This window comes from Talpa occidentalis, unplaced genomic scaffold, assembly GCF_014898055.3.
Source record: "Talpa occidentalis isolate TD23 unplaced genomic scaffold, MPIMG_talOcc4v2.1 talOcc4.13, whole genome shotgun sequence".
Lineage (NCBI taxonomy): Eukaryota > Metazoa > Chordata > Mammalia > Eulipotyphla > Talpidae > Talpa > Talpa occidentalis.
In genome coordinates, this window is record NW_023601322.1 from 2,318,161 (window position 1) to 2,420,425 (window position 102,265).

The 102,265-nt window shown below is 56.2% G+C and overlaps 1 protein-coding gene and 1 long non-coding RNA gene across 2 annotated transcripts; both read left to right on the forward strand.

The window, feature by feature from the left end:
* Positions 1 to 22,671: 22,671 nt before the first annotated feature.
* LOC119242972 (uncharacterized) lies at positions 22,672 to 31,304 on the forward strand. The gene is made up of 3 exons (XR_008551324.1): positions 22,672 to 22,887; positions 23,283 to 23,686; positions 24,264 to 31,304. It is a non-coding gene; the product is annotated as an uncharacterized LOC119242972 (long non-coding RNA).
* A 1,624-nt stretch (positions 31,305 to 32,928) lies between these two features.
* Positions 32,929 to 66,599, forward strand: FBXO15 (F-box protein 15). Its single transcript, XM_037508405.2, has 11 exons — positions 32,929 to 32,956; positions 36,579 to 36,636; positions 38,454 to 38,555; positions 43,213 to 43,317; positions 45,379 to 45,621; positions 46,167 to 46,376; positions 48,449 to 48,575; positions 49,159 to 49,241; positions 50,077 to 50,219; positions 62,971 to 63,095; positions 66,215 to 66,599. The coding sequence occupies exons 1-11, from the start codon at positions 32,944 to 32,946 to the stop codon at positions 66,482 to 66,484; spliced, it is 1,479 nt and encodes a 492-aa protein (XP_037364302.2). The 5' UTR covers positions 32,929 to 32,943; the 3' UTR covers positions 66,485 to 66,599.
* Positions 66,600 to 102,265: the final 35,666 nt, after the last annotated feature.

Consider the following 102,265-nt stretch of genomic DNA (forward strand, 5'->3'; position numbering starts at 1 on the left):
TTAGATTATTGCGGGGTGTTGACTAGTGATCAATGACGTGTATCACCCTTGCCTTTTTGGTCACTGAAATTTCGAGTGTGCGTGAATGTGGGACGTAGGGAAGGGGGCTGCATCGTGGTTTTCAAGAAGTTCAGCAAGAGGTGGTGGTAGTGGTGGTGTGGACGGGGGGTGTGCGGTAGAGCCCAGGAAGTGCTGAGGAGGACATTTTTTATTGAAATAACATTGGCTCACAGCACTGTGCGCGGCGCAAAATAGAGGGTCCCACCTTTCCAGGCGTGCGCCACCACCCTGTGTTCAGAGTTGAATAAACAGATGTCTGGAGCAACATTGTGCCTCCCCAGTCAGCGCCAAGTGCTCTGATTGGTGCAGCCGCCGACACACGAGTCCGTGGCCCTGAGACATCGGCCTTTGCGGCCTTTGATAGCGCAGTAGCTAACCAAATATGGCTTTTGAGACCTTCATTCTGTTTTGTGATGCCCTTGCCTCAAGGAGTCCCATGGAAAGGTCCTCATTTTCCCCTGCTGATGGGAGATCGTTGGTTAACTGCTCAAGGTGTGTGTTGCAGCATCCTTAGGGAGGCTGACTAGGAAATAAGGGGTTTAAGTGACAGGATTAAGGCAAGAAAGGAGTGCTTGCTCATAGGGCTTTCTCCCTGCCCCTGCAGCAGTAAGTCCCCCCAAATTGAGAAGGTAATTTGGGTCCAGAGAACTGAGGAGGCACGTCCGTTAATCATACTTAGAGTTTATTAAAAGTGGCTTTTATGCAGGGGCCCGAGCCCGGGGGCAGGACTGTGGGTCGGGGCAGAATCCACATCTCCTCCATGACAGGGGTCTTTTACCCTGCTTATTAGTATGACCTTTCTTATGTGAGACTAGTGAAGCCAGATGTCCAGGAGGACATGTGACGTGTGTCTTTGACCTACTGAAATGAATGGAGTTGTGCAGGGATCATGAATCTAGTTTAATACACGCGCAAGAAACAGTGGGGGAATTGGCAATCCTCCCAGGGAACGGCAGTCTCAGGTCGTGGCCGAAGATGATGCCTGTACAAGATGGAGTTGCTGTGGTTAAAACAAGATGGAGTCGGGCCTCCCTGGTGGCGCAGGTGGTTAAGCGCAGCGCTGTGAAGCTGTCTGCAGCCTCTGCAGCGCGAGTTCAATCCTGGCCAGCCAGGGAGCTACCCACATGGCGCAGCAGACCCCTCCTGCCTCGCCCGCTGCTCCCCTCAGCAGTGTATTTCAGTCAATCTGCCTGTTCTGCTCCCAACTCTGTCTCTGGTGAATCGTCTCATCTTCCCACAATCTGGCCTGTACCCTGGTTCTTGTGTACATGAATAAATAAATCTTTTTTTTTTTTTAAAAAGATGGAGTCACTGGAGTTGATGCAAGATGGCGTTGCTGTGGCTAATTCAGGATGGAGTTGCTGTGGTCTTCCTACTGGCGGGGAGCAGGCGGCACGGAGGAGAAAGAAATGGTTCCTATTGCGTTTTTAACATTTCTATATTGCTCAGGAGATGCAGGGAAGGAACGATACTTGCTGTCCTTTTCTCCGCTGCTTCCTGTTAGAGAAACTACAGGTGTTGGCCACTCAGCGTCCTTCCTGCCCGAGCGCCCCACCCTGTGAGGGGCGACAGGAGCCCTGGGAGCTGAGCTCTCGTTGCTCTTGGGCGAAGCTGCCGGCCTGGATGCTGAGGGCGGCTCCCTGCTGCTCCCCTCCTACCTTCCACCAGGAGGTGCTGGGCGACATCTCGTGCAGGGCAGACTCCCCAGGGAGCCAGGGACACAGCCGGTGCAGGGGAACCGACCCCCAGGCCCTCGGCTTCTGCTGGGGCGTGTTCGGAGGCTCCCAGGGAAAAGCACCACGAGCACGCGTGAGGCTCCGCAGCACACGTGACTCCAAGCCCAGGTCTCGAGCCGAGGAGCTGACTTTGCACATGGGCGTCCTGGCGGTGGGGTGGTGGCGCACGCCTGGAAAGCTGACTTTGCACATGGGCGTCCTGGCGGTGGGGTGGTGGCGCACGCCTGGAGAGGTGGGACCCTCTATTTTGCGCCGCGCACAGTGCTGTGAGCCAATGTTATTTCAATAAAAAATGTCCTCCTCAGCACCCCCTGGGCTCTACCGCACACCCCCCGCCTACACCACCACTACCACCACCTCTCGCTGAACTTCTTGAAAGCCTCGTACCGGCTTTCCCACTTGGTCACCCTCTCCAAGTGTGCTCCACGCGGAGGGCGAGGGGTCGCTGACGTGGCCAGGGTCAGGGCCGCCCCTGCTCCGGGGCTTCAGTTAGTTTTCACTGCACTTGGGCAAAACCTCCGCTGCTCTCCCGCTGCCACGGTCGCCCCTCCTGCGCGCGTCCCGTCGGGGTCACGTGGGTCCCGCTCCCTCCTCGGCCCCGATCTCCGCCTTCTGGAACACGTCCCTCCTGAGCAGGTAGACAGGCCACGTTTCTTTAGGCCCATCTCCAGATTAAAAAACCCAGAAATCACCTCAGAGTTCTGGAGCTCTCAGCCCTGCCCCCGCAGGCGTGCCTGCATGTCCCCCCGCTTTCCCCCCGCTTTCACCTCCTCACGGAGGTGAGCGCTGCGTGCAGGAACTGGAGCAGAGTGGGCCGCAGCCGCGGCGTCTGCAGGGAAGGGCTGCATCTGCCCGAGAGCAGGAGTCACCCTGAGGACCCTGCGGCCTCCCTCTGGCTCACCGGCCTTATCTGCACGCACCTGTGCCTGCTCCCTATAGGGGTCGGGGAGCTGGCGCTCGGGAGGGCACAGTGACCCTGCAGAGACCAGGTCTGCTCGTGCCATCAGCATACCCACGACAAACTCACAGTCCAGGCGAAGAGGGACAGGATGGTGCCTGCTCTTGCGAGCTCCGTGAGGCCGCCCTGCGTCGCCACCCCCCACCCACCACATTCCCTTTGAAGAAGGAATAAGCAAGAGGACACCATTAAGTCAGTGAAAAGACAACACACAGTGGAGCGAGCGTCTCCCCATTGTGGATCCATCAGGGGCTTGGGGAGCGCTACGGCCCCGGTCAGGAGAAAGGGGCATGTGCTAACGCAGGGCATCTAAACGGGCAGCGCCATGCACGGGGACTATGTTTCAACAAAGCTGTTGTTAAAAAGAAAAATCAAACCCAATGTAAGGAAACTCATCTCCCCGCAGAGTTAGCTCTTCCCGTGTTTGTGATGGCAGAAGCGTGCGCCGAGTTTACGCCAGCAGGGGAGCTCTTCCCATGCCAGGGCCCTCAACATCGCTCCCTGAAATCTGCAGCCTCTCCAGGCAGCCTCTTTACAGTGTGGGACGTGAGCCCAGGGGAGGGCTGTTTATGTTTTGCCCACTTACCTATAGTTTGACTGAAGCATGACTTTGCAATTAAAAAGAACTTGTCCTAATGCTCGTCCTGTTCTCTGTCCAATGCACACCTCTGCCCTCTGCACCTCCAGCCTCAGGGCTTGCTTAGTTCACACCTGAGCTCCTCTCTTCACGTGTGCTCTGGCTGCCCCCACCTAAACTATCATTTGACCCTGCTATCGTTTCTTTTTCACATTGTGCTTTTAGAGTCTGTCCAATTCCTGGCCCCTGGGAGGTGCCTGTTGACTGAATAATTGAGGTTGTAAATGGCCAAAGTCTCTCTGTGGGTCTCTACCTCCAATCTGTATTTCTGATCTCTGATTCCTGTCATCCTCATCAGATGCACCACTTTGGTATCACTCTTGCCCAAAAGCCTTGGCCCCAAAGTCTAAAGCAGCTCTGAAGGCACTGGGCCGATGGCCGTGAGGCCTTAAGGGCAGTGAGTTTCAGGAGGCTGACGAGTTCTGTGAAGCTGTGTTGCGACTACGGCCGTTTCCCAACTTAGAGAGAGCCGGGGAAGATGTTATCTAGCGCTTCTGATATTCTTGGCACAACCCGAGAGAAGGCCCTTGAAGTGCCTGGTCTGGGATCCTGTCCAGAATCTGGGGGGCGAGGGCGCGGAGGTTATCAGCCGCCGGCACGAAGAAGGGCAGAGTCTGCTGATGAGGCCATAAGCTCTGCGCCCTTGGACCTGGCTGATAACTCCTGCTCCGTCACCCTTTATCTCTGTCAAGCACAGTTCCTGAGCTCAGCGGGGGCCTGGGCCCAAGTCTGGAGACTTCCAGGCTGGTAAAATCCTGGGTGCTGAAAAGCCTTCCCTTTACTATAACCTGTCGGTTTGAGGGGCCTCCAGGGACACTTCATCCTGGGAGAAGAGATGATTCTGACATTCTAGGCTGCAAGCCTGGCAGTGATAGGAGGAGCCTCTCCCCTGCTCTCCTTGGGAGTGTGGGCGCTGACCAGCTGCAAAAGAATCCCCAGCAGATACTATTTAGAGCAACTCGATGTCTGTGGCTGGATTTTATTCATGAGGTGAACCGAACCTCGGCGAGCGGGGGCAGGTCTTGGCCCGGTGTCCAGTGCTCTCCACTGCTGCTTACTTCCTGGGATCGCTGCAGTGCCCCTTCTTGGCGGCCTCCCTGTGCCCGTCAGGCTCAAACAGGATCCCACAGCCCTGTGCCTGGCCCAGAGTTGCTCTCCATAGGGAGGGGCTGGCTCTGCAGACCAAGCCCGCCCTCCTCCTGGACTCCAGGGCACCTGCGCTGCCTTGGTTTGCTGAGTCAGGCCAGCAGAAAACCAAAACAGGCCCGAGACTGCACATCTTTATAAAAATCAATGCCAGGATGCTTGCAGGGCTTCCTTCCTCTCCTGAGTGGCTTCAGGTGGTGGTTTCCCTCCCTTGGTTTTAGAACATGGCACAAAGTGCCGTAGCCATGTGGCTGGATGGTGGGTCGCTCGGAGGAAGTGGGGAACCATCATTGTGGTTCACTCCAGTGTGCGCTCATTGCCTTACGTGCGCTCATTGCCAAGAGCTTCTCCTTGCACACGGGTCCTCTCATCACCTCTGAATGGTATCACCTAAAATTCTCCCTTCCCAGCCTGTCCGGGCCTGGAGCGGCTTCCGGAGCGCTCTTGGTTTTACACATTTATAGGGTTTGAAGATATTCTGCCTGGCCTTTGATAGTTGTCTTGTGCACAGGCAACCAGACCTCTTAACAACCCCTCTGTCCAAGCTTCCAAAGACATTCCGCTTGCTCTTTACAGTGTGTACAGGACACATCTCCAAAGCGCCCTGTCTGCTCTTCAGGTCCTGTAACATTCAATTAAATAGCGTGGCTGCCGTTTCATGCCGAGGAATAAAAGCAGCCCAGGGCCAAACCGCAGGGATCGAGCTGCACTCAAGGGGACAGAGCAGGCCGCGGGCATTCAGGAGGGCGGGCCCTAATTAAGCATAATTAAGCGGGCCCGTGGGCATTGGCTCGTATGTTTTTGAGAAGACACAGAGAGACAGTTAATCCAGTGACTGGGTTAAGTAAGATGAATCTAGACTATTGATTTGTTCTGATTCATCTCAAGCTCGTAACTTTCCATCTATAATTCATGTTGCTGTCGAGTGTACACCTACTGCCTCTGGCAGCTGTAGTTCTCACGCTCAGAAGGGAACAGAAAGAAAAACTCTTTCTAGTAACTTCTGGCCCAGCTGAATAGCAGTTAGGCTTATATAAGCGGGACCTGCACCTCAGACGTTCTGGTCGCTCCCCAGGAGTTTTTCATTCATAGGTGAATGAATCTTCTTTCTCGTGGCAGGTGCTCAGGAACGGAAATTCCTAGGGGCCTGCGTCCTCCAAAGGTAAAAAACCACCTGTCATAAGTGTAAGGATAAAGGAAAAGCCATTCCCCTTCAGTTCACAGCTGTTCTTGAAATCCACCCCCCAGTGACGGCTGAGCTCCTGTGGGGAGCTGGGAGCCATTTCTGTCTGCGGACACAGCCCTGAACGAGGTGCCCGGTCCCTGCCCTTGGGAAGCTGAATTCTGCTGGGAGACAGACGAGCATGGAGCACCAGTCAGTGAAAAAAAGCCTTACGACTAGAGTAGGGCAGAGTGGGTGATATGAAGAAGGTGAAAAGAACTGTAACTCTAATTTGGGTGATTAGGAAATCCTCTGTGAATTGCAGACATCTGCGCAGTGGTCCAAATGAAATGAGGGATAAGCCAGGCAGACATGTGATGAGAAGCATCCATGAGAGCAAGGCAGCAAGTGCCAAGTCCTGGGGCAGCGGTGTGCTGGACATATATGAACTAGAATGCTTGCCTGGCTTCAACGGACGTGATCTGATTTTAATTTAGGGGGTTCCATTGGGACATACTAGACTCTGGGTAGCCAAGAGTAGGTGTAGATTATTCAAAATGGAAAGTTTAAAATTATTATTACTTTCATTCATATTTCTAGAATATAAACACCTGGAGTAGGGTGTGGGCATGTGTAAGTGGGTACACCTGAGAGACTGGGCTTATAAGGGCAGCGTCATGGGCACGCCAGTAGAAGCAGAGCAGAGAGCAGAAGCAGAACCATGAGAAGAACGAACGGGCGAGCAAAGAAGTAGAACCACGAGAAGAGAAGGGAAGCAGAGACCACCAGAGAACCCAAATAAAGTGAAGACTTGCTGGGGTTGGGAGGCCTGCCAGCTTCCCGGCCCCCCAGCACCCCTGCCTGCCGTGTGCCTGGTAAATCCCAATAAAAGCCTGAAAAGCCACCGAGGGCTCCAGGACTCTCTCCTCCTTTACCCCGTCTGCTCGGGTCAGAGACCCTGCTCTGTGTCCTCCTGCCATTACAAAGTAAAGCCCAATAAAAGCCTGAGGAAGCCACTGAGGGCTGGAGGACCCTTCCTTTACCTGTCTGCTCGGATCCTAGAAAACCAGCCCTGAGCCCTTCCTGCCCCACATCTAGTGAGGCTGACGCCACGTCTAGCTCTAGGATGGATTCTAATTAGCTTGAGCTTAACAAACATCCCTTCTCTTGGCCATAGTGGGGAAATAGTTCATTTTGCAGAACCAAGTATGTGGAAGAGACGCTTGCCAGGGTCGGCGGGCAACGTTCCCTCCTCTGGGCAAGCTGTCAGAAGAGACCAGTTCGCTCCCCTTAGAGGACAGGGTGTCAAGAGGAATGTCTGGAACTGCAGCCATTTTGGCTTCACAAGGTATCTTGGGTCCTGCCAGTGTGGGGCTTCACGAGGTCTGGGGATGTGCCTGACCCTCTGAAAGGCAGACAGAAGCCTGGGGAAATCTGAGTCCTTGGAGACATTGGCTAAGCTTCTGGGTCTTGCCTCTCTTGAGGTGAGAGATTTTGCAAGGCTTTTCACGGGGTTGGGAGAACATGAAACTGTGAATCGCCTGACCAGTGTGGACCTGCACCCACTTCTCTGGGTTCAACCTGGGTTGAAATTCATAAATCTCCTTGACTGGCCAAGTCTTTATCACTTGGAGCTCAAAGACTTGCAGCTGGAGCTTAAAACATGCCCCCCCCCCCACCCGCCCCATAGCCGCCCTGCCCCGGAAGGAGCCTCCCACGCCCAGGTGCTGGTCTCGGGCTGCTGCTGCGCTGGGGCAGCCTGCCGGGAGTCCTGAGTCTGCAGGGGGAGGCGCAGCGGGACTCCGCACCCCGCTCCCTCTCTCTGTGGCCCGGACATACCACCGCAGCTCTCAGGCTGCAGCAGGGGCTCTGGGAACTCGGGTGGCGCTGAGAGGCCATGTTGACCTGGTCCTCTTGCTTTTCCAGCGCTAACTGCCCGCGGTGTGGCTGGGGACAGATAGCACCTCGCAAGGGGCTGGCCAACTAATCTCTCTCGCTCTGTTCTCACTCCCCCTGCAAATAGAGCTTCCGTGTCTGTTTTGGGTCTTGCCCCAAGTCCTTGAGCACATGGGTGATGACTCAGAACCCGGGCCACCTGCTTTTGATTTCCAGGGTTGCCTGCCAACACGCCCATTGGCTCCCGTTGCAGCCGAAACCTGGGCAATGCAGCAGATATGGCTATCGGCTGTGGCGACAACACTGCCGGTGCCCACTGTGGTGCCTACGGGTGACAGGGACGTAGGGCAGGCTGGGGTTAGCTGGCCTCTGTTTCCATCAGCCTCAGCCTGGAAGAACCATGATTCGTAGTGGATCCCCACTTAGACCAGCAAGTGGGAACAAGGCAGTGCTCAGGAGTCCCCTTCCTGTGGGACTGTGGCAGGCATGGGGGTGGGGTGCAGACCCTTCCTCTGGGGAGCAGACTTACTGCCCGTGGCCAGCCTCTCATCTTACACATCAGCTTGACCCAAACAAGCGTCTTTCCCTAACTGTGTTGAGAACGGGCAGGGAAGACCCCAAGGTGCATGCAGGTAACTGCATTTTTAAACTTCAGGTGAGTATTTGGAAGTTGCTAGAAAGGATCTGGGTGTGGCAAGATAGAAACACCCAGTGACTGTCTTTCTGGCTCCAGGAAGCTTTCCCTGGTCAGAATAAGCCCCTTGGGCTGCGGGGCTGTCCCGCTGCGGTTGCTCAGGGAGGCTCAGCTCCAAGCCCTCACGGGTAGCATTAACCAAGCACATCAGGTGACAGGCCTGGCGTCCTTGGGGAAAGAGAAATCCTCAGTTTGCACGCGTGGAAAGGACATGCGAGGTAAACGCGCGCCCGTCCTCTCCATAACCATGGAGACGCGTGGAAACGCATGACCCTCCTCGCCGACCCCGACCAGCCTCTGTCAGGCGCGGCCCCGCCCTGCTGGGGCAGGCACAGCACCTGCCCGGGCACCCCCTAGGCTCCCCTCTGTCCAAGGAAGGTGAGCAGAGGCCCCAGCGCTTCTCGTGGGGTTCCCAGCGCCCCAGGACAAGCGCCGCACAGCCGCTCGCCACGCTGGACCAAACCCGCGGCCAAGGGCCTTTCGTGGGTCTCCTCTCAAGGCAAGAGGCCGTCCCTTCTCTCTCCCCCACTGGCTTGTTGTAAAGGCAGGACTGGACACAGGGCAGGTTTTCTGATCCCATGCAGACCAGGTAAAGGAGGAGTCAGAGTCCTCAGTGGTTTTGCAGGTTTTTATTGGGGTTCAGCGGGTACGTGGCAGGCAGGGGTGCCGGGGGGCCGGGAGGCTGGCAGGCCTCCCAGCCCCCAGCAAGTCTTCACTCTATCTGGGCTCTCCGGCCTTCTCTCTGCTTCTGCTTGGCTTCTCTCTCGCCTTCTGTTCGTTCTCGGCTTCTGCTGGCGTCCCCGTGACGCCGCCCTTAAAAGCCCAGTCTCAGCCCAGGTGAATCCCATCTCCCTAGGCCCACACCCCACTCCAGGTGCCGCCATCAGGCGTGCACTCAGGACCGCAGGGATCCACCATCTATCCTGATGGCGGGAGGGCAGGAAAGCCTGACATTTTTCCTTACCCTACACCTGTGCTTCCAACCCCTCTCCCCCCACCCGCCAATAAAGCTCCCATCCCCTGGCGGGGCCCGAACACGGGCCAGTGCAGGCCCGCGGGGCCGTCAGGTGTGAGCCCCGCGAGGCCCGCGGCTCTGAACCCCGCCTTCCCCAAGCACCATGCAAGGACGGTGAGACGCCCGCGGTGAGTGGGGTTCGGGACATCCCCTCGCAGGTGCCTACATGAAGCGGTACTTGGGGTTCCCAGAATTGTAGCGGGAAAAAGACTCTCGGGGGTCCGGCCGAGCTGCCTGGGGGTGCGCAGGAGCCGGGGCGCAGGGGATGTCCGCGCCAAAAGGTCTCGGGTCCACGGGAGGGAAGCGGGGGGCTGCAGGGAAGCTCCCCGGGACACCGCCCTGGCCCTGCCCGCTGCACGGCGGCCTGGAGAGTGGGGTTTCAACAGCTCCGAGACCCGGCACAGTAAAGCACCCCAATAAATTAACCAATAAGGGAAGCTGTGCTAGGAACCGCTGCAGAGAGATGGGGGGCTGAGCGTGAGACCCCGGGACGCCAGCTTTGGGGAGGCCCGGGACAGCCGCAGGAGGGGCGCCGGCACCTTCCTGCTGTCCCGTGGGGACGCCCCGGGGCGATGGGCCGCCACCCGATCCCTCAGGCTGGGTCAGAAGTGGGGGGCCGCTTCCCACAGAAGAACTGCTCCGGGACGCGTCCCCACAGTGGCGAGGCCCAGCCCGGGCACCGCCTGGAGCAAGGTCTCGGGGCACCCACGCGGGAGGGTCGACAAGAGCCTGTGCTTAACCAGCGCCGGAGGCTCCGCTGTTAAGGGGTGAGGGTGGGAGACGGCCCTCGGGGGAGATTAGGGACGTGGGGGTGTCAAAGCCCGTGGGGCATGTTGTGAATGTGGCATTTCCTAGAAGAGCATCAGATTCAATGAGGGGGCCCGTCGGTGGGGGTTCTGGCAGACAAGGCCTCTCTGAGGTTTGTTTTTTTTAAAGATTTATTTATGCATACAAGAGCTGGGGTGCAGGCCAGAGGTGCGGGGGTGAGAGGATTCACCAGAGACAGAGTGGGGAGCAGAACAGGCGGATTGACCGAAACACACTGCTGAGGGGAGCAGCAGGCGCGACGGGAGAGGTCTGCTGCGCCATGGGGGCTGCTCCTTGGCCAGCTGGGGATTGAACTCCTGCTGCAGAGGCTGCAGACAGCCTCAAAGTCTGCTTCTGACCCCTTGTGCCACCAGGGGGGCCCCTCTCTGCTGTTTTTAAGAGGAAAAGGTGAATATTGTGATGAGAAATGACCTCATACAGATTTCATCTATTAGGTGCCAATAACCTGTCACAGTTCACGAGATGCCAACGTTTAAATTAAAAAATCCGTTAAGAATGTATTTGGTTACAGATGAGGCTGCTGTAGCAAAATACCATGTGGGGGGGCTCCACTAACCCGGGCTCCCAGGTCTGGGGGTCCGGGATGGGGTGTTGCAGGCAGGAAGGGAGGGCTCTGGAGATGCTGCAGCTCGTGCTGACTTGCTGGCCTCCTCGGGTTCCTTGGCTTGTAGCCCCGCCCCTTGTCTGTCTTCATTCACCCCGTGCCTGTGTCCTCCCGTGTCCACCTGGCGAGGGCATGCCATGTGGAGCAGCCCCCAACACGACCCCGCAACAGAGACAATCCCAGCTGCAGACACCTTACTTCAAACCAGGACGTGAACAGCCAAACTGGGTCTTTCACTGGTGCCCAGAAAGCCCAGCTCTGAATCAGGAGAACCAGAGGAGTTCATTGGAGACGGCCATCAAGGGCTCGGCGGAACAGGCACCCCCAAACCCCCGGCTCCCCGAATGAGACAGGACCCAGGGCTGGGCTTTCCTGCAGGGAGTTTCTGCAGCGGATGTTTGTCTCTGTGTGAGCTCAGACACAAGGGCTTTGTTGGGGATTGAACACAGTTTCCCGAGGCCCCAGCGGAGGAGCAGTTAGCGGTTCATCCCGAGGTGGGACTGGGGTGCACTTGGTGAGGACAGCGCCGCCCCCTCCCCCCCGCACTGTGCTGGCTCAGGGAGCTCTAACTCGGTCAGGAGCTGAGGCCACAGGCACTGTCCTCTTCCTCACGAAAGCCACCGGCACCCTGGGTCATCTTTGCTTTTCCATATCTCCCCAGGAGGCGGCGTTTGGAGCACCAGGCTGGCTGCACCTTTGCCCTCTCCAGATGTTGAACAGCCCATCCCCTTTGTGCTCCAGCCCGGGGCCACCCCAGCCCCTCTCTGCCCACTGCAGGACGGGTCCCTCAGGAGCCTGCCTCTGACGTGCACTCGCCGTCCCAGCACACCCCGAAACACCAGGGAGACGGGTCCCTAGAGAATGTGCTGGCTTCCTGTTTGCTGGGCTGGGCCTGGCCCTGGGCAGCCGGCACCAGCTGCCCTTCCTGACCGCAGGCCTCGGGCCTCTCCTTTCACGCTCGCAGCCAGCCGTCAGTCCTTATCTCACCTCAGATCAGGAAGCAAACTGGGCAAGTCACGCCACCTGTGATGGCCGCGCTGGGCGCTGGGCCGTGCCGGGGTCTGTTCTCACACTCGTGCGACTCTCCCGGGGGCCGTGGGAGGCACTGGATCTGCTGCCCTCACACTCATCCCACCCCCCGCCCCCCGCAGGGCTCCCCCACCTGCTCTCCTCCAGCCTGGATTGTGGGCAGCCGTGAATTCCTACTGCAAGGTGAATGACTGAGTGTCCAGGGCGGCGGCGATGCGCGAGACCCGAGGCTGGTGGCCTGTGACGTCCGTGCCCGGGGAGCAGACGTGTGCCCCCAGCTCAGTGGCGTGCGGCACTCTGCCCCTTGCGTGCAGCCGCCCGGTGGTGAGGTTGTACTGGACTCAGGGTGAAAGGGGTGTGGTGTCACGCCTGGCTGGCGCGGCCTGGGCCGTGGGGCCGCCACGGTCACACCTCGGCTGGCTGTGACATGGCCTCGCCCTGAGCTGGCAGAGATGCGCATGGACATGCGTTTTAAGGTTTTCCTGCCCAAAGGCATGTGTGTGGGGGGAGCATTTTCCACAATGGATGTTTCCAAAAGAGAAAGTAGGTTCCATGCCCTTTGCTGCTCCCGGGTTGGGGTGCAGAGCTCACTAAATGCATCAGCCACCTCCCAGGAAGGGAGGGCTCAGCCTCACCCCCCCCCCAGAGGCCCCGGCACCCGCCGGCAGGTGTTGGGCCCGCTCTGAGCAGGGGCTGGGGGCCAGCACGGGTGCCGTCGAGGCAGCACCGGGGAGCCCTGGGCGCTCCCGGCACACCCTTTCCCGGGGTGTGGGCATCAATTCTCTCCTCTCAGCCTGAACTCCGGCACCCTTTGTCCCTGAGGGGGAACACAGGAGGCTTCTTGTTCTAGAATGGCGGCCAAAGATCGGCCCTTGGGAAGGACAATCCACGGTGAAAAGACACGCAATGTTCTGTGGTGGGTGCGGCGTCTGTGGGAGGCCAGTGGGCCCCCCCGCCCAGACCTGGACCACCCCACGGAAGAGCTGGTTCTCCCCAGAGAACCGCTGCCTTCAGGCTGGTGACGGTGCAGGGACATGAGCTCGGGCCACCGTGGGCCTCAGCGGAAGGGGTGACAAAACAGCCACGGGCAGGGGAAAAGCATGCAGGTGCCACCAAGGGGACCCGCTGGCCAGACCTGGCCTGATGCAAACACCTGCACCTGGAAGTGCGGTAACGACACAAACGTGACGTCGTGACAACCATGGGGGGACGTAGGGCTCCTTGAGTCCCTGTGAAAATGGAAGGATAACTGCAGGGTGGAGGGAGGCGGGCTCTGCCTCGGGGACGGGGGAGGGGTGTGGGGGGCCGGGAGGGCAGGGTCGGGCCGAGGATGAGCAGTCCCTGCAGCATCTCCGCAGTGACCGGTTTGGGTGACAGTCGCAGGGAGACGCCGCATGGGGGGACCTTTGCGAGGCCAGGGCTGTGGGTGGCCCCGGTGCGCCTCCGTGGCCGGCTTCCCTGCTGCAAGGCCACAGCGCAGTGAGCCTCGGGGGCGCCTCGGGGAGGCTCCCCAGGGGTGTCACCAGTGAGGGGCGCCCTGCCCTTCCCCAGCGGAGGAGACCGCGTGACGCCGCTACTGGCCAGGCCAGGGCCGAGCCCTCAGCGAGGGTCACGGCCGAGGACTGGGGACGGGGGAGGCCGCTGCGCCCGGCGGGCCCGCAGGGGCGGCGGTGGGGGCGCTGGGCCGGGCTCTGGTCTTTCTGGGGAAAGGCCCCAGGAGGAGGTGGGGGCGACGGGCGACCCGGAGGACGGGGTGGGCGGGTGGAGGCCTGGAGGGCAGGCGGCCAGCGGGCCAGCGGCCTGCTGTGGGAGCGGGGCCCTGTGCGGAGCCGCTGGGGCGGCCGAGGCCGGTTCTCGCGTCCTGAGGCAGCACATGGAAAGGTGGAGAATCCTGGGAAAGGGGCTTGGGGGGCATTTTTGAACTATTCTTTCTCCTGTGACTTTTCTATACCTCTGAAGTATTTCCAGATAAACAGTTGGCAGCGTGAGCACCTGGGGCGCTGTTCTCGTGGGGAACAAAGGTGACCCATAAAGGCGTTTTTAGCCAACGGCTTAAATTTCCTTCGCTGTGTGCGCCAGAGAGTTACATAAGTGGAGCAGCCTGAGTTTGCCTCCGCCCGCCCGTGTCTCGGAGCACCCTGCCCGCGTCAAAGAGATGATTGTTTTCAGGCGGTTGGAAAAGGCCTGGGAGGGGGATCAGCCCCTGGGGTGTTAGAAACCCGAGTCCTATGGCGGGAATTAGACGGTGGGTTCTGCGCTCCGTGAGGGGAGAGCGGCCTGTGCTGCAGGCTGTGTCTCTGGGCCCAGCAGGCCGTAGCGGGTGGCGTCAATCGGTTGTTGCCTGAGCGCGGGGATGGCCGTGAAGGGAGGTCTGGCTCTCGCGCCGCCCTTCGCGGACTCTGCCCCTTGCTCATGAGGTCGGGTGAAGACGTGCCTTTGAGACCCGTGGCTGCTTCTCCCTGCAGGTGCCCAGGTGAAGGCCTCTGGGGGTTTCTGGAGTTTTCCTCTCTGAGGAGAGCCCAGGGCTGACCCTCGGAGGGCGCCTGGCCGGAGACACGCCGGCTCCTCGGGGGTCAGCGCTCGCCGGCTGGTCCTCTCGCTTGCCCACGTCGGAGTCATTTTCTCAATCAACCTCTCAATAAAATTCCAAAAGAGCAAGAGAACAAGGTCACAGAGGGCAGATGAACACACTTATGAAAATTCTGAGTCAAAAGCAAGACCGTTCAGCTGACCGCGTGTGTGGAGGGACAGTGATGGTCAGGCTTTCCCGGCCTCCTGCCGTCAGACGGATGACGGCCCCTGCGGTCCTGGTCCTGATGCACGCCTGAGGGCGACCCCTGGACCAGGGTGTGGGCGGACGTAGGTGGGGTCACCTGGGCTGAGCCTGGCTGTAGGGTAGGTAAAAGGTATCAGGCTTTTCTGCCCTCCCGCCATCAGGATAGAGGAGGGAACCCTGTGGTCCTGAATGCACGCCTGATGGCGGCACCTGCAGTGGGTGCACCTGGGCTGAGAGACTGGACTTTTAAGGGCGGCGTCACGGGGACGCCAGCAGAAGCTGAGACAGGAGCAGAGAAGGCCGGAGAGCCCAGATAGAGTCAAGACTTGCTGGGGGCTGGGAGGCCTGTCAGCCTCCTGCCCCCCGGCCCTCCAGCCCCCCGCAGGCCTGGCACAAGCTGACGAAAAGCCTGAAAAGCCACCGAGGGCCCCAGGACGGGAAGTCGGCTTGGCTCACAGAGTCCCTGCCCTGCTGCTTTCCTGCCGCTGTAGCTGCGTGTTCCGCGACAGGACGTCAGGGGCGTTTGTTAGCTCTAGTTTACTTCAAATTTATACCAAGGACTGCTCATTGAATGTGTTGTTACTTCCTACACATTGTCTGGCTGCTGGAAATCTCAGCAAAATATGGCCACATAGCGTGGCCCCTTCACAGCTGCAGGAACCTGCATGGTGTAGACAGCCTGGTGGCTGGTCATGAGGCTTTATTTCTCCCTGTGTTTATTTACTGAGCACGTTGGGGTCATTTGTTAGAGGCGCTGAGCTCTGAGCTCTGGGGTCAGGACAGCCGGACGAGGGCCAGGCTGTGGGCTGTGCCAGGGGTTTGCCCCACGAGAGTCCTGCAAGCCAGGCGGCAAAAGAGGCAGGCAGTGTCCTAGAAAAGTAGTTTTTAAAAATAATGCGCTTTCTTTCAAAGGGCAGCTTGGGTGGCCCAGAGTCAGGCCTCTCATCAAACCAATTTTTCATTTGAAGTCGAGCCTGCTCCCATTGCAGCTGATATTTCAAGCCATCTTGCAACGCAAGCCGAATTGGTGCAAATGTCAGCAGGACTGACCTCCAGGGACACAGCGAAGCAGCGCCGCCTTGGAAACTCCAAGTGGGAGAGGCAGCTGCTGTGCTGGGCGCCATCACCCGCTGCAGGAGAAGGAGCTCCGGGGAGGAGGAGGGAGGAGCCCAGGTGAGGAAGGGAGAAAACTGGGCTTGAAACTTGGGGTTTTTCATGTGACCTTGGGTTCAAATTTCTTCAGCTCTCTGATAAGGGGTTGGCGACGATCAACTGTGTTGCACAAGGGCTAGTTGAAGAAAATAGAAAAAAATAAAACTTGAAAAAATAGAGGAACAGGAAAAAGAAAAGCGAGTTTGACAGTTCTTAAAAAATGGGAAATAATGGTCATTGAAAACATCTGCCTCTGGGCCTGCAGGGATCGCTGCACAGCGCCCGCCCTTGACTCTAACACCTGGGATTCCGTCCTCCTGGAACCAGCCGACGGGCGGCTCCCACTCTTCTGGCCTTGAGCCGTGCTAGGGTTTAGTTTGATATCCGCCGAGATAGTTGCTGTGTCTTAAAAATGATACGAACACTGTTGCAGCAGAGGTTTTTTCCGATTTGCTCACCTTTGAACAGACTTGCAGGAACGCGGGGGTGTCCCGGGTGGGTGCGAGGGGGAGTGGGGAGCCCCTGTGGGAACACTGCAGGGAGCTCCCCCACCTGGCAGCCCCCTCGCATGGGAAGGGCTCCACCGCGAGGCCACGTGGGAAGGAAGAGTCCCTTATCTGGGACAAATGTTTGCTCGGGTGACTCTTCTGACATCATGTTTTACTTTCCTCTTGTATCCACAGGCAGCGGCTCTGTTGCCAAGTCCCAGGAGTTCATTCACGAGCATCGGGCTGGCTTCTGTCCTGGCCGAGTCCCACCTCCCGGGGAACCCGCTCGGCCCCGGCGAGCACGGCCATGTCCCCGGTGCGGCTTGTGTGGCTCCGCCCTTGGCTCGACCCCCTGCTCTTATGGCACCTACGGGTCCAAGCCCCTTCACACGACTCCCTCTGTTTGAAATCCTGACGTGATCTCTGGTTTCCAAGCTGGTCCGCACTGACCAGGCTCTTGGTGCTGCGGTGGTGCCAGAGCTGGGCCTGCCAGGTGGAAACCCAGGGGTGGGCTGTTGACCGGTGAGAGCCCAGAGGCTCCTCCACGGAGCTGGCTCTGGAGGCCAGAGCTGGTCATGGTCACCAAAGCACCGGCCGCCACCGCTGGATGCAGGTGCTGGCAGGGGTCAAGGCCTGGGAGATGAACCCGAGGTGCGGGTGCAGGGCCAGTGAGAAGCGGGGTGCCGGGAGCTGCTCGTCGGGGGCAGGCTCCTGCATGGGCTGTAAAATAGAGCTCATCACTTGGAGCCGCTGGGAGGCCCGGCTGGGCTCCCAGGGTGGGGGTGGCAGGGTGACCGAAGCAAAGCGCTTAGCCTAGGTCCAAGCATTTGCAGGGGAGACCTGGGGAGGGTACTTTTGCCCGCTCGCTGAGAAAGAACCGCAGCCATGACGCCTCTGTGACAAATGTGCCCACGAACAGCAAGTCCTCACTTTGAACATAGAACATTTTTGGGTAGTTGAAAATTTCCTTTATAGTAATTAAAAATGACAAGACATGCACCAACCTACGACGGTCGAACAACACGACATGTATCTGGTGAGAAGTGAAAGCCCCTCAGGGGTGTGCTCCCGGCCTCTGCCCAGGGCCCTGACGGGGGCCTCGCAGCCCCTCCGTGCACACGCCCGCTGCAGGCAGGTCGGCTTCTTGGTGTCCACGTAGAATTTATCTTTAAAAGTGGGATCGGGTTATACATCTTACTTTTAACCTGATTTTTTTCACTCCTGAGTGTGTCTCCTGCCACCTCCTCTGTGAGAACAGACGTAGGAATGTTATCTTGGTCTCTTTTTCTCTGTGTTTTGACATTTAAAAAGTTTATCTAGTGGAAGAAGCAGATCATACGTAATTGCAAGGAGTTATTTTATTGTTTGTCACTATTATTGCTAAGAGTTTTCACAGTGCTTCTGGGGAAAGCCGGTCCCTAAGTCAATCAAGATGAATAACACGTAAACGGGGATCCAAGTGTCCATCTACAGAGGACCTTCCTTTTGTCCACATCAAAGCCTTTATTGCCTCTGCGTTCTTCTCTGTGGTTTGATTGAACTTCATATTAATTGAACCAAGGCATAATGAATTTTCTGACGTTTTAAAACAGTAGATAAAGGCTGACTAAGCCAGTTCCCGTTGGACTTTCCATAATGAACACAGGGTCAAGGAAAAAGTACTTCTCTACTACTTAGGATGAACTTGACTCTCTCCCCCCTCACCTTGCCGGCCTCCGTGATGACTAATCTCAGTGTTGCAAGCATGTCACGCATCGTGTTCTTTTGCAAGGATGCACAGAAGTGCCCTCAGCAGATGTTAGTTTACCCAGAGCGGTAGGATCAGCATTGCTATAGTCTCCCATGGTCTCACTCTTGCAAAACCCAGCAGGGAACTTCCTTTGATATGAAGCCACTGAGATTTTCTTACTTAATCGGGGAGCAGCCTCTTCCTGGATCGGCCTGGCCGCACGGGCCTCAGAAGCACCTTGCCCAAACCACAGCGCCCCGCCTGGGGAGCGCCTGCGCCCAGAGGCCCAGCGCCAACCCTGGCCCTCACGTCTCACCTCACGGACCATCAGCGTGCATGAAAGGTGGCACTCAATAGAGGAGGCAGTGCAGACGATGTGAGTGGGAGCTGGAACGAGAGGCGGGGTCTCGGGCTGGGGCTCCGCTGGGAGACCTTGGTGCAGGCACACCCCATGGCCGCGGCCACTCCCCCCACCCCCCCACCCCGCGTCCAGAGGGGGCTGCGAATAACTGGCAGCGAGGTGAATTTGCAGACCCGACTCCCTGGAGGATGAGGACTGGCCGTGTCCACCTGGGCCTGGTGACCAGCGGCGGCTCAGCTCTGCACACACTGGTGGTGTCTCCTGCTGTTTCCCGGGACGCGAGGTGGGGCTCACCTGAGGGGTGGCTGAGGAGTCCCTGGACCACGGGGGGCCTCTGAGGCCCTCATGCGGTTCCCCTCCCTCGTGTGAAGGACAAGGACAGCTCCCTTGTGGCGCTAGGCGGGCTCCGTGGGTGGGCGGGGAGCTGGCTTTTAGGACGTGAGGGTCACAGGCTGGCCCTGAGGTTGTTTGTTATCACAGTTGTCACCCCCTTCCCCGTGTCACACGAGGCGCCCCATCTGGGTGGCTCCCTGGCTTCCCAGCTGGTTGTCCTGGCTGAGTCCAGTTAGGGGGCCACAGGCGGGCGAGCAGGGGAGAAGCAGGGCCGGCGGCCCCTCCTGTCTGTCACTGCGGTGGCTCTAACTGCACTGCCCTTCCCTCCCCGCCCTCTGTCCCTCTGTCCCTCCGTCCCTCTGTCCTTCCCTCACACTTGCATACTATAGCCCTCCCCGGCCCTTCTTAGCTCTTCCATTACCACGAAGAACCCCTCCTGCTCTGGCTTTACTGTCTCCTAAAGGCTTCGCGCGGTTGTTTTCCTGAGCGGGCCCGGCTGATGCCGGGGTTTTGTCACTTCCCTCGACGGAAAGGAATCAGGCAGAGCTCACACAGCCATCGAAGGCACAAGCAAAGTCATGCCCAGGTCTCAGCCCCCAAGCCCGAGCATCCTGCAGACCAGACCACGTTCAAATCCAAAGAAATAAAAAGTTGAAACCGGAGCCCATGGCATCCTTTAGTCCCAGGACGTCAGCGCCACGGGTGCCGGTTGCATCGCAGTGCGGCTGACCAAGTAAGATTAGAGACAGGTAGAAAGGAAGTTGTTTCAGGTCAGGCTTTGACATATATACATCCCTTCATATCCAGAAACCCGGCCCGGCGTAAGAACAATTCTAGCGGGTTTAGATGGTGAAAGCTCTCCAGCCAGGCACTGGTAGGGGCGCTCCCAAGTATAGTTCAGGGAATACACGGTCCCTCTAGAATCCTAACCACCGTGGTAAGAACGAGCCCATGATTGGCCATGTGAATCTGAAAGTAGGATTTCTTGAATACATCGTTTTCCACCATTCAATTATGTCTGGTTATTTTGATAAACAACTGCATTTTCAAAAGCAAGATCAATTAACCAGTAGGTACTCGCTCAAATCAAGCATTTTACAATTTTTGGCTTAAGGCTTGCCTGGGAAGCTATTTAAGTCCGAGTGCATGCAGCATATAAAATGACACCCCCTTGCCAAGCAGGGACCCTTTACAGGGGGCAGAGGAGTGGCTGTAAGACACTCAGCAATTTCATTCTCAAAGCTGGGCCCGAGTTTGAGCTGAACAGCTGGTACGGGAGCAGATTTATTTGTTTGTTTGTTTATTTATTTATACAAGAACCAGGGTACAGGCCAGATGCACAGGAGGGTGAGAGGATTCACCAGAAACAGAGCGGGGAGCAGAACAGGCAGACTGACGAAGTACACTGCTGAGGGAAGCAGCGGGTGTGGCAGGAGAGGTCTGCTGCTCCATGTGGGACCCTCACTGGCCAGCCGGGATTGAACTGGCACTGCAGAGGCTGCGGACAGCTTCACAGAGTGGTGCTCAACTGCCTGCGCCACCAGGGGAGGCCCCCAGGCTCCCCTCAAACCATAACTCCTGGCCCCTCATCCCAGGTGAGGTTGACACAGCCACCCCCTTTTGATTTCTTGTGTGCAGCTCCTGAGTTTAGAAGCAGCATTCCCACATCACACCAGTAGTATGACTTTTCCAGCAGAATGCCAATATCAGTCCCCCAGACTGATTTATTTGTAGCTGACAAGACACAAGAAGATTTTAAAACACTTGCTCTTTGGAAAAGAAAAGCTAAATAGCTCACAGCCCCACTGAGATCACCCTGGTGCAGGCGTCTGCATGAAACGAGATATCCTTGCCCATCACGGCGGCTCTTCACATGGTGCAATTTCCTAGAAGGGATTCCTGGTGCTCAGTCACAGCCAGTGGAAGACACGTTTCCTGCTAATCTCGAGACTCTTCTAGAAAGTGAGTTATGCCCTCCGGGGACCCATAAATAGAAGCAAGGCAGCTTTCACTCTCCAGGAACTCAGAGGTGCTGGTAGAACCTGAGGGCCACAACCATTACTTTTTAAGTTTTAAATTAAAAAATAAAGACATAGGAGTTGGGTCCAAGCCCACTTCACGGTACCTCACATAGCATTTCTTAGACGTGAGTTAGTCACATAAAAAAACTTCAAAATATTTATATTTTTAAAACTTCCCTTTAATTTTGCCTCCAAAAACTTATTTTTTTCCGTCCCCTTCACTGTCGTTATGATAAGCATCTGGTTACCTACCACACTGTAAATGACCGAACTGGGTCTTTCCCTGGTGCCCAGAAAGCCGAACTCTGAACCAGAATTGTCTCGGCATGGAGTTTGAGACAGCCGTCATGGGCACTGGAGGGATAAACACCCCCCAACATGGCTCCTCGCTGGGCTGTGCTGGGATTTTTTAAGGGGTGAAGGAAGGTGAGGGAGAGAAGAAATCTTGTCGTCTGTGGAAACGTGTTTCATGCTCATCCACTATTAAATTACAGTGTGAGATGAGTCAGTTACTTTCAAATTCATGAACGCAGGCGCCACACTTATCTTTCTTAAACAGTCCGTGTTCAGAAACATTCTCAGAATGTACTTGACCTTCCCCTTCCTGGCATGTAGATTATTGCACGCCTTCTCCGCAGACGCTGAGGAGTGTTCTCTACTCTAGTCATTCATGAGACTTTCTTTCCAGGCCTGTTCTGAGATGCTGGGGTCATGGCATCTGCGTATGAATTTCTGGGAAGCGGCCACACAGCAGGGCTGCAGCAGGCAGCCTGCCAGACTCACTCCCTTGCTCTCCAGACCTGGGGCCTGCGTCCACTGCCCCTGCTCTGCCTTCCTCGGCTTTTCGTGCCTCACCGGGTCAGACCCCTGCCTAGCCCCAGGCTGTGCTCGAGCCGGGCCCGTGGCAGGTTTCTGCAGCCGGTGTCCAGGAGGCAGGCCCGGTGTGCGTTCAAACAAGTAGATGAACCAAGTCAAACCAAAATGAACATCTGGACCATAAGACCAATTAGTGGTGACCGGCAAGGGGGGCGGTGTGAAGAGAGGCCGGGCCCGGGGTGATAAATGGGTGCCGGGCACACACTGAGCCTCAGTGGTGCACACCGTACACTCACGTGTTGCAATGCGATGTGGCTTCAATTAAAAAAAAAAAAAGGGAGTGGATGTGGCGGGCAGTGATTTTCCAGGTTGGTCTCCACATGCAGTTGAGCATGGCCCTGGCTTACGTTCCCAGGAGCTGCTGGGAACAAAGGGGTTGAACCCCAACACCATCCCTTCACGTGATGGGCCGCCCTGTCTGAGCTGGCTGGAGGGACAGGGGAGCGGGGCAGAGGTACGTGGGACAAAGGGGAGCAGGAACCTCGAGGCTGGCGGAGTCTCCGGCTCACCTCCTCTGTGTGTGTGTGTGTGTGTGTGTGTGTGTGTGCGCGTGTACTGCTCTGCACCTCTTGTGCAAAACCAAAGAGAAGACACATCCACTTCCCGCCTAAGAGAGGTCGCCCGGGCCTGGGGGGTCACTGGGCTTCCCTGTCCAGGCTGCGCAGCGTGACTTTGGAGAAAACACGTTCGGGTTTCACTCTTCCTAAAATGAAAATACCTCTTAAGGGGTTTCAGAGGGTGACATTTCTAATGCGGTGCTGTCAGTGCCTCTAAATCACCCCAGACTCCTGGCACCATCAGATCTTGCTATTTTCTTTTTTTTTTTTAAGATTTATTTACGCATATAAAAACTGGGGTACAGTCCAGAGGTGTGGGGGTGAGAAGATTCACCAGAGATGGAATGGGGAGCAGAACAGCTGGACTGATGAAATCCACTGCTGAGGGGAGCAGCGGGGAGACAGGAGAGGTCTGCTGCACCATGCCAGTCGGCTCCCTGGCTGAGGATCGAACTCAGGCTGCAGAGGCTGGTCAGCTTCATAGTGCTGTGCTTAACCCCTTGTGCCACCAGGGAGGCCCCTCTGTTTCAGCTTTGTTTGCTTCTTTTCTCCGACAAATCCAACATGAACAAAGCCTCTTGGAGGCGTGTGGGAATGACCTTGAGCTTCCCACCCCTGGTGGGGGGCTGGGCAGGGTCTCACAGCCTGCGCAGATTGCCTCACTCCTCCCGTGAAGTGCATGTTGCCCGGCTTTGCTGAGCCAGAGCGGTCCCCCTGGAGCCCACTGCCACGTCCCAGGACCGCCTGCCCTCGCACCGTCCACTCTGGCACCGTCTCACCCCGCGCCGGCTCATTGGTGGCCTCATTTGCCTGTTCTTGAAGACCAGGGGTGAGTCTTTCTTAATTTTCTGGCCTCGCGTCTGGTACAGACTTTTTTTTTAATTTATACAAGAGCTGGGGTACAGGCCAGAAGCGCAGGAGGGTGAGAGGATTCAGAGACAGGGCGGGGAGCAGAACAGGCAGACTGACTGAAATCCACTGCTGAGGGGAGCAGCGGGGAGACAGGAGAGGTCTGCCACGCCATGTGGGTTGCTCCGTGGCCAGCCAGGATCGAACCGGCGCTGCAGCGGCCGCGGACAGCTTCACAGCGCTGCGCTCACCCGCCTGAGCTGCCAGGGAGGCCCAGCACAGTCTCATACAGGACACAAGCTGCCACATTTAACTACGTGCTGAACACATGGAGGCGGGGTCAGTAACTACTGTGCATCAGATTTGATTTTTTAGGGGACTTGAAATTGAAGTGAACACTATCGAAAATGAATACCAAGGAGATGGATGTCTTTATAAGACTATCCCAGAAGACAGCGCCTTTGCAGGGTAAATACTTGTCAATGTGGGGCCTTTGGGGAGCTGAAGTCCCCCAGAGCGGGTGGCCATGGCCCTCTAGTGGCCACAGGGGGTGACAGCACCGTGGCAGCCTCTCAAGATGGCCGCCCAGCTTGGAGCCGGCATGGAGGGCCCACGACAAGCAGCACCAGAGCCACCAAGGCTAACATTCTTTCCTAAGAATCCTTAATAAGGTTCCTCTGTTGACCAAATAAGCAAACGCCGGAAGCTCCAGGAGCTGGGAAATGAAACAAGAGCTTCCTCTTGAGGCGAGATGACGTGAAGTCTTGGGGCCTCTCCGGGTGAGTCAGCAGTGAAACACGGAGCTGCCGTCTGTGTGGGGGCGCCTCCTGCAACCCTCCTCAGCCGAGGCGACGATGTTGTCATTGGGCCGGAGGGACCCCCGTGGTGAGCGGGGGTGCTGCCGGCAGTCCTAGCTGAGCAGAGGCGAGCTGAGCAGGGTGGGCTTGGAGTCACCCCTCTCACAACAGGGAGCACGCACACCACCCCTTTATTAAAGCCAAGGTGCTGGGGGAGCGTCTTCCTGCTCAGGGGCTCGGTGGGGCGATGGCATGAACGTGCTGTCGGCACTTCCCCAGGGAGACAGCACCCCTGTAGGGGACAGAGGGGGGCATTTATATCCTATTCAGAGGAGTAAAGGGCTGGTCTGCTGGCCCGAAACTGCGCTGCCGGTTCAAGTTCTTCATCTCAGGGGCGTAGCGGCAGACACCGGCCCCCCAGGGACAGGGCTCCGCGCACCGGCTCCCGCGCCAGCCTCCCGCCGCCGTCCGTCCCCGGCGAGCGCTGAGGGCAGGTAAGGCTCCTCAAGTGAGTCAGGACAGACAGCACAGCGGGCTCTAAATATTTTATACTTTCCAGGGTCCTTCTCTTTCAGAACAGCTGGGACACACGCCAGCATCTGGGAAGGGCTTGTCCGAAGAACGCGCCGCTTGGGCAGCGTTTATCGTGGTGACGGACCCGAGGGACGAGCTTGGGAACACGTGCGGCCGAGTCCAAGGTGCCGCGGCTTCCCTTCGCGGGGCTGGGCTCACTTCCCCAGGAGCAGGACTTTGAACGTCCCTGGATGACTACTGAAAATTTGTTTGGGAAAGATCTAACTCCCATGGAAGTTGTGAGGGTGGCGGTCCAGAGGGGCCTTCTACCCCACCCCCCGAGTGAGCTGCTGACATGGCGTCTCAAGACTTCAAATCCTTTATTGCGTTTTCCCACAACAGGGACAGTCTCCCAGTTTTAGGGGCTACATTGTGCCCCCCCAAAACTGATGTGTTGAAGTCCTAGCCCTCAGGAGCTCGCATGTGACCGCACCTGGAGATGGGGCCCTGGAAGAAGCAGTGAAGGGAGAATGGGGTCACAGGGTGCGCTCTAGTCCAGGATGGCTGGAGGGGGGCAGGGCGCAGCCACCCAGAGGGGAGAGTCCCAGGGAGAGGCCTGCCCCCCGCAGCCTGGCCCAGACGGCGAAGGAGCCAGCCCTGCAGACACCTTGACCTCGGCTTCTGGCCTCTGGGACTCTGAGGAGACGAGTCTCTGCTCTTTAGCCCCTTAGTCTGTGTCCACCACCAGAGAGAGAGGTGGTGTTCAATTCCCAAGGTGGACAAAGGCCCGGATCAGGCTTTTTGAACTCAAGCCATCAAGAAATTCAGGGCGCCTCAACCTCGAGGGTGGACGACATGGCTGGGATCGTGCTCAGCCACCCCTCCCCTTCCTGGATGGCAACCTCTTCTCCAACGCACCTCTTCTTTCGCCTGCTCCCAAATTTCATCTTCACTGACCCAACAAATATGAGACGCATTTGAAATTAACATACAAGTCCTTTCCTTAGCCTGTTAACCACTCCAGGGAGTGGGGATCACATGGTCTGGTCAGAGGACACAGACACCCCGCCGCCGGCCGCTTGTGGGTTCCACCCGGACCATTTCATTCCCCAGCTGTGGCTGCTGCCCTGGCAGGTCCTCACAGCTGCTCCCTGTCCAGTCTCCTACACCCCTCCCCTGCTGCATGCTCCGTGTGGAACCTCCCCCCACTCACACCACCCCCTTTCCGGGCCTGGAGCCACTCCCCTTGGAGCTGAGACGATTCCCCACGCCTCCCTGTTATTCCCGACAGCCCTGGGATGCTTAGTCATTTTTACCCCCTAAATATTTCTCAGTGCATCGATGCCTCTGGACCTTTGCACATGCTCCTCCCCTGGCTGAGAACACCCGCTCACCAGGTCACGCCTCCTGGAGTTGAACCTTCCTATGGGTAGCCTTGAGGACAGAGCCCTGGGCTGAGATTTCTTGTTACGGAAACCAGCGTGGCCTGACGTCCTGCATAGCCCCAGTGACTATCTGCTGGCTGACGAAATCCCACAGATGGAGCACATCAGCGCCACGCTGAGTACGCTAAGTAGCAGTCTATTAACTATAAATAACTAAGTGGAACTCCAAAAGCTGGGTGCGGGGAACTGTTTGGACGAAGTGGGATCATCAAATGCTCACTAGCGCCAATCAAGAGCAGCGCCCGGAGCGGGCGGGGGCTGGGAGCGGGCACCCCACGCTTCCTGCATCCTGCACGGTCACTGGCTGGGGCTGAACAACACAGGTTTTGGGAGAAAACATTTCTGAGTTTGTGTGGATGAGACGGGCACGCGGCTGTGGTCAGATGTGTCCCCAGGATCTTGGACAGAGGAGGAAACGCGCCGTGAGCCCGAGGACAGAGGTGCTGGAGTCGGAATCAGAGACGCCCACGCTCACTAGGGCAGCACTTCCAAAAAAAGGGCAAATTGAACACGTAGGACCTGGTGATGAGAAGGAAAACAGGCTTCTAAAGACCTGCCCACGGCACCATCCGTGGCTACACAGAAGACCCTTACGAGCACAGATTTCTCCTCTCAAAAAACAGTTTTACTTCTGATTGTAAGAGTAACCTCAAAAGCGCTTATCTTGCGGGCCCGGGGACGTGGAAGGAGACGCTGGTCCTGAGCCTTGCAGCAGCCGGGGGGCGGCGCAGGGCCAGTGCCTGTGCAGCGGGCTTGAGTGGGTCCCAAGAAGCGCGCGCGCGCGGCCCTCCCCAGCCAGACGTCTCGGGCGTGGCCACATGGACACCGGCCACGCCACAGGAAGGGCAGGAAGACACGGCGGGGGGCAGCCCAGTAAGTCACCCAGCCTCTGCGCTGCCCAGCCCGAGGGAGACCGGGCTGTGAAAAGACGTAACACAAGCAGCTCAGCTAACCACGGGCGGCTCAGACTGCTCTTCCTTGGTTTCAATTTTGTTTCATAGACTTTAATCAGTTACACATTATTCTAAAAGCATAAAATACTGAACTCTATCCTCTGAATTTACACGGTGTCAATTTTTAGTAACGCGGCTTCTCACCAGGGAAGATGTCAGCAGAACACGGTCTGTGACCGATGATGACTTCACGACGCGGGCTCTGCTTATAATAAAATGCGCTCTAGTTCACGACTGTTCACACCACAGCAGAAATCTCTACCCGCCTCCGTCTAAACACACCACGACCCGGGCCCAGTCTCTGTGACTGGCAGTGACGTCAGAGCCGGCCAGTCCCCGGCGTCCATGCTCTTCGAGCTGGTGCGTCACCGCTCAGGACCGGTTATCTTCGATGACAATCGTTCTTCCAGGGTAGGCGTCAACTTCTACAAATATGTAGCGAAACTCATATTCACCACTCTCTGGGTTCTGGGGAAAAACCGCGTTTCAAGGAGTGAGCCCCGTGCAGAGCTGAGGGGCCCGGCCGCGCCCTGCGCCTGCCCGCGCCCACCCGCGCCCACACCTCCTTCACTTCCAGGTGCACCGTCCCCTGCCGCCCCGGCTCGGAGCCCTGGATGTAGAACTTGATGCGCATGTGCTTCAGCCCATCCTTCGAATATTCCACGAAGCTGTGGGGAAGATGGAGGCCGTGGGACTGAGCTCCTCTCCCCTCCGCTGCCCCCACGCTGCCCCCGTGCGGTACCTGACGTGCTGCCTGCGCCCACGCCGCGTCGTCTCCCCGAAGCCTTTAACCGGCTCCCCGAAGACACTGATGACCTGGGGGGAGTGGTGGATGAGGTTGTCAGCCAGTTGTTTACTGCTAAGGAGAGCGTTTCTGACAGACCCCATGATTTTTTTTAGAAACCCCCCAAATTTGTAAATGGGACCCTTTCAAAATGACAATGAGAAATCTGGAAAGAAAAGTTATTATGCAGCGATCACCCCACAAATCACACTCCATGCAGAGACTGAAGCAGGTGAGCCTGAGGCTCCCGCACCAGAGCGTGAGGGCAGCTCAGGCTGAGGCGATGCCGTTCCCACTGCCCTTGCAGACAACACATGCCACGCAACACGTGTGCAGGGCCTCTGGGACATCAATGCACCAGGGTATAGTGGGAGATCTACAAGACCAATGTGACTGTCCAGGTCACCCCACACTGTGAAAGGAAAACAAGAGTGACCTATGAAGACGTCAGGCCAGGGGGTGGCGCGCCTGGCTCCAGGTGGAAAATGCACCAGGAAGTGAAAACGTTTTTATGGAATTTAAATCGCAAATAACTTGAAAAGGTTAAAAAAAAAAAAACAAAACACACACAGATTTGTTATCAGATGAAAATACTGCCTAGATTCTCAAAAATTTACTGTCTCTGATGAACATCGGCGTCATATTTTTCAGGTATGCATGCTAAGGAGTCCATCATGGAAGATGAGAATTACTCAGGGCTGTACAGCCGACGCAGAACAGTCGTTCAAATAATGGCCTGGAATCAACACTCGGGCATCAACCCCAGAGCCCCCCGTTTCTCAAGCAGACCCACCACAAATGCTGACGAGATGCTGTCAGTCAACGGTTCACAGGCCACAAATGCCTAGCCTCTCACTAACATGCCACCTTTACTTATTCTGTGTAATTTTGTCCCAAACGCTGAGATGCATGCACGGCTGCTTGTGAGTCACACAGCAGCGCTGCCCCGCGGGCCTGTGATGACGCTGTGCGCGTCCCGTCGCCTGCACGGTGCTTCTTGCCAGTCTAATCTGGGCCCCGACTATGAAAGCCCCTCTCTCCCCCCACCTTTTATTTTCAGCGCACCCAGGAAGTGCGCCCTTGCTACCTCCTCCACGTCTTCAGACTAGCCAGCATGGAGTTAAGAGAATCCATAGCTTTGAAGAGGAGGTGCCGAGAGTACCAGCCTCAAGTTCCTCCCTGACGGGACTACAGAAGCGACGGCATCTGAGGGCGGTGCCCCGGGAGTCTCGAGTTCTGATGCTACCTGCTGTTTTCTTTCAAGGTACCAGAACTGAGACTTCAATGACTGATATTTTTCAAAGTGGAGGCTTTCTATCCAGAGAGCAGGAAATCGGGGGATTCACAGGCTGCGCCGGCTTCTCTGACTGGAAAACATTACACAAAAGCCGTCCTCCCGGACCAGAGCCTCTGGAGAGCCGAGGTCTGTCTCCCCATCGACCCCAGCCCGGGGCCCGGCTTCCAGATGACCATGTTTGGGCTCCGGCTCTCCTGCTGTCACCTCAGCTGAGCGAGCTCATCTCGAGTCAGCCTCCTCTCTGCAATGCGCATCCGCAGCCGCCACAACCAGGCTGTGTGCGAGGCCGGCGGCCGATCCCAGCGCGCCATCCGTGACAACTAGCATCGACTTTCTCTTGTCCAGGTAGGGAGGAGACCCCCTACAGGCCTCTGCCTACTTAAAGCATTTCAAACACAGAGCTGACGTGACCAACTGACCCTATCACATACGTGTCCACGTCGGCCCTGCGGGCAGGGAACCACCCCACCCCAGCCCAGCCCGTCTGTGAGACTCTCCCTGAGGACTAACCTCGGGGTGGGACCGGCATATGTCCAAGGCTTTCCCATATATCTTGTTAGGGCTGGATGAAGAAAAAAGTTCTTTGAAAATAGTGTAAAACAAGCCACCTGAAAATCACAAAAAAAAAAAAGTGAAGCCAGGAGAGACGGAGACCAGCGGCACTCGGGAGAGCTGTGCGGGGCGTTATACTTGCTGCGTTTTCAACCTGTAATGCTGACTCCAATAAGCACCACTACCAGGTAGGTGAGGTCGCGCCCGGCTTCCTTCACTGTGGAGAGAAAACACCAAGTCACCGTGAGCGGCACGGGCAGGCGGCAGCTGCCTGGGGAGGCAGGCGCGGGCCCTCGGGGGCTGTGGCGTGGAGCAGCTTGCTCAGATCCCCCCGTGAGCCAGAGGAACTTCACCAGAATTCAGGGCCTAGACCCAGGTTTCTATTTTCGTCATTTCAACACCTCCTTACTTTCTAAGATGAGGACATTCTTTTCAGTCCCCAGCTCCTCAGAGCGGATGAAAACCACCGTCACAGACCAGGCGATGCCGGGCAGTTCACTGTTCACAGATCAGAGCGTGTTTTGTCACGGGCAGTCGAGGGGGTCAAAAATGGCCTCAACTCGGCTTTCTACTCCTAGGGTCACTTTCGCTAGCGTCCTGCCACCCCCACGGGCCGGGCACAGAGGAAAGCAGGGCTGACGCAGACCAGCGTTTGTTCAGACTTGTGAGCTGAACAGATTTAGAAAATAAAGAGCCTGCAGGGGTGCTTGTCTCTTTCGACACGAATGAAAGAGGAGCCTGTGGATTACACCCAAGTCCCGGGCGCAACAGCCATTCAGCTGCGGCATCGCCACGGGACAGAGTCTGCGTGCACAGCGACGTGGGCACTTGCCCGGCCACTGGCACTGCCAGCCGCTCGCCGCCGTGGCACGTTCTCCCTGATGCTGGAGAGTGACTCACCTCCTGGCGTCTTTATAGCTCAGTGTAGTCACCGTATTTGAATGATTTCCAGAATAGGCATTTCTTACACTTTTTTTTTCAGAAAAACAACAAAATGTTAACGGAGGTTGTTACTATTTCCTCCACTCTTTTTTTTTTTTTTTTTACAACAAACTTCTATCACTTTTATAAATTAACACTTATTTAAAAGTGCTCTTCAGCACAGCATAATTCCTCAAGCTTTCCACACTGGTTTCTGCATAAAGAGATGATTCAAATAAACACTTTCTCTGCCCTAACCGTGTCACTCATGGGCTTGATCCAACAAGCTCTGCCACAGGTCCCTCCTCTTAGCGAGGCTGGGTAGAACCCCACAGTCAGCCTTCGCTCCTGTTCCCTGCGGTCATGGGACAAACTTAACATGCCACTGAGCGCCAGGTCCTAAGCTGAGGACACACCACTGGCCACCCACTGGCCACCCAACATGCTGCCATGTCATACTGCCACTCATGTCAAGGCTTTGGCCCCACTGCTGGCTCCAGGAGCGCCTGGGCACGCCCATATTCCTGCGCCACACAGGCCAGGAGGCCGCCTTCTCTGTTCACTCGCACCTACTGTGTAATTACTGTGTGCGAAGGCCTGGCCCCATCCACAGCCCACACACCTTTGTGTTTCTTTCTAAAGATTTATAGATTTATTTAATTATTTATTTATACAAGCACTGGGCACAGTCAGAAGCACAGGAGAGTGAGAGAATTCACCAGAGCCAGAGCAGGGAGCAGAATAGGCAGAAGGACAGAAGTACACTGCTGAGAGGAGCAGCGGGCGGCAGAAGTCTGCGCGCCACACGGGACCCTCGCCCAGCGGCCTGGGATCGAACCTGCGCTGCAGAGGCTGCAGGCAGCCTCGTAGCCCAGCGCTCAACCGCTGCGCCACCGCTGCACCACCGGGGAGGCCCTTTAGTGTTTCTTTTTAATGGTACTCTACGTGGTCTTCACCAGAGGCTGCCTGTTGTCCTTTTTTGTTGTTGCTATTAAAACTGTTAAGTATGTGCACTAAAATGACATGAATCAAAATACTAACAAATCATGTTTGCACGGTATTAATAGGGTGTCGGAAATGCTCTGCTTTATCTTTTTTTATAACTCACTTGGGAAATAAACAATAAAAAATGAAAATGCCTTATCTCATCTGTGGAAGCAAAGTCTCTTTTCACTTTTCCTACTGTCCATTCTGCTACTGTACCTGTCATCTGAAGGTAAGCAACTGTCTGGAATATCTTTCATCCCACAGTACATAGAGTCCAACTCGGTATCTGGGCATAAGAGTGCGACACTCAAGAAAAGTGTTTGTTGACTGAACTATGGACTACAATCCATAACTTCTCTTCTCTTTATTTCTTAGTCTACCCAATTACTCTTGATTATATGCTAACTTCTTGTTTTGTAAAGCACAATCTTTTTTTTTTTAATATTTTTTATTTATACAAGAACTGGGGTACAGGCCAGATGCGTGGGAGGGTGAGGATTCACCAGAGACAGAGTGGGGAGCAGAACAGGCAGATTGACTGAAATACACTGCTGAGGGGAGCAGCAGGTGAGACAGGAGAGGTCTGCTTGCCATGTGGGTTGCTCCGAGGCGGTTGGGGATCGAATGGGCACCTTTGGTGCTGGGCTCAACTGCCTGTGCCACCAGGGAGGCCCAATCTTTTCTTTTTGTTTCACACTGTTTTCCTCCTATTTGTGTGATAAGGTGTTTATGTATTTACACACAGGATTTCTTTGACACACGCATTAGCATCCATTCAAGTGCTAAACAGAGAATATGGAAGCTGGAGAACTATTTGTGAATGGCTGTCCTAAAGGAAAATGTGCATTTGCCAGTTGTGTGAAATCGGGGAGTGCACTTCATACACAAAAGGGTCCTCATCTATGTCTGGAAGAGTGAGCATGAGACTTAAGTGAGACGAAATAACATCTGGGAACTCTACTTGTATATTATAAAGTCTTAAAAGGTAATGTTTTATAGAGGGTTCTCCACAACAGAACTGATCAAAATTAATTTTCAAGTGTGAGTTCAAATTTGTGAAGGAAACTGCAGGTCCGCATTCGGATTCTAAACTGGGTTTCCTGGCTCTACCTTCCCCCTTGCGTGAACTGCGCCCCGCGCTCTGCACAGCGCTCGAGCAAAAGGGCCCTGGCAGCTCCCGCCAGGCCTGGGAGACTGACGCTGCCGGAGACTCAGTCCTTTTACCTTTCTGCGAGGTCGAGACGGTGGTTTCCTGGCTCTGACCTCTGTGCACCGACACGTGCTTGCTGCCGTCCTCCTCTGCGCTCCGCGCGCTCTGCCTCTGCGTCCAGAAGGTTTTCTGGGGGACCGCGAGGACACGCCTGGGGCGCAACGTTTTCTTCTGCTCTCGCGGCGCCCAGGCCCACGAGGGCGCAGTCTCCCAGGGAGCTCTCAGCCCCAGGGGCGATGAAAACCACCGCTTCCCCGAGGACCTGTGCAGCCTCTCCGTGGAGCGCACGAGCCTCAGGAAAGTGCACATCATGTCCGCGGAGCCGGCCCGCCGCGCGAGGCCCCGACCGCGACGGCCACCGCCTCCCTGCCCGGGGCCGGGCGCTCACGCCCGCGCGCGCATTCACGCCTCACGCGGGGACAGCGAGCCGGGCAGATGCCGGCCTCGGCGGCGCGAATTATGACGAGAGGCACCGGAGAGCCGCCGCCGCCCGCCCGCTCGTGTCCTCGGCGCTTCGTGCTTGAGCTAAAACGCTTTGATTGCCCGCGATGCGAACATTGACCAAACTCTGCCCGCCATGTCTTCGCAAAGTAACCTGGGCAGCCCCTAGGAATCCTGGGAGCGGTAGTTTAACGCCCTCACTCCCAACAGAGTGGCCGCGGCGGGAAAGTCATGAGAGACTACATCTCCCACAGTGCACAGCGGCCGCGACGCCTGTGCCGCCTCCCAGACTCCCCCGCGAGAGTCGCCCGCGCAGGCGCCGCACGCACCGGCGCGGAAGGGCGGGGCCGCGGCGCGGGGAGGGGCGTCCGGGTGGCTCAAGCCGGAACTTGCAGACTTCCCGTCAGCAGCTGGCCGAGGGGTGCGGCCTTGCAAGCCCCGGCCAGGCCCCTGTGAACTGGGGGTTCCCGATCAGACGGCGGCCCAGCGTGCCTCCAGGGAGAGGCCGTGGCTTCCCTTCCCGAGGAAACCGGGCGGGAGTTCCGCGGGCCACTAGGGCCTCCAAGCGGAGCGGGACGAGGCCGCCACCCCGCAGACGCCTGCGTTACAAACTCCGATTGACCGACGGGCCTGGGCTTCAAGACAAGCCGAGCCCCGGAAGCTTCTAGAACAGCTGCGGGACACCCTGGAAAAGCGGCGCGGGCCGCGGGCGCGCCCGCCCCTCGCTCCTGCGCACGCGCGGCGACGCCATGGGGGGCGTGGCGTGAGCGGAGCCCCGCCCCCTCGCTGCGCGCCGCAGTGCCCGCGGGTTTCCATGGCGACCGGTCGCGGCCGGCTCCTGCAGCAGCAATGGCGCGGCCTGCTGGCCCAGCACCTGCCGCGCGGCGGCCTCGGCGCGGCGCGGGGGCGCGCGGGGCAGGGCGCCGGGCCCAGGTGACTGTCGGGCCGCGGGTCGGGAGCCCCGCGAGGGAAGCCCCTACTCCCCCAGTCGCCCTTTCCCTTGTCCCCCCCGGGGGCGCCCCTCCCGCGCACACTGTCAGAGGGGAGGCCAGCCCGGCGGGGGGGCGACCCCAGTCGTGACACCCCTAGCGGCCCCCAGGGAAACTCGCTCCCGCCTTTCCCGCACTTGTAGGCCTGGGCACCGCCCCACCTGAGAGGACAGGTGCGAACCCGCTGCCACCCTGGAGTAGCCTGAGGGGCCCCCCATCCCCAGGAGCGCTGCCCCAGAGGTGCTTGCTTTGGGGCTAGGGCGAGCTTTCTCCGACAGTGTAACTCAGGTTTTCTTTTTTAAAAAGATTTATTTATGCACAGAAGAAATGGGGTGCAGGCTGGAGGTGAGGGGGTGTGAGAGGATTCACCAGTATAACTCGGGTTTTCTCTCTGACCCACGAGCACGTTTCTGTTACGACTGTTCTTAGAACTTCCCCCACCTGCTTTACGGAAAGGGAGGCCGCAGCTCCCCTTCTCAGGCCCCTCTGCAGGCCGGAGGGTGCCTTCTAGACTGCCTGCTGCTCCCCCCACCCGCCTGGCCTTTACCTCCTGGTGCCTTCCTTCCAGGTCCTGGGGTCTGCGCCACTCCTGTGTGTCTCCACAGGTCTCAGGGTCCCCTCAAGTGCAGGCTGGTCCTCCTAAGTGTGCGAAGGCAGCTCTGCTGGGTGAGAGGGTCAGGGGGAGAGGCTGCGGCAGATTTCCACAAGCATCTTCGCTTCCCTCTGAAGATTTAGGGTCTCTTCCCAGACTGAGCCATCCATCTGGGGAGGATCAGCTGCTCTCACCGTCCAGCATGGGGTGACAAGCTGTGTCTGCTCTGGGCCCAACTTTGCAGCTGGTTTGCCAGGTGGAGGGATGATGCTAGGGACAGTTTGCATTCTTGAGGGTATTTTTTGCTTGTAAGTTTCCATGTACAAAGTCAAACATACTGGACCTAGTAAGCTAAATGACTACGTTTAAGCATAAAAAAGGATTTTGCTACCAGATCAACTACTTAGGTTGTTTTTGTTTCCCCAAGTTCCCAGGACTGTGTGCTGTGTTCCACTTGGGGGCCATAACCCCACTCACCCTGGTTGCAAAGCAGAACACTGTCCCTTAGTGTGTGGTGGTGATAGTTTTTGTTTTTTTTTTTTTAAACAAAATCCCTTTTTAAAATTGAGCTGTTGACAACGTAACATCGTTTTAGGTGTGCAATATAATTTGATATTTATATTGCAAAGTGATCGCCACAATAAGGCTAATTAACGTGTCTGTGGTAATAGTTCTTCAGTGAATAGCTGTGAAGGTAGACACCAGCCTTGTGACGAGTGAAATGGTGACAATGTCTGCAAGTTCTGTCATGTAGGAGAGAGAGACTGGAATTGAAACAGGAAGCTTGAACTTTAAGTCAGTTTGTGACTTTTCCTAAAGTTAGCGTTATTTACAGGGCTCTGTTTAGTGAGGAGAATGATTTCTAGGAGGGATCCTTTGAGAGTTGAGTGAACTACCTGGTGAGACCGTGTATGGGGTGCCTGGCATTAAGCCTGGCTTGGGAGTTTGCCCTGGGACCTGAGGTTTGGTGACTCTACACTTACTTTTGGGTAAAGAAAAATGAGCTGCTGAGAATGATGGATGATGGTGGAAGTAGGTGGTTCTTTTTAATGTCTCAATGCAGAACCAATAGACTTGCATAAGGAATTAGTGGTTCCCTTTTTACACCATGTGAATATCATATTAACTAAATATTGTAAACTAAAATATATAGCAGGAACCAATCATGTTGGCTAAATTTCTACTTGGTTTAATTTTGTTGGTTTACCAGATACTAAAATCAGATCTAGAAGGTAGATGTTTTAGTTGGCAAACCTATTCAAAGCTGTCAGGCCAAACCTGTCGCTTGAAAGAACGGTGTTTTTAAACTAAACGTCCTCTTACTACTTGCACCAGCTAAAAGTGCTCTCTACAGACGTAGCGATATGTCCATGTGAGGAGACGCTTGGAACTCATTTGTTCACTGAGTGACCCTCAAAACTATGCAGCTGGTTTGTTTTATAATAGATACTTAGAAGTCGCTCTGGACTCACCGGTGGGGGGGCTGCGGGGGACAGGTGGTCTGGCCTGGGAGGGTACGGGACCCCGGGTTCTGGCGCGGAACCTTCGCCAGGTCATTTTCCTTGCCTTATCTATGTCTATGAAGTGAGGGGCTCATGAAGTAGATTTTTATGGTGGAAGGAAAAACGACGAATAGGCTGTACTTTTTAAATGGGTAGGTGCCTGTGGGCAGGGGATGCCGGGCCTCTTCCCCACAAATGAAATCAGTGCAGAGGCTTTGCGAGAAAAGTTAATAATTTAACTAGTAAGTAATATAATACATTTTTGTAATAAGGTAAATTTTCTGGTAGAAAGCAACAGTTGCATTAATTTTTAAGATCAAATAAGAGACTTCAAAGAGGTTTAAAGTTTTCTTTAGGCTGTGCCCCCAGATTTTGGGGGATCTGGTCCCCAGAATGCTGTGAAAGCCTTGGAGGACACTTGCCCGAGCCTAAAGGGTTGTGCTGTGAACTGTGATTCCAAATCTTCTAGGGCAGGGGATTCTCAGTTTTGAAATTAAGCCAACCCCCCCCCCCCATTTGTTACATATTCAGCATATTAAATGTTAGGAAATGGATGGAACACTTTCCTCTCAGTCCTTTAATTCTCAGTTAAAACCCCCCAAAACCTTGTAACTCATGAGTCAGATGATCATGAGGCAATACCTTATCTTTTCTTGCAGACCTGATACGTGTTTACTTTTCTCTTAAGAGAGAAGCACAAATAAGACGATGTGGCATAGCCCGCTGTCAGCTGCTTCCCCACTGAGGTGTGTTGGTTTAGCAGGTGTTTGTTGCCTGCTTCCTCCTGCTAGGCGCTGCGGGGCTGGAGCCAGCGGTGAAGGGAACGCCTGCATGAGGCCTGCCCGGGCTGCCTTGGCAGTGAGCGTGGCCCAGGCGGGAGCAGTGAGGGTGGCTGGATGGGGCCTGTGCTGAGGAGGCGGGTTGGGGAGTGTGTGCAGAGTTCGGGAGAGCAGGGTAGGGAATGACGCGTGGCATCTGAGGGAGTGCTTCAGGGGCCGAGCGAGCCTGCAGACACCCGGAGCTTCCTGTGTTGGAACTGCGCGGTTCAGTCAGCTGAGCACTGTCAGCCCCAGGCAGGGCCTGCCTCGCAGCAAGGCCTGGGGGGCTCCTAGTGTGTCCCTGGCAGACAACTTTGAAGACTGAGGGCACATCATCTCGCTGTGGGTTATTCTTCTAGAAGTGAAGTTCCTGTGCCCTGCAAGTAAGGGTCGTGATGTAAACCCCCGGGCCTGGCTTGGCCGTCTCTCAGGCCTGCTGCTGCTAGGTTACAGCTGTGGGTGCCTCCCGTCCGCTTGCTCTTTAATGGTCTTGGAAAGGCCTAGGTGATAGTTTTCATTTTTGTTTTTAACATCTGTGTCAGCTGACATGCCTGCTTCCCAGGGGAGACCTCTACCCAGGGAGGGGAAGCGCCTTGCCCACCCGCTCGGAGGCAGGCCCTCTGGGTGACCACAGTGCTTCTGGCCTGGCTGAGGTGTGCCCGCTGCCCAGGCCTCCCGAGAGCAGGGGTGCAGGGCAAGCCAGGCCCCCTTTGCTCAAACCTTGAGGATTTCCCTCTTTACCTTCCAGAGAGCTCATTGCACTTTTAAGTTCTGGGGATCCCCTCAGCTCTCCCCCCTTCCTCTCCCCCCTTATGGCCCACGCGTGTTTTGAGTGTGAGTGCACATTTAGCCACGGAATCAGCTCGGTAGGAAAACCAAGTGGCTACTCTGAGAACAAGATACTTGAGTCGTGGCTTGCATGGACTGAGCACGTGGAGGATATCCCAGCCAACCCCAGGTCGTAACTGCTGCTTGGGTAGCCTGCTGGGTGGAGACATGCTTAGCAAAGCAGCTGCTTCCAGACCTTTCCAGGGGTTGTGGCACGTCCTCCCTGGGGCTGTCTTTGAATCGCAGGAGGCTGGGTGCTGTGGCTCCCTGGGGATTTCAGGTCCCTGTAAAGCTGCTGCTGAGGACGACAGGTTTGAGGACTGATTTTAATAAAATGTTAGGAATCCCCGAGTGGATCTGGCTGCATGAAAGATATGCCCAGTTGTGCCGGATCTTCAAAGCCCTCCACTGCAACGTTCACCGTTATTTTATGTAGCACTAAAAGAAAAGACGGCCAGCTCAGATCCGGTCTCCTGAGGGTGAGATGGGAAGTTGAGAAGGGCAGGGCAGTCTGACAGCAAAGCCCCCTGCTCAGGTGTGCGCCCCCCGGTTTACAAACACTGTCTTGCTGCTTCATTGGGTTTCTGTCGTGAAGCTGGTCAAGCAGTGACGTCATCTCTTCCCTCTTTCCGCTAAGCGCATCTCACAAGCGCCTCTGACATGCCGGCTGCGTGCAGCGAGGCATTAAACCTTAGGTTTCGAACACCCGAGAGCCAGTCCAGCTTTCAGGCGTGCTTATGCACGACCCCAGGGCTCCCCGCCACCTGCTCCTGCCTCCCTCCTCTCAGCCTTCTCCTGCTCTCTCTGCAGAGATGGGGGTTCGCAGTGAGTAATCTTTGGCGTTCATGAATCCTTGAAAATTGTGGAGCAGGGAAGGGACATTCACTCTGGTTTGAATTTTCCCCGTTTCCTTTCAGAAAGGAGCCAGGTGTCAGACTCGCTGCGGGCTGTGCACCCCAGAAGCAGCAGGCCAGAGGCCAGACTCCTTCCCGGAACGCCGGCTCCGTGCCTCTGGACAGGTAGGTAGCAGGAGTCTGCCACTCGGGGCTGGGGGTGCTGGGGATGGAGTTATTCGAGTAAGTTGCCGTGCTGTCGATACCGGGCTGCTATTTTGAGCTCTCCAAGAATAGCGCCGTGTAGGCAGGAGGCACAGCACGCAGCACTGATGTGAGTCACCAGCCTGTCACCACTGTCATTATCAGACCAGTTTTATGAAGCTAAACTTCTGAAAGTGACAAGTAAATTCAATTTTCTTTTTTAAAAAGTGTTCTTCAAAATTGTTCACTTTCCAGATGATAAGGCCCCTTGTAAAAGGAGGACGGAAGGAAAGTGTGTTCTTTCAATAGCTGCCTCTGTGTGGCAGCATCGGGGGTCCTGGCACTGGGGTCTGTTTTGCCAGGACAAGACTCGTGTTGGGATCTGGGCAACAGGCTCCGTGCGGGCTTTTCCCCTAAGCTATTATTTGAAATCGGTGCTGACGTGCACGTGGATTTGAATGGCTCTGACATTTATGGAGCACCTGTGGCACGCTGCGCCTCAGGGGGGCCCCCCCAAGCTTGGCGCCACTCGCCGTGAGGCTCACACAATCACAACGCCAGCGCCAAACATCGGTGCCCGATTTCAAGCGTTGGTCTTACTGCCGCGCAGCCGGCCGTGGGCAGCGTGCTGGTGTTTTTAGACAGTGGAAAGCCAACAACGAAAGGTTTCATTAAGGCCGTCAAGTTAAGCCTCAGACCCCGCACCCTGGGGACAGACTCGGCCCTACGAGATGAATGCGTGGAAGGGCAGATTTGCAGTTGATGCAGCGTCACTTGCGGCCCAGCCCTAGGGGGCCTGAGCCCCTGCGCCAGGCTAATTCTGGCAGGCTCGGCAAAGTGAAAGAGGGACTGTAAGTTGGGGTGCATGCCGCCAGGAAGACGGGAGTGTGTGCTGCAGAGGCTGGGGGAGGGTGCTAAGGCCAGCGGCTCTGAGGAGGGCATTAAAGTAAGAACTGAGAACCGATTGAAGGGCTTGGAGAAGGCACCTCAGAGGGGCACTGGGGGAAGAGGCGCAGAGCTTGCCGGGCTGAGGGCAGGGCTGGGCAGTGGGTGGGCAGGGGCAGGCACAGAGCTTGCTGGGCTGAGGGCAGGGCTGGGCAGTGGGTGGGCAGGGGCAGGGGCCCTGGGGAGGAGCTCAGGCTTCATCACGTGACCTGAAAGCGCAGGTGAGACTGAGCTGTCATTTGGTTTCTAGAAGTGCCTTGTTCACTTGTTTGGTTTCTCTCTAGAAGGAAGGGGAATGGGGCACGCGCACGTCTGAAAGGTGGGCTGGCCTCACTGCCCCGGCTCCTCTGTGAATTAGACGTGGTTTGAAACGGTGTTCAGGCAGCGCCATGGCAGGGCTTAGCTGTCCCAGGACAGGGCCCGGTAGAGGACGGGTTGCTGCCTGTGGGTTCTCCGCCACAGACCTGAGGGCAGGACCCCTCAGTTTCAGGGAACAACAGTGAAGCCTAGTTAACAAACAGGGGAAGCAACGAGTGTCTGAGGCCGCAAGTGGCCAGCTCTCACCCCAGACGGTGTCCACACTGTCCGGAAGCCCTTAACAAAAGGCTGCTTGTCCAATATGGTGCTGTCCTGCCAATGAGGGCCTGGAGCTCTGGGCTGCCTGGCGCACAGCAGGCCGGGAATCACCTGACTGCGGTGGGAGGTGCTCACAGGGGAGGTCGCTGTGATGCTGATGAGGCATCAGCATCTTGAAGGTCAGGATGGGCAGTGCTGGACTCTGGACTCTGCACCAGGCAGCAATGGAGGCAGCACCGGAGGAGATGCTGGATGATCAGGAGTGGGTAACAGCCTCAGAGGTGACCCGGACACAGTGCCAGTCACCTGTCAGCAGGGCCAGGCAGCACTGGCCAGCCGTGCTGGTCACCACTGCCCACTGGCAACAGACGGGTCTTTGAGACACCAGGCCCAGGGCCCATGGTGCTCCTGTGAGGTGATGTCAGAGGCAGGTCAGAGGCAGCCTGGAGCAGGTGCGGTGGGCCTGCCCTCTTCCACGCTCTTTGGCCTCTCTCCCCCTTTGGCAGTCAGGAACAGAGTCCTTCTGTGAGAGAGCCTGACAGCCTGAGCATCCCAAGCTGGCTCCTGCCCTGTCTTGTCTCCTCTTTCCGGGGCCCCCCACCCACAAGTCTGGTTGGTCCATTTTCAGTCCTGTGGCTGAGTGGACCATTTAGCTATCAGCTCATGGCTCACACCTGCTGGGTGCATTCTATGGCCAGACTCCGCGCCTCTCCACTCCCTGCAGCTGGAGGAGCTGCAGCCCCAGAGCCAGGAGCCCTATGCTCCCCCCCTGCAGCCCTGACCTAGGGGCTGCATCGCCTGGGGTTGCGTGGTGGGAGAACCACTGCTGCCCACTTTCACTACTGGCCTCTGCCTGCAGCCTGAGCCCCAGTGGGGCCGCTGGTGGGTGGTAAAATGCCCACCACCCACTGCCGCTTGTACTGCCCAGTAGCAGCTTTTGGGGCTGGGTGCCAGAGCCCAAAAGGGGTGTCTCTGGTTTCAGTTGGGGGGGAACTGTGGCTGAGGGCAGGGGTGGTGGGGGCACTGCTGACTGGGGCGGAAGGACGCAGGGGTCACGAGCTAGAGGAGTTAGACTAAGATGCTTGTGCCTGTGAGCATGAGGATGCCAAATAGGGCTTAGGGTGAGGTCTAGGGGTCCCATAGCTCTGAAAACGGGCAGCTGTCTTGTGGCAGGAGGGGGCTTAGGCGCAGGGTCGGACTGGGGTCCAACCCGGGAGGCTCAGTGTTGCTGGCCTTTGGTCTTCCCGCCCCCTCTTTGCTCCCTTGCCCTTCCTCCTCACCCTCAGCATGCGGGAGAGGTAGCGGGAACCCACAGAGAGTAGCTCGGCGTGCGTGTGGGCGTTGGGTGTGCGGCTGGGAGGGGTCCTGATGAACAATACTTGAGAGCGCCTGCGGTCCCCTCTGTTGTGAAGTGGGGGTCTCCGCTGTGGCTCCAGCACCTGGAGAGCCCCCTCCCTTATTACGTCACCTGGGCGGGAGGACTCACCTGTCTGGGGCCTCGAGACGGGACTTCTCCACTGAGATCACTCGTACAGCTGCTGGGCACCTTCCCGAGACGTTTGCTTTAACCAACTCTATTTTTCACTACGCCGATTTAAAAAAAGTAAATTTTTATGAAATATTAAATAAAAAAAGTCTCAAAAATGTTTTCTTGCAACTTTTCTGTCTCTAATGTTAGAGACCTTTTCTGCTAAACACCTGACTGCTGACTCTGAATGTGAGGGTTTTCATGTGGGGGGACAGCCCCCCACCGAGGTGCCTGGACAACCTCTGGGTATCCGTCAGGGGTGTGGCCTAGTGCCCTGCTATGTGCCAGACATGCCTCAAGTGACTGTCTTTTCTCTGAGAGTCCATTTAATTCTTTCTCAGAATCTTAGATTATTTCCCTCCAAAACATTTGATAAGCTGATGTTCATCATACTATGAAATGGTAAAGTCAGGAGTCGAGAGAGAGTGTGGGGAGAGGAAGGGCTCATGCGAAACAGAGTTTTCTCAGCGTTCTCAGACTTTGGCCTTTGGCCTGCTCGATCACATGCGGCCTCGGGATGTGGCCTGCACGTGCAGAGAGCAGTCGGGGATGGGGAGGCCTCGAAGTCGCGTTCCCATGCGCACGTGCTGCTGTGAGCTCGGCCTCAACTTGGCCCTGTGCCGGCTTTGTCTATAAGTCACGTCAGAACTAACGGGGCTCCTCCGGGGCATGGGGTGGGGCCACTCGTGGTCACTCACGGGCACGGGGGCCACTGCTGCGGCCAGAGCCGGGGAGCGGGGACTGCCGCTGCCTCATGATGAAGACTTGTTCCTGCTCCCCACACACGGGCTTGGGGACCTGCTCTCTCGTCTGCTGCCATGGACAACGGGCAAGCTTGTAGCTGACGTGCACATGGTGGCAGGGTGGGGTGGCCGCAGGCGAGCAGGAGGCCCGGTAGCCGCCCAGATAGCAGGACAAGCTGGAGACGAGTATGAGACAGGGGGCCGCTTAAAATTGCTCAAAGGGTTTCCCCAGCCCCCGCAGTCCCCGCAGCCCCCACAGCCCTCGCAGCCCGTCCCCCACAGCTTCCGCTCATCTCCCCTTTGCCAGGCTCTTGAGTGCCCGTGCCTGACTTCTCGTGCAGTGAGGCACGGATTCTGGGCTCGCAGAAATCGCTGCTGAGGCTGCGTCTCAGGTCGTGCTGTCCCGACAGCCCATGAGAAGGCCGCGACCCGGGAAGCTGTGTGGGGGCGGGGGCGGGAGGGCTGGCGGGGCAGGGTGGGGAGGCAGGGGAGAAAGATTTGGCCTTGGCCGTTCCACATGGGGCTTTTTTCTCGGGAGAGCGTGTGTTTTCTTATTACTGGGTAAGCGTGCCTGTCTCTTCCTTTCCACCCCCTCACCTGCTCCTGACACCCTTTCCTGCGGGCGGGGGTGAAATCCTGCCTATTGATCCCCCGAGAGTGAACACGGATGCGATGCCCAGACCGGGGAAGTCTGCTCTCGGCTGGTGTAAAATGAGCGTTGTGGATGCCCCAGAACAGGGGGCCGAGGAGGGGGTGCAGGCGGGGGCTGCTGGGCGGAGACCCCCGGCTTGTGGTCTGTCATTTGTAGACTGAAACGTGGCCCTTCTCTCCTCCTGCCCCACCCCAGCATGCCCGCAGAAATCTTGCTGAAGATATTTTCCTACCTGGATGCTGTGGCCCTACTGTGTGCTGGATGTGTGAACAGGCGCTTTTACCATCTGGCCAGTGACAAGTAAGGAGAAAGCCGGACCTCGGTTGCTTTCTGATGGACCTCGTGGAAACCAGTGTGAGACCGTTTCAACCCGTTTTTAACATTTAATGGGGTTAATTTTATGAGTATTTTTTAATTTCAGAAATAGGGTGTCTAATGTCATAGTTTTAAAGATCTGCATTCCTGTGATTAAAAGGACTATGCTCCTGTGAGCTGAAGCCCTTACCTGTCCTTGGCGTAGCAGCGCCCCAGGGAGCGGCTGTCCCTCGACTGGCAGGGGCTTGCTGTGCCTCGGGAGGGGCTGGGGGCCCTGGCCCTGGATTCCAGAGCAGGGGGCCTGTGTGTTAGGGGCGGCCCAGCCAACACCAAAGAGAAAAGCCAAGGGCTTCCTTCTAGGGGACTGGGAAGCCTGCTGTGCATCTGTGGGTGTTTATTCTCTTTGGCGTCACTTATAGTCAAGTAAGTGAGATGTGGTGTTGAACACGGCTCATCAGACATGCCAGGCACAGTGACTACGGAGACATGTGCGTGTGTGTGCATGTGTGTGCGTGTCTAGAGCTTGTAAAAACAGAATCTGCAGCCGTTGCCTGGTGCTGAGGAATGTGCCCAAAGGACACTGGGCTGGAGTGAAGTGATGGTGCCATATGAAGACACCATCGGCTATGAAAGGGCTTGTACGTGTCTGTCCCAGGAGTGTTGGTGAGATGGGCTTGGACTACTGACGTGTGCCTGGTCTTGGGCCTCCGCCCACTCACGTGGCAAAGCCCAGACAGCGCCCCGCAGGAAACAGACACCTCAAGGCGAAGGCTTGCCGTGGGAGGAATCCGTGGGCTGAGAAGCGGCTGCAGGCCCGGGCTAGAAGGCCGTGTCCTGGGGTCTGAGGATGTGTGAGCTTGTGAGGAAGCCGTGCAGTGCCCGCCCAGAGCCCATCCCGCCTCCCGCCTGCCTGCCAAGTGCTCCTTTCCTGCTGGCCCGAGGCTCCTGCCATCTCCCCGCTCCTCTGCTCTTCAGGGCCTCCCTCTCTGCCTCTTGGCCAGCAGCTGCTCCTTCCCTTCCTGGGCTAAATGGAAACCGGGAGACATAAACTGGCAGACAGTGAAGTATGTGAAATTCCTCTCCCGTTAGGAAAGTCATTTTACTCCCTGCCTCCGTTTCCCCGGGAGAAGCACTTCTCTCCCCGATGGAGAGCGGCGCCCGGGCCGCTGACTTCTCGGGCCTCGGGGAGGCGCGGGGTCAGGCTCCTGCCACGCTGGGTGTCTCTTGGTCTGGAAGCAGCGTCGTCTGCGCCCTTCCTTCATGGCACGAGCCGGGGAGCCCGACGAGGGCGTGGGCGCTGGATGAGGCGTAGGGTCCAGCCCTGCCTGCTGCTGCCCCGCCTGACCGGGCAGGCCCGCTCGCCTTAGCCACGGCCTCCCTCCGTGGGCAGCCAGGGCAGCTGCTTCCTGCGTCAGGGACATCAGATGAGTGAAAGCCCAGGTGCCGAGGCACGGTGTTCAGAAATGTTAGCTGCTGTTGGGAGTTTTTGTTTTTCACTTATGTTAGTCACTGTGCTGTTTTTTTCATTCCCCCCTTTGAGCCAGCAGCACACAGCACATGTTCAGCATTGAAAAACTGCAACATAGCAGAAATTACATACGATCCCTGCACATTTTTGCATGTGGTGTGCGTGTACATGTATGTATCGTATCGATGCTATATCTCTGGCATTATACACACGTCCTTTCTGATATTTAAAAAAACCACGGGCAAGCGCTGTAACAAGACAGGAGTCTCCTGTATGCGCTTCTTGCGGGGTTTCTGGCGTAAACCCCCCGTTCATTCACTGGTCTAGGAAGACAGAGGTTTGGGCGGCCCAATGACACGAGGTCGCCTGTTTTAACTTGGCCCTGGGAGCAAGCTTCTCTCGGGGTGTCTTCCCTTGAACTGCAGTTCACCTTCCCACAGGCACTGTGGTAAATGTTTGGTTTGATTTATTCGCGGGACGAGGCCGCTGAAGCCTTCCCGTGTCCCGTGAGCTAGCGCATCACTCTGCTGGCACGTCCAGCGTGGCTCAGAGTGTAACACATTTCCTCTTCACTCCAGTTTTATTTGGGGAAAAATCTACTCGGCCGCTTTTTCACCTAAAAGATCTAATTGGAGAGTGAGTTCGGTGGAGAAGACAGCGGCGCCCATGAGCTTGCTGTCCCTGAAGGACAGAGAGGCCGGGCACTGGAAGAAGGAATACATCGCCAAACAAGTGTCATCTGTGCAGGCAGCTCTCTCGCAGGCGCTCAAGCCCGTCAACCCCTACACAGGCCTGCCCGGGAAGACCAAGGAGGCGCTCAGGTACGCGGGCGTGGCCCGGGCGCAGCCGCCGCCTGCGTGTGCTGACAAGCAGTTAGAGGCTTTGACGACACCGGTCTGAGCTCGGGCACTGTGAGGCTGGACGCCTGGGCAGTGTGGGGGTAGCCACGGCCTGAGGAACCTAAGTTTCCACCTAACCAGACTGGCTGTTGGTCTTTTGTGTTTTCTGCGTCTGCTCATTGGCGAGATACACTGTCCCGTTCATCGTCCCTATAGACACACGTGTGCACACGTGTGCGTGCTCCGGGCTCCTGGGAGCGCACAATACCGCCTGTGCCGCCATGGGTCATCGCCCGCCTGGGCGGGGCCTTTGTCCCTCTCCCTGGGGGCTGCTTCAGCTCCCAGCAGTGTGCGTGCAGGTGAGGACGAGTCCCAGGAGGGAGCTGCTGCTGAAGTGGACGTTTGCGGCGTGTTCCTAGAAGTTCGGCTCCTGGGGAGCTGTAGAGATGGCGCGTGTAAGAGTCTGCAGCAGTTTGTTCTGCAGTGATGCAAACATTGCTATTTTCAGCCTACTTTCCTTCCTCCAGAATATCTGGCTTGGGTTGGGTACTAGTACTGAAAGAGAAAAGCGGGAGAGAGCACATCCTGGAGCACGTCGACCTGTCCATCGACGACGCGTCCGTCACCATCGTGTGGTACGGCAAAAACTGGCCGCAGCTGGCCACGCTGTCAACCGTGGATCTGTGTGGCGTGACGCCGGTTTTCATGGACCGCTCGAAACCGCCCCCCAAAACCGGGTGAGTACGGACTAGCGGAATGTTAGGCGGGAACTTCTTCGCGTCAGTCCCGGCTGGCTTTGCTTTTGTAGTTTAGACACCATCGGATGACTTCAGTGCGGCGGCGTGTGGCATTCTCATCTTGGATGCCACAGGGTAGGAAGAGGGCGCGTGTTACCTTTCTGGCCAGGTTTAAGTTTAGGTTCCTCAGACCTTGCTCCTCTATCGCCCTTAGGGAACGATATTCTCGTTAGTGAGACTTCTGGGCTGCCGATGGCTAACCTTCTGAGGCCTTTAGTTTTAACCATTGTTGCACAAGGACACGTAACGCTCTTGCATTTTCCCTTTTGGTGACCGGTCCAGCAGTCGCAGCTCCCCCAGCGGGTCAGGGCTCCCTCCGGCCAACCCCTGGGATGTCTCCTCTGGGGGCCTGGCGCGAGGTCCCGCTGCCCGTGCCCCTGTGCAGTGGTCACGCTGGGAGGACGCTCTGCTCATCAGAGGCGCACATCAGATGCCCGCTTCTCCCACCGCTGCTGCCCGTGCGCCCTCGTGGCCTGTCAGGGGTGGCTTTGCGTTCAGTTAGTGACCCCTGAGAGTGCAGCTCCTTGTGCCGTCTCACGCTGAGGCGCGCATCTGGCTAAAAGCACGCGCTCGCTTCTCAGCATCACTCGTTTTCTCCTGGGAGCTGAACAGTGGCCTGAGTGACATCCTGCCCGCCCGAGGACTTTACATCCACGTGACGGCAAAGGCAGCGGGGGCAGCTGCCGTCCTGTCCCCTGTGTCACCCCGGCCCTGCCCCCTTCCGCCCCCCATGCCAGCCCCTCGTGCTGCAGCTCCTGGGCTGCTCTGCTGCCCCCTGGCCACCCGCTCTGTAGAGGTGGCGGGGGAACGTCGGCCTCGGTTCTGTGTTGGCAGCCTGGGGGCTGCACAGGGGGGCCTTAGCGAGTCCTGGGCATCTGTCCAGTCTGCGCATCAGTGTTCTCCAGCCTGGCGTGTGGGGGCACAGGGCTCTGGCAGTCAGGACTTTACACCCCTGCTGGTCTCTGTCCACCGTGACAAGGTCACCACAGTGTTAGGGGGCACCTGGAGGCGCCTTGTGCTAGGAGACGCCTCCTCATTCCCCTCAGAGTGGGGTGGTCTCCCCACACATTTGAAGGCCCCCTGGACGGCGTGTGGGGTTGGGGCTGAGGTTTCCCTGCCTTCCCATTCGGGCTCCTCAGCCGCCTTGGACTTGCTCCTGCCTGTGCCCCCATGCTGGCATGCTGAGGCCATCACACTGCTGCTCCCCTCCTTAGCCAGCTTTCCAGCACGAGAGGCCCTCAGATAATGCAGCGAGGGTGGCAGGGGAGCTGAGGCCCCGGTGAGCCCCTTGCAGCCACTGTTCTGCAGCAGACTTCGCTGAACAACTCTGATTTCTGAGCCCCTGAGCGCTGTGGCCCTGTCCTTGGCACTTGCTGCTCGGGCTGAGCGTCCAGACTGCCCCTGAGCGTTCCCGGTTCCGGGGCGACACCAGTGCTCCCTCCCAGGGCACGGCAGCTGGGCCCGCCGGGCGAGCGGGTGTGCGGCCCTCACGGCCTGTGAGTCCTGGGCGTCGTGGGCTCGCTCCGGGTTCCAGCGTTAGGGGCAGCAGTCTTCGTACACATTTGAGTTATTTACACTTCGACGTCAGCGTGTCTCCCTCGTGAACATGCTCTTGCTTTTGGTTCACGTCAGTTTTCCCATGTTAGTCTCACGGTGTCTGAGTCTCCTGTGCCGGCGTGAGCCGCCTCAGACGGCCTCCTGAGGCCCTGCTCCTTTGGCCTTGGGCGTGACTCGTCTTTGCTTGAGCGCTGTTTCACTCAGCGCTGCAGCCGAGAGCCGACGGTGCCTGCTGGGCTGTGATGGGGGGACGTGGGGAGAAGGTCCTTCCCCTTCTCGCCTCCCTGGCCCCTGAGCGGACAGGAGCATAGTTGAGGGTGGGTGAGAAGCTGGAATGTGTCCACTTTTTATTCCTGAGTTGTTTGGGCCCCCCACCCCAGCTAGAGTGCAGAAGTCGGGGCTCCCCGTGGATGAAGAAGCTCATACTGCTCCCCTTTCCTTGCACGGGCGCCCAGCCCGCGGTGGCGCTCCCTGATCGCCAAGTACGACCTGAGCTGCCTCAAGGCCGCCGCCACGCTGGGCTGTGACAGGCTCGTCCGGATCTTCTGCCTGAAGCCCGGGCTCCTGGTGGGGCTGTGGAAGGTAAGACCCGCTGCTGTCGTGCCGTGTCAGCCCCGCGCTCGCGCTGCACAGGCACATCACAGAGGCACGTCCTCCACCCGCGCCCTCTCCGGTGCTGCTGCCCTTCTCAAGTTCAGGGATCTGGACCCCGCTCTGCTCCTCGGCTGTCCCGGGGGGGGGGCAGTCTCCTCCCCTGCCCGGGGCGTCTGTCCCCGTGGGTCCTCACCTGGCATGGGACACCCCCTTCCTCCCCTGACCTGCCCGTGCTCAGCCTCTTTCTTCTCGCGTCTCTGCACGGCCCTTGAGGGAGGCTCTCGCCTGCCCTGCGGCAACCTGGAGCCGGCCATGAGCGTTTTCTCTGCCGTCGCCGCTGCTGCCCGGCTGTGGTGTTTGCATGTGCCCGGCACTGGGCCTTAGGGGCTGCACGCTCTGCCTCTTGGCGGCCCTGCCGGCCCTTCAGGGTGGTGAGGATGGTGGTAGTGACCCGCAGCAGCGCCGCAGGCCTCGGGGCGGGGAGCAGCCCTTCGCACTGTGACATGAATAGGCTGTGGCTTCACAGCGACTTTGTGAGAAGTGATAGGATTTCTTCTAATGAACTTTCCAGAGCGAGGAGGAACTGGCTTTTGTTATGGCGAATCTTCACGTCCATCACCTTGTGGAGAGGAGCACGCTGGGCTCGGCCACCGTGTATGTATTTGGGTGAGCTACGTTTTGGCAGCCGGCATAGAAGGTTAGAAGCGACACCATCTTAGTGTCCTGAGAACAGCTACGCGGATAGTCTGTTTTGAATCAGCAGGTGCATGCCGAAGACATCATTACTTAGCTGTCGCTAAAATAACTGGATCATTCATGAGCCCATATTTGCTCTATTTGCCCCGGGTGAGGGTATGTGCCTGGCAGAATAGCACTAGCTGAGGCCTGATGGCGTCATCACTCTGGGTGCTCAAGTCCTGGCGCGATGTCCACACGTCTCGCGAGGCCCAGGCCCGGCAGGTGGCTCAGTCTGGCCTCGATGTGTTTTGCTTGGTCTACACTGTGAGGGTCTTGGAATGAATTTGAAGGTGACCTGTGGGGCCCCCTCTCCTGGGCTGAGGCTCTCTCTTGCTCCTTCCCTCCACCCATTTAATCAGGCCTCCTGGATGCTTTTTTGGGGGTTACTTTATGTAGTAAGTTTTTTCTTATGGAGAAAAAATGGTCTCTAAGCTGGAGACCATTGCTGGGTGCATTTCCCTGCTGACACTCTGTCCTCTGGGGACTGAGACCACTCTCCTGGGCCGCGCTCACACCTGCTGGTGGCCGCAAGGCCGTGGCATCTCTGGGACTGGGCCTGCCTGTTTTTGTAGAAGCTGGGGGGCGACGGCACAGCAGCCCCCTCGCTCGCACATGCTGAGGCTTGCGGGAGCCCGTGGCGACCGGTGGAGCTGGTGCTTTCGGTGCAGGTTGATTTTTCTTTAGAGTATTTTCAATTCAAGCATTTTAACTCTAGTGTTGACAGCTTTGTGTGTATGTTTTTGCTGTTTAGCCCTTACGAGCTGCTTCCTCACACCCCCTTTCTGGATGACAGCCCGGAGTGCGGCCTGCACGGCTACCAGCTCCACGTGGACATGCACAGCGGCGGCGTTTTCTACCTGTGCGGGACGTTTCGCAATCTCTCCACCAAGAAAGGTGACCTGAGCGCCGCGTCAGCATGAAATCAAGGCTGGAGAGGACGGGGGCCGGTTTTCATGCCGGCTCCTGTATCATCCAGGGCTCCCTCTTTCCAGATGCCTGCATCTCAGGAGGACCCGGGGGGCACCTTGGCCCCATTTGCCCCTTTCTGCCCAGCGTCCTCTGTCATTGCCATCATGCCTTATCTGCCTTCTGGAATATTCTACTCGTCTTGTCTATCTGTACAGTCCTTGCTGTTTTGCCCTGCCTGTCTCCCCCCTACCCCCCCTCAGCATCTTCCCTTCGGTCTCAGAGGAATTTGGTAAATTTGCTCACCAGGCCCGGCCAGGATAAGAATGAAGAGACGCCCTCTTCCTGAGTGTTCCTCGGCGTGCTTGTCACCTGAGCAAGCTGAGACTGGACGCAGAGAGAGGGAGGAGGGGGGCTCTCCCCACCCTCCCGCCCCCCATGAGGGAGAGAAGGGCTGGCGAGTGTCGGGTGGTCTCCTCTTGGTTCCCTTGCTCTGTGTCCGTGAACTTGAAGTTTGGTGTAAAGACTTGTGTGGATTCAAGTTTTACATTTTCGATAAGACTATTTTGATATTTTACTTCATTTCTGAATATCCTGTCCTCCAAAACTCTTCTTGTGAAGGATTAGACATCTGTTGGTAATTTTTGTCATGTCAGTTTTCTTTTAGTTTATTAAATGGTGATTTCCTCGGTATGTCATTATGTCTCTATTTATTAGCTGAACTTTTCTGTGCATACTGGCTGCGCTTCAGCTGCGTGGACTCCTGTAACAGCAGGGGACGAGTGTCATCCTTTCCCCTGAGCTGCTGGTTCTCAGGATAAGTGACTGGTGTAACGGTCGCCTCCGATGGAAGAAAGGATTTTGATCTCTCGCTCACTCTCTACTCCCCCTTAATTTCCTGTGGAAGGTCGGTTTGGACTCTTTTATTTTTATTGACTTAATTTATAATAAACTAGGGTCTTGATTCTTTTTGAAGCTAAACGTCCCCCAGGTTGGTCAGTGGGGCCTGCGCAGGCCAGCTCCTGTGCCCCCTGGATGCGCCCCCTTTGTCTCTAGATGTACCCCCGTAGTCTCTGTCTCTGTGTATTTTGGCTCAGGGAGACTTGCAGGTTTTTCTGTGCTTGTTGGCACCTTTATTATAATTATATGAAATACATATATTAACCTGGGTGAATTGACATTTTTCATTCTTGAATTTTTCTGCCCCGAAATGTGGATTCTCTTTCAATGTGTTGAAAAATACTTGTTTGTGTTTTAGGAGTGGTAAAGGATTTTCTTCACATTAGTTTCCCATGTTTCTTACAATTTGTAGTAAGTATTTCACCTTTATCACCTGTGTTCTACTCTGTCTTCTAGATGTTTTGCCATACCTATGTGAGGCTTTGCTCTCGGCCACTGCTCATCCGATGGAACGAGTGGGGAAGCAGTCTTTCCTCTGGAGATTTTGGGGGACTTTGTATAGACTTGGTAGTGTTTCTTGAATGGTTGGAGAATTTACCTGAGAGATCATCAAGGCCTGGAACTTTCTTTGTGGGATAGTTTTTAACTACAGTTATAATAGGGCTGTTCAGGTTATCTATTTCTTCTTGAATGAGCTTTGGTAGTTTATGTCTTTCAAGAAATTTGTCCTTTTGATCTAAGTTGCTAAATTACTTGGTGTAATGTTGTTCGTAATATTGTCTTTTTAGTGTCTGTTGGCTCTGCCATGCTGCTCGCTAATTCTGATTGGTAATTTGTATCTTCTTTCTTTTCTTCCTAATCAGTGTGGCTAGAGCTTCACCAGTAGTACTGATCTCAAGGAACCAACGTCTACTTTTACTGGTTTTCTCTTTGTATTTCACTGATTTACTTTTTCATAGTTTCTGTCTTGTTTCTGCTTAGCTTGCAACTTGCTCTGTTTCTGAAGGGGAAACTGAGGTCATTGATTTGAGAACTTTTTTTTGTTAATATAGAGATATTTAGTGGGGGGAACTTCTCCCTAAGTACTGTATTAGTGGCATCCCTCAATTTTTTTTTTTTTTTAATGTAGGGGTAGAGAGGAAATACCCTCTAGATTTATTTTTATTTATTTATTTATGCAAGCACTGGGTACAGTCAGAAGCGCAGGAGGGTGAGAGAATTCACCAGAGCCAGAGCGGGGAGCAGAGCAGGCAGAAGGACCGAAGTACACTGCTGAGGGGAACAGTGGGCGGCAGGAGAGGTCTGCACGCCCTGTGGGACCCTCCTCCGGTGGCCGGGGAGCAGCCGGGGATCGAACCAGCGCCGCAGAGTCCGCAGGCAGCTTCTCAACCCAGCGCTCAACCGCTGCACCACCGGGGATGCCCGGAATCCCTCAATTTCTAATATGTTTTGTTTTCATTTGCATTCACTTTAAAACAGTTTTCCCCCTTTGATTTCTTCTTTCTACATTGGATAAAATGTGTTTTTTAGTTTCCAAGTATTTGAGATTTTTCTGTTAATGATTTCTTACTAAATTCCACTGTCACCAGAGAGTATGCTTTACTTGACTTGAATTCTTTTAGCTGCATGGGGACTTGTCTTATGTCTCAGATGGTGCCTACCTGGCTTACATTCCCTGCCTACTTCAAAATCACGTCCCTTCTGGGGCCTCCCTGGTGGTGCAGGTGGTTGAGCACTACACTGTGAAGCTGTCTGCAGCCTCTGCAGCACGGGTTTGATCCTGGCGGGCTAAAGAGGGTCCCACATGGCGCGGCAGACCTCTCCTGTCTCACCCGCTGCTCCCCTCAGCAGTGTATTTCATCAGTCTGCCTGTTCTGTTCCCCGCTCTGTCTCTGGTGAATCCTCTCACCCTCCCGCACATTGGGCCAGTACCCCAGTTCTTATATGAATAAAAATCTTTAAAAAAAACCAAAAACCAAAACAAAACAAATCCACGTCCTTTCTGTCATTAGGTGAGTCCCTGGAGATAAGGTGCGGGCAATAAGAATGTTGATGTCTACTGTGCCTGGCTGATTTTCTACCTACTTGCTTTTTTTTTTTTTTAAAGAGATTTATTTATTTATTTTTTTATACAAGAGCTGGGGTACAGGCCAGAGGCACCATAGGGTGAGAGGATTCACCAGAGACAGAGTGGGGAGCAGAACAGGCAGACAGACTGAAGTACACTGCTGAGGGGAGCAGCGGGTGAGACAGGAGAGGTCTGCTTCGCCATGTGGGACAGCCGGCCGGGATTGAACCGGTGCTGCAGAGGCTGTGGACAGCTTCACAGCGCTGTGCTCAACCCGCTGTGCCATTGGGGAGGCCCTTCTGCCTACTCGTTTTATCAATTATAGAGAGAGGATATTGAGATTTCTATAACTGTAGATTTATATATTTTTCTTTGCTGTTCTATCAGAGTTTGCTGCATGTGTGCTGCACGTGTGACAGCTTTCCGTGACTTGCTGGCACTGTCGTTTGTGAGACGACCTTCTTTATTCCTGATAATGTTGTTTGTTTTGAAACATAACCCATCTGATGTAAACATACACACTCCAGCTTCTTTTGACTGCTGTCAGCACAGTCTAACTTTTTCCATCCTTTTCCTTTAAACCTGTTGGTGTCTTTGCAGTTGGTTAATATGTGTCTTCGGTCCCTCAGGTCTGTGACAGACAGTTCATTCCTTTTCTCATGCTGTGTGTTGATTGAAGAAACTGAACCTGCTCTTTGTCTGTACAAACCTTTGCATTTTGAGTGACTGCTTCTGGCATTGACATGTCTCTCTGCCCTGGGGGTCATATCTAGAGGCTTGGTCAGGCTTAGGTTTGGCATTTTTGGGCAAGAATACCTTGGAAGGGGTGCACTGTTGTCCCTGCTGTTTCTATCAGAAGAACAGAATGCTGCTAAATATAATTTGTGTTAAGATTGGTCAGTGGGTTTAGGGATTTTTCAGCCTGTTCCTTCGATTACATGTAAAATTTCTCTATGACTGTCTACCAGTGGTTAACCAGTTGCTGGGTGCCTGCCCGCGTTCATTATTTCATCATTCAAGCCAAGACGGTGGGCCCCGAGTTCTGTCACTCCTCCTGTAGCTGCTAACAAGGCTTCTCCTGTAAAGTTTTCTCATCAACTCTTTAGTTCCCTGAAATAGAGTTTGTGCAGGAGCACAAGACACTTGCTTGATTCTTTCTCTTTATTAATGTGCAGATTAGTGAATCAACGCTCCTACAGTCTCTAACGATGACTTGCAAGTTTTGGGGGCTGTTAAAATGGAGCACTTGGACTTAAATGTCCGTTGAAGCTAGTGCGTCCTCCCTTTCACTGTCACCCCGATGCTTGGATTGTGTTGCTGTGGCCGTGGGCTCCTGGTGCTTTGACGCGACTCTGGCTGTCCTTGGTAGCTCTTGTCTTCCAGCAGGACAGGACGCCTGGCACTCACCTTGTCTGACGCCTGCCCAGGCCTGGAGTCGGCTGTTTCCCCACGTGTTACGGTTCTGTCCGCTCCCCGGCGCTGCGGTGTTGAAAGGCCCCGTCTGCCCCGCGGACGTGCACGTGACTCTTGGGTTCTCATGCTCTTCGTGGTTTTTCTGTGGGCTGAGCTAAGACATTTGTGACAGTGTGATAGGACTTTATAATGTGAAGAAATAAGTTATTTAAATGAAGGGTCTTAGGGTCTTTAACAGAACAGGCAGATCCACTGAAATCCACTGCTGAGGGGAGCAGCGGGGACACAGGAGAGGTCTGCTGTGCCATGTGGGTCACCTTCCTGGCTGGGGATCGAACTTGTGCTGCAGTGGCTGTGAATAGCTTCATAGTGCTGCGTCTTAATTCCTTGCACCACCAGGGAGCCCCCAATTCACTTCTTTGATGATATATTTATGTGTAATATAGTTGTATCTTAACATATTTATAAGTATGTTTTTATATATAACATACTTAATGTCTCCTTATGCTGAAAGTCTGTTTTGAAAACATCATCTTACGCAATAATTTTAAAATAGCAATAGCCATACTATCAGGCTAATGCGCCTATCAGAATGCACTCTTTATTAAGAACTTCCTTGTTTTTTATGTGCTTAAGATATAGCGTGCTGGAGATATCAAATAAGACACTAAATATGTAGCATTATGTATCAAAAATAAGTGCTTAAACATAGGCCAGGGACCAGGATAGAAAGAAAAGGAGGCTGGATATACAGCTGTGTAACCGGACACCCGAAATCGCTCTGCTCTGTGTGGTTATGCCACCCCCGTGCAAGCTGAGGGGTTTGTTTCAGTTGATGTCTTATTTTTCAGGATTTCTCTGCTTTTTTGTTTTGGTACATTCAAATGAACTGCCACATTCACATAGCTCTGAACGTGAAACTCTAGAACAAGGCAGCTGAGCGGTGTCCCTCTGTCCCGACCCTTTGCCCTGTCCTCTCCCTCCTTCCAAACAGCCCCTGTGTCCGGCTTCGGCCTGGTTGAGCGTTTCTCTTTGACTGCACAGTGCTGTGCATCCGTCTATTTGTATTTCTCCCAGTTTTTTTTTAAACTACTGTACCGCCTTTTAAGTTTCTGACTTTTCCTAATTAATGATGTATTCCGGGGATCACGCTTTATGATGAGGCAGAGAACATTTGCAATGTCTCTTGCTAAGCAGCTCCGTGGGTCCCTTGTTAACGGGTTCTCCGGGGTCCGACTTTGCTGTGGAAGTAGTGCAGGGAGTGACCTTGTTCACACATCACTTCAGATTTGCCAGCTGGTCTTTGGAACTTGCTTAGAAATAGGATTGCTCGGTCAAAGGGTCAGCACATGCTTTTGAGAGACACTGGCAAATTCCCATCAGAATATCTTGTGTTTCCAGCTTAATGGCGACATTACATTAATCAAATATTTAATTAACCAGGTATGTTCTTCCAGGGGTTTGTTAGGTGCCCTTCCAAGCTAAGGACATGTCTATCCTAGATTGGTTGGATCTTCGAAAACCTGGGGCGTAGTGGTTAATGTTCTCGGATGGGTCTTTGGGCGACCACCGCCGTGAGCTTTTCTTCCCCGCGCTGTGGAGGGGGCAGGTCTCGCTGCCGCGCCGGCCTGGGGCCCAAGAGCGCGCGCCTGCGCCACCCACCGCCTCTTCAGCCGGATCTTACGCTAAGCTGCTGGTCTCAGTTTGGGTTTTAGTGTTTTTTCTTTTATACTCAGCCTTACTCTTCACTCGTTAGTCTGTTTCTGATCCAGTTTTTATCAAGTTTTCTGCTTTCCACAAATCAGTTTTAGTATTTAAATGATTTCCTAGAAAAGCATCAGCTTTCTTGAGGTTAATTTTTTTTTTAACCCATTTTCTATCTTTTTTGATCTGACTGCTTCGATTGTTTAATTTTTTGGGTTTTTCTTGCGTGCGCTCTGCTATGTCCCAGATTTTGACCTCTCAGGATGCGGTTAGGCTGGAAGGTGATGTGGAGCACCTGCCTGGGAATTGGGTTTGCTCTACAGCCGCCGGTCAGGGCCCGGCCGGGTGTGGGCGTGAGTCCTGCCCTGCCCTCAGCTGCGGTCATTCCTCAGTCCTCCCGCCCACTTACCTCTGTCTGCCAGTTAAAATAGAAAACTGGTCTCGCTCCTCTTCCCACCCAGTGTGGGCCATCGAGGCTGCTGCTGGGGTTGCTACACCGGGGCACAGTCTACTCACCTGTCTGCGGGGCCCCGGCGTGAGCAAGACCTGCTCAGCCCTCATGCCCTTTGGTGCCTTATTCCGGTGCTGCCTGTGTGACACCATCTGCAGCTCCCCGAGCCCAGCGTTCTGTTCTCGGGGTCAGGTCTGTCTTAGCTGGGGTGTCTGGAACCTTAGGGGAGGCGCCCTCCCTGGCTTGTGGACAAGTGTGGATTGTTGCTGATTAAGCTCGTCCGAGTTCCTCACAGCCGAGTTGTGCCCTTGGTGACGGTGAAGGTGGCAGCCACAGAGAACTTTGCGGCACTCATGGGTTCTGGCTGCACATTTTGTATCTAACCTCCTCTTCGCAGAGAGCCACGAGCTGGGTGACTGGGGCTGGAAGTCAATTCCCAGCGGCTGCAGGCGGCCCTTCCTCGCCAGGCCCACGCCTCCGTGCTGCACACGAGACTTCCCCAGCAGCTCCTGGAGACGCTTCTCACCCCGGGGCTTCCGCAGTGGTGTCTCGAGGGCGTCTCTGCCCACTTGCTGAAGCAGCCACTTAGCCCTCTTCTTCATGCTGGTAGCCTGAGAGGTGAGAAGATCGCTACAGCAGGCCAGAGGCTGAGTCGGATGCAGGAGAAAGGGCCTCGGGCAGGTGGGGAGGCATCACCTCTCCTCTGCTGTTTTTACAGTAAAAATGTGCGTTTCTCCCTCAGGATTTCCATCTGGTTCTGCGCCTGCGAGTCAGCAGAGGGCACTGTTGCCATCAGAGTCGTCCTCATGGTCCCCTGATTTGAACAGTACAGGCCCGAATGTCCTCTGCAGTTCTCGAGAGGCTCTCTGGTGGCGGCGTGTGGTATATTTAGTAAATTCCAGCTTTGTCATTGCAGTTGGGAGCGACAGCATTTCCCCTATTTTTAAGAACACTTTCTCCCTCTCAAGGATAAAATGTTGCATCATCACGTCCCCAGGACTGAGGCGGCCCTACAGGCTGTTTGTCATCAGCGGGACCGGAGGAACCCGCCGGCGCCACGAAGCGGCAGTCCAGACAAGGGGCGAGAGTGGGGCCGCGGGGCCGCGGGACTGGACGGGTGCGATTCCAGCTGCTAGTGCTGAGGGCAGGACTGTGCGGGGTGGACCCCCAGGCTTGCTCCCCGAGTTGGGCCTGTGCGGAGGGGGCTCTGAGGGGTCCCTGAGGGTTCCTGGGAAGGACTTCCCAGGAGGAGGCTGGAGGGCTCTGATTAGTTAATGGGGAGGGGTCTGGACTGAGGAACTGGGTAGGTCCCAGTGGTGACTGCAGTGTCGCTTGTACCCAGCCCAGATGTGGGCATCTTGCCTGGCCATTTCCAGCTTTCTGTCTTCAAATACAAGTTCCGAGGATGCACCACCTTGGGCCCCGAATTCATCGCGGTTCTATTAAAATCCCCCAAAGGGACTCTATTATGAAGCTTGCAGGATGGAGTCAAAAATCCCTCTAGAAACAGGCGTGTGCATAGGAAACGACTGAGCATTTTTGTTGTCAGGTTTTCATGGGGCGGTGGTGTCCTCGTCCTCCGCGTGATAGGGTGGAGGTCACAGAACAGCAGCTGGAATCCCCCACAGCCACCACACAGCCTAAGCACAGACCAGGGCCTGCCAGCCGCCCATGGCCCCCGCACCCCCCGCGCCCCCCATGGCCCCTTCTTTCCCATCAGATGTCGCTGGAGGCGTGTGGCCAGTGGTCCCTGGCTGGTTTCTTCTTTGAAACGTTTCTCTGCTGTGAGCTGGACACAGAGACGCCACGGCAGATCACCGCGGGCACGCACTTGTCCAGGCCGAGGTTAACTTTTGAAAATGAATGTAGAGGGGCCTGGCTTTTGCAGGCCCCACACAGCGATGAAGCTGCAGTAAGGGGAGCGCGGGTCCCTGAGGCCACACCGGGCCGAGAGCAGACCCCGCCTCTCCTGGTTCCCGACTCTCATCAGGTGACTCTGGTGAGGACTGAACTGACCGCCCAGCCCAGGGCAGCTGCTCCACTCGGAGCGCCCTGACGTAGCTGGACCCCGGGATCTTTAGCCCTCTGTGGCTGTGCCTGCATCGCCGTGGGTTACGAGCATTATCTGTGCACAGGATGGTTTGCCCAGGTCGGCTGCAAGGCTCTCTAGAACTGACTGTGCGAGGAATACAAATGAGGACTCAGGACGTTTGTTTTCAGACTAAACAAGCCCAGTGAGGCGCTTGGCGGGAGTCTGGCCGTTCCGTGGCACCTCGTGGGCATGATGATGCCTCAGAACAGAGTTTCCTTGGTTCTGTTTCCTTGACTGTTTGTCATGTACTTTGCTATGAGGTACTTTGGGTGAGATTTTTTCTTTTTTTAATACACGTTGCTAAAAACAGACCAGAAGACCCCAGTTAGCAGTTAGTGCTTGATGCCTGGGGTGGGTTCGTGGGTGCAGGGGAGGGGCGCACGCAGCTGCAGGGGCTCTCACTCCAGCCCACCAGCAGGGTCCAGCGCTCGGCCAGTCCCTCGCCCATGGTTTTCAATTGTGCATAATCAAACAATCTTTCTGTTGGTGTTTCTTCCCAGTATTTTACACAAAGGAAGTCCCCACTACCTACCACCAGGCAGTAAGCACCTGTTTCCCTTGGGTCCTCTTCATGTTTTTAAGCCCTCACTGCCTTCCGCTTAGCATAAGCCCCCGGACAGCCCATGGGTCCAGCCCGGCCTCTTGGCTTCTCGCTCTTGGGCAGCAACCCTTCTAGCGTGCCCACCAGGAAAGTTGGTTCTTTAGCTGTCTCTTGTACATTTTGTTATGAAAAATGTATTTAATGTACATCTAAATATATATAGACGTGTATATACATCTATGTATCTTACTTGGGTTTCATCCAGGCTGGGGTTTGGACTGTCTCCATAAGCTGAGTTCCCTTCTGGATAACGCTGGTGTAGACACTGCACCTGCTCAGCTCGCGGCGCTTCTGGCCGGGGTCAAGGCTGTGGTGGCTTCCTCTGCAGGTTCCCGGCTGGCTGGGCTCATCCGCTAGCCTGTAGCACTCTGCAGTGTGTCTTCCATTAAATACCAATTCAATAATAAATGTTCAGTGCCTTCTCTGTAGGGCATAACAGAAGATGCCGAGGGGCTAAAAAGAAGTTACAGGCCTTAGGGACTTCTTTTTTTCCATCAAAAAAAAAAAAAGGGTGTTTCAGCTCTTCCGCAGAGCAAGCCCAGACAACCTTCCTTTAGGAAATTTTACTCTGAAGGGTTTTGTTATATCACATATTTTTCGTGTAAAGCATGTTCTCATATTTATTACTTGACTTCAAGAGTAGTGACGTTTTTCCCCTCTGTAGCTCGGTGCTAATTATTTCTACGTTTCTAGGTCAGCTGATCCTCTCTGGGCTCTGATCCCGCCAGGAAGGCATTAGAAATAGTGCAGCCCTTTCCAGGAGGGGACACTAGAGTAATGAGAGCCAGAACTTCTTCATCGCGTCTTCGTCAGTGGCTATTAGTGATTTTTTCCTGTTTTGTGCATCTGGCGGCCCATTGTGAAAGTCAGCCTCACAAGTAGCTGCTCACTGTCCTCATACTCTGTGGCAAAGGCTTTCGAGTTTCTAGGGTCTCCTGCCCTCTCTACCCCGACTTGCACCAGAGCTGCCACTGACCACGGCCTCCTGTTTGTCCGTCACTGAGCTGCGGTCGAGGGGCCTTCCTGGCTCGCTTGCCCGCATGCGGTTATCTGCTGGCTTAGCCCGGCACTGGGGGCCTGACTCAACCCCTACCCCTCTTCCCGCTCGCCTCGACAGGCGTTCGACCCTCGGTCAGTCTCCACCCCACCTTCTTTCCTTCCCACCTTCTCCATGTTCTATTTATGAGGCAAAAAATGAACTCTAGTCGTAGCCGAGAGATAACAAGTGTCATTAGCAGCGCCATTAATATGCCGTAGAGGGCGTGACCTTTCCTCCCAGAGACTGTAGGTTATTTGAGGAAACAGCTGAGGTGCAGAGATGGTTCAGTGTAATTATTTTTTTATTTTATTTTATTTATTTTTTATTTTTTATTTTTTTTATTTTTTTAGATTTTTTTTTTTTAATAGAGGCATGTTTTATTTATTTATTTATTTGTTTCTTTGTTTTGTTTATACATGCACTGGGCACAGTCAGAAGCGCGGGAGGGTGAGAGAATTCACCAGAGCCAGAGGGGGGAGCAGAGCAGGCAGAAGGACCAAAGCACACTGCTGAGGGGAGCAGCGGGCGGCAGGAGAGGTCTGCGCGCCATGTGGGACCCTCCTCCAGTGGCCGGGGAGCATCCGGGGATCGAACCGGCGCCACAGAGGCCGCGGGCAGCTTCGCAACCCAGCACTCAACCACTGCGCCACCGGGGAGGCCCAGGTTCAGTGTAATTAAATGGAAATTGTGGGGGTCAGCGGAGGCCAGTGTGGGTGGAGGGTGGATGTCCAGTCTGAGGGACCAAACTCCCCGAGGGAGGGGGTAGAGGAAGCTCTGGGGGCACACCGGGGCCCGGACCGCCTGCTTGGGGGATTGGAAGGCTGTGCCGCGGGCCGGGGCCTTGGGCGCAGGCTGGGGCGGCCAGGACAGCTGACCTTTGTGGCTGCTGTTCCCGCCACTTTCTATTTTGATACAGCCTCTGCGTCGAGGAGATCACAGGCTCAGGCCCGCATTCCGTGCACCCCTGTCCAGGTCCTTTCACCACGGACGCGCTGCTTGTTCTGGAGCTTCCACTGAACGGGACCCCGCAGTCGGTCCTCTGGTTTCTGGGTTCTTTCTCTGTGTGGCTTGTGTCCAGATTCCGGCCTTGGGCTGATGTCCTGGCGTGCTCGGCCTCCCTGCAGGTGGCGAGAGTCTCCCGGTGTGTGGGTGAGCACGTAGCCGTCACCACCCCCAACCCCGTCCGAGTGGAAGCGTCCCTTGGACAACCTTTGCTCTCGTCCCTCTTGGCCAGGTCTGTGGGACTGAGCCCTGGGGCACCAGGGCCAGGCTGGCTGGGTGCCCTCCCGGTGGGGCAGCAGTGTTCACTGCGGTGCTGCTCCCCCTAAGGGTCACTGATGTTAAGCACTTTTTCATGTGCTTATTAGCTATTTGCATAACTTTTTGAGGTGTCTCTTCATCCTTTTGTCTCATTTCAAAAAATGAGCTGTGTCTCTGTTCTTCCTGGATTGTGGGATCCAGATACTGGTCCTTTCTCAGATACAGGTTTTGCAAACATTTTTCGGTCCGTCTTTGTCTTGCTTATTTATTTTCTTCATGGTATCTTTTGATGACACCCAATTTATCATTTTTTATTACTTTATGGTGACTTTTGCTTTTCCTGCCTTAAGAACTTCTCCTGCACCTCTGGGTGGCCCAGCTGACAGCGCCCCTGCAGGCCTCTCTGCCTGGGGACGGCCACGGAGGAGGCTGCAGAGCACTGCTGTGAGCCTTTTGGCTGCTCTGGGAATTTCTAGAAAGGGGCTTTGACCCTTAAAGCAACTTAGATTAACTTAGGGGCAAAGGTTATTTCCCTTTGTCCCAGGAAATAACCAGCTGGGGATGAGGAATATTTGCTCTTTTCTACTTTTTTCCCGTGGCTTGGCCTGTGATTCCCATCTCTCCTGTAATCAGGTATCCACCTCGGGAGAAGCCTCACCCCCAGAAGGCAGGGCTGTGTCGCCAAGCGGCTGTGGGGGAGGGCAGGGTGCGGGGAGCACGTGCCAGGGTTGCCAGACCGGAAGCAAGGGCAAGGGTGTCTGTGTGTTGTCTGCCTGCTGGGCTCCCCCCCTCCCACCCCACCCCCACCCACTGCTCACAGATCCTCCCTCTCTGGACTCCGTCTCCTGGGCCCTCACATTCTGTGTCCCGGCTGTGTGGCTCGGGGCTCCGCCTTCTTTGGCGACTCGGTTCTGCTTTGCCATTTTCCTGGCTGTCGAGTCAGAGCACCTGGGCCTTCTGAGCCCTCTCTCCAGGGGGACGGTGGACGGCAGGTCCTCCCCAGCCTCGCCTCTCGCTGGGAGGTCACCTTCTGGCACAAGCTCCTCTCCGGTGGGTGCTGGAATGCAGTGGCCGCCGGGCCTGGGCCACCGAGCTCTCCCTGCTGCCCAGGGAGCTGGTCTGGGCCCCAGGGGGCAGCCACGGGGAGGGCTCTGGGGACGTGGCTTCTCCTGCCCTGGGATGTAGTGACCAAGAAATCTCTGCTCTTCCAGGATACATCGAGAATGGATATGTGAAGCTCATTGTGATCAGTGTCAAAAATAACGCAGAGCACCTACCTCTGGTCGGAAAAGTCGGCCTCTCTTGGAAAACTGGCGTTCTGGATGGCTGCGTAAAGGTAAGTGCTTCTTTTCTCTAAATAGCCTGGGTTCTGTATGGTGAAGCAGCCCTGCTGATGTGTGGGTGTGGCCCTGCTCTTACAACCCCAGCGCTGTCATTCTGGTTTCGGGAGATTTGCGTGCAGCCTCTTAGCCGTCGGCATCCCTCGGTATCTGCTGGGTACCTGCCGCCCGTCCTCGAGCGTGGGGCTGGGTGGCGGCGGCGCCTGGCAGTGCTGGTCAGCGGCCGTGGCCCTGCCACCCCCGCCCGAAGCCCCTCCACTGTCTGCTTTGAGGAGGAGGCGGCGGCCGTGGGCTGGGCCCGGCGGGCAGCGTTGGCTTGGACGCGTGATTCTCATGCACTGATTTAAAAAGTATTGGAGCTGAGTCTAGAACAGATAGTTCCTCCAACAGTTAAGTCAGGTTGCTCCTCTCAAAATGTAACCACGTGTCCGGAGAGCTGATCTGGGGCTGGGAAGGGGAGCAGGGCCGGCGAGGAGGGGCGGGGCGCAGGGGAGCACCCCCAGACAGTGTCCATTGTCTCCAGGGGCCCTGGCGCGGGGCTGCTCCGGCTCCCCTTCCCCTCCGCCTTGCGTTGTGGGCTGAGGGGCTTTCACACCCACGGGGCCCAGGGGGCTGGCGCCGCCTACGCCGCCGGTGATGTGACTTTGTCTTCGCCGTCGTGGCAGGACTGTGGACGGGGTCGCTGGGCACGAGAAGCACTTAGTTACGAGGTGCTGTCTCTTCAGCCTCTCGGTGTTTGAAGTAATGGAATGTTTGTTCACTTATTTGTGAACCACTCTTCAGCTTTTGGCGAAGATGCTGTTCGTTACGCAGGAAAGAATCTTGTCTCCATGGCTCTGAGGGCACAGGCCCGAGTTCTGTTCTCATGGGTTTGGATGAGTCTCGTAACGAAAAATGTGTATTAAAAATAACAATCAAAATAGGCCGCGAGGACCAAGAAAGGCAGAACCCAGACTCTACATGTGGCGGACTAAAGGGTCAGCGGGGTTGAAAACTCACTCGTGCTGCGTCTTCTGGTGGTCGAGAGCACGAAGGTTACTTCTAAATCCACATGGGCCTTGGCATCAGTTTTAACTCACTAATATCTTGGCAAGACTGTTTCTGCTTCCGCGAGAACAGTTGCGCTCAGGAGAGCTGCTGAGGGCAGCACCTCACATGGGTCAGCAGGTGCGGGTGGCTGTGCCCCTGCCCCCTCCCCCGACAAGGGGGGGCGCTTTGGCCAGTTTGCTACCTGGGACTGCTGTGAACGGGCGAGCAAGGGTGAGGGCGCCTGTCACATCGGATCCCTTCCAAGAGCGTGACGCCGCCAGTGCCCCGGGCTGTGGCCCCAGACATCCGCTCCGCACTGCCAGGGAGCCGCGCCTTCTGCAGGTCCTGCTGGGAGGGCCAGGTGCAAACATGGACGGAGGTGAGTGGGATGCGGGAGGAGGAGCCTTGGGCCGGGAGACGGATGGGCGTTGCTCAGACTGGAGTGGGTGGGGGGTCCGGCGGGAGTGACCTCCCCGGGAGCCAGCCGGGAGCCTCCCAGCCAACCGGGCGAGGTGCGCTGGGGAGTCTGCGATGCTGCTGATACCTGCGTCCAGTTTGTCCTGGTGTCTGTGCAGGCGTCCGAATCGCAGTGATAAAGCACTGACGGGCTGTGTGTCCCACGGTGACAGGTGTGTCCGGGAGGGCGCTGGAGACCCTGCCGCGACGCTGCCTTCCAGAGACTGACAGTGCATTCCTGAGCATGAAACGAACCAGCCCTGGTCACCTTCAAGGAGCACGGCTCGTGCCCGGCACAGTGAGGCCAGTGTCACACGCCAAAGCCCCTTGCAGGACCCCGTGGGCTCCCAGGGCCCGGCTGCGCTGCACATGTGCGTGGTGGGGTCCGTGGCAGCAGCTGCCCTTGGTTAAGCGTGACCCCAGGATGCGCAGCCGGCACCCGCTGTAGGGTCATGGCTTCAACTGAGCCGTGGCTGCCCAGGCTGCCGCACCCTGGCCCAGCGGCGGCTGCGGGGTGCACCCGTGTCCGCCTCCCGCCGCGCAAGTGTCCGGACGCTCCTGGTGGCGTGTGCCTGGCCCTGTTGTTCGCGAGAGCTAAAGCTGGAGCAAGCCAGGCCCTGGGACCGCGCCGAGGGGCCATGTAGTGGGGTGGCCTTGCACCTCAGAAAGGAAGGACGTGCTGGCGCCTGTGGCCATGGGGTGAGCCGGGGGACACTGTACCCCCTGAAACATCCAGTCACATCAGGATTTGTGCTGTGTGTTGGCTCTTACCTGAGGACCCTGGAGAAGCCAGGTTCATGGAGATGGTAGGAGGAGGAAGGTTCCTGGGGTACAGGGGCAGGGAGGGAGCTGCTGCTTGACACTCGGAGTGTCAGTTTTGTGAGCTGGGAGGAGCAAAGGAGGCAGCACCGGGTGTGAGCCCAGCCGATGCCAGGGGCCCAGAGGACGGCTAAGGTGCAGGCGTGTGTTAGCGTCTGTGATCACAATGAAAAAGGTAGAACACATTAAAATATTAGTAGCTGTCGGTTTCTCAGCATCTCCAACTGTCTCCTCCCGACTCGTCGGGGCCTTCTCCAGCTGACGTGCTTCTTTCTGCCCCCTCTTCTGTAGGGGGATGCGCAGGGGTCAGCCCCCACCCCTTGACCTTTAGTCTGGAGGCCAGGACTGTGGGTTTGTCCTGTGATTACTCCTCCATCTAGTCTTCCCATGAGGCACAGCCATGACGGCTCAGGACTTTGGCCACCATTTTGCTCGTGAAGGACAGCAGGCCCTTCCCTGCGCCCCCCAAGCCCACCGTGTATCTGGTCCTCCCCGAGCCAGGGTGCGTGCCGTGCTGGTCACTGCGGGGGGTGCAGAGGGGGGGTGGGGTACAGAGCTGACCGGCCCAGGGAGCTGAGGTCCCACCCCCCACCCCAGCGGGATGAGTGACGTGTGCCCGAGCCTGCCCCGTCCTTGCCAGCCCTGCTCCCGCCGCCCGCGCCCTGGGGCGTGGCCCTCGCTTCCCTCCTCTTCGCTGAAGTCCGGTCCTCCTCCCCGACAGCGGCGTTTGCACATTTGTTAATGAGACGTGAAGATCAGGCCGAGCTGCTCCTGTCCCTCACGCTTACCGCTGTCTGTGTTTATCTCGTAGAGTTGTTTTATTATGGACGTGACTCTGTTGGACGAGTGCGGGAAGCCCTTTTGGTGTGTCAGCTCCCCGGTGTGCATGCGGCCGTGCCCCTCGCCCCCCGACGGGCCGCATCTCTTGGGTCAGACATACTGTGTTGACTACGCGGACGAGGACGGGCAGGTGCACGTGGAGCTGGTGTGGATCGAAGAGACGCAGGAGCACTTCATCGTCAGCCTGGTCCTGCACCTCAGCGCGGCCAAGATAAACCGCTGGTTCGGGACAAAATACTGAATGTGCGCGGGGCGGCCCGGCGCGGCTGTTTGCTGCGGGCCAAGCAGCTCTGTTGTCGGTGTTGGAAGTTAAAATAAAGGTCCCTTGATGCCTGCTCATTTCGTATCCGTGATTATGATTCCCGGTCCTTTTTAAGTGAACGTTTAGAGGATGAAGTTTAATTTTTAAAACATGAAAATAGAACATCCTGAGGAAAATTTATATAACCTAAAAAGAGAAAAAAGACTCCTCGTCGGCCCTCACCGTTTAAAAGACAGGAGCGTGTACGCAAGCGCGGGGCCGGCGTGAGAGATGCACGGGGGGCCCCTGGGTTGGCTTCAGCATCACATGACAGAATGTGGTTAACGGCGACCGTCATGGCGTTCGTTAGCATTGGAAGGTGCTCTAGTCGCGGCATTCAGCAGTCATGCTAGTATTTCATGACACAAAGTAAAACAGACAACCTGCTCCGCAGGGAGGATTGTCTGAGCGCGTCGGAAGTCATTCCTTGGGCAGCAGAGCGGGGCACGGCAGCCCTGAGCCGGAGCGGGACGGGGGCGCAGGGCGGCCGAGGCGGGGGGCTCAGGCAGAGATGACGGTGGCCGTAAGCCCGTGTTTTTCTCAGGAATTTGGGTCTGGTCAGTCTTCCATGTGTTGGTCGCTTTTTTCCGGTATTTTTTCCCTCAGTGCTCAAACATGTCAGACAATCTCTGGTTCTTCTTCCTGCCAGACAAGCTCATTCCCAGCCTCCTGCCTCCGGTTGTGCTGACCCGGACCCCGGTCCTGCCGGGCAGCGGCCCGGGGCAGCGGCCCGGGGCGCCCGCCTTTCTCCTCCACTCCCAAGCCTCTCCCCTCACTCGCCTCCCGCGGCGCCCTGGGGGACACGAGGAGTTTGGAGCCGAGAATGTCTGACAGGGTCCGGCGGGCAAGTGAACGTGCTCTCAACTGCAGGAGGAAGAATGTTTTCCCTTAGAACGCTGAAGCCATTTTCCGCCGCGGGCCGGCCGCTGCTGGCGTTCGCGCAGCTGTCTGGCTTCCCCGGGTGCGCCCGGCCGCCGCCTGCTCGGGGCCGTCACAATGGACTCTTGCAGCGTGGCGGGGAGTAGGCCCCTCACACGGCGTGGGCCATTTAATCTATGAATGTGTGCACCTCGCTTCTGGGTTTTTTGGAAAAAAATCTGTCAGTATTTTCCCTGTAGCCCTTTTCTTTATTAACTTAGTAACCAGCCGTCGTGCCTTCTGGATTGACCCTCTCCCGTGTTTCATCTTTTCCATTTCTCTTTTGTTCTGTTTTCTGGAAATGGCCTCAATTTTGTTTTCAGCCTTTCTATAGCATTCCTGTTTTTCTTTGGTCATCATTTTTTTCTTACTTTATTAGGATTCTTTTCTGTTTCTTACAAAGCATCTTGCACCTGTTTCAGAGGGTGGGTTAGCTTGTGGGCCACGGTGTCTGTGGCTGCAGCGGGACTTGGTGAGGGAGCCTGGGGTGTCCCCAAAGCCTTTAGGGGCCAGAGCTGGTGGCAGGCTGAGCTTGTCCTTGAGGCTGCAGTTTGCCAACCCCTGTGCAAAAGTCTCTGAGGCTGTCGATTTTAATTTTCAAAAATGTTTTCACTTCACCATTTGACAAAACCACCGGGGGGTGGGGGGAAGGGGCGGGAAGTACAGTTCTCGGGAGAGCGTGGTGAGGGCAAGCTGCCTCCCACCACAGGGACACATCCCGACAAAGGGGCCGGCACCCCTGGGGGCGCTCAGGCGAGCGGCCTTTGGCTCCAAAGACGAGGCCCAGACTTGACCCTCTTTGGGTAACTTGCTGGAGTGGCCCCTCTGGGTGGAGGGTTGTGGGCACCTGCCTCGAAGCGACTGTCAAAGGAAAGGGTGGCCCCCTGGCCGCATGCCCCCAGGATAGTCCCCCAGCCCGGCCAACCCGTCGCTTTTAAAGGGGCGGGGGGCAGGGCTTCAAGCATGGACCACGGGCGTTGGAGGACAGTCAGCCCAGGGGGTTCTGGTCACCCTGGACGGTGACCCTGTGAAAACGAGGGGTGTGTCACCCTGAGACGCGGTGCAGATGGAGCAGGAGTTTGCACGCCACCATTCTGGTTGCAGCGTTGTTTTGACGGTGGGCATTATTAGCGACCTTGAGAGTAGGTGGAAATAGTCAACCCTCAGTGAGGCCAGCCGGAGTAGAGCTTCACAGCGGAAACTAGACTTGGGAGAAAAAATGGGCACTTGAGAAAATGCTTAGTAGCAAAAATGTAAATTTGTATCATTTGACATGGTCTCCAAAGTCAATGAATCAAGTTTGCGTGTGGAACTTGCACGGAAAGGGGCTGGTCCCGACGAAAATGAAAAAACTCAAACAGCTGACTGTGTGGTCTGGAGAACTGATCAAAGGCTTATGCAGGTTTAATGGCACTTAGTGTTGCTATAAGTGGGAGGAAAATGTCTTCACTGATAGAGTCTAAACACCCTCGGGGGCAAAATGGCGGGGTTGAAAGATTCTGTATTGATTTAAGATGCCCGGCACTTCGTAGCTGCAGTGTGTTTTAAGTGAAGCAAAACATATTTTTGTAACCGACTACAGGGAGAAATGGACAGATAAACACAGCGTGACTTGTTGAAGACGTTGGATTATGAACGCACATCACCTGCAATTTTATTAGTGCTGCTATAATGAAATAAAATATTTAAAAATCCGAAATTTGCTTCGTGGTTCCATTAACTCTGCAGTTGTATTCTGAGGTAAGCAGACGTGGGAACCTGCAGGAAAAATCACTCGGCCTTTTACCTACACACAGCCGCGCTGCAGTGTGAAGGGGGAAGGTGCCAAAGGGCCGGGAGTGCGGTGGTGGGCCAGGACGGGGCAGGAGGAGAAGGGGCAGGCGGCGAGGTGCGGGGAGAGGCTCAAGGCCAGGAGGGGCCTCGGGAAAGTGGCAGGCGCCCCGATGCACCCTCCCCACCGCCAAGTCTCAGACTTTCCCTTGCCTCAGTGCCTCCGGGAGTCCAGTGCCCCGCGCCGCGGACAGCCGAGCGGCACCAGCGCTCCTGCTCCAGAGCGGAGACACCCGGCCCCTGCACTGTGGAGCCGGCGCCCTGCTGAGCAGGGACTCCAGGACGCAGCATCGGCAGAGGGCAGAGCTTGTACTTTATGAGCTTGTTACTCTTCATCTTTCTAAAGTACTGTGTCTCCAAATCCAGCTTGACTGACTTCCCTCGTGACATGCCCCAGCTTCAGGCGCCCCCGCACCTGACCCAAGTGAAGGCCCGAGGCTGCCCGGAGACGCCGCCTTGCGAGGGACGCCCCACGGCCCTGACCTGTGCTTTCCTTCGGGCCGGCGCTGGGCTGTCCGCGGGGGACCTGCCCGAAGGTGGCCCCTGACCCGCCAGGCCTGGAGCGGGGCGCGGAGTCCGGGGCGCTCAGCAGCAGCCCCTGGAGCCACAGGCTGCAGAGGGACGGGCTCCCATGGGGAGGCTCCGGGCTCCTGTGGGGAGGCCCCCCCCCCTCCCGGCTCCACCCTCGTCCTTGGAGGAGCGGGTTGCTGTGCTTCTGTTCCCACAGGGTCACCCCGATTCCAAGGCGCATCTATTTCCTTTGAGCACCATGTCTGTCAATGCCGGCGTGCACGCACGTGCACCTGCAGATGGACGTCGAAGCCACTCAAGGTGTGGCCCGTAGATCATCAGGTAGCAGCGGGAGGATGTTTATGGCCCCAGGAGGCCCGTCTTCCCATTATGACTAAGTTCTGGTCTTTTTTTCCTTGCCCAGATAAATTGACTTCTTAGACTGTTACGGATTATGAAAGCAATTCCTGATCTTTGCAAGGAATTTTAAAAGTACAAAACAAAGGACAGAGATAAAAATAAAAACCACCCTCAAGGTGGTAGATGGGGGGAGGCCAGCGATGGAAAATGGATAAAAGGACAGACGTGATGGAGACTGAATATGAGGCCATGATGAACTAATATATGCCCCGGGAGACAGTCTTTTAGAAAAATAGAAAGGATTTGATTCACTAAGAGATGGAGCATGTGAATAAAATGTAATCAGTAAGGAAATTCAGTTAATAACCAAACCCCACATATTCTAAAAACCCCAGCAAGTTCTGAGGATTTAGGGTTGATTTGTCACTTTATATTCAAGTACCAGATAATACCAATATTCTTCCAGCTGCTCTAGAACACATGGAAACAGCAAATGCTCCCCAGTTCATTTTGAGTTTAAAAAACATTAAAAATTGCAGATAACATGTGCAGAAATTGCACGAAGGAAAAAATGCATGGATTGAGGAGTCAATCTAATCCAAACCCTGCTAACCCTGTAGTATCAGGGTGACCCCAGGAGTCCCCCAGTGCTTTGCCTGATGGAAGCTCCTTTTCTCTAATGTTTACCACCACGGTGACCCCTAGGCTATCGCATCTGTACTTTTCTGTGTGCTTTAATCACATAACTAGCATTCCTAGGCGCTTTAGTTTTGTCCATTTGTGAACTCCGTGAGAACGTTTTTGATGGAGGCCCCAAAAGTACAGTATGATTAAGAGGAAAAAAGAATATCAGAAAGATTTAAACTGGTGTTTGCAAGTGACTGATTTCCCACATCAATGCCCCAAACCATTGATAATTCATTGGCAGATTATTAAAAGACTCTTAGAGCAAGGATCCTACGTAAAATATCTACCTATAAAAATCAACTAAATCCTTTTAAAAGTTAATGATTAGAAAGTTTAAATAATATAATAATACTTGCCAAAAACCCCACCCAAAATAAAAACATCTCTATAATACTTGGGAACAACTTGCCTAAGTAGCTGTCAGACCATTCTGGAATAACCTCACAACTTTCTCAAAAGACATTAATAAAAATGTCCACAAAGTTACCAGTTTCCTTTTGGGAAAGACTCTCATAATGTCAGTTCTCAACCAATTAATCTACAAAGGCAATGCCATTGCATTCTAATTGCCAAAGCAGTTTTATACTTAACAAGCTAATGAAAAAGTTATGCAGAAAACTACAACTGAGAATGGAGAAAACAGTTTTTGAAGAAGGTGGTGGGACATGCTTTCAAAATTTATTTATCCGGGCCTCCCCGGTGGCACAAGGGGTTCAGATGCAACCTACGAAGCTATCTGCAGCCACTGCAGCACGACTTCCATCCCCAGCCAGGGAGCTACCCACACGGCGCGGCAGACCGCTCCTGTCTCCCCGCTGCTCCTCTCAGCAGTGGATTTCAGTATGTCTCCTTGTTCTGCTCCCCACTCTGTCTCTGGTGAATCCTCTCACCCGCCCCACCCCCACCTCTGGCCTGTACCCCAGTTCTTGAATGCATAAATAAATAAATCTTAAAAAAAGATTTATTTAGTAGCTAAAGTCCTTAAAACACCATGAAATTAGCTCAAGGGTAAATGGATAGGAAAATGACAGTAGGTTTGGGCAGTCATCGGAGAGGCCCATGGCTGGACGCTGGACATGTGGACAGCGGTCAGCATCTCCACTCATCAGAGAGGTCGTGTTGAAACCCGAGTCAGCGCCACTGCACACAGTCCTGTTGGCAAAAATGCAAAGCCCCGACTGCAGTGGCCCCGCACAGAATGTAGAGCCCGGAAGCCCCTCTGCCCTGCTGGGGCTGCAGCCTGTGTGGCTGCTCGAGCAGTCGTGCACGCCCTGTTGAGTGAGGGTTTGTGTGCCCTTCAGCCTGATGGCCATCTCTAAGCATCTATTGGCAGATTTGTGGCTGTGAGCCCCCAGGGCCGTGTGCAGTGGGTGGGCCGTGAGCAGCGAGTGGGCCGTGAGCAGCCGGAGGGCCGTGAGCAGTGGGTGGGCCGTGAGCAGCGGGAGGGCCGTGAGCAGCGGGAGGGCCGTGTGCAGCGGGAGGGCCGAGAGCAGCGGGAGGGCCGTGAGCAGTGAGTGGGCCGTGAGCAGCGGGTGGGCCGTGAGCAGTGAGTGGGCCGTGAGCAGCGGGTGGGCCGTGAGCAGCGAGTGGGCCGTGAGCAGTGAGTGGGCCGTGAGCAGCGGGAGGGCTGTGTGCAGCGGGAGGGCCGTGAGCAGCGGGAGGGCCGTGTGCAGCGGGTGGGCCGTGAGCAGCGGGTGGGCCGTGTGCTGCAGAAGGGCTGTGAGCACAGGTGCCTGAGGAGAACCGTGAGCACCTGAGGCCGTGAGCCACGGGAGGCCGCGAGCTCCAGTGCTCTGTCTCATCTCTCTGGAGCTGTTGGTACTAGCAGGACGGTGGAAGACCCTGTGTGGTGAGCACTGGAAAGTGCGTCAGTGTGCGCCTGCCCAGCCAGCGCCCACGTCGTGTGGGGCTGGCAATGAGAACACGGGCCTGCTGCCTGGATGTGACTCCACTCAGGGCCCAGCAGCGAGCGAGGGGAAGTGTAGGAACCCTCAGAACCAACTCCTGGTGGTTTTGTGGAAACCTGCACTTGTGGAAAATTCATTTACAGCGTTTAAAACCTGAGTGGAGGTGGGGAATGAGCTCTAGTCTGGAAGTGGTCACATTTGGGGGGAGAGGGGAGGAAAGGGGAGAAGTCCTGAGAATCTTTTAAAAGTGTGATTTGGGGCCTCCCCGGTGGTGCAGGTGGTTGAGCGCCGCGCTGTGAAGCTGTCCGCAGCCTCTGCAGTGTCAGTTCGATCCCGGCTGGCTGGCGAGAATCCCACATGGTGCATTAGACCTCTCCTTTCTCGCCCGCTGCTCCCCTCTGGAGTGTATTTCATCAGTCTGCCTGTTCTGCTCCCTGCTCTGGCTCTGGTGAATCCTCTCACCCTCCTGCACCTCTGGCTTGTACCCCAGCTCTTGTATAAAAGAAAAAAAAGTGACGTGAAGCCACCGTGGCCAATGTGGAGAAGTGACTGAGAGGGAGGGAGGCTGTGCATGCAGGTCCAGATGGCTGTCACTACCCACCCCCCACCCCGCCGTCTAACGCTCTCTGTGTCCTTTAGTGAGGACAGAGCGTGTTTCATGGGCGTTAGATTGGGAGCTCCTGGCGGCACTTCAATGTTTATAAAATTTGAGGTTACTTGAAATTCTCGAACCCTCTGCAATAAACAGCTGCTCTGCACCTGCAGGCTCATGGGCTGCCTCAGCAGCAGTTGTCGAGGCTGAGACCAGCAGGGACGGAGGTTGCGCCCCCGCCCCCCTGCCTGCACCTGTGAGGCCTCAGATACAGACCCCGATTTTTCTGTTGTCGAAGTTTTAGGACAAGTCTGTGAGGCCCGTGGAGCGGACGAGCTGTGACCAGCCCTGCCTGTGCAGAGCCGGCGGGAAGGTCTCCCCGGGGAGAGAGGCAGCGAGGCCTCGAGGCAATTACCTCTCGATGGGACAGAGAACACTTGCAGGGACACCTTTTTTCAAGTCAAAGTTCCGAGAAAAGGGAGGGCAAGAGCCGGAGGCGAGAAGGAACCTGACAGCCGAGGTCCCGCGGGGTGGGGGGAGAAGGCGGGGCCGGGGCGGGGGGAGAAGGCGGGGCGGGGGAGCAGTGAGGTGCAAAGACCCAGAGGGAAGCCCAGGCCGCTGAATGCCGGTGTCACCGGTTCTGGAGGAAACACGCCTGCGGGCTCCAGCTCCCCCTGCACCCCCTCCTCGTGGGGGCCTGAGCCACGTTGCCTGAAGCCCCAGGACGCCGCTTTCTAGTGTGTGAGGTGGGGAGACGGTCTCAGGGTCACCTGGGGGAGCGTGGGCCCAGCTCAGCTCGCCCGGCAGTGCGTGTGACCCGTGTGCGCTTTACGTCCAGTGCCGGGAGGGGGTGGCCGGTCTTCCTGGCCGGGGAGTCGGGCTGACAGCACGGCCCGGCTGGGGCTGTGTGTGTCCTTATTCTAAGGCAGTCGACTTTGGGGGGCGTGCGAGGCTTCAGGGGGATAGTGACGTGTGACTTCGACCCTCCGCTGCCTGCGGGCATGGGCTGGGCTGCAGACCCGAGGCCGCCTCCCTGCGTCCCCCTGTCCCAGGGCTTCGGTCCCAGTCGAGCAGGACGCCGCGCTGCAGGTCTCGGGCCAGGACGCGCTGTGATACCCGAGTCCCGTGACAGAGAACGGCGGAGATGCTTTGTTGGAGATGGCTCATAATTAGGGCCAGCACATAATTTCCTCTATTGTCACCAAAATGGTCACTCCCGGCCAAAAGAAATTATTCCCCCTTTGAGAATTTGTGGTGTAAGTGGTTGTTGCCACCCCCTGAGGAGTGTCTCCACAAGACTCACTAGACCTGTGGCATCAGCAGTTGACGTAGAGCAACGTGAAAAGTTTGGGGGCTTCATTTTCACTTGCTGGTCCTTTTGTTTATTCACCAGACACATCCATTCAACAAACGTCTAATGAATACTTTTTGTGCTGGACTATTGGCAAAGCGCAGTTGAATAAAACAATTTGTTCTCCCGAGGAAGTAATCATCCAGATGGAAGATGTGACAAGTTCCTAAAAAATGACAATACAAGGCAGAGTCTGGTAAATGCCAAAAGGGGGTTCTGCACCAAGAGTTTATAGACTTGGTGGAGTAAACCTTTTCTTCTAGCTGGGAAGGAAGGAACTAACGTCTGCTAAGCAGATGCCATGCACCAAAGGCCTGCATCCATGTCCCCTGCGTCCTAACGGATGGAGCTGGTGCTGACGGGTGGCGAGGAGGGTGAGAGCAAGGAAGGCAGGGCTTCTCTGGGTAAGGGTGAGCAGAGACGCAGGGTTGAGTTGGGGCAACGAAGCCCGTTCCAGAAACAGCAGGAGGGAGGGAGAGCCGAAGACTAAGGAGGCGGGGTGGGTTGGAGGGTTTAGACCGCTGCAGAGGCCTGGACGCCAGTTAGGCGTTTGGACATGACTTTGCTGGAGACGGGAAACCAACGTAGCTTTCTAAGCCTCAACATTCGTGTTTTAAGAAAATTAATTGGAATGCATCCAGAGTTTGCTTGACGCTGCCTCGGGAGGCGGGGCGGGGGGAGGGGGCAGCAGCTGAAGATGAGCTGAGGCGATGCTGGGCAAGCACCGGAAGGAGAGTCTCCCAGTGGGGAAGACTGTGCTGTGGACAGTGACCCCTGCCTTGGGTGACCTGCCTCTCCGCCTGGTCCCCGGCATTAGTGGCGCCACCTGGCGTATTTCCAAGGTTACTGGGTTAAAATCTACCTCCCTGCCCCCGCCCGCCCATAGAAGCTCGGGGTCCTTGTGTAGTTTGCCAAGAGCCGTGCCTCAAACACAAAGATGACCGTTCATTATATTTTGAATACATCAAGTTTAATGGAAAGTGAAGAGAAGCTAGAAATACTCAATTCTGAGTTTGACTTGATTTTCTCCAGGAAGATGGATTTGGGGACTGATAGGGAGAAATATCTAATGCTGTGCAGCCTGGTACCAGTGCCAAAGCACTTGTACATCATTTATCTACCTCCCAACAGCCACAAACGCCAACCTGAAAGGTAGTCATTCATTCATTTGATGTTTATTGAGAACTTACTCCGTGCCAGGTGTTGTGCTTATAAAGATGCATTTGAGGTACTTCCTGCAACTGAAGATCTCCCGGTTTGATGGGGAATTAGACTAGAATATGTCCGTGTGAGGCAGTTGCTCCAGAGAGAGGGAACTAGCAGGTCATGAATATACATGGGGAGAGACTTTTGTATGGAATTGAGTCAGGGGATTGTGGAGGCTGAGAAGTATCCAGACCTGTAGTCAGGAAACTGGAAACCCAGAAGTTCTAGTCCAAGTCTCGACTCACGACCCAGGAAGAACAGGTGTTTCGACTTGGATCTGAAGGTAGGAAAGAGTGTGACGTCAGCTGGGAGGCAGTCAGGTGAGGGGCGTTCCTCCTCACTCTGGGGAGGGTCAGCCCTTTTGTCTCATTTAGGCCTGCAACTGATTGGGTGAGACCCACCCGGGGAGGGCAATCTGTTTCTGTCCGTGGCTGGCTCCAGTGTCAGTCTCATCCGGAAGCACTCTCATAGACCCACTGAAAATCACGTTGCCCAAGTGTTTTGGTACCTGTGACCCGGTGCAGCTGACACAAAACTAGCCATCCCAGCATCCGTTGTTTTTACTGAGATGTCAACTAAGTTCTGTTCAAACTAATTCCATTTTGTAAAGGAGGTAAGAATAGAAATTGTTGCTAAATATCACTATCATTTTCATTTTGTAAAGGAGGAAATAGACATTCAGGGAGATTAGGTCATTTCCCATCACATACAGATGGGAAGGGATGGAGGCAGGAGCTGAGCCCATGTCTTCAGGCTCCAAATTTTGCATTTTTGCATTACCCAGAACATGCAATTCAAAGAAGGAATCGTATCTTAAGATAGTGAAGGAACATCCAGTTTTAAAAAGGGAAGGCTCGTTATTAGCTCAGTGGCAGCCTCAGGTGCCCCAAGGTCTCGGTCTCGGTGGGAGGCCTGTGTCTGCTGTCCCCGCGCCTGTCAGCACGGTCCCCTGGGCCGCAGGATGGACTGTGGTGGCCCTGGGCTGGGCACTTAGGGTTCACAGCCATCCTGGTTTAAGGAAAACAGACTCGAGGTAACGACAGACTCGCGGCCCTGGCTGTAGGAAGTGGGCCTGCATGAGGCCCCCCGAGAAGCTCATTCCTCATGCGCTGCTGCCTTCTCTTCAGAAGACCGGCTTCCTGACGGGCTTCCGGGCTCTTGCTCTCACGTCACGACAGGAGGTAGGTCTCTGTCACGGCAGGAATGGGCCATGGCGGGTTTTCTATGACCCTAGCAGACGGAGTAAAGGAGGAGAGAGTCCTAGAACCCTCGGTGGCTTTTCAGGCTTTTATCGGGATTTACCAGGCACACAGCAGGCAGGGGTGCAGGGGGGTCGGGAGGCTGGAGGCCTGCCAGCCTCCCAGCCCCCAGCAAGTCTTCACTCTATCTGGGCTCTCCAGTGCTCCCTTGCGTTCTCTCTGCTTCTCTCTGCTGGCGTCCCCATGACACCACCCTTATAAGCCCAGTCTTTCAGCACAGGTGTACCCACTTACGCATGCCCACACCCCACTCCAGGTGCCACCATCAGGCATGTGTTCAGGACCACAGGGATTCATTATCAATTCTAATGGTGGGAGGGCAGAAAACCCTGATACTTTTTTACATTACCCTACAGTCTCCATGGGAGGCACACCCCCACTCTGCCTGAGCTCTGCCTGAGACACACCCCCCCCAACACACACACACATTGTGGGTGTCCCTCTAAGGAAGGATGGACTGAGCATTTGTGTTTTCTTCAAAAACCCTGATGCTGACTCTGCCTGGGACTCAGGTTAGCTCGTCTGGTTGGCGAGGGCCTGTGTCCAGGCATTCAGCCCCCTGCCCAGGGGGACAGGGCACTCAGAACCCTCCTCCTTGGTGACTGGCAGGATTCTTGAGACTACAGTGGCCTACAAGATCGTCAACGCGCCCTGCTTAAATGTCGCTCAATTATAGCAGGAAAAAGGCACCCCATCCACTGCCCTCACTTCTGCCTTCAAATTCCTTTTGAGACTCTCCTCGCTGTGGGTGACACCTGCCATCTGAAAGGGGCGTTAGTCATCTTGATAACGTGAATTAATCATAAGCCGGGCCTGGGGGACGATATTGCAATCAAAGCCACAGAGACGGGAACGTTCCCGGCAGGAAGAGACCTCTGGAGCCTGAACTCAGCGCAGCTGCGCCCCACAAACTCCCAATCAAAGAGACTTACAAGCCGTGCCGAAAATTTTTGGCTGTTCAAAGTGCTTTTGTCACTGAAGAGATGTCGGTGGTGTAATTTCAGACTCCAACAAGAGAGAATTACAGTAATTACGGACACTTTGTGACCAGAACAGTTGCGACCGAAATGATACAGTCGAAGTCGTGTCTTTCTGGACCAACTGAATTCTGTCTTCTGTGTCAGTTTCTGAAGAATGTAATTGTTATTAATAAGACATTAGCAGGATATCATTTCCTCCCTCCATAACTTGATCTCGCCATAAAAGTGAGTGATTAGAACATTTAGAAACTGCACCAGGGTCCGTGATCTCAAATGATTCAAGGCTTCACTCGTTTCTGACATAGTTGATGCTTTTGGAAATGTACCCACACCCCCCCCCAATCTGTTTTCCATCACAGGGGAGTCAAAAACTGCCCTTTTGTTCTTTTAGGAGATTTTACAACTGTCAACTGTCTTTTTGGAGTGAGTGGGCAACTTTGGAGTGCGGTGTTCTCTCTGTTGTGGATGCAGACAGAGCTGCAGAGGAGCGCAGAAGCCCTGCCTGCTGTGTGCCGGAGCCACGCGGGCCTCGGGTCACGCAGTCCCCACAGCGTGTGCCCCCAACACTCCAGAGCAGGCTCGCCCAAGCCCCCTCTCGCTGTGCAAAGGGCTGCTAATGACAGAGGGGTGGGTGTGCGTGCGTGCATGTGTGTGTGTGTGTGTGTGTGTGTGCGCGTGTGAGTGAGAGACAAACACTGGATTACCTGACACCAGAAACGAGGCTGAGCCATGTGGGATGATGGGCCCCGCCCTCCCCCTCATCCTGAGCCCTCCTCTGGGGCTTACCCATAAAACTCCCCAAGAAAAGGCGGCATCTGAACACAAGGGGCCAGTCCAGCTCCTTGGGGACCATTCAGGCCTGGGACTCAGTGGTCAGGATGCTGCTGAGCGTCAGGCTGGACTTTCCCACCTTCCCCCTGGAGGGAGTAGGGCAGAGCCTGTGTTGGGGTCCACTCTGTGGCGTGATGGTGCAGGGACAGTGGGGCGAGCGTGTGGGGGGGCTCCAGTCGCAGCGTGGGGGCCGGGGCTTGTGATGCCTGGGCACGGGAGGGGCAGGGACCTGGGGGTGCTGTGGGCCAGGAGGGGAGACCCTGGGGGCCTGCAGATCTGCCGTCTTGGTGGTGATGAATGTGGAGCAACGAGAGCGAGGCCGACTGGGTGGTTTGCTGTATGGTCTGGGGCACAGAATTCAGGACGAGAGACAGGCCGGAGGCCCCTGGAGTCATGCATGAGAATTGGCCGGCGGCACCGCTTGTGTGGTGCTCAGGGAAAGAAGTTTTTATGACTCGGGCAAGTTTCTCCACCTCTTTAACTTTCAGTTTATTCATTTGTCAAGTGGGCTAATAATTCCCATAGCAGGCGCTGGTGATTGTTCACCACCTGCAAAGACCGATGTGTGCGCCGAGCTTCACCCAGCTGCACGCCAGCAACCCTCATGCTGGAGAAGTGTGTGCTGGAGCCCCGGGAAGTAGTCAGTGGCGGGGTGGGGGGCTCCAGAAAAGAAGCAGGAGAAAGCAGGGAGAACTAGCAAAGACTTGGTTGCTTTTCTTAATAATCATGTGAAACATGTAGCTTATTTCCCAAGATAGGCAGTGACAGCCTTCTAGCTCCTAGTTGAAGCGTTGGAGCCTTTCAGGACAATCTCTCATTGTCTGTTATTGCTTATATTTCAAGTGAGTAAAACCAAAGAAATATTTCTGATGAATTTTTAATTTAAAATATTGTTTGTCTAGCCATGTCACATCGTAATTCAAAACGAGCCTCTGCGGAAGAAGAGTTTGAGAATTCATTCCTCTTACGGAAAGTTTATCGTATAAAACAATTTTTCCAAGTTTTATCAGGCTGAAGCTTCTATTCCCGAGGAATGGTTTGCCCAAGAAGTGACTTACAGCCTCCAGGAAACGCAGGTAACAAATGTGAGTGGCAGGCGCCAGCGTTCCAGAGGTGTCTCAGCCGTCTGCGCGGCCCTAAATCAATGGATTCTGAAATCCCCGTCAGAAAAATTGATTATGACTCCTCGGGCCCCACTGTAAAATTACTCCTGTCACCCGCGTGTCACAAATCAGCCTCCACCGTGGGCCTTTCCTGGCAGCGCGTCCGTGTAACCTTGACTGCCAGGGGACGGTCTAGACTGCGGGGCCTCCCGCGAGCACGCGTCGCAGCCTCACGGAGCAACGGCCTCCTAGCGCAAGGCTGACGGGAGGCCTTTCTCCTTGTCGAGCTGGAAGGGAGGGTGAGAAAGTGGCCTGGGGCCCGGCGGCGGCGATTCGCGGGGGAGGGGAATCGGGCACCAGTGTTCGAGGTGGTTTGTCCAGAACCATGTGGGGCAGTTGCCCCTTGATGCTCCGGCTGCAGGTCCCTGCAAAGACGGGCGTGACATGCCCGAGCGCAGACTTGAGCCTGGGGCTGCCCAGGGCGGATGTCGCCGTAACCGGGACAACGCGGCCGACAGCCACACAGGCGAGAGTCCCACGGGCTGACGCTTCTGGAAGCCATTTGAGAAATCACGCTACAGAGAAATCACGAACGATGTGAATATCTGATGAGAATGAAGCGGCTGCTCCATGAAGCAAGCGGAGAAGAAACGGTTCTCGAACCTGCATGTCACCTGTGTGGTGCCCGCAGAGCGTCCGGGAGGTAGTGACCATTAAACCCCCCACTTAAGTCTCTCCTGACTCTGGCTTGGTTGGGCTTGGCCAGGCCCCTCACGTGACTGTGCCAGCGGGAGGGGTTGTAGGTCACAGGCCTGGGGCTTGGTCCCCCCACGCGGCCTTCCTGACGACCGGCGACCCGGCAGGTTGGGGCATCTACTCGCAGCCACTTTTCCCCAGAGAAGAGGCAGCCATTGCTGGACTCTTGGAGGCCGGGCCTGAAGCTGGCACTGCCCGACCTCTGCCAGCCCAGAGGCCACAAGGGCACGGAGGCCAGAGTCAAGGAGAGGCTGGAGTGTGCACCCTCAGAGAGAGAAGGGGCCGCTGGTGGGGTGTGTCCCTGCCAAGCAGGCCAGCGTTTCACAAGCAGTTTTCTCCAGGAGGAGCGGTTAGCTTTCCACAGATCTCGTCTCCAGGCTTTCCGTCTCCTGAATATTATGCTGGATTTCTACGTTATCATCCTCAAAAGAAAAAATCCCTCTCTCCAGCACAGTGCCCTCATCATCGCGTGTAATAAGACTATCACAGCGTCCGGGTTACAGCCTGGTCCCTTGTTCCGTGTCTGTGCTGGCTCCTTCGCCTGACGCGGCCGCAGTCACTCAGGCCAAGCGGGGGTGGCGGAGGAGATGACCGAGGCCAGGAACTAGAAGGCGCCTGCCTGAAAATTTAGTGCCCGGTAAATGATGATTCTGTTTTCTCTAGAAAACTTTCTTAGCGTTTTGACACACATACGGCATCGTAGCGCTGTTCATAGTTTTCTTTTGGGGGAGGGGCTTTGTGAGTCACATACCGCCTTCTTTGTGTTATGTCAACAACCCACACTTAGATTTCTTTGTTCAAACAAAAATTACCCTTTGGTCATGTCATCTTTCTGGACTGGAGGGAATTCTCCAGTTTCCACGGTAAGAGCTGCTTGTGCAGGCGTCTGAGGACCTGGCCGAGGCCCGAGCCGCTTCCTCTCGCAGGCGCTGGCCGGCCCGTGTCTGGGCTCGCGAGCCCCGGCCCTCGCTGCGCTCTGCGGCTCGCTGGCCGCGGGGCTTCTTTTCCAGATAACTGGCACTTTCACTTTCCACGGGTGGGTGGCCCCTCACTTGGGGCAGCCCCCCTTGAGCCTGGGCCTCAGCTGAGGTTAGTGGATCGGCTCAGACGCTTGTGTCTGCGGGAGCAAGTGGCAGAGAAGAGTTCAGAGAAGCTTCTCCTTTGGGCTGCAGGGTCTGGGAACCGTTGACTGTCTCGCCTCACCTCAGAGGCAGAGCCTGGGAGACGGGTCCTGAGCCGCTGGGTCTGAGCAGTGCGGGCGCCGCCGGAGAGGAAATGCGCAGGGGGGTTTGCAGTGAAGCTCTTGCTAATATCGGGACGGGGGTTTCAGCTTTCTGCTTCCGCAGAAGTGTCTGTGAGAAGAGAGATCTGACCTGGTGTGCGTCCACTTAGCCGCCCCGGGCCTGGCCCCTTCTCGGGGCGAGGACATCTCTGCCATGCCCACCGCCGCGGAGGAGACGCGCAGGGCCTCTGTCCCGCCCCAAGTCGTGCAGGGCGGTGTGGACCCCTCAGTTCTGCGGCCTGCTCTGCTTCCCGACTTAACACGAGCGGGGAGCTTTGTTTCAGCTTAAATGAAGCTTCTCGTGCGAGTTGGAATCCTTGCAGGCCAGAACTTGTTGGAGTTGCTGACACCACTTCATGCAAAGTGGCACCACTGGGGCCTCTGCCGTCGCCTCCCCCACGGAACAGACAGACCCGCGTGCACCGCGCCGGGTGCTCTGCAGAGCTGGAGGGAGGTGGTGGGAGGCAGGAGCTTGGAATAATTGTGAAGCTTCTTGACTGATTCCTTGCATTTATGCTCGAGTGACAATCCAGCTACCTACGGAGACAGGCAGATATCTATTTAAGGGAACACCTTATTTTTGGAAATGTTATTTTTTTTCCAAAAGGGTAAGAGACTTAGCGACTTTTTTTTTTTTGTTCCTAGAGAACTTTGTCAACTTGATGATTGCTTGACAGAGAGGAAAGTTTCTGCAAGGCTTCTTGAGTGTCACTGGATCTGGGAGCTGGAGTGGATCTTGGTTCATTCCAGCTGCCGTTTTATAGGCCAGAAAAGAGCCAGTGTGGGAACGCCAGGGGCCCCTCCATGCGGCTGGCGGACAAGGAGCGGAGCCGGAACATCCTCACCTGCATGGTCTGACTCCCCGCTTCCATCCCAGATCGCAGGCGGATCCCTCCCTGCCAGCCGCCGTCACTGCCCTCCTTGGGGTTCCTCGTGTTGGTTACGCTGGGCCTGGGGTTCTCCTTTGTGGGCGACAGTCAGGAAGGTCGTCTGGGGTGTCCTTGGAGCAGGGGCTGTGACGTTCGTGACCTTCTCTCAAAGGACTGTGTGATCTGAAAAACTGCAGGTGGCAAGTGCAGGGAGGGCCGGGCACGTGTGAGCCCTTTTGTCCATGTCCTCCATGGTCTTGGGCGACACCGGCCAGGAGCTGGGCCCCTGGGTTCCCTGTAGTTCCGGCCCAAGAGTGGGGTGTTGTTCCCCGTGACGCCACCCAGAGTTGTTATTGCAGCAGACTTGTTTCCCATTGGTCTCTGGCGTGCCCGTGTCAGCTGGCTGAAGCGTTCTTAGGAGAGGGTGTGATTCCAAACTTGCTGCCCTCCTGGGTGGAAAGTGCTGGAAAGGCCGGGAGAAGCCCATGGAACCACGTACCCAGAGCCTTCGCTCATCGGACACATGGAGGCTCCCGCAGTCCTGGTCCCAGCCCTCAGGTGCCCCCCCTGAGCAGCAGCACCTGGGGCTGGAGCACACGGTCCCTGCTGAGGGCGCCGGCGTTTGACCAAGAAAGGATGCCGGGTCCTGGCGCCCGCGGAGTCTCGAACTCTAGGACGCAGTTGCTGAATGGCGCAGACTTGTAGGATGTAGCTGACTCCACAGCTCCCAGATTTACAGTTCCTTTTGGATGCTTCTGGCCTGAATTCAAATGCATGAATCAGACGGAGCTTCTGGTCTTGGCATCAGTTTCTTCACCATCTCAAAATTTTTAAAAAACTTTTTCATCTTTCTCCAGAATGTAAATATATGTTGGAGCCTGTCTCTTTTAAATCAAGGTGACTGTCTCAGGGGCTGCAGGGAGAGTCTATAAAATAGAAAACATTTCGGTTCCTAAGAGCCCTGGACTCATTTCAACCTATTGGTGAGAAATCTTTACTGAACACCTACTGTGTGCTGGGATCACAGCGGCGAAGAAGATGATTTTTCTGCCCCCACGGTTATCACTAAGAGGGAGAGACATAGTAAATCTTGGGAACAAAAACACAATATCATTTTAAATACTGAGAAAAGTGGCCACTCAGACTTTTTAGTAGTAAAGCACATGAGGAGGTTAACTAAACAGAGAAGAAATTTTGGAAGCCGGCTCCCAGACTCCACCTCCAGAACCCCCCGGGGGGCTGGGTGAGGAGTAAGGAGCAGCGAGGCACAGCCGAGGCCCTAGAACCAGGTGTCTGGGCCGCCACGCAGAGGCCCCCTGGCCAGCCCCCCGCCGAGACTGAGCCCCGCTGCCCTCAGCGCCACACGGCCCCCGCCGCCTCGGACCCCGCAGGGAGGGCAGTCCCTCAGGGGCCGGGCCTGGGAAGGACATGGGGTTCTCCCTGCTTCGGTCACAGGAGAATGTCACAGCTCTCAGCGGACGGAAGGCTGAGTCACGTCCCTTCACCGCAGCTTCAGTTCACGGGAGAAGACTCGAGATTTCCCCAGGGTGGAAAGGGCATTGGGAGACGCCAAATAATGTCTTCAGCAGTCACAGGGGGCTCCCGGGGGCCAGGGAGGGCTCCTCTGAGTGGGCAGCAGGCGAGGGGGTGCTGAGAGCAGGGCTGCGAGCCTCGTGTGGGTGGAGGAGGTGCTGGCAGGGGAGGGTGTGCAGGCTTGTCCCGGAGCGCCCGGCGCCGCTTTTCCAAGGAGGAATTCCGTCTGGCTTGCAGGACTGCAGGGAGAGCAGACATTTTGTATCTTTCATCTCACCAAGTTGCTTTCCCTCAGTGGATTTTGTTTATTTATATTCTTATTACATTTTCTTCCAAAAGAGGATTCGAGCTAATTCAGCGTCGAGTGATACTCGAGGAAAACCACGACAAGAGACAGACTCAGCAGGGGACGCGGAGGCCGCAGCCTCTCCCAGCGCCAGCGAGCCGACCTGGCTGCGGGCCTGAGGTCGCCTTCACCTGGGCTGTTCCTCGTCCTGAGGGCTCCGAGTCGGGCTTGGCCGTGGCCGGGGGTGGGGGATGTGGCTCTCCCGCCATGGTCTTGGGGCCCGGGCCCCGGGCAAGGCTCTCCCTCTCCCGCCCAGCCCAGCCTGTGCTCCCCACTTCAGCGTCCGCTCCCCCAGAAGGGGCTGGGCCTTCTTTGCTGCCTTTACCTCCAGCCTAGAGCAGCGCCCAGCTCCTGTGGTTGTGGGACGCCGTTCAGTGACTGACGGGGTGAAAACATCACCAGGGAGGTGGCAGGGAAGGGGGAGCTGGAGGTGCCATCCCCACCACCCGCATAGACACTAGGCCCCCCCCCCAGGGGCCAGGCCTCCCCGGGAGTGTGAGGTCGGCCCCGGCTCTGCTACGCACAGCGGCCGAGGGGTGCCGGGCCCCAGCAAGGCGATCGTGCTCGTGCGGACTGCGCGATCCGAGAAACTCAGAGTGTGGGAGGAAAAAATGTGGCTCCAGACAGTGACGGGCCATCTTCGCGCCCAGTTGGGGGAGGAGAGGCTCAGTGCCAGGCCCCCGTGTCCTCCCTCGCGTGCTGGGGCAGCGTGGCTGTCGACTCACAACTTCATGTAAATTCAAGGGAGTCACGTGCCGGCTGTGGCAGTGACGCCGCGGACAGCGATGACTAGCACCGCCACCTCACGCGAGCGGGCTGCCGACAGCCGCCTTGGGTCGCGTGTGACCTGTCAATAATTGATGCATCCTATTAATATAGACTCAGTCTTCCCATGAATTTGACATTAATAAATCTTCCTATTTATGTGACCAGCAGACAGAACGAAAAGTGCAGTCAGGAGATGAGAAAGGAATCTATAAATACCCGCCAGGTCCCTTCGGGGGGTGGGGGTGGGGGGCGGATGTGTTCTGCGTGTGATTTGGAGTTGAAGGCAGGTTGTAGGCATGTCAGAGATCATCAGCCCCACCTTCAAAATACAGACGTGCTACAGCCGTGTTTATTTTTATCAAAGGTGTACTTTGTACGTAATCCGGTACACGGCTTTAAGGTGTAAGCTAGAGGAATTTCGATACCGCCCCTCAGTCTCCTCCACCAGGGGCAGCACACCCACCGGCACCTGCCACCTCACTGAAAACATTTTTTCTTTTATATTTCTTTTCTTTTTAATTTTCATTATTTTTTGGGTAACACTGCATCAGACCATTCTATGTCCCGGGTGTATGTCAATATAAGCCAACACGTGTGTCAGCTGCGCTAAGTTCACTACTTAAAGTCCTAATCTAGGCCCCAGCAGACAACTGGCCCCTTCCCCCAGCCTCCCCCGCCCGCCTCCCCTCTTCTGGTGAGGAGGGTCTTATAGCTCAGAAGTTTATTTTTTTTTATTTAACTCATCCATTTGTTTAGTTTCTCTCTCGGCCCACCCATGTCATCACGAATGGCAGTTTTCATCTTTTGTACAGCTGAATAGTGTTCCAGTGTGTACAGAGACACATCTTTATCCACTCAGCCATCCGAGGGCTCTTAGTGGTGTCCGGCACTTGGCTATCGTGCATCGTGCTGCTGGGGCCCAAAGTGCACCATGTCTCCCTGCTTTCCATGTGAAAAAGCCTCCGTGTGGGGGCGTTTCTGTTGCTGTATTTTGCTGAGATGTGGAGCATCAAGGCAAGGCTGGTTCTGAAACCACGTTTCTCTGACTCCAAGCGTTGCTTCTCCAGGCCTAAGTATTTGTGGTGATTTGCTGTATATACTTGACTAATGTTAACTGTGAGGGCTGAGTTATTCATTTAATTCTTTACCAAATGTTTTGTTATCCTTACAAAGTTTCTTTGAGAAAGTATCTTTGTAGAGAGTTAAGAAATCCTAGAGCTGGGGGGAAGCCTTAGGAACGTAACCGACTGGGCTGGCTAAGCAGGACGTCTTCACGTACTTTCTCTTCCAAAACATTTTTCCTTCTCATCCAACTGTCTCATTTGTGTCTACATCCCATTGTCACCGACCTCAAGAGCATCTGCCATCAGGTGGTTTCAGCCGGTCAATGCAGTGACCAGGTGGGTAAAGCAAAGCAAGAACTTTGTTGCTTGACAAGCATGGAAGAGGGGGGCTGTCCCAAAGCCTCTTGTTGGTGGGGGAGCTACTGGGAACGCGGGTGGGGGAGAGTGTGGCCTGTGTTTGTGGGGCAGGGCAGGGCCTCCTCGGGGCGCTGCTGCGTGGGCGGGTGCTTTTCAGTGTGTGGGTGTGGGCTCGCGCCTCCGCCAGGCTGCGCAGACTCCAGCTGGGTTCGGCTAGTTCTGGGGTTTGGCCTTGAAACAGCTGTAGTGCTCGCAGAAGATTTCACCTGGAGAAAGCAGTATCTGGACAAGCATGTACTCTGCGGGATAGTAAGTGTTTTAGTTTTGCACGAGCAACGCTGTAAGTTGTGAAGTCAAAGAGCACGGGAAGGCCTCAGAGCTCCTTCATGTCTATCAGCGCGCGAGCGCCCTTCCTGGCTGTGGTGGAGACCATTTGCTCGCTTAGGCTGTAAGACAAACCCCAAGCAAATACAGGTGAGTGTTCTGTTAAAAGCAGCCTGCAACATACCAAGGTTTTTAGTTATCGGTCTCATCCTATTGTGTTATTAAGTGATTATGATTTAGTTTTATACATTTAACTCCAATTGTGAACATAGATTTTTGTTCAGGAAGTACAGCCACCATCAAGAAGTGGCGCGTGAACTGTAGACCTTTCTTCTTCTACCCTGAGAATCATTCTTTAGGAAAGTTGCCAAGGAAGCAGTAAGTAAAAGCTTCCCCTTTTAGCCCGTGGCTGGCTCAGGCAAACACACTCTGATTGGAAGGTGAATCTTAGAGGATTCATGACTTGCCAGGAATTTTCCATTTGGTCCCTACGAGTGAAAGGATGCAAAGAGCCCCTTTCTCCCTGGAGGGCCTGAATACAAGTAGATTTCCAGCACACCCGAGTCGGGGGAACTGCGTGCAGCCTATGGGTGGACGAAACGGGGCCACGGAGGGGCGTGTGGGGCACGTGTGCAAGCACTTGCACAGTGAGGGTGAAGGGTCTTTACTACGGGCTCTGGGCAGGCTACTTCTTGGATGGCAATGGGTTATCCTGGACAGTGAAGGGAAGTACTAGTTGGAAGTTAAGGGAATGGGGACACATCTTCCAACACACACACACACACACACACACACACGTATGCACGCATGCACCAACAGCGCATGCACCTGAGTCACCACACGCGGAGCCGAGGAGCTGACACACAATCGCGGTCCTCACGGGCAGCTCAAACCTGGTCGATGGAGGAGGAATCTGGGATCGAGCCTTGCCTCCACGCGGGGGTGCGGGTGGGGACTGTGTGGGCTGAACAACCTCCCCTAACCCCCAGTTACTCTGGATGTTTCCGGTCAGTGTGTCTGGAAGGAAGGCAGCAGCTGCTTGGCGGCACACGTACCTTCTTCAGGCGACTCGACCCTGTCCGGGTTACAGAGAGCATTTGCAGGCGAAGCTAGAGCCCCATCAGGGAGCCGCGTGAGGCAAAAAGAGGATGCCCTGGGTGGCCGCACCTGGTGGCAGCCCTTCCGGGAGGAGGCCTCCGGAGTCTGAGGCTCAGCTCAGCCTGTTTGGGGGCGCCAGCCCGTTTGGGCACCTTTCCCCACTGTGTGCGCGAGAGCCTCACCCCTGCTCATGGAGCCCTCCCTGCTCGCCCGGCCAAGCCCGTGGCTGCGCGAGCCCAGAGCCCACTGTCTGTCACTCTGTCCTGCTGGGCTGGCCTCCTCGGCGGGCCCTACTCACAACCAGCACCGCGCGCCCGGGATGGCGTTTCTTGCTCCCGACGCTGTCTCTATGTCGTCTTGCAGTCCCCGCCTCGTGTGTCTGTCAGGCATGGGTGAGGTGACCGACTTCTCATGCAGAGTCTGCTGAGGAGCCCTTGGGGGAGCCTGTGGGCTTTCCCGCTGGGCCGACAAGGCGTTTCCTAGAGATGCTGTGTGTTTTAATGGGGCCAAAGATTAGAAGAAGTCACAGGATTTCTCGGAAGATTCAGCCCGGGAACTGTGTGAGGTTTGGCTCTACGTTTGAAAACTGACAGTTTGTTTATTTCTAAGCCTCCCTGACATCGTACAGCAGCTGCAAGGTCCTTCAGCACCGTGCACTCTGCTCAGAAATCTTAATACACCGCCCGGACAAGTTGCACATCATGAGTGACACATTTAGTGCTTCCTGACTCAGCAGAAGCGCAGCCCCTCTGGGCAGCAAGTGTGGCTGCCAGACCCGTCAGAGGACGGCCGATGACTGAGGTCAGGCGTGGGGCTGGGGCCAGGCTGCCACGAGCAGGGCGATGATCGGGCACGACCCCGGCGCCGCTTGAGGAAGCGTGACTCTCGCGAGGATCTCAGCATCCTGCTCTTCTGAGCTTCATTCCACAAACACGGCTCCTGTTCCAGTCTGACTGACCTAGTCCTGCAGGGATGGGAAAACGACCCATGGCTGTGTCCCCACCGTCTCGCTGAGTGTGCGGCCTCAGGCCTACTCACCTGCTGTCTCCAGAAGTGAGGTGCTCCGAGTCACCCACCCCACGCCCCGTTGCGTGCCCCCAGGCATGAGGAACTGGGGCTGCTTGTGTGCTGCAGCGTTTGCTGTTTGTTCAAAATGGGCTGGGCCTGGGGTCTCTTTCCAGTGGTGGCGCCACCGTAGGCGCAGGCATCATGCAGACCTGCAGTGCCGCCCGCTGGGACTGCTGGGGTGTGCAGGGGGCCACTGAGAACTTGAGGCTCTGCGGAGGCTGTTGCCTCGAGCAATAAAGGCCTTTGTGTCTGGCCCAGTCCCTTCTTCTGCCAGCCTCCAGGAGAGAGAGACACATCGACAGGGTGAAGCCTCAGACCTCTCGCATTTTATTAACTGCTCTTTGTTTAGAACCTAAAATGCTGCTTCTCTGCGGCAGGCGGTTTTAGCCCTGGCACAGGTCAGCACACCCAGCTCTGCCTCAGCCGCTCTGCTCCTGGCTGGCAGCCTTCCGGCACTGTGCTGACAGCCTGGTCGGTGACCGAGCCTGCCACCCCCTGAGCGGGGGGAGGTGGCACGACTAAGTGACAGCTTGCTTTGGTCACGTGACCAAGAAAGGCCTGAGCGGCGGGTCCGCGACGCCTGGACGGTCCAGGCCCTTGACTGTCGCCGCGCTCAGCGTCTGGTCTGGCTCTGGCTGACCTCGCGCGCCCCGCTGTCCCCCCACGTCTGGCCCCTCGTGCCCTTGCTCTTGGCCCTGACCCCGCCTCGTGCTCCGCTGGCACAGCGAGATGTGCAAACGCCTCTGCTGGCCCCGTCCTTCTCCCCCCGCACCGGCCTTCCCCCTTCCATCAGCGTCTCACGGGGGCCAGGCCGACCCAGGGCCCTCGGAAGTGGGCGGAATTCACGACCAACCCGGCCCAGAAGGAACGGATCAGAGCACCGGGGTGGGGCGGGCACCGGGCCCAATGCGCCCTGCTGACTCTGCCCTGTGGGAGCTGGGGTCGTTGCCAGAGGGGCTGGCGGTGCTGTGTGAACCTGCGCCCCCCTTGGGGTGGCGCCCCGCAGACGCCTCTTCTCTCAGGTGGTCAGCGCTGCTTCTGGCGCCCATCCTCCCGTCAGCGTGTGAACACGCCGTGTCTCCGTTTCCAGAACAATCAACCGCCACGAAACTTCCGGCCCAGCGCTCACTGGCCGCTTTCCCATTTTCTCCTCCCTTTTGCAACACAGCTCCTTGGAAGGGGCCTGTCCTCACCGTCGCCAGGTCCTCGCCTCTCCATCCCTTGCGGAGGGACCCCGGGACCCCGCGAGCCCCGGCCGTTCCTGCAGGCGCCACCACGGCCTCCTCGGGTCTCAGGCCCCGTCCCACCGGCCCTCAGCGGGGTGACGAGCCGTCCACGCTCCAGCCCTTCTCAAGGCCACGCGCTCTGTTTGTCGCTGGTGCCTCTCAGCCGCCCGCTCCTCTGCTCCCCAAGGCCGTGTGCCCAGGCCTCGCGCTGCCCGGCTGCCGGGCCCTCGGGACATTGTCCAGGACACGGGCGGGTGCGTCACGCCAGCATTTCCAAAATGACAAGCTGCCTCCTGCCCTGTTTGCCCCGTCCTCGTCCTTGGGGGCGCCCCTGCAGGCTGCCTCCTGAAGCCCCCTCGCAGCGCGCCCTCCGCCTCCCAAGGGATGCTGCTGACTTGACTCAGGATGTCGCGGCGTCCGGGGGCCTCTGAGGCGTCAGCGCCGCCGCCGGGCTGCCGAGCTGTCTCCCCCCGCCGCCCGGGCTTCCTCAGGGCTGCAGCATCTCTCGGGAGCCGCCGCTGCCTCCCCGCAGGGCGCGCCTGCTGGCCCCGTGCCCCTGCCCGGCCGAGGCTCTCGGGACGCCCGCGGGGCGAGGACCCCGCTCTCCCGGCCGCGAGGTGGCTGCACCGTCCTCTGGGCAGCGGAGGCCAGAAGGTGGAGGCAGAGACCACGCGGGGGAGAGCAGGAGGGCAAGGAGCAGGGAGACGAGCTCGTTCAGGAAAGTAAACCAAAATCCCGAAGCCCCCGCCGGCTCTCCCCCGGGCCTCGCCGGCTGCTCCGGGCCCGTGGCGGCGTCTCACGACAGTGAACCAGCCGGGACCTGCCCCCAGCACGGCGGCGAGAAGGAGCCCGAGGAGGCGGCCAGCAGAGCGCGGGGAGCGGGCCTCGGTGCGGCCTCCGGAGCTGCCCTGCCCACAGGCACGGCCGGGCCCCTTCGGGAGACGCGGAGCCCAGGGCGACGGGGCCCGAGGTGAGAACGCGGGAAGCTCGCAGCGCTGAGAGCCGAGTCTGGTCGCGAGCCCCGTCCTGTTAGGATCACGGCACGGCGGCCCCTTCCCTCCTCACCCACCGGCGCCTTCCCCGGCTGCTGTCTCGGCCCGCGGGGGCTGCGGCCATGAAGCAGCGCAGCCGCGGCCGGAGCAGCGGGAATTTATTTCTCACCGTGCAGGGGGCTGGACGCGGACAGTGCAGCGGGGCTGGCTGGCGAGGCCGTGTCCTGGCTCCCAGCGCCTCTCGCTGTGTCCTCCCACGGCAGGTGCGGGGGGAGCTTGCAGAGAAGCTTTCTGGCCCCTTCTGCTGAGGGCACGGATCCCTTCACGGCGCCCCTCATCACCTCATCTGCGCCCGTCTCTTCATCGTGTCGATTTCCAGATTTCCATCCTATAGATTTCCAAGCAGTCAGTCACTGACACCTGCGCTCAGTAGAAGATGGTGCTGGGGCTGTGGCTGGGGAGAGCTGATCCTCCGGCTGTGGAGAGACTTAGACTCCAGTAGGCACGTGAGACAGAACCAGCGCAGAGAGGACAGCAGGCTAATGGTCAGAGTCCGGGGGACCGTCTGGGTGGTCTGCAAGGCTTGGGTCTGGGCCCCGGGGAGCTAGTCCAGGCAGAAGGGCAGGGAGGGGTCTTGGGCAGCAGGCGATTGTCTGTGTCTTGGCAGAAATGATGATGTGTCCTTTCTTAGGACAAATCCTGGGAAACAATACAGGGGAGATTAATTATCATTTTAATGCCTCCCAACACAAATGGAGACAGATGACTTTAATAAGCTGCTGCTGGTGGAGTTACCAGTCAGGAATGTGGATGAGGTGAATTTATAGCCATCTCATCTCACTAGTAAAGAAAAAAATATTTGCTTGGTAAAATGAGGGGTGCAGAACCCCCCGGGGGCAGGCACCATGTGCTGTCTCTGCAGGGGGGCTCACCTCCTGCTGCCACACCTGGCGCCTCACACCTCTGGACCCTCGAGCTGCCCGTGGTTCAAGGTTGAGCTCATCAACTCCAGAGCGCTCCACACACACGATGGCTTTTTAATAGTGGCTATTAAAGAGAAATCTTTCTTGCTATTTTCGTAAGGATTGCTTTGTTGCACGGGCAGGCCCAGCTGCTGCCGTGGCCGTAGTTGATTGGCTGGGGGTGGCGGGGCGGGGGGGCTGTTGCTTGTGGGATGGTTGTGTTTCAAAGGACTGGGCCACAACAGACCCTCATCTCTGCAAACACCCGCTGCTGGCCCCTGCCTTTCCAGCACCCCAGGAAGTGGGACAGAGGGGGAGGCAACAGCATCCTTGCCGGCACTTGAGACTGGGTTATTAAAACCGCAGATTACACAGTTAAGTGAGTGTGAGGTCAGTGGGCCATGCTGTTGGGAAGCTGAACACTCCTGGCCTCTAACTCCCCAGGCTGACTGTCACTCAGGGTTGGGCGGAGGAAGTAGGGCGTCTTGCTCACCTGGCTCTTTATCCCCTGTCTGCCTGGCGTGCTCTGACTCTGCCCACTGACCCCCCTTTGCTCTGGGGCTCATCCCAGCTCCACTTGCAGCCCCTCCGGCCCGAGGGATCACTGTCTCTTGCTGTTCTCCACTTCTTCTGGGCTCCCTGGCTTCTCTGACGGTCACGTTTATACTCACAAGCTCCTTGGTGTCGGACGCTGGGGACAAGCCAGGGTTCCCTCCCATCAGGACCACCTGCACTTTCCTTTTCTAACGCTCAGGGCCACACTTACCAAGGCTCTGCCTTCTCCGTGGACACAGCGCTGATTCCATCCCCCAGGCCTCCGGTCCAGCCTTGGGGACACCCGAGTGATGCAGGGGCTTGCAGGCAGGGAGAGCTTGTTTGAGGCTCCAGTGTTGCCCAGCGCCCTCCACCTGACAGAGGCACACACAGGTGGCCGCATGTCGAGAGAAAGACATCCTGGATCCCTGAGCGGCCACGTGGAGGGGTGTGTGCAGCTCCGCTGTCACGTAGGAGGAAACGGCGCTCCACTTACTGAGATTTGGGCTTTATTAGTCACGGAGGCACAGTCTAGCCTGGTCCGACTAGTTTAGAAGCCACGCACACATGCCTTTCCCCAAGTTGTGTGTCCAGTGTATGTTCCTGTGTGTTTCTCTGGGGTTAAAAATGAGGCTTGCTTCTTAGTAACATGCTGCTAGACGGTGCTAGAAAGTTATTCTCGGGAAAGAGGATAGCCCTGAAATAGAGTTGTTTGCAAATGTAAGAAGAGGCTTGGAAAAGCAGGAAAGGATTAGCTTGAAGTTCTGTTGGAAACGTTTCCATATGAGAAAAGGAAAAGAATTGAGACTTGCAGACTCACAGGCCAGTGACTTAGCTGCAGGGGGGATGCGTGGAATCTAAGCAGAGGTAAGTGTGCAGGGCCCGTCCGTTAAGGGGGAGGGAGAAGGCTAAAGGCAAAGCTGCCCAGCAAATCCATGGACGCTTAAATGGCTCCATTGACCAGGGAATGTTCTGGAGCCCTGGCTCTCCTTAGTTGAATCTTCTGGGTCTGTCATTACACGCTCAGTCAGCTGGACCAAGGGCATGAAAAAAGAACGAGAGGACAAGGGCAGAGTGAGGCGTGCAGCCAGCACACTTTCCGCAGAGGCCCCTGCGTGTAGACTCCAGGCCCGGGTGGACACTCACCAAGGCCAAGGCCAGGACACAGCCTCTCACTGACCTGCCAGAGTGCTGTGTCCGGAGTGGGAGCTGGACGGGGCTTCTCCACTCCTCTCCCGGACCCCTGTGCTCTGCAGGGCAGGCGCTGCCGCGGCACTCTCTGTGGGTGGGGTGGTGTAAAGCGAGGCTCTCCAAGAACCCCTCATTTTGAACACCAATCGCAGAGATCAAATCCCCCCTTAGTTTCCATGAAGGACTCACAGAACCCACTGACAGCTGCTGTGCTCACAGTGATGGTTCACACAGTGAAGCAGAGGGGTGTTCAGTGCAGAGTCGAGCTTCTGGGTGTCCTCGCCCCTGGAGTCAGGACAGCGTCAGCCTCTCCCACACGAGTGGTGACGGGACGTGGGGTGTCGTCCGCCAGGATGTTTTGGTGTGCAGGTATTTGGGGACTTGGTGACACAAACATGACTGGCAGCCCATGCTGACCTTGGTCTCCAGCCACCAAGGTCAAGCTGATATATAGATAACCAAAGCCCCTCCCCACATCACTTTGTTAGCCTGCTGGTGTGGCCCAAGGCCCCCAGGCGGTCAACGTCACTAGGCACCGAGGAGGTCCCTCCCCAGTAGCTGAGGGCAGAGCCAGGCCTCTCCTTGGTCTGCACTGCGCAGTTAACTACTGTGTTGTTTTCCAATTTACAGATGAGGAAATAAAACTTAACAGTGGTTAAATGATACGTTGTTATTGGCGAAGCTGGTTCTCGAAGTCATAGAATGTGGTTCTAGAGCCTGAAACTTAACTACAGAGTCTTGCAAAGGTGTTAACTGAAGAGACACATTTGCATTTCACCAGGTGGTCATTTAGGCTTAACTATATGTGATATCAAATCAGTCATGGCCCGATAGCCCTGATATTAATGAGCAGTCTTCCATCTCCGGAGGACCTGGGGAAATGCCAGTTCCTGCTCTTGTCTGTCTGGCCAAGGTCACTGCCGGCCACTCACGGCTCCCTGGAACTGCCATCCTGTGACCCCAGGCTGCCCGTGTCTGCAAAGCTCGGTGCTCAGCCCTGAAAGTCTTCATTTCCTTCATTTCTGATGCTCCAGCTATTTCTGCTCCTTAATGGCTAAGTCCACCATGCCAGCGCGAGGCTCCCCTCCAATGCAAATGCACTCGAAAGCACTTGCTGCAAAATGCCTCTGAGTGCTTCTAATTGTTTCTTTCCTGAACTGCTGCAGTTGAAGAAAGGTTAAGAAAATCTGTGCATCGGTTCTTTCGCCTCGCTTGAGGATCACGGGAGAAGCTACTACCTTCCACTCCAGAGCTGCTGCCAGCCCCCAGGCGGCCAGTGTGGCTGCGCACAGCGCTCCTGCAGGGCGGGCTCCGCAGTGGCTGTGTGTGCAAGCGCCAGCGGCCATATTTTCTCAGCCAAAATTCGGGACACATGGTCCAGCCAGGAGGACTGTGCATATGGGCACCCGGGACACAATATTTCTTTCCCAGGAAACCTGTGGCATATGGTCTCCATATGTACAGAATATATGGCCTCTTGCAAGTCTATTTATTGATGCATTTGCAGTCATATGAATATGTAACAATAGTGATGTGATTTTTATAGCCTCCCCGCCGGGGCCTTTCCACTTGGAAAAGATATTCATCATCTCTGTGTGTGACAAAATTACTTCTCAATTCGGTGGCCAGTCTTACATGGTAAGTCATGTTTCTTGGTTGCGGCGTTCTTTAGCGAAGAGATTTTCTTACTTCTATTTAAGGATCTGTGCTCTGTCTAGGCAGAAAAGAAAAAACCGCAACAACCCGCCAAACTGTGTGTGTTCATTTGTCCTGGAAGCGCCTGTGCGGGCGTCGCTGGGCGGCAGGGCGGTGGGGTGATTTCAGGGCGGGCGTGAGGCAGATGCCGGGTTAGGAGTTTGTCCTCCGTTGGCTCGGCTCGCGCGGCGATGTAGAAAGGCAGAAGTGCTGGAGGAAGGGAGGACAAGAAAATGGCATTAAAACGGCAAGGCTGATGGCATCGACGACGCTGTTTTCTCCCAGGCAGCTACCCTTTCCCTGCGCCCAGGTGGCGAGTGGAGAAAACTAATAAGGAGGCGATTTTAATCCACAGCAGAGCAAACAACAGCGACGGGGTGTGGATGATGCCTGTTAATTAAATGCGTGTGAGGGAAGAAATGAGCATGGTGGGCAGCGTGACTAAAACTCCCGTACGCAGTAATGTCGTTCTGGTAGGTGGAGAGAACCCCCGACGTAAGCCGGAGAGGAGACTCTGACTGAAATGACTTGAAGGAGAAGCTCCTACAGAAAACACAAGGCTTCATGGCAGCGGAGCCAAGCCGGACACAGCGCGGCGGGCAGGTGGCGGGTGGGCCTCTGAGGTCGGCGGCGTCACACTCGACGTGGACCTTCCGAAAGACGTGACGTTAGCGTGGCACACCGAGGACACAGAGGGACGGTGGCTGTGAGCTAAATATAAGATCCATTCAAAATGCCTCCGCGTCAGGGTCGCTCCCATTGGGGCTCACTCCCCCGCCGTGCCGGCGCTCATCAGCTGATAGGCACGAGGCAGGAGGCGGCCTCACACCCCGCTTTGCACAGAGAAGGAAACTGGGGCTTGGGGAGGACAAGGAGCTGGTCAATGTGGTAAAAACAGTTCAGCCTAATTATTCTGTCCTCACAACCTGTGCTGCCTCTCAAGCCAAGAGACTCTCCCCCCGACTTTGCTGCTCGATTTTCTGCTTCTTTTCATAGGAGCAGATGTGCCCAGTTAGGCTCTGCAACCCAAGGGGCACCTCCCCACCCGTCCAGGCATCCATGCCTCCGTCCATCACTGAATGTTTTAAATACCTAATACGCTTCTATGGCTGACACTGGGGAGTCAGTGAAGAAATGTGAGTTCTTGTGTAGAGCAATGAATGAAATCAATTCTACCAGTCTTTCTCTATAAATATTTATCAGTGTATGCCAACATCCACCCATCCACCAACCATCCACCACCCACTCACCCACCATTCACCCACCCATCCACCACCCACCCACCACCCAAACCACCCATCTGCGTCTTCATACACACATGCATTCACAACAGTTGTAAGGGAGTTTTCGCGACTTTTCGTGGCCATCAAGGAGACGGGTTATCATGCGGGTGTCTGAAAAGCGTGGGAGGGAAACCCACGGAGCAGCTAGTCCGGGTCTCAAGGACACCAGCATACTGGGCAGGCTAGGAATAGAGAAGAATGTTAAAGGAGGAGGAAACAGCTGGGTGCGAGGTGAGGGGTCAGGGTGTGGGGAGGGGACCCATGGAGGGGCTTTGGGGTGTGGGGTGGAGTTAGCAGGAAATGAGCTCGGAAGAGTAGAGACGTTTCCCAAGGTGGGCCCGCGTGCCGAGGGCAGGGCCCAGAGGCGTTCCCGGGGGCGTGCTCTGGAGTGCACATGAAACTGCGGGTTTGGACTGAGCCTGGAGGGCCTGCAGGGTCGTGTCCCTGCAGCATCTGCAGGGCGAGAAGCACTTTGACAGCGGGTGGTTCACCTGGACCCGCCAGCCCCACCCTCCTGACACCTGGTCACGTGCCGGGCGCCGGGTCAGGCTGCCCCGACCACACTGCCTCGCTTTCCTCACCTGTAAGCCGGGTGACAGATGTCCACCTTACAAGGTCGGCGAGAGCACAGGCCAGATGGGACGACCTCTGTCAACGTCCAGTTTCCATCACAAGAGCTACAAGCAGGTGTCACCTGAGTGGGAGCCGCTGAGTGGGGGTTGCCTGGCCCCGCCCAGGGCTGACGCCTCCGTGCCCGCGGAGCGCCCCTAACCCCGGCGTGAGGCCCGAGGAGGGCACGTGGACTCGGCGTCTTCCCCCGCGAGCCCGGGTGTCCACAGCTGCCCCGGGACAGAGGGGCTTCGTGGAGAACCACCCGCCGACCGCCGTCCAGACCTCGAAGCCCTGGGCCTGGCATTGTCTTCATTGCCATTTAGTGAGTTTTGAACGGTTGCACATAATCTCTGTGTATTTTATTTACCTAGCACCTGGCACTTTATTACGGGGTGCTGAGGCCAGGAGCTGTTTCGGCTCTGATTTGATTTTCCCTCTTTGATTTTCCGTCCAAGCAATGGCGCAGGGACGAGAGCCCTCCGACAGGGATACCACGGAGGGACGGGGCTCCCCGCTGACCTGTGCCCCCACCCCCCCATCCTGCGGGGGAGCAGCCGGACTCCTCGTGGGTGGAGCTGGGTGCCTGCTCCTTGTGCTTGGGCCCCTTCTAAACGGGGCGAAGGTGGGAGTGCTTACTTCAAATGCGGCATCAGGCTTTTAAAAATTGGGGTACAGACCACCTCTAGAAGGAAATAGAATCCCTTTGGCAGGCTCTGTTGGGGGAAGCCTTCTTCGCAGTAGCCCCACCCCTGCAGGCCCGAGGGGCGGCTCGGGGCGGGCTGGGGAGAGGAGTCAGGTCCATCTCTCTTCGCGGGAAGCGCCAACCCCTCGCCCACTCCGGGCTGTGGGTGGGCTGGCTGGGCCTCCTGACACAGGCGCTCATCATTATTCAGATTAGCTTTCACTTTCCTAAACTGGTCTCCTGCCCACCGATCCTGGAGCGCGGCCAGCATGCCGGAAGAGGATTAAATAATCCTTCTCTCACAACTGCCTACATGTTGTGCTATTTTGTTCTTTCCCAAATGTCACCCTCTGCTCACACGCACGGCTCCCCGGCGCCTCAGACGTCTGCCTGCCGGCTGCTGTGTGCCAGGGCACCGCCCTGGGCGTGGACACCGGACGTGAGGCTGGGCCGCCTCCATCACGGGGCAGACCTCTGGCCTCAGACGGGCCCTCGCTTTCCAAAGGCAGGGAGGTCAGGGAACCACCCCAGGCCAGGAAGACTCAGCGAGGCCCCCGGGCAGGCCTGGAGTCTGCTGGGCGCGGCCGTGGGCTGTTTACCCGCAGATGGGGCGGCCTGAGGCTGAGGGGCCCCCCACACTGCGCCAGCCCGGGGCTGGGGTGAGGCCACGGGGGGGGGACACAGACGGGAGCCGCCAGAGAGACGCAGCAGAGCGGGCACAGGGGAAGGCTCCTGAGCAGGGACCCGCTCCTGGGGCTCCTGCCCTGCGGCGGGGCTGCCCACGCATCCTTGTTCCTGCCCCTGGTCTTCTAATATGGTCCACCAGCCGGTCACAGCTCTTGTCCCGGCCCCTGCAGACTGGGGATCCCGGCCCCTGCAGACTGGGGATGCCTAATGACATCCACAGGCACACGCCCGCCCTCCGCGGGGAGCCTGCCTCTGGCCGCGGCTGTGACCAGCAAACCTGCCGCTGGGCTGCCCAGCGCCCCGCCCCTGACTGTACAACCTCTTGGCCTCTTCTCTTGGCGCCTTAATTCCCGCGTGTGTTCCTGGGGCTCTGGGCTGACCAGAGCAGCCTGAACCAGGAGGCAGAGATCATGCGATAAATTCAGGCAGTGGAGAATGCCAAACTGGTTAATAAAAATAAAACTAACAAAAATCTTTCCAGGGTTGAATTAGTAAATCTGGACCGTTGCCTTCAGTTATTTCTGAACCGGGACCAGGGCTGTGTAAATAAAATGTGAGTGATGGATTTGGTTATTTGTTCAAACGACTGCCATCAGATAGCACTTTGTCCCCAGATCCTGATGAAAACGGGGTCTCGCTTCCCACCCCCTTTTAAATAGATGGGCCGGCATCCGAGCACAGGAATTAAGTCAAGCCTTCTGGACGAGGCCGGGCAGCTGGGTGCCCCGCGTGTCCCCCACTGGTGGGCTGGGGTCCCACTGAGCTCCCTGGAGCTGTCCCGAGACTGGGTGGTTTCGGAGAGTCCCTGCGTCCACTGCCACATGTGTCTGTCCGCACGAGCTCTGTTTCCAAGGGGGTCGAAGTAAGACTGTCCCCTGGAGTGGCCCCCACGAAGGTGGGCCATGCTGGGGCTGGCGGCGACCACACGCCCTGGACAAGCCATCTCGTGGTCTTGGGGTGCACCGTCCTGTGATGTACTTGCTGCCTGTCTGTGTGAGGTTACTCGGGACACAAGAGGCTGGATGTGTCATTTTTATCAGGAGTTTCTGTCCCGCAAGCTTTTGAAATGTGCACGCTGCCCCCTCAGAAGTGACCGCAGCCCTGCGGGGCCTGCCCGTGTAGGGGGGTGTCAGATGCCTGTGAACGCCAGAGAGGCAGCCGCAGCGGCCCGCCCACAGGCTCTTAAATAATCTCCTCAAGTGTGGGGCTCACTGCTCTCAGGTTCCAGGGATACCGCCATGACCCCTTTAGGAGAGTCGCCAGGTACTGGATCCAGACCAGGTTTTCCAATGGCTGTGCGGTCAGGCAGGCTGTGCCCGGGCAAGGGGACAGGAGCGGGCGCTGAGACTGCTCTGACACGTGGTCCTACCTGACGCAGGCGTCTCCCTCTCGGCCCAGGTCCTATCTGATGCAGGCGTCTCCCCCTCTGCCCAGGTCCTCCCTGACGCAGGCGTCTCCCTCTCTGCTGAAGCCACGTGTCTGGCAAATCTGCACGCTCTCTGAGGGCAGAACATGCCCTAAGCCGATGCTTCTCTTCAGGTTGCCGGCAGTTAGCTCCTGCTGCGTCCATTCCCTGCACCCTCCTGGCCTGGCCTGGAGCTCACTGGCTGGTGCTGGTGTCACTGGCACCCTGAGGTGGCAGCAGTGCCGGGTGATATTTTAAACAGGCCAGCCCATTATTGGGCACAACTTCAAGCCAACACAGCCCATCCAGGGATGCCTGGCTTATTTTCCAGCTTAGCATGAGGCTGGGAACCGAAGAGAACTGCGCCCCCCACCGCAGCTTCTGCTGCAGGAATCCCAAGGGCTCCAGCCTCCTCTGGACACTCAGTGGTTACTTTACTCCTCTGCTCATTTGATACGCAGAGAAAGCTGACTTTGCGGTATTTGTAATTCCTGCTGCTCACCCATGATCCTGTGCATCCTTCTGAGGCGGGAAGAGATGGGAATTATTTCCCTGATTTTCAAACCCAGCAGGCCTGAGACTGGAAAAGAGGCTGCCTTGAGCAGGCACCTGGGGGGCCTGAGCGGGACCTTACCCCCACCCTCCCCTCTCAGCCACCTGTCAGTAACCGCTCCTTCTCCAGGAGGGAAGAATTACATAAGCTGTGACTCATTTCAGTGATTTAAGATTTTTTGAATCAGCAGATAAACGAGTCCTCAAATATTGTGTCTAATTAGAAATAAAGGCCAAAAAACCACCCAGATGGGTTATTTGCAGACTTCGACCATCGTTTTCTGATGTTAAGATATTTCTGCTGTTAAAATGTGAATTTTATTTAGTTTTTATTAAGCTCTTTAAAGGAAAAGAGGTCAGCATGCTCCCTGTTGAATTTTCAAGATGGTGCCATAAATGATGACAGATAAATTGGAGCAGAATATTTCAATTAAAAAGTCAACCAAATACTCTCGGAAGAGAGTATAAATATAAAATACAAAATATAAAGTATAAAACATAAAGTCTCCCAATTGCGTTCCTTTCTTTGCAGTGTGCCCTTAGGAGGCGATAACCAACATTTTCTTTGTGAATTTAACCTTGTGCGTCTAAAAATTAAGAGCCACTAATGTCTTGGTTGTCAAAAACCACGTTTTCCTCAGGTGTTTGAGGAAAGTGGTTTTAGCTCAATTAATATCAAAAATCATAAATGTCTACACTCATCTGTGATTAAGTTCTCCTGTGCTTGGGAATGCTACTTGTGGGGGATATCTTACGCCCCAATAGGCACAGGGATTGTCCAGAACTGATTATTTCGAGAAAAACCAGTGAGGGCAAGCTCTGAAAGTAGAAGGGCCTCTTTTGTAAGGGAATTTACGAGTGCAAAGGACCTCTCCATTTGAAAGGGCGTGTCCCTCTGTGC

Excerpts from the sequence above, each read along its gene's own strand:
- FBXO15 (XM_037508405.2), top strand. Across the intron at positions 48,576-49,158 it reads TCCTGGTGGGGCTGTGGAAG|AGCGAGGAGGAACTGGCTTT; the intron begins GTAAGACCCGCT and ends TGAACTTTCCAG. Across the intron at positions 50,220-62,970 it reads CAATCTCTCCACCAAGAAAG|GATACATCGAGAATGGATAT; the intron begins GTGACCTGAGCG and ends CTGCTCTTCCAG.